The sequence below is a fragment of the Pholcus phalangioides genome, unplaced genomic scaffold, assembly GCF_987345545.1.
Source record: "Pholcus phalangioides strain wild (caught in Gottingen) unplaced genomic scaffold, Ppha-v1.0 ptg000014l_1, whole genome shotgun sequence".
NCBI lineage: Eukaryota > Metazoa > Arthropoda > Arachnida > Araneae > Pholcidae > Pholcus > Pholcus phalangioides.
This window is the reverse complement of record NW_028301607.1, coordinates 27,785,635-27,907,530: the sequence shown is the minus strand read 5'-3', so window position 1 is coordinate 27,907,530 and position 121,896 is coordinate 27,785,635. Positions and strand designations below refer to the sequence as shown.

General features: G+C 35.9%; 5 protein-coding genes, 1 long non-coding RNA gene and 2 other non-coding genes across 9 annotated transcripts; 5 read left to right on the top strand and 3 right to left on the bottom strand.

Annotated features, from left to right (window-relative positions):
- Window positions 1-308: 308 nt before the first annotated feature.
- Window positions 309-3,038, top strand: LOC149078401 (uncharacterized). The gene is made up of 2 exons (XR_016193891.1): window positions 309-701; window positions 2,770-3,038. It is a non-coding gene; the product is annotated as an uncharacterized LOC149078401 (long non-coding RNA).
- A 1,945-nt stretch (window positions 3,039-4,983) lies between these two features.
- l(2)41Ab (lethal (2) 41Ab) lies at window positions 4,984-39,037 on the top strand. 2 transcript variants are annotated; one of them, XM_089242047.1, is made up of 18 exons: window positions 4,984-5,179; window positions 7,223-7,295; window positions 11,369-11,513; window positions 13,529-13,612; window positions 16,324-16,543; window positions 16,720-16,877; window positions 17,082-17,222; window positions 19,521-19,624; window positions 21,414-21,657; window positions 25,932-26,114; window positions 28,825-29,070; window positions 29,643-29,856; window positions 31,007-31,176; window positions 31,806-31,897; window positions 32,805-32,925; window positions 37,580-37,768; window positions 37,870-38,028; window positions 38,628-39,037. In XM_089242047.1, the coding sequence occupies exons 1-18, from the start codon at window positions 5,173-5,175 to the stop codon at window positions 38,862-38,864; spliced, it is 2,787 nt and encodes a 928-aa protein (XP_089098173.1). In that variant the 5' UTR covers window positions 4,984-5,172; the 3' UTR covers window positions 38,865-39,037. The 2 variants fall into 2 exon arrangements, with proteins under 2 accessions (XP_089098173.1, XP_089098174.1); XM_089242048.1 differs by having other exon boundaries at window positions 4,988-5,179; window positions 11,351-11,513.
- Window positions 39,038-40,349: 1,312 nt separating this feature from the next.
- Window positions 40,350-51,385, bottom strand: LOC149078399 (uncharacterized). Its single transcript, XM_089242049.1, has 7 exons — window positions 51,191-51,385; window positions 48,398-48,567; window positions 47,227-47,324; window positions 44,346-44,382; window positions 42,785-42,915; window positions 42,533-42,686; window positions 40,350-40,715 (listed from the first exon to the last, which is right to left on the bottom strand). Exons 1-7 carry the CDS (start codon window positions 51,247-51,249, stop codon window positions 40,564-40,566), a joined length of 801 nt encoding a protein of 266 aa, XP_089098175.1. The 5' UTR covers window positions 51,250-51,385; the 3' UTR covers window positions 40,350-40,563.
- Window positions 51,386-51,581: 196 nt separating this feature from the next.
- Window positions 51,582-62,251, top strand: LOC149078398 (tubulin polyglutamylase complex subunit 2). Its single transcript, XM_089242050.1, has 7 exons — window positions 51,582-51,732; window positions 53,807-53,886; window positions 57,124-57,211; window positions 57,296-57,418; window positions 58,667-58,783; window positions 61,700-61,875; window positions 62,036-62,251. Exons 1-7 carry the CDS (start codon window positions 51,672-51,674, stop codon window positions 62,111-62,113), a joined length of 723 nt encoding a protein of 240 aa, XP_089098176.1. The 5' UTR covers window positions 51,582-51,671; the 3' UTR covers window positions 62,114-62,251.
- Window positions 62,252-66,228: 3,977 nt separating this feature from the next.
- Kdsr (3-ketodihydrosphingosine reductase) lies at window positions 66,229-82,952 on the bottom strand. Its single transcript, XM_089242046.1, has 10 exons — window positions 82,587-82,952; window positions 79,506-79,595; window positions 77,756-77,812; window positions 75,707-75,772; window positions 74,702-74,797; window positions 72,645-72,836; window positions 69,946-70,029; window positions 69,609-69,692; window positions 68,276-68,374; window positions 66,229-67,358 (listed from the first exon to the last, which is right to left on the bottom strand). The coding sequence occupies exons 1-10, from the start codon at window positions 82,689-82,691 to the stop codon at window positions 67,242-67,244; spliced, it is 990 nt and encodes a 329-aa protein (XP_089098172.1). The 5' UTR covers window positions 82,692-82,952; the 3' UTR covers window positions 66,229-67,241.
- A 266-nt stretch (window positions 82,953-83,218) lies between these two features.
- LOC149078396 (metaxin-1) lies at window positions 83,219-100,393 on the top strand. Its single transcript, XM_089242045.1, has 9 exons — window positions 83,219-83,377; window positions 84,560-84,626; window positions 86,329-86,408; window positions 87,932-88,024; window positions 90,559-90,738; window positions 92,974-93,050; window positions 95,467-95,624; window positions 99,156-99,292; window positions 100,001-100,393. Exons 1-9 carry the CDS (start codon window positions 83,309-83,311, stop codon window positions 100,031-100,033), a joined length of 894 nt encoding a protein of 297 aa, XP_089098171.1. The 5' UTR covers window positions 83,219-83,308; the 3' UTR covers window positions 100,034-100,393.
- Window positions 100,394-105,666: 5,273 nt separating this feature from the next.
- On the top strand, window positions 105,667-105,828 carry LOC149078395 (U1 spliceosomal RNA). Its single transcript, XR_016193932.1, has one exon. It is a non-coding gene; the product is annotated as a U1 spliceosomal RNA (small nuclear RNA).
- A 1,633-nt stretch (window positions 105,829-107,461) lies between these two features.
- LOC149078394 (U1 spliceosomal RNA) lies at window positions 107,462-107,622 on the bottom strand. Its single transcript, XR_016193931.1, has one exon. It is a non-coding gene; the product is annotated as a U1 spliceosomal RNA (small nuclear RNA).
- Window positions 107,623-121,896: the final 14,274 nt, after the last annotated feature.

Below are 121,896 nucleotides of genomic sequence, written 5' to 3'. Positions count from 1 at the left end.
AAACGGGAAATTCAGGTTTTTGTTTTACCAATCACCGTTTTCACGCTGCACACGGCGCAAAAGTTCTACTCCTAGGAAAACCCAGCTTAACTTTTGGCATCGGTAGGGTGACCATACGTCCCGTATTTCCCGGGACAGTCCCGGTATTTTCTGTTTTTTTGGCTGTCCCGACTTTTTAACAAAAGTGTCCCGGTTTTTCCCGTATTTTGCACGAAGCCTACTTGAATTTTTATTCTTTATTGAAGTCAAAGATTGAAATTATTTTCAACTTATAAATTATATTATGATAACTGCAACTATAACGGCCGTATTCACCGTCCAGGTTCAGAACGCGATCCAGGTTCTAAACCGCGTTTCACCTCAAAATTGGTATTCACCACCCCTGAATCGAGATCCACGGACCAGCTTTTCGAGCCTGAAACTGAACCTCCGATATCGGCGATCCAGCAGGGTGAATCGAGTTTCAGCGCATGCGCAGTGAACATTATCATCGCTGCAAACACAAACATCGACATAGTAATGGGGGTCGCGCTGAATTGTTTTTACGATGACCCAGAATGAAATAGGGAATTTAGAATAATTTATTAATTATAAGGTGATGAGTGACCGCGTTTAGGTATTAAATATATGTTAAGTAATTATCCCCGATCAATGAAAGCTTTCAACTACTACTTGAAGCCATCAACAAGTCACGAAAGAAGGTGAGTAATGATACTTTTCTATGATTTCCTTCAAATCTGAACTTCATTCGCTAACAAAATGATCATTATCAAATAATGATTATTTAATAATATGAGTAATATACTCATGTATTGATATTAATGACAAATTCGTCTTTATGGTACCTAAAACAGGGTCGTAGCGGGCAGGGCCGTCTTAAGAACACCATGGGCCCCGGGCCAAGTGGCCTTTCTGAGGACCTACCAGGTAAATTACAGAAAATTTCAACCAAATCTCATTTTTGTGAGGCCCCTCTTCTCTCGAGTCCCCCGGGCCGTGCCCGGGTAGGTCCATCCGTTAAGACAGCACTGGTAGTGGGCTCTCTCGATGCAGACTTTTTTCTTGAGTGAGGGCCCTGAAAGTATTATTATGTAAAATAAAGTGTACATTTTTGTGAGGGCCCCCATTCTCTCGGCCCTTGGGAAGTGCTCCGGTTGCCCCAACTTATTTACGGTCCTGACCTAAAGGTTAAAATGGCAGGGTATAGTGTCACGCTTTTGAAGTTTTTTCCTCTGAAAATAATGTATCATTGGTCTGAAAAGAAGTCATGAATATCTCTCTTGAATTGCAGGAATAGTCACTTGTATACAGTGTATACAAAATTTTTTTTTTTTGTATTACTTGTATACAAAATTTTTTTTTCCCTAACCAGGACCATCTTAAGAGCATGATCGGGGGGGGGGGGGCCTGAGACGAGAAATTTTTCTGTGGTCCTACCTGGTAAATTCTAGAAAATTTCAACTAGATCTCATTTTTGTGGGGCCCCTTTTTCTCTTGAGGAGCCTCGTACATTAAGAACTCGCAAAATGTACTAGGCAAAAGCGATCATTACAGTAGTGCATTTTAATTCCTAAACAAAACAATATTCAACAACACTCTAAAATATAGATTTGTGTATGAAATGTTTCGTCTCTAATATGAAAATATTTATATTAATGCCAAGCAAAATATATTACCTTTTTTTAGCTTTTACCTCTTGGCAGGAATATATTTATTTGATACTTTGCTGCTGTGTGTAAACATGACATTTTCCTTCTATATTCAGTCAATCTCACTTATGATATTCCCATGTATAATATTTTCCTGCTTAGTACTCGAATTAATTTTTATTAAGATTTCCTGTTTAAAGCATTTTCCCCGCTTACATTTTTCATGGTAATTTTTTGAAAAAAAAACCTTTATAAGCAGAATCCACAGTATTTGCACAAATGAAAACACGTGCACAACAAAAAATATTTTCTGTGATGCACTCTCATTATCCAAAATCATATAATTATCAACTCATTTCATTCTATTTGTGCATCAGTATTTTGCGTATAATTATCAGTTCATTCGTTTATTATTTACAGTTAAACCTCACTACAATGATGCTTGATATAAAAATAAATCCCCTACATCAATATTTTGAAAGTCTTGTTTGGAAATTCCTATAGTATAATGTTAAACTGCTGCCACTCGATTACAGATGTGAGATGAGAATAATTATTATTTTTGATAAGAATATTCCCCAGTAAATCATAAAAGTAGTCTTTCCAAAGAATATTCTCTAGGATGTTATATATAATTATATTATAAATAACTGGAGAATATTCTTGTTAAGAATAATAAGAATATTCTCAAGTTATTTACAATAGTAGTCCTTCCAGAGTCCTTCGTTACAATATTCTCAAGAATTTTACATCTCTACTCTTAATACAACAGCAATCCCTCTACAATGATAATTTTTCTTGATTTGCAGAATATCATTTTATTGAGATTTTAGTGTGTGTTCATACTTTTCGTGCTCAAAACACCAATTCAAAAATTCATGAAATTACTTTTTAGAACCTTATTTATGTGCAGTTCATGACAGCATTGGGCAATGATTGAATGAAATTTATAATATTTAAGTAATCTATCATTACATAACCCGTACCACGTGATTACATGTGCTTTATTCGTATTATGCAGTATGATTTCACTGTGTTTGAAATCACAACACATGAGTATGATTTGCTTCATTCTTTAGGGAAATTTTTTTTCATGAAAACTATGTTTTTAATTTTTCAGATGAAACAAGTATTTGGGAGCAAAAGTAGGGTAAAAACATGAAAACTATGTTTTTAATTTTTCAGATGAAACAAGTATTTGGGAGCAAAAGTAGGGTAAAAACACATCTATGATAAAATGTGGCCACTGAAGACGAGCTGACTCAATCATGGAAGAAAATCTCAATATTTATTTACAATGTTTGTGTGTGTGTTATACGTACCATTATTATTTTTTAGCAATCTCAAATACTTCCATATAAATATGAATAAATTATTTTTGATAATTGATATGTCGTTATTTCTTAAGTGAGGAAAATGTTAGCTTTTTTTTACATAGTTTGAATTTGTGCCTTAATTATGTTCAAGTTACAGTGTAAATTTTGAAAGTAATGAATTACTAGATTGTGATTATCACGTAAATACAGTATATATTTTAAAAAAAAATCCAGATTTAACTACCAATCCTGCTAGTAAAAAGAGGGATGGAAAATGATTTTGTTGATGAATAATGACGTTGAATCTATCAATATATGTCAAGTTTTTTTTAATTTTTAGTCTTGGCTATTAGTTTACCCTTTAGTTAAACATGATTCAAAGGCAATGCATTTTACACATTAAAAAAAAAAAATTGTCCATACACTAATGCTTGTATTGACTGTCAGATTTGAAACTTTGTTTACAGATTTTTTTATTTTTAAGAATCTTTCAGCTTCAAGGACGTCCTTTCAACTTATATTTAATAATATAATGAACTGTTTTGAACTGAATCTAACTTTTTATGTAAGCTAATCAAAAAAACTAGTACACATGTTGGAACAGTTTTTTGTTGAAAAGAAAACTGTTGGGTTTAGCATTTTATACATTGAGAGGGGGCACATCTTGTGTGTAGGAAGGATTGCATGCAACTATCATACAAGTTTCAACAAATTACAAAAAATCAGTCTCAGATATTAACTTATTTGGCTAATAGGAAATATAGCTATTAATGTTCAGTAATTTAACATTCAATGTGCATCACAAGAATTACTATTAGCATAAAAAAATTTTTTTGAAATCAAATTCACTGAATTTTGTACTTTTTCATTTTAATATGTGTATCTAAAAATTTGATTTCAGGTACAAAACAATCATAATTTAAAAAATATTCAGATAAAAATTATTTTTTGAAAAATTTCCAAATTTATTAGTATTTTTTAAAATATAAATTTTACACAATTGCGACCCTTTTTTCCTTCATTTCATTCACGATTAATAAAATTTGAATGTGTTACTTTTTTTTCAAGGAAATGAAAAGCGCATATAAGCTGATTGTACGTGCGATATATAATTTATCTAATCTGAGAATATTAGCAATTCCGTAGCGAAATGAAAAACCATTATAGATATAGCGGAAGTAGGAAAGAAAACCGTAGCTGGAATGAAATGGAATTTCCATTAAAAAGGGGATGATAAAACCATATTTTGCTTATCGAAAAAAAATTGTTGAAAAACGTAAACACAAGAATCCTACCGTTGAGTTTTCTACTTCATTAGAAGATCAAAAACCCTTCATCCAATCAGCGTCGGATCTACTCTCGCCAAGCTAATATACGCCAAATACTCGCCAACTGAACCGAGTTTCACTTGATACGCACTCGAGACTCACTGGTGAATGCCAAATTCGTTCTAAAACTGAAACGGGTTTCAACTGATCCGCGTTTCAGGACTGTGAGTGGTGAATACGGCCGTAAATGAGTATATGAATCTCCCACATTTGTCTTGGACGAAAATTTTTTTTCGTGGAATTCATTTTTATCCACTGCAATAAGCAGTAATGCTGCATTTCCCGCCATTGTGATTTCATCGTTATTTCAACAATATTTGGCAACTTTTTTCGGTTTTGGCGATAATTGGCGATGTCCCGTATTTTCCCGTATTTGGAATTCCAATGCCCCGTATTTCTCTCGAGGAAATATGGTCAGCCTAGGCATCGGGAGCTTTCTGTACTTTCTCGCATTCTGTCCCAATTGCCTGAAATATGGTCAAGATATCGAAATCACTCAAAATGCTTGATTTCGATTTAAGAACTGAAAATTATTTGCTAAACAATGATAAAGTTTGTATCCTTCAAAAAAAAACAACAACAACAATATTTTGTTTTGTTTTCTTGTCAAAAAAAGCGGAAAATTAGTTTCTCAACAAAAATGAACGGAAAGTCACAACCAACAGCGATTCATGGATGTAAGTCACGGCCGTTTGCAACACACACTGTTTACATTCCACCCGAAAAAAAAATACTAATGTTCCCATGAATGTCGAGGAAGATTTCATCTGTTTATCGTCTGCGATGAGATTATCTTTGACCAAGACTCAACTCTGGATCTTCTATCGTGTGAGGTGCTTTCAATGAGCCATCGTAAAGCAAAGAAATAGAGGAACAAACATGGCTGGTAAATATTTGAACTCAATGGGAAATTACTTTGCCGCGAATTGTTCATGTGCATTTACTAAGCATACACTAAATAATAACACTACTGATACTAGTTAACCGCACAAAAATGCACCTTGTACAGTCATACATGCTCAGCCCGTGGCCCTCGGAGTCATCTGATGTGGCCCGCGACCTCGGACCTGATTTTGTAAAGATGAACTAAGCGGACCATACGAACAGCTGTCGTATGGTCCGCCACTTGACGATGTTTGGTGCCATACATGTCTGATGGCCCGACGAAGAGTCGCCAAGTCCGTCAGACACTACGGAAGCCGAAAAAAAAAAAAAAATCACCAGCGTGCGGAACATAATAGAAAGCAAAAGCATAAAAATAGGAAAAATATCAGTTAAAAAAATTACACATGGGCCATTTTTTAGTAATAAACAGATCGGGGCATGAGGAATTCCGGGCATGTGGAATAAATAAATATTCTATGTATTAAAAATTAAAACCTGGACCCTGTTTTTAATAATAAAAACGCATCGGGGCATAAGGAATTCCGGGCATGAAAAATTCTCTATAGTTCGTTTCAGGTTAACTTTGCGGTGAAGAGAAAGGTAGAGAGTGTATTCCTTCGCCGCAAAAAAAGTTCCCATACATCAGAGGTTTACGGTGATCCTTCATGCAGAATATTTCAATTTTTTCTATGGTTTTAAAAAATACTGAAAAAATATCGTTTTGAGCCGATGTTTAATCGTTTAAAATTTTTAAATTAGAAAAAATATAGGTTACCATTATCGAAAGTCCATAGCAACGGCAACAACATTCTGGCGCGATATCCTAGAAATTTTCTCCGCCAATATCACTGTCGTGTTTTTTTCGTTACACCAAATTATATATACTGAAATATACATACATATTTTACATCGCTATTCTCGGTTGAATTTTCCATAACGATACAATTTTTCATTCAGTTTTACATGCAGTTATACACTTACATCAATGCGAATATTCAATAAGTTTTTTTCTCCTGAAAATAGGCTTCAGTGAATTGATATATCCACTCGTAGATAACAGGAAGTGTTTCTCTTCCACGAAAGTGTCGATTGAGAGGCCCTTTATGGGTGCAGAAGTTTTTGGTTTTAGATGCTCCTTATTTTTAATTATTTATTTCTTGCCACCTTCCTGGGAGGGTAGTGGTTGCTGAATCCCCTATTGCCGATCACGGAGAGTGTTGACACGAGTCGAGTTTTCACTCACACAAACGCCATGTTCCACCCAGCAGGGCCACCTGTTTCTGCAGATGCCCCTTGCCTTTAGTTTCTCTTCAGATAAAATAAGTGGGGGGGGGGGGAACACAGTGGGTTTGTGAGGTTTTCACCACACAGGGCCCTGCACTTGAAGGAGTCCCTCATACGTGGTAATGTTTTAATGTTTTATAAAAACAAGTTAATTTTTTTTCCCACAAAAATATAACAAGATAGCTGTGTTTCAACTATAGAAACGATAATAATTATTCCAAATAATACAACAAATAAACGAGAATTATTCGCAACTCGAAGGAGCCCCTCATTTTTTCTACCTGCTCCACGTCTGGTAATGGTGGTCCTGGAATTGGCCTAATCTAATAACATTTTATTTTGGGCTTGAAGTCAATTTAACTTCGATAATAATGCAGTTATTATAAACAATAATTAAAACAATAGATGGATTAAGTGTAACCAATTTTTCAGCTAGTTTTTGACACTTAATACCTTTGTTTTTAATTATTTTCTTCTTCCTTCCAAAAATTATAAATGCCTTTTTTAGTGCCTATTTTAGGTATTTTTAGTGACTTTTATCCCGCCTATTTCAATCATTTTTAGTGCCTAAACTTCCGGGATCTGGTCATAATGGTTTTTTTTTTTTTTGCAATTTGGTGTGTATAAACTATTATAAAAAATTGTAGTTTAATTTTTTTTAAATAAAATTCTTTGTGTACTAACTTGATTGATTTGCAAGAAGTTTTGCATATTTTGTGTGATGTTAAATAAAATAAATTTATATATATTTTTTGCTCAGAAGTGAATGTTGGAAACGTGTCTGAAAGATCTTTAGTTGCTCCGAAACGAATGGATTCAGAAGAAGGTCTAAGGTAACTCTAATCTTATGTATGTAAAACTTTATTTTCCTTATATGAGAAGGCATTGGAAAATTAATGGCTATTAACCTGTTTAATGTTTTTGTTTCCCCCCCCCCTTCTCTTTGAAAAGAAATGTATTTTTTTCTTCCCTAATCAGGATACGCTTATTTGAAACATGATTAAATTCATGATTTAAATCACAACATTAAATTTCATTTTTCCTTTACGTAACTTTAATGATATTGAAGTAAAAATAACCTGGTATGGTATGCACGTTATTGATATGTGGTTAAGTTCTTCATTAAAAGAAGTGTAGAAGACTTTTTGGTAAATACTGTTCCAGATAATGTCTCACAATTCCTTGAAATGATCAGAGGATGAAGCAGTTTTCACGATGTCACAGATTTACTCACAGAAAACAGCTATTTTACACATATTTACAAGCAGACAGAACGTTATCGACAAATAAGAATGTTGCACTAAGCTGTGTTCCATTTATGGAACAGTGGCCTTTAAACGGTGAAAGTCCAACAACACTGACTCTCCCCATTTCTGTTCGTGCATCATTTTTATATACTCGTCGTCGAACCTTTGAGAGACAGTGTTTCCAGAGAATTTTATTTCGTAGTACCAAGTTGGTGGCGTTGCTTCACAAAGATCAAAAGAGATTCTCTAGGCAAATCTAGAAGCTTCGAGCATATCTTGACATTTCCGGTTTGGCAACAGGAGATTACTGTACTGAGGGGTTCTTCAAAAATTGTGAAAAGACCTAATTTTCGTAACAATAAAGACTTAAACCTAATCCTGAGATATAGTGCAGAAAGGAAGCTGTTCTATTTCCTAGATTTTGTGTATGGAAAAAATTGCAGAAAAATATAGGGAGCTAAACTTATAGATATAACTGCGCCAAGTATTTGCAATGCATTACAATGGGACAATGTTGTTCTCCTGATAGAAAAAACAAAAAACAGAGAAATTAGTTTTTATATAACGCCTCAAATTCTATGGCCCCTATTACTGATTCAAAATAATAATAGACGTTGTACCAACATAAATATCATTGGACATATACTTTTTTTTACTTTTTTGTTCGTTTTTTTACCAAAATTCATTGAATCTGTGAAATGAAAAAAATGTAAATTACTAAGCAACATCATGCAAGTCGGAAACAAATAATAACACTGGGGAAAAATTTATAACTGATCTGAGTTATTTTCTTATTGCTGATTTCAAATCTGACATCAATTTCTCTCTGCAAGTGCTAGTTTTTATGCAGTTTGATATTATATACTGATACATGACCAAAGGTCTCCCGGGCTATCGACTAACGACTTACACTAGCCTAGTTGTACTACTATATAAGATTCACTAGTGTGCCAATTTATCAGTCTGTAGCATCAGATTTTTAGTATCAGTAGTTTTATAAATTTACTTCCAGTGGCTACTAGAGGGCAGCATTTTTCTAACATGTAGGGTGTGGCTCAGGGGCGTAGCCAGAAATTTTGTTCGGGAGGGAACCACTTTCATTTCGTATGGGACCAAAGTGATAGAACAATAGATTTGGCCATCTTTTTCCCTTTTTTTGGTCATTTTCTCACATTTCCCAAGTCCCCCCATGCTATGCCCTTAGTGTGGCGTCAGGAAGACAGCCATAGTACATTTCAGTTGCAGATGTGATAAGGAAATGTCATATTCTTCTCTCTTTTTAGTGTTATTTTCGTGGAGTTAATTTCAAATCTGATTCATGGCTTTTCAAGTAGATGTTGATGTTCAAATAGAGTCCTGATTCATTCTGTTAGGTATGTGATTGCTACACACTTGTTCGTCAAAGGTGAAATATTTCATTGTTTGTGGAGCGTTCTTATAAAGCCTATTTTGAAATTCAACTTGGGGACTAAGACAGGAAATGGGCCACTCATTTTGTGTCATATTATGAGGAATTGCTTTGTGACTGAACTAAAGAAAATGAAAGGGTTTGCCTTTTGCCATTCCCATGGTTTGGCGGGAACCCACAGATCACATAACTAATTGCTATTTTTGCCTGGTCAACACAAAAGATGTCTGCCAGAAAAATCAGCACAGGATCTCTTACCATGATATTGCATTCATTATTTGACCGATTCCACACTCGGAGTAACTCCCAATTCCTATGTTTAATGTTTTCGGTGCATCTGAAGATGAAGACACTGAGCAAGATCAGCAAATGTGTGGTGTGTTTATGATATCCAGCTTCCAGAAATGATTGCAACATCTCAAGACTCCACATCTTTTGAATGGAGAATCAAACAAGATTTCCTTCATAAAGTCCACAAATGCAAGAGTTATAAAAAGCAAATTCTTGCTTGCAAAGTGCCAAAAAAAAATAAATTCAGAAAAAACTTAAAAATGCTATTAAAAAAAAAATTGAAAGCTTATAGGAAAAACTAAATCCAGATTTGAAATCAGCATATTCGAATTAGGTAAGATCAAGTGTTTGTATAAATGCAAGAAAAATTTTGTTCCCCAGTGTAATGAATGCATGAATCAATTGCGCAAAGGACAATCTTGTCGATAGAACGCTTTTTATTTAGTCAATAGAAGCTGAATTGTCCGTTGGTTGTACATGGAGTGAATTGAGAAACCTTGCACCATATGTGATACTGAGTTGCCACCAGGCATTCACTTTAATGGGGTGAGCCCAACATGAATAAGAGCACTTTTCTCTACAAGGAAAATGTTAATCCATGGAGTTAATTTGGGCGCTTGTGACCTTTCATGGTACATAAACACAAATTTTTTGGTGTTCATATTTTTTTACTCTGCAGTTTATTCATTAATGCTGAATTAAATTTTAGAGATTAGGTGAAAAAAAACCAGGTAGGTGATGTGAAAATATGCATTCTTAATGATTAACAAGATTTGTTTTAATTCATAAACAGCCAGTTAATTTCAATAAAACAAAATCTGTTTTAAATTTTTTTTTTAATATCTGATTTTTTCATACCCTGTCTCTAATGTAGGAATCCACCAAAAGTGGAAACCTGAGACTTTTTGAAAAGAAGGAAAAAGAGCTTACTGTAGTTAGATTATTTTTTATATGCTTGCAAAGTATAAAGGATTACTTGCACATGCAAGTTTTAGTGATTCAATAACGAAGTTGATATAGTACTATACTACATGGAGGTTGGGAATATCTATGGTTGAATATTAGTCATTACAACGTACGAGTGTACGAGTGTGATGTTTACCAGTGGATATCCTCTTTTTTTGTGCGACAATGAACAACAATTGATTGCATAAGTTGTTCAACACGTTTAGACTCTGCATACACAAATCTGATGGTGGTTTTTTTTTTCACTGTGGGGTTTTCTCCTTTTGACTTCAGGTAGTTTAAACCCTGACTTAACCAGTAATCTGGCTGTGATTGCCTATGACATTGTGGCCATACCGAACGGTGGTGCCGTGACTGTGTATGACATTATTCCAATTTTTGGTCTTGGATATGACAAAATAATTTGTAATAAAGTTGCAAAGGTTTTGGCAGCTGGTTGATGCAAAAGTAAATTCAGGAAAAAAAATTCAACTGGCTTTGCAGGGAACCTACGTCCTTTCACTTGCGTGCTTGCCCTAGACTACTAGACTACACAAAGCCAAAACCCTGGTGAAGAGTTAAAGAATCTATAAAATTATTTTCTTTTCCCACAGTTATAACAGGTTGCAAGCCGATCTCCCCATTAAAAAGTCTAGCTGCAGAGAGCAACAGGCCTACAATCGTAAAATCTTCAAACATTACACTTCACTCATAGTTCAAAAAATATGTGGTATATGGCAGCACTATAACAAGCATTACATGCAAACAAGCTTCACGTTAGGTTCACAACACAAACACGCACATTCCAACATATACCAATTCATTAGAAGTTACGCAGAGGAATATGGACGAGGTACATGTGTGGTTTAGTAGTAGTCAATAGGCGAAAACATTATTACGGAAAATATTATTTCATCACATTGTACGTATTATACATGTATAAATGCCTTTTTTCTTTTGTTTACATGTTTATTGTTCCTAAATGCTGCTATTTAAGAACATGTTTCTTGTGAAGGATTGAAAGAGGGGAAAACAGTACTGACCATATCAAAGCAGCTAAAACAATCTTGAAGAACATGGAGCTAAGTGGATTCGGCGGTGCTGCAAGAAATATTGGTGATGGGGATATCAGAGACCTCAAACTTTTGGATCCAAATCATGTAAGTGCAAATTTTAAATACTTCCACACGTGGAAACCGTCCACTTATCTGAAACCCCAGTTAATTTGAACAGCTAACAAAAAAAATTGGTGGGAAAATTGCAGAATCAGCTGCGGAAGAGACAAGAAATGTTAATATAAAATCCATATTGTAACACCCAATACTCTTTCTTTTTACATGCGCATAATGAAACAGTGGACACAGAGCAGTCTTCTAATCAGAAATCAGATGCTTTATCAAAAGTGAAAAAAGATTTAATTTGGTAAAGTGACGCAGCCGCCACAGTTTTTGTGGCAGTTGTCTTTTGATGTTTCATGTTCAGAACAGGGCTCAACAAATCCCTGGTCTCAGATTGCCACAGTGACTGAACAATTGACATTGGAAAGGGGGGCTATATATATATTTTTAATGTATTATACAACTAAATTGAGGTGTAAGGGCAACACACAATTTTTGGAAATTACAGTATTTTAAAGTGTATAAATTCAGGGCGATTATAATTAATGTTCCTGTACACTCAGTAAGTTTTCTCAAAAACTGCTTATTCGAATGCAACCAAAATTTTTAGGATATTTTAATGAGATCTTGGGAGAGAAATTTATGAAATTAAAAAATATAGTTAAATTTTTGACCACTATAGCATATATACTAAGTTTTAATGGAATACGTCTACATAGGTCGCTCGAATGGGCACTACGTAGGTCTGAGTAGTTTCAGTATACTGACATTAATGACATTACTCCGACCTATGTCATGCCCATTCTGGAGGATGTATTCCATTGAAACTTGGTATATACCAATGTTTTCCAAAGTGGGCAATATCGCCCCCTGTTGGGCGATAGAATGGTCCGGGGGGGGGGGAATAAAAGCTACGGTTGTAACATAAGGTCCTATGGGTTCACTTGAGTTGGGGGCGATGAGAAAAAAATTTCTGAAGAAAGGGTGATGGAACAAGAAGTTTTGGAAACTATGGTATATACTCTATATGGTCCACGGGAAAAAGCATCACTTTTTCACCTGGTGGTCGAAAATTGAACTGTTTTTTTATTTTGTAAATTTCTCATAAATCTCATAAAAACTTAGCTACATTCAAAACAGACTGCTTTGGATTGTTCTGCAACAGGCCCCCAGCTGAAATAAGTTGTAATAGTTGCAAGTAGCTTTTAAAATTTGCCATTTCGAGTGTGTATTTACGCTTCTGATCAATTTGGCCTTAATTGAAATATTTCCTTGATTTAACTAATAAACCTGTTGGTTCCTTTTGTTAAATCAGGGGTTAGACTGTATATGGCCTGTAGACTGAAAAGGTTGTGCACACTCTGCTTTAATAGGACTAATAAGTTGTCCGTTATAATGAAAGTCTGGGTTTATAACAAATAATTTGTATAGAGCTGTAATGTTACAAATGCTACAAAGTATACATCAATGAAAGTATGGTAGTTAGCTGTAAAAAGTGTTTAATATATATCAAATAAAAAAACAGCCTTCAACATAGGTTGAATTGAAAAAATATGTATGAGGGAGAAAAAGCTTTAGCAAATGCTAAAATGCTAATGATTGGTGGACGGATGTCTACTTATTTCGTACCTCCTGTATGCATTTCTGCTAAAGCGGCTACTACTTCTTTCACATTCTGACTTTATTTCGCAAAAAATGCAACTGTAGCTTAAACTCTGATACACTGCATTAACCTTAATTTTTCTGGCTGGCACATGCTGTTGAATCACGCAGCGCATTCATCCATCTTTATAGAAAACAGTGATCAATGTTTAATCAGTTGCTTGGAAATGCTTTTCAAATAAGTTAATGCTTTTTTAAATACTTAAAACAAGTTTTAAACTCGTCAGATAAAAATTTCATAATTTTTATAATTTTTTTTAGCTTTCTATTATAGTGGGGTCTTAAGTGAGGTTCTACTATAGATAAAAACCTTTTACCAGCATGTGTTGAGCTCAGAAAATTTTCCTACATATGCATATGTAAACACAGTTCATAATTTTTTTCCTTGCATGCAGCCATCTATGATGAAGCTCCAGAAGAATCTCAAAGAACATGTTGAAAAGCTCCATCTCGAAACGGATGAGCAGGTTAGAGAATTGGTAAGTTTTACTTTTCTCTTGACTCAATTGAATATTGTTAAAGAAAGTTTGTCTTGTATTATTTATAATTTTTCTTCATTTGTTAACTTAACTATATACAGTCAAATCTCAATAAGTCAAATGTGCAGCGGCCGACAAAAAACTTTGAGGTATTGTTAGTTCAACTTATTGGAAATTCCGATTTCAGAGTGGGGGAAAAAAATATTCTTTAAAATAACAGTGTTATATTTATAACTATTATATTAGTAAAACATATCAAACTACTGGGGATGAAGAAATTTGAAAAGATGAGTTCTGTGCTCAGATGGCAAAATGTTGTCACTTTTTCAAAATTTCACAATGGCGAATTTGTAAACAGTAGCTCGCCAAAATGCAATACTGTGTTTTTTTTTTAACTTATTACAATTTGCATCTGTTGTTTCTTCATAAACAAAAAGAGAGGAAGACATAATTTTTCCACCTTGAAAAATTTTGACGAGTGAGACTCTGGAATGACATTTTGCCATCTGAGCACAGAGTTATTCTAACTTAATTATGTTCAATTATTATTAAATGAGAATATTTAGAAATAAACTAGATGCGCACATACTGTACTATGGAAACAGAAGCATACATGATACTTGTACAAATTGAAACAAATAATAAATAAAGTGTATACAAGATTCTATAAAAAAACACATCAATTTTTGGCTGTCTCTTTTTTTCTTTGCTTCTTGAGAAAATCATTCACTTTTTGCAAGCAGACAAATGAATCTGCTAAGTTCTATTGTTAAAGGCTAAATTATATTACTAAATGCCAAATTATGTTGCTAAATGTTAAATTATGTATAATTTATATTTATTATATTATATTTAATATTATGTATAACTAGGGAACTTTTGACATGGGCTATTTAGAGAAAAAAAAATTTTTTCTTCAAAAATCATTACTTATAATAGTATTCGTTTTTTTCCTTCAAAAATCATTGTTTATAATAACTTTTTTATTCTGAAAAAGAATAAAGAATGATGGAACATTTCAATCCCAAACTGCTAATCAATTTTTACTCATCCTTTCTAACCTTTCCCAGGAAACATGTCTGGGAGAAATAGCATATTTCTTACTGATATTCCATCCCATTTACTTCACCTCCCTCCAATCAAGGTGCAAGTAGTACAAATGTAGTACAAGTACTTCTTGCGGGTAGTGGCTACTCCTCATTTCATCAAGTGTCTAGTCCTCTATGCTGCTTAATTGTTCCTCAGAGCTGGTAACAATTGGCATTTTGAGTCATTGTTTTTTTCCACTATCTTCATTATGCAGGGTGTCTTGAAGTCTTAATTCAGCCTTTATCTCATTAACCGAGAGATAACAGAGGTATGATTCTGATTTAAAAAATGCTTAAAAGGTGTTCAAGAATCACTCTGTGTCAGTTTCGAGAGTGAAAATATATTTTGTCATAAAATAAAAAAAATCTCAATTTTTAGACGGTCCCTGTAATCTAACTTCCAATTGGAAAGTTATTGTCCTGTCTTTCCTGACGCCAAGGAAAAAATGCTATGTTATCAAGCTCAATATTCGCGGAGATATTTGAATTAAAAAATTAGACAAAAATTTTGAACGAACAGCAAACTAGTGGACAAAACATCTTTCCCCCTCATTTATGCTTTTCTTACACAACTTTTCCCCGATTTTTGAATCTGAATATCTCGGTGAATATTGAATTTAGAAACTTGGAATGTTTTTGTCGGCTTCAAGAGAGAAAGGCAACAACTTTCTTATTGGTAGTGGACAGGGGAACCGTATAAAAATTTAGATTTTCCATTTTATGACGCAATATACTTTCACTCTTGAAACTAATACAGAGTGATTCCGGAACACATTTTGAGCATTTTTCAAACTAGAACTATACATGTATGACAAACTGTTGATGAGATAAAAACCGAATTAGGACTTACAGGACATCTTGTATACTTCCAGTTCTTTTATAGTTTTCCTTTGTTTGTCTGGTTATCTCTCTTTCTTGTCTCTCTATTTTCCTCTGGAGTATTTAATTTTTTTTTCTGAAATTAGAGAGAAGCAATGGGCTCTCCATAGGAGCTGGTTAGCATGACATAGATTCAGACTGTTGCTGTATAGCAGCTAGAGGAACATATGTTATCAAGTTATAACTGCCTTTAAAGATCAACGTAGACCTATGCCAAATTAGTGTGACTTTTAATTGTACAGTATGTTTTTGTTAAAAATTACGCAGAGGAATGTATACAAGGTGGATGTACAGTATATTTTATATAAAATAAAGTAGTTTTGGTTAATAGTCAAATACAGCACACAGTATTTTCCAATTTCTTGCTTCAACACCCTCCTTCTCCCCCTTCCCCCCCCCCCACCCTTTAGGGAGGGGACTCGAGTTGTTGTCAGTCAAAAGAAAGAAAGAAAGTACAGTTTGACAATTGGTGATGGCTTGACTAGTTCAAAGTTATTGGGCTTTTATGGACTAAATTAACTTCTTCCTCTAATGCTTCAATGTATTTATGCTCAATATTTGCTTCAAGGTTGAAGCACCTTTAGCAAATATTTCTCGCTTGTAACTTGAGTTTACTTTCAAGTTAAGAGACTCTTAACTCAAGGTACCTGCTATTTACCATATTTGTGCAAGTTTTTTATTTTATAAGGTTTTATTTAATTTCACATTGACCCAAAACACAATTTGTTACTTTTTTTCCAACAGACTGGAGCTATTAACAGACAAACAAATGAAAATGACAGCATCGGAAAGCATGTTTCGATCCTGCAGAATGAACTAGTACTGTGCAAGAATAGGCTCTCGAAACTACACAAAAGCCATTTGAAGGCTCAGAAACAAGGACAAGAACTGAACAACAAAGTGAATGAGGTGGAAAATGTGAATCATTCACTAAATGAAGAACTTCATCAGAAGAGAAATCAGGGTTAGAAATATATTTTTCTCTATTGTTTTCATTCAGGCATAGATTCATCCTCAAACATTATTGATTGGATTGAATACATTTTTTTTAAATTAATCAGATAAATTGATCAAAATATGAATGAATGAATTTTTATACTTGTTTGATTTTATGGATATTATATTTTGTGTCCATTTCAGATATGAAACTGCAGAAGGAAATGGAAGACACTGCTCTGCAACTTGTTCAGCTGAAAGATCTCCAAGTTCAATCTTATACTGATGCTTTGATGATGTCACGAGCCAAGGAAATGACATCTAAGCAAAAAGAGGTTCTGGAAGTTGAAAAGCTCAGACAGGTTATTAAGTTTTTTGAAATTAAGTTGAAAGCGTAAATTAAGAGTATGGTTCATTTTACATGCATGAGCAGAACCTGAAGTTGGTAGAATTGTATGTAGAGGTTCTAGGGATATCTATAACACAATTCTTCCATATGCCTGAATAGCATTCATATTGTATTCTTGTATATAATGGATTCATATCTGGAGGTTTTTTCCTTTTAGGATCATTTGATCACCCGTTTGGAAGCAGATTTGCATGAACTGCAAAATAAAGTCAATTTATTCAAAGCACAGAATGTTATAAAGCTGGAAGAGTTAGTAGATCTCAGGAAAGTTCTCTTGGATGCAGTTTCTTTTATGGAGGTGAATTTTCCTTTTTAATACCAGTGAAAATATGGTCTTGTCATATAGCTTTTAAATCATTATCTTGACCTCATTTTCCTGATTTGATTATTGTATTAGTTGTGAAAAACTGCAAACAACCAATACTCAAGATTTAATTTTCCCTTTACCATGACCTATTTCATTTGAAAATAATACAGCAATTTACTATGCATCAGGTAGAAGGAAAAGTATATTGTAGTAGAGTATCACTGATGCATGACTACTTCTTGGGTTTTCTGCTTTCTTATTTCAACAAAAGTGAGTAAATTAACTTAATCATCACATTGAAATTAACATGAATTGTGTCCAACTGGTGAATAGTCCTAATGCATATGCTTAGCCCAAGGGACGATGATGGTAAGAGGGCTAAAGTAAAAAAAAAAATAGACACTGAAAAGAATCGTACAGCATTTAAAAATTTTACTTTCTAGTTCACTAATGTCTAAAATTGGGACTACTATTATTAGCAAGGCTTGGTGTGAAATTAATCTCAACACCCTGTGGAATAAAGTATTTTTGCTAATTCCTTTTATTAAGTTGTATAAATCTTTTATTTATAATTTCATAGTTGGTGATTAGCACCACAAGCACTTGAACGCTTAATTGTGTGCAAAGTGTCCTTTAAATGTTCATTACTGCAGCTAGTTTGAAGATAAAAATTCAGAATTGCCTCTGCAGATAGGGTAAGATCATAATATTTCAATTTTATATTTTGAATTTGCTGGTAGATGTCCCAATCAACGACTACTACTCTTTGTTGCAGAGCATGTGTGACTGCGATTTTGCTAATTTGTTAAAATGTTTGTTTGCACACATTTTTTTTTTACCTTGAAGTTAGCAATCCCAATTTTTTTTTCCTTATTGTATTTTTAATCACAAAGAAGGTAGTTATGTGTTTAGAAAGTAATATATATACTTCAATGCATTTATTTCTTGTTTGATTTTTCCTCTTTAAGGCCCTGAATAAGCCATCCCGTTTAAAATAAATTTTTTAAATGATTTTTCAAGCTTTCTATACATGTCAGTATCTATGAAAAAAATTATCAGCTCAAAAAAAAAAAAAAAAAATTGAGCATTTGGAGGTTGGGAGCAGGGCTGAAGATTTTTCATGATATAACCTCTAGGTGTGAGTGGTGTGAGAACAAACTCTCCTTATTCTACTATTACAAAAACAACAAAAAAGTTAATATTTTTATTTTCTATTATTTTGTGTGCTTCCCTCTCCTAAAAGTTTTGTATTACTTTTCACAAACACCTGTGCGTAGCTCAATTTACAAACTCTGAGGGATTGAACCCATAAATAAAAGCCCAGTTCCTTTTTACACGGATGAAGTTACAGACTACTCCGGATGAGAGAAATAAGCACATCTCTGTCAACATAAGTACTGCATATACTCGTGTATAAGCTGACTCTCTCACTTCAGGACCACCAAAACCACAATAAATTGGACGGCTTTTATATTGAATATATTTATATATAAAAGGAACTAAGTGCCATTAATTCAAAACTGAGAAAAAGGTATCTTCAATTTTAAAAATAATAAAAAATCTTTTTGTGTGGCAAAAGTATTACAATGGTTTACATAGTATTACAGTATTACATAGTTTTAAAAATGGTACAATGCATTAGGTCAGTGTTTCTCAAGGTGCACTTCGCAGTGAGCTGGAGAGATTTGTGTGTGCCATGCTTTGAAGTGGTTCTTTTATATGGGAAAATATCCACCTAACTATATTCTGGGAATCTGCAGATGATCTAATAATTGGACAAGGGAGTCGCGGGTGACAAAAGTTTCAGAATCAGTACATTAGATTATTGATGGGCCATTTCTAAGTCCAGAGTTTGATGGAACTCTATTTCAACCACCTGCTGCTTGTCTACCTTCCTCTTTGCAATGCAAACAAAACATAAAAGATTGTGCTTGACAGTTGAGAAAAATTTTTTTGGAAGAAATTAATGAACTTATTAACGAATTCCCACAAAAACAGAAATATTGTTTTATGCTAATCATCAATAAAGGTGAATGACATGTTTATTTCCCACATTTTTTTCCCGTCTCTCCCAACTATGAACTTTCAATTTTATAAACTAATTATCAAGTCTGTACGGGTTCGTAAAAATGAATTTTGACTGTATTACAAAATTATACCTGTTGATACCTTGGTTTGGGGGTAAAAATTTTAAGAATCATATCATCTGTCATGCAATATCAGTGTTCATTTTTACTGAATCAAAGTAGATAATGCCAAGTATAATTTTTGTTTCTTTCATGGCTGAAGGATATTCAACATGAAAAACTCCTGCTCATGCAACAATGGAGCCACAGTATTTTCTCACTTGAAAAGAGGGATCAAATCTGTGCAGATATGCATGTAACCATAAGGTATTGGAAATTTCTTCATGATGCAAAATATTTTGGCTAAATATTGTTCTTAACCGCTTCAGCACTCTCATGCATCATTGTTGGCTTAACACATGAACCCACCCGAGCATGGCCTGTAGGGGAAGGGGGGGGGGTTTAAAGTACAGAGGTGTCTCGTGAAAATTAGATCTGGGTGAAATTTCTGAGAGCAAGCATGTGAATTGGTAGGTGGGGATTTTTAGACAAGTTGAGGGCCTTGAAAAAATCATTCTGTCTGTGGGCCCATGATTCTCTTTAGACAGTCTGTCATGCATTTGATGAACTTGTTTTGTATATTAGTTGTACGTGTTCATGCACAGAAGTTTTTTTTGTGCTTAGCATTATATTCACGACTAACAACATTATTAAGTGGGATACATTTGTCCTTGTCTTTGGAAAAAAAGTGTTATAATCATATACACTATATCTCCATAAGTCTGTGTTCTTTTTGGAGTTTAGGCATTTTCTCAAAATTTCTAGAAAAATACTACTGTGCAAATCATTCTGAAATTTTGGTCACGTTGCTTGTACTCACTGTTTCCAGGGGGAACTAAGTCATGAGTGCATTTAGGGGACTGAAAAAAATATAATAAAAAAAAGGATTTAGATCAACCGTGTATGATAAAAACTTCAAATTATTTGTAACTTTTGCAAAATATTGTACTGATTTTGTGCAACGTTTATATGCATTTTCATGAGAATAGCACGTATATTCATGATGATGTAAATGTTTTTCTATAAAAATTTCAATTTTCATCGCATGTTTTTTGTTTATAACATACAAAGTTTTCTACCAATTTTTATGAAATTCGTAGAAAATTTGGCACTATGCATGAGGTACCAGTTGTAGAAATTAAGGATTCAATAATTTCTTATTCAATGAGATATGAGTATTTTTAGTAAATAATTTTCAATTGCGCATGCCCAGGAAATATCTATTTTGTTTTTTTATAATTTGTTCGCTAGATATACAATGCAACTTATATAAAAATTCCAGTTAAATGTCATCAAAGTTCAGGAAGATATATGCGATATCATGAGCTGTAATCTAAATTACTGATTGAGAGTACCTGGATGATAAGGGATTTTCTACAAATAGGTATTTTGATTATTTTATGTTCTTTGACTATTTCAGAAATAAGCCCACAGCTTTATGTGAATGACGAAGACATGTGTCTAATGCTACATAAGAGAAATGCTTGAACATAACACACGTGTATGATGTCAAAATGAGGAAACTGAGCACAATAAATCAAACAACAGAAAATAATCAAAATATCAATTTGGGGAAAACCCCTTATCATCTAAGTACTCTCAGCCAGTAACTTAAACTATAGCTCACTATATCACATGTATCTTCCTGAATTTTCACGACATTCAACTGGAAGTTTTATATAAGTTGCATTATATATCTGGCAACCAAACTCATGAGAGAGAAAAAAGAAATATTTCCTGCGCGTGGCAATTGAAAATTATTTATTAAAATACTTGTATCTCATTAAATAAAAAATTATAAAATTCGCAATGTCTACACTTTGCATCCCATGTATGGCGTCGTATTTTCGGTAATATATATATATTACTCTATAAAGGACACCAAATTTTGGCAATATAGTGGGTGTGTTTTTTCATTCACACATATGCATATACTCGTACATATAATTTAGTTTTAATTATTGATGGATGGAAGCTATGACATGTAAAGTAACTTAACTATAACAATTTAGAAATTAAATTATTCATGTTTTCTGTTATTTACTCTGAATTTTAGGAAACGTGATGATGATATTATCATTTTGATTAACAACATCGCAAACCACAAGAAGTCGGTCAGAAAAGAATTACAAGAAAATGAGAAGCTTACAATGTGGCTCATGCATATTGATTCGGACGTAGCACGTAGTGAAATGATTGTTGAAGATTGCAAGATGCGACTTCGAAATCTTGAAGAACAGTTCACATTTTTTGAGCAGTTGGTGATGCAAACAGATGAGGAGTTGGCCGTACTCGAAAGCGTAAGTGATTTTTCTTTCCAAATTATTAATCACTATACAATAATTTGGCTTCATGCTGTCAGGAGTTAAAAATGTTGTACACTCAAGTCTGATTCTGTGATTCAATGCTTTCATTGCCTGTAAAGCTTCACAATGCTGTTTGAAACCATTGGCCATGGTTTCAAACACCATTCAGATAAAAATTCTGAGTTTAAATCATGTACTGAAATAATTTTCCTTAATTTTATTGTACTCCAAAAAAGTAGATAATGATATTCAGTGGATTTTCTTTAGTTTTCTCAGTCTGAATTGTAAACTAAGTCTAAAAGTTCTAAGTCTAAAATGTCCTATGAGAATATTCATTGTAAAAAAATGTGAGTTTTAATTGACACATAAAACTAATGTTAAAACTCTTGTTGATTACCTCTTGATACATAATTTGAAGATAGTCTTGATTGTATCAAATAAAGTTACTCTACAAAGTAAAGCCGTGCGAATGAAACTTATTTGTATCACACAATTTAATGGCAAAAAGGCATGGGCAAATGTTTTTTCATGTTGCATAAAATTTATTTATCAATCAATTTCAATGATTATGATAATGGGAGCTTCATTCTGATGTGGTCTAACAACTCGTAGGTTTGTTAAGCTGTTACAATACTTGTTGAAAAATGTTTTTCTGTTTTATATACCCATATACAGGGTGCATAACAGGGGATGGCATTTTACTGTCAAACTATTGATCCTAGAGGTATACCTCTAATTAGAAAAAGTATCCAAATAACATGCTGTACTCGGGTATGTCATTCATGTTGCAAGGGATTGTACAATCATTATTAAAATAAAAATTTTAACTTTCTATACGGACACCCTATGCTCAAAAATCCAATTAGAAAGTGTTGCTCTGTCTCTCCTAATGCCAAGGAGAGTCCAAAAAATTCCAAGTTTCTTGTGCAATATTCTCTGAGAAACTCTAATTCGAAAAATGGAGGAAAGTTTGAAAAAACAGCATCAAATGTGGAAAAACCGTTTTATCCACATTTAAATGATATTTCTTACCAACTTTTCTCTGTGTGTTTTTCAAATTACAATATTTCTGCAAATATTGCTCTTAAAAACGGGGAATTTTTTTAGTTGGCATTAGGAGGGACTGGGCAACAACTTTTTAATTGGGTTTTTGACCACATGGTGTCCGTATAAAAAGTTTAAATTTTTATTTTAATAACTGCACAACTCCTTGTAACATGAATGATATATCTGAGTATTTCACGTTATTTGGATACTTCTAAGATCAACAGTTCGCCAGTAAAATGCCCTTTTACCTAGCACCACGTATGAGTGTGAGTGCGTATATTCACTTGTATGTATATATATACATACAGTAAAACCTCGTTAAGTCGTCACTCCCGTTAAGTCGTCATTTTTCTTCAGACCCTTCCAGCTCTCATAGACCACAATGTTATTAAACCCTCGTTTACTCGTCGCTAATTTTGGTTAAGTTGTCACTATGAAAAAGTTTGAGAAAGAGGAACAGACTATTTTTATGGCTCCCATTAAAAAAAGAACTTGTTAACAGCATTGCCATATGCTTAAAAGTCACTATAAAATCCTATATACCCAGACGGAACAGTTTAAGTAACGAAAGTTACGCTGGGGAAGTTAATTTGCAGAATAAGGTTTTTGGAACTTTATGGACTGTTCAAGCTAGATCTTATTTCTGCATGCGCTTCATTGGAAACTGGACAAACCGAGAGACACCCAAGCTCTGTCGCAAAAAGCAACGCAAGCACTTTTTGTCTCTGGGGTGGACAGAGCATCTCCGGCAAAACCAAAATTTATTGATATGTCAAAGATTACATATAGTGCAAGGAAATGAAAAATTATTTAAATCGAAGAATCAAATTAATGAAGTTAAAGTCAAAGTGCAATGTGTGTGTGTGTGTGTGTGGGCACGGATAATAAATAATCATAGAAAGCATGGACTCTACTAATTTAGGGCTTGAAATTTAAATAAAATATCTTTGTTGAAAAAAATTATACATTCTTTCCCAAGTTGAGGTCTTCTATTTACTTTTCCCTGCCCAGGGCCCCTCCACCAAGTCAAAAGTGTTCGAGATTACTTTGTAGTTGCATCATGAACTACTGATGAAGAATTCAAACACTAAAATTAAATTTGATGTATATGTAAAATTAATGTGCAATAGAGAGAGTTCTGTTATGAAGAAAAACTACTTATTCAAACAGTTGCTCTGTTATTTGCTGCCATCTGTTGTAAAAATACATGATCAAATATTTAACATAAAGATGTCATCTCTATAGATTAAATTAAAAAATAATAATGATTTTGAAAATTTGGAAATAATTTTTGTTTAATGAATTTTTATTATTTAATTTTTAACCCTTAGAATTTCCTACGAATGCTAAGAATCTTCTCCCGTATTTTCGGCTTCCATAATTCATAATTTATCTCCTCTTCAACTTCGATTAAAATATCATATAATCGATATTTACAACTTGGACGAGAAATAGAGAAATCTTATATTTCTTCTCGATGACTTACATAAGTTTATAATATGTTGTGTATTCTTTTTTCCCCTGTGGCGTCATCTCTCGCCCCCCTTACGTGGGTGGAGAGGCGAAAAAAGGGGACAAGCGAATTGTTTCCCTTGCGTGACCTACTTCTTGCTCAGTGTGTTGCTCTCGTGCAAGTGAGAAAAAAGTTTCCCCTTTTTTATTGAATAAATTTATATTCTTTAAAAAAAATATCATATAATGTGGCTCTGATCACAGTATTCTTAAGTTCTACCTGATCATCTTCATCCATCGTTACAAAAGCTATGAGCTTTAAAAAAAGCACCTCTCTGAATGCCAGATAAATAAAAAATTATTACTATTATACTCCCGCGCGTTGATGCGCTGACTGCGCTCACCTCCATAAAAATTATCCAATGAGCGCCTACTGGCCATTCAGCGTGTGGACAGTTTCAAGAAGAATCGGTAAGTTAAAATTAAGTTGCCCACTAAAGCGCTTGCCTCGTGTAAACGGGCCGTAACGGGGATCTATAAATTAAAAATTACTAGTATAAATCAAAGTGTACATTACATTTCACCACAATAATTTAAGTAATAAGAGATAAAAAAGATAGAAAATTGCTATTATTTTTTCTTTCACAATCTATAAATTTTATTAATACTGTTATTTTGATTCATACTTTAATAAATGTCATATTACTTTAAATTTATACGATTTTCATAACATTGCACATTAAATCTGACGGAACTCCACCTAAGTCGTCACTCCGCTTAAGCCGTCATAATTTTTCGATAACTTGCGGTGACGACTTATCAAGGTTTTAATGTATATAAGTGAAAAATTATAACACAAAACAAAAGGAGAAAACCACAGGAAAATAAATTTCCAGCTATGTGTATAATGCTGCCTTAGGTGCTATATTCTTTCTTTGAACTTTTGAATTTCAGTTAATTTTTAATTTAAAATTTTGGATGTTATGCACGCGCGCACACACACACATACAAAATGTACATTATGTTGCAAAATTAATTAATGTTTGTCAAAATTAACCAATATCTGTGCCATAGGCAGCTGAAATATGCAGTGTAGTGTAGAAACATTGTAAAATATTCATTGTTTATGTATGAAAAATTAAAAACAAAATTGATGATGAGAAGATATGGAATGAAAATTGAAAGCAGTAATCTAGGGCTCTCATGGGGGGGGGGGGTGAGAGAAGAGACCCTGACATTGGCTTGAAACAGAAAATTTCTGAGAGTATTTTGAGCCTCGAAAACCTAAATAAATGCTCTGACATACAGAACTAGCTCTGAACTGGAGATATTAGCTGTCCCGTGTATGTTAAAAATGACTAGTGTGACAAAATGATCCAATGAAGGCTTCTTTGTTGGATTCTCTTTAATTTTCTGTTTGGCTTGTGAAGTTCAGCTGCATCTGTTTTGACGTTGCACTTTGTCAAAAAACAGAAATATAAGGCAAAAAGACATTAGCGTAAAAGCTTTCTTAGTGAAAATCTATTCATTAAAGAAAACTTTTCCATAATCATATTGAATCAGTATCATTCAATGCAAGTTAATGCTTTCATCCAACATATTAAATTAATGCTTATTTTGAATAGATTTAATCTAAATTCTGAAGATTTAAGGCAAAATTATACAATGATGGGACTATGATAGTTTTTCTATATTCAGTTGTAAGTAATTCATTATTCAGTTGTCTTTTGACATTGTATATTTATTTTTTCTTTTATTATATGATACAGGCATGTGAGGCAATTTCTAAAGAAATAGAAGCCAAAGTGAGAGCACTTGAGAGAGCTTTTGCGAAACAAAGGCAGCTGGACGCTGAGCAGATGAAGAAACTTCACGATAAAATCACCATAACAAAGACATCTCAGGCTATTGAGCAAATGATCAAAGAGCAGGCATCGAAGATTCAGGAATTAGTAAGTCAATCTCTGTTGTTCAATTATTAAATTTTTTTTCTGTATTTTTTTTTTGACTATAACCTAAATTCATGAGAAACTTTTAATCTAAATATTTATATAGGATTTTTAGTTGCATATTAAAAATTGCTACATTGACTAAATGTATAATACTTATTATACAGTGGTACCTCAACTTTTAAGATTGATTCATTTATAAAAGTTTTTTTCTTATGAAAATGTTTAATAAAACTTTTTTTAAAAATGAAATAATATAGATGTTTATTCATTCCACAATTCATTATAAAATATGAATAGTCTTGTAAAAATCATCAGAATGGTAAAATATGGCGTATTTTATGCAGAAAAATGTAGTTTTGCTTGCGAGACAAATGTACTGTACAGTCCAACAACTTTGTTGGTTTTAACTTGTTCAAAGCGCCAGAGTTAAGAACAAACCTTTATCATGTGACCTGTTTCCTCATATGTTCCAGTTACATCTTTTTATAAATTCATTTAGTTAGAGCATTTTTAGCGAGTATATATTATGTTCATAACTTGGATTTTTATCAAGTTCCTTCAGATTTCATTGTGGTAATTCAAAGAAATTATAGTTGTCTTACTGTAAAATTTAGTTTCAAAAAATGATATTGAGCCAATGGTATTTCCCAAAATATAGTATGAGCATGTTAGTTATAATGTGGAAAAAATAGCAAAATACACTTGTGAGTTTGATGTAGCTTCAGCATTGTTTCTCTTTTCCAGGATAAAATTTAACTTTAATGCATTTTCTTTTTCCTTATATTCTAGAAACATATTTATTGGAAAATCATTTGCAAATACTCTAAACCAGCTGTTCTAAATCGATGCTTCATGTGCATTCTCCAGGAGCTCCATGGCTGCTGGAGGAGAATTTAAAAAAAAAGAAAACCAGCAAATTTGAAAAAAACAATTATAAATATTTTTAAATAATAAAAATAAATCAGTAACTTTGATGAATAAATAAAAAATAGGCCTACGAGGGCTCCGCCAAGGATATTTTTTACCGAAAAGGGTCTGCAAGTCAAAAAAGGCTGCTCTCAATGAACCCTGAATTGTAGAAATGCTATTTAAGTAATTGATATTTGAAAGTTGTATGGTAATGTTTTTTGTGTACTTTAATGTCATGCTTTTCAAAACCAAAACTAATGCATTCACCAAATAAGTGTAAGTGTTCCTGTTTTTTTCAAATAATGTTTTTAAAAATGCAAGCGATAAGCTACACAATGCGGCATTGTTGAAAAAATCTTCATGTTGATCAGGGATGCACAACCTCCAGCCCATCAAAGTGTTCCATCTGGTCTGGGAAAAGTGTACCGGCAGAAAAGTGTCAATCACACAACACGATAAGGCTAACATGAGACACACAATACATAGACTGACTGTATTTCCTTCATAAGAATTCGGGAAATTCTTATGGTTCATAGTTAAATGCGACCAATAGAGTGCTAAGGTTTTAAGCCTACATAGGTTAGCCTAATCCTTCTGAAAACCTGAAGTGTTCTCTTCATCTTGAAATCATTTCTGTGGTTCCACATCAAAAAGTATTTTAGTAACGCACACTTAACATGTTTTTCCAGCAGTTCAAACATTGCAGCATTTATTTGATGACTTACTTAAAATTGATAATCCATTAATTGAAAGCAATGCGTTCTTTGCACACCCTGAAAATTTACTGTTGGCTATGAGCGTTGATGACAGAGAACATATTTACATGAATATAGACAATTTTAAAAGCAAGGTAATTCGCCTCTAGAAGAAAAACTATTAGATACTTTGTGCTACCTAAGATAAACCTTGAAGCTACCGATTACACTGAAATTATTTACTGGAATACTTGCCTGTTGTGTCCTCCCCCAATGTTATGGGAAGTATATGATGATGATGATTCATCAATTCCGACACTAACCACATCAGAGGCATCAAAAATTATCCCTGCCGCACTCAGAAAGTCGGCAGATGTATCAAACTTGTTATCGAGGCCTCAACTAAAGTAAGCAGACATGAAGCTAGAGATGTAGATCTGATTTATGCTATTATCAAGATCAGTTATGCCAGATTTCTCCTCAAAGTCAGGTTTGGAACGTGCCAATTTTGGTAGCTAGTTTTGAAATACGATAATGTAAATTACACACACGCCTACTTTGAATGGTTGATTGGGTAGGATGTGGGTATTTGGTAGGATTCCTAGTTTTGAAATACAATAATGTAAATTACACACATACACACACATCTACTTTGAATGGTTGATTGGGTAGGATGTGGGTGGAACTCTAAATGCCGCTACCTCCTTGCAATGAATTCTGAATTGTTTTGTTCTGACAAAATGGGCCAAGAGTTGCACAATGAAACTTGCAAAAATTAGGTTAATTCCTGTTTTTCAAACACATTGTGTGACCAATACACATTGAAATATTAATGTTTTAATTTATTTTACTTTATTAAACTGTAAAATAAGCATAAAAACTTTTTCACGTCGATTGTAAAATTTAAAGTAAAATTAAAAAATTTAAGAAAAATGTTAAATTTCATCAATTTCCATAAACTTCATGTACGATTTGGACCAAAAGATATCGACCGGTTTTAAAAATTTTTACACTGTTTTCCTTATTATTAAAGGAGGCAACTTTTCCATGCATCTTTGTTGTGGCCAACTGTATAATTACTCTTTTTCTCCTTTTAATATTGACAGGAAACAAAGATTATTCTCGAAGAAGGGGACAAAGCAAAACTGCACCTAAAGCTTGCAGATTCAGAGGGCCATCTGAAGGCGCTGGAAGAAAATATCTTCAATCTCACAACGGAATACAATGATAAAACTGAAACCATCGCAAACAGCGAGGCAGAAATAGCCAAAGGTCATGTGATGATTGAGAAAAATCAAATGTCTCTGGCTGAAATGAATAACAGGCTTGGAGAGTTGATAAGTAGTGCAGGGGTAAGTGAATATAAATAATGCTTGAAGCTAATAATTTAAATCTATAAATTAGATTTTTTTGAGCTTGTTGGTTTAATAGTTATTTGTGAAAACCTTGGTCTCACTGTTCTAGACTGTGTTTGAAATTTTAACACATTCTTGCACAATTTGAACTTAATTTGTTGCGATAATTTAAGTTTTGATATAAACTCTTTGCAAATGGATTATTTTTTACATTTTTTTCGTCTTTTCGAATTGACTTCTCATCATATTCATGAAAATGATAATATTCATGAGTATGCAAACCATGTGAACTTTTAGAATGAAATCATAATATGTATTTACCATATCATTGTAGAAAAATTATTGTCCAAAGGATGTTTCTATCATTTTTTTTTTTTTTTTTTGGTTTGCAAGATAATTTGAATTTCCTTAAAAACTGTTCTGCAGATTGTTATAAATTAATGAAAAATTAAACTTTTTTTTATGGATTATTAAAGATTTGTTTGCTTTTTTTGTATATCAGAAGCTTTTACTTGAAGTTTTCTGGAATTGATTCTTCTATGTTAAATTTGGTATTTTTGTGTTTTCAGGGCTCAGAGCTTGCTCCTTTAGAGAGAGAAATTGCTAACATCAAAAAAGAGATTGTGATATCAGAAAAGACCCGAAAGATTGAAGAGCAAGTATGGTTACGGCACCAGAAAGTATTGGTCAATTTGACGAATGAAGCTTCGGCAACATTCAAAGAGAATGATACATTCCGCCGGAAAGAAACTATTTTAGAAGAGCAAAAAATAAGAGTCGAAGGTTCATTGATTTCCATTTGTTTATTTTGTTCTTCAAACTAGAAATGAGAAATACCTGGCATCTTATTTGTGTATAATCCTCAGGTTTTTATTTTTCCAAATTAGTTTTTGGTAACTGAAAATGTGTTGATCCTTATTAACATAAATGATATATGTTTTGTGATTTGGTATGTCTTTAAATTTTTATGGCAAAAGAGTGATAGACCAGTGATTATGTCACTTACAATAATCACCAATCGTTTTGATTGATGAATTCATTTCATTTTTATTTTGTTTTTAGAGTGGAACATCTCTGTGAAACTTGTTTGTTTTACATTTAAGTCACTTTCATTGGCAGTTATTCATAATTCCTAAATAAGGTTTGGTAAATGAATGTTACGAATTCCATAATTTAACTACATCCTCGTTAGTACATCACATGGTTAACACGTCATTCCGCTTACCGGGTCACTTTTGGGAAGTCCCAATTGTCCTCAGGCAGGAATTGGTACAGCTATGGCTTACTCTGTTTAACGAGTCACTCCGCTTACTAAGCTAATTTTTGCTCTCCCAAGAGTGACTCATTAACGAGGTTTGACTGTACTTCTAAATTTAAATCATGTGATGTATGCATTGCACATATTTGGATATAAAAATTAAAATAAATGTGAAGATAAAAACAAAAATTATTATGTCTTTGTAATTTAGCTTTTTTCCACACATACCAACAGGTTGCAAATATAACCGCCATTAACAATCAAAAATCCATCATCATATACTAAAGTTCATTCATAATGTTTGGTTAATTTCAGTGATGACTTGTCATATTGCCCAGTACAAGCTTGGGACAAGGCCAAAACTAGGGGACAATCGCCCGGGACAGCAAAATTTAGGGGGGGGGGAATTTATATGAAAACAAAAACAGTGTTATAAAGTCATTGAATTTTCCAGTGCAGAAGGGGAGAACCTCACAAAAATCCTAGTTATGCCATTGGCTTAGGAGGATACATAAAGATTGTAAAATATGATGAATTAGCAATATATTTAAAACATTTATCAAACATACTAATATGGTCAGAAATTATGCAAAATTCATTTCGGATTCATCATTTTTATTGTAACATACACATGCATTTTTTAGCATGTGAATATATAGTGTTTTCACCCAACAGCTGAGTTGAACAGCGAAGATAAGGAAATCAGAGACCTTCTACAAGATACTGAAAGGACTCGGAATGATATGGATCATCTGAATGCCCTACTCCATTTAGAAAAAGGCTTTGAAGAGCGTCTCGAACAAGAAATGGACGTGTTGAAGTGTGATTTCTTGAGCTTAATGAAAGTAAGTTCCACGATTTCTTCCCTTCTGAAGCATAGTTGAACCAAAAAATTTTTTGTTTTTATCCTGTGAAATACTCCGAGATGATAAAGTTTTTCCTTATTAAAACTTCTGATTTCTGAAAGTTGTACCTTATATAAGTTGTATCTTGAGACAAACCTTTCCATTTAAAATAATAGAGATCTCTTTCATTCATTCCATATTATAATATTATTACTCCTATAAAAATCAAGTTCAATATCACATTGCAGTGCATTTTATGCAGAATATAAGTAATTTTTAATTTTGTTTACAACACAAGTCACAAATACAGTACAGAAATCACTGTCACTTTCTTACTATCTGCTCTCTCAAGTTCAAACATTCTTAACAAATGTTCCTTGCTTGTGACTTGCGCCACTGACAAGTCAAAACACTTATTAGTCAAGGTATTTATGGTATTGAAAATATTCACATTACACATGTAGAGCATTAACTGGGTGCTTTGTTTGAATAATTATTTAACAATAATTTCATTGATGCAATCAAATTTTGATGGCTCTGCTTTTAGTAATATTGTGACTTATATTTTAATTGTAAATTGTTTCACTAAATTAATCCAATTATTTATTTATTTTATCTAATTATGTCAGGAAGTTGAATTGAGTTTCCTTAAGAAAGAAAGTGAATTAGAATATTTACGAAATAAGCGAACAAGACTGTTGTACAAACTGGTTGAAGCACAGTAAGCTTTTTTATTATTAATTATTTTTCTTTTGTTAACAGTTATCCCCTTTTTTTGTCTGTTGATGATGACAGTGATACTTTTTTCCTTTCACGATTTCTTTTATTAACATAGCATAGTTAAATATTCTGTCACATAATATTATCCTGATGATTCATGAGAGTCAGATTTTTAGAGTATGGTGAGCAGTTTCTTATGGGATCATTTTATCGCAAATTGGTTTGGAAGGACTGTAAGCTGTGTCTTGCTATGTGGTTCTAAGTCACAAGCAGTCTTCTAGATCATAGATGGCACTTGACGAACAACACATAAAAGCATTTCTCTGAAACAAACTCCCCATTCCGACATGTACCCATTCATTAGAAATTCCATACAGGAATATGGATGAGATGCACGTGTGGTTTGGTAGTGGTATACAGTCAGACCCATTAAAAATGAGCCAAAAAAAATCATACAAACAAGCTTGTTGTATGTGGATCAGACTGTATATACACTAGTAACTCCAATCTACCAGCAAGCGAAAATGGGATTAATTACTGCTTCAGTAGATCTGTGACCACCAGTGCCGAGCGTGTGGTGTTTTTTGCGAACTCGGCATAATAATCCAGAAAAAAATGACGTAATAAGTTCTAGTTTAATTAGCTATCCTGTATAGAAAAAATTACCTTGGCCATTCAAAAATGATAAAAGAATTCTTATTTTATCTTAGAATCTTAGAATTAAACTTGCAAAAATACTTGCATGTATTGAAATGCATTAAGTTAAATGCATTAGTCATTCTATTTCAATACCGCAGTTTATAAAGAAGATACAAGTGTGAATTGGTTTGAACAAAAATCTTGGATTGTATGTTATTAATTTGTAATTAAAGCTACTGTTTTTTAATCCGTATCTTTGTTTATGTCAGGCGCCAGACTGTTCTTTGGGAGGAGAAACTTCAGTGGGTGGAAGAAACGAAGAAAATTCTTAGATCTGCAAGCTACACAGAAGAGTTGACTGAAACTAAAGTAGAAATACGACGTTTTGAGGTAAATAGTGTTCCACCTGAACTATTATTTACAAAAGCAAATTAAAGAGTAGCATTTGTGTTCATATAGCAGTTATTGTTGATATGCTAATCAGCTGTCTTGTAGCTGTTGTTTTCACAGAGTGCGGATAGACATTCAACACGATAATGACATAAACAAATTCATAAACAAATTTCAAGTACCTGCCACTTTTGCTTCCAATAATGACAACATTTCTCGAATGTGAAACATTTTATAACTCTGACAACATTGATACATTAGGAGCACACATAATATATATTGTTGGGGTAAATCGAGAAGTTATCCATACTTAGAATAAGATAACTATAAGTATTCTTTATGGGCATTGTATAATTTTTATCACGCGTATATATTGTTTATAATTTTTATTAATTGCAATTTTAATTGGGTTGCTATATTTTTGAAATATATGACATCCATATTTTTATGAGCGTCCTTTTCTCAGCCACCTCGTTGGGCATTTTGCCTGTTGTGGCGTTGTATTTGTATATTATAAAAAAAACTACACACTAATTAGTTAGAAATTCCCCAGAGTCACGTTTATGAGGTACAGTTAAGATTTAGTTGTAGCTAAAGTTTCTCTAGCCGATTGTTACGATATTTTGTGCCATGGCTACGAGTAAATAGTAAAGAAGTGCCAGAAAAACTAGTACTCCTACCTAATATCATGTAGGTTCCTCGAGCATGCTGGACTTTCGCAATACACAACGTGGCATGTACTCCACTAATATATGAAGGTATCCTGGTGGCAATCCACACCATGATTCTTGCAAGGCAATCCACAATTCCATAACTGCGTGAGGTGATGAAGATCATTGTTGTATGACATATTGCAAGGTATCCCATATATGCTCAATAGTATTCATGTCTGAGGATTTAGGGGGCAAATGGAGGATTCTGAAGTCAGAAAAGTGTTCCTGGAGCCACTCGGTAGCAACTTCCAAAGAGTGGTGTTGCATTGTCCTGTTGGAACTGTTCAAGCCCATCAGAATGCACATGGGTATAAGTGATCGAAAAAGGTTGCTTACATATTGGTACCATTATGAGTTGTCTGTAGCCTTATTAAGTTCCCACGTCATGCCAACTACGCACGTCCCATACCATGACAGAGTCTCTACCAGCTTGAACAGTCCCCTGTTGAAATGTGGGGTCCATGGATTCATGTGGTTTTCTCCATACCTGTACGTGTTCATCAGCCCGATAAAGCTGAAAATACTGGACTCATCACACCAAGCAATGCGTTTCCAATGGCGATGCTGGCAAGCCACATAGTTTTGTGCCTTGCAGTCATCAAGGGTACTCAAGTGAGCTTTCAGAATATGAAGGAGGGAATCATTGTACAGTTCACATGCTGACACTTGTTGATGCCTCAACATTGGCACACGGGACTTGAATTATGAAGAGAGAATTCATTTTTTGAAGATGTTTACATTGGAAGAATGCAGATGTCTGGGATATGATCAAAGTGTTCAAAATTTTCAATGGGATGGATAGGATGGACCATGAATTATTAATACGCCGCCAATCGACTGCTTTGACAAGGGGACAATGCTAGGTTGTGGTGTCACAGGAAATTTTTCTCTAATAGGGTTGTTAATAAGTGGAATAGCTTACCCCTCGGGGTAGTAAATTCTAACACAATTGACACGTTTAAAAAGAAATAAGATAAACATATTGGAGTAAATTGAGAAGCTATCCATACCTAGAATAAGATAACTGTTATTCTTTATGGGCATCGTATATTATTTTATCATGTATATATATATATATAGTTTTTATAATTGTATTTTTAATTGGTTTGCTGTATTTTAGAAATATATGACATCCATATTTGTATTATGGGCATCTTTTTCAGAGCTACCTTGTGGGGCATTTCGCCTGTTGTTGCTTTGTATTTGTAGTGAAATCTATAATGATTTGAGGCAATTTTGCACATCTTTCTCATGAAATGATTCTTGTCAACCATCAATGTGGTCCAGTTCCTTCAGGGTCTTTTTCCACTCACAGCTCTGTCTGAGATTTGATGTTTTTCCAAGTATTTTATATTCACAGTACACTCTTGCGATGGTTGTGCTCAAAAATCTAAATTTTATCTCTATTTCGGAAATGCTGTGGCCCATGAATGCAGACTACTAAACCACGTTCAAAGTCACTTAAATCATGATAACCTGTCACTGTAGTAGCAGAAACCGATCTATAGGCTTCCCATTGCCTTACATACGGCCGCATCGAGTTGTGTTGATTGGTTGTATTTCTCATTTATTTGCTTGTCTGTACCAGTTTTTCTGGCTGCTGTGTACATTAAAAGTACCAAAGATTTCCCTTCATAATTTTTTTCATAAAGATAACAAAAGTATATTTTCCATCATACAAGACTAGGTTTTCTTTTATGCTTATCTTGTACACTTACTCAAAACTAAAACTCCATAGGTCTACTCACAAGGTTCATAAAAAGCCTTGATTCGATACGTTTGAAAAAAATATAATAAACAAATATTTTCTTCTTTAAATTTAAAAAAAAGCTATACTTAAAATATATGAATTCATTTTTAGTATAGTGCAAATATTGGTGCATAAGGTGCGTAGTTTTGTGCTCATTTTTTGACTCAAATAACCCCAGGTTACCCTTATGAGTTGAACAGTGATATTCTAGATGCAAAACTAGCATCACCAATTTGGGAATTCTAATGGATTAGCGGCTTATGTTTTCAGAATATTGTTCCATGATGGTCAAAAAAGCAAACAAAGAATGCTCTATTTTATTCAAAAAAAAGATTTAGTGTTCTCATTAAGGCATTCTTCTGCTTTTTCTAGGCTTAGTTTGTTCTGGCCTGGAGTATACTGTATGGTTTAGGGACTGTACCTACAAAGGGACATGGAATCGGTCGAAGGGGTGCAGGGAAGAGCCATGTGTGTTCCTGTTGGTACACAGGGCTTTAGCTATGGAGAAAGACATGATTTTTTGAATATGTTTACATTGGATGAATGCAGGTGTCAGGAGCTATGATCGAAGTGTTAAAAATTTTCAATGGAATGAATAGGATGGAACACAAGTTATTTGTACACTGTCAATCAACTGCTTCAACAAAAGGGACACCAGTATCGATTAAGAAGGGACAACTCCAGGTTGGGGTGTCACCGGGAATTTTTCTGTAACATGGTTGTTAATATATAGAACAGCTTACCTCTAATGCATTCTAACACAATTGACACGTTTAAAAAGAAATATGATAAACATATTGGATTAAATCGGGAAGCTACCCATGCTTAGATAAGACAACCATATTTTATCATAATCTCATTTGCTTGTATTAGTTCTATTCTAGTGTGTACAGTGACTTCAGTTAACAAACTTAATTTGTTCTGCTAACATGCTCATTATCAGAATCTCTCTTATATTGAATCAAACTTGTCATAGGAAATAATGGAAACTCTGGTAATTCATTCCTCAATTATTCATCACCATAAAAATGACTAGTAAAAATGGTATTTAATCAATAACACAACACAATTTCTGTAATAAATAACACAGTAAAATATATATAATATAACATAATAAATAAACATACAATACTGTTTTTCAAGTATAATGTTTACAAATTAACTTATTCTAATTGACGAGAGAGAGAAAAACTATCGTGTAGAATGATTTAATGGACACTCTGTTTGCAAACTTATTTTTTTTGTGTCACTTCCAAAATAAGAACCCCTACCCAATGATGCTTGCGTTTGCCTCCTTTTTTGAATTTTTTGAAAATAAGGAATTGCATTGTCCTTGGACAGATTAATTGCTTGCTCCGCTACAGCTTTACTTGGATGGATCTTTTCTACAAAATTTTGCACAGATTCCCACATTTTATACATCTCTCTAATCTCATTTGAAGTGACAGACTTCTCATTTCTCTCTTCCTCAGACGAGATACCGTCTATAAGTTCTTACTACACACAATTTATCTATGGTCAACTTCCTGGCCATGATCAACTCTTGAATGACATTCTCATGCACCTCTAGTAACATGGTCTTCCCCATAGACAGAGTGTCTTTGGCAGATGTTGTCTCCTATTCATGAGCTAGCCCCTATGTCATGTTCATTAATGCAATCACCCCTTAATTTTCTCCAAGCAGAATTTAAAAAAAAACTTCAATTGCACATACCCATTGTTACACTACATCTAGTTTCATATCGTAAATAGTCATGCTTGCATGTGTATGTTCGTTTTTCAAGTGAGGCATGCTGACTGGAGAATAATACCCACAATTCCACAGTATGTGTGTTGACAAAAGTGAAAAACCATCGGCTCAGTTGTAATAACGTGAAAATAAATAAAGCTAAAAGTTTTAGCTCGTAATGTGAATCACCGCTAGCTAACCGAATGAAAATTTGTTCAAAATTTTTGCCCATTAACCGAAGTTCCACTGTATTAATTTTCTCGTGATAATTGCTCGGATTTTGAGTTGCTGTATTTAACTTATATTTGAGACCCACATTTTTTATGGGAATCTTTTTTTCAGCTGCCTCGTTGGGCAGTTTGCCTGTTATGGCCTTTGTGTTTGCATTTGTAGTTGTCAAAGTAACCTGCAAGGTTATATTGACAAAGTTATTCATGTTAATAATTTTTTTTTCATTGGCAGATGAGACTGGAACAGATAAGAAAGGAAATGGCGAATATAATCCTCCACATGGAAAAACTAGCTTTCAGATATGTCACTCTATATGTTAAAACAGGTATCGAGTGTACCAAAACAACAGCGCCTAAGCAGAAGCAGTATTTGAAACCAAAAGCAGAGAGGCTCAAGAAGACAATGAAGAACCAGAAGAAGGCAATAATTTGTTTTTAGATATCAGCTATCGTTGTGCATGTTTTGTTCCTTAAACAATATTTCAATTCTTAAAACAGTCAAATATTATTATTGTTACATAGAGATTGGAGGCATCAAAGAAAGAACTAGCGAGGGGAAATCCAACCATCCTTGAGCTAAAGCAGCTGAAGCAAGAATCCAAGTCAACCCTGGCGAATCTCAGAATTGGAATTAGTCGGATAGAGAAAGACACTGTGGATAAATATAGGGAAAAGTGGCAGGTAATAGAGCCAATAGATATATCAATGGTGTACATCATACCCTCAAACCTAATTTTGTAAAAAATGAAGTAAGCAGCTCATTTCCAGATCACTTGAGTGGTCTGCAGTGTATTTGCAGATCCCTTAAGTTATCTGATAATGTGCTGCAGGTCAGTCAAGTGTCTTGTGGCTCACTTACAGATCACTTGAGTGGTCAACCGCACATTCCCAGATCACTTGAGTGGTGAGCAGCTTAGTGCTATCCGAAAAAATAATTTTGAAGAGCAAATTTCACTCCTGTCCAAAATTGTAAGGGAAATTTTTTAAAAAAAGAGGGGTAATTCCTTACAAAAAAAAAAAGGGAAGTTTCTGACGAGTATTTAAAACTTGTGACGCCTATAAACATCTCTGGTACTTGGGACAAGTATCTTGGATATTATCGACCTGGGTTATCACACCCTGTAGTAATGTCTGATTGTAATAACCTCTGATCCACGGCACAATTTCTCAGGAGGACAGTGCTAATGGTACTTTCTAACAAATATTGTGAAGATAGAAATTTTTTAAAATAGAATTTCTTGCATGACTTCTAAGGTTTCATCTGACACATTTTCTTTCAGGAAGTAACAAGATTTTCATTCAAGCTAAAGATGAACAAACTCCTGCAGAAATTCAAAGATGACAAATACGTCCATTTGTTCCATGATGCACAGCTACGTTTTAATGAAGTGAAAAAAGTGCACAACAGCTTGGCTCTTCTCACAGAATTGATAAATGATTTGACGCTCGTCCACCCTGAACTCCAAAAGAATGTGGTCCAAGTTAAAGACCACACATCTATTGGTTTACAACTGTGACTTTAAACTTGTGCAATCCTTTGTTTTTCACTTAATGTCATTTTTTTTTTCCAACCACTCGTTTTGTTGTCTGACAATAATGCTAAGTTTACACAGAGCTGTGATATTTTTCTTTTTACTTTTTGTTATTTTTTTTAGATTATTTCGGTGAAATAAAACGCTTTTTTGTTTTCAAAGTGTTTTCATTTAAAATTTGTCAGTGATTAGGAAGATTATGATAGTGTTATTTTTTTTAAGTTTTTATTCAATCATAATTAAAATTGAAAGTTATGGATGAATTATTTAAATTATGCGCTGAATCTGTTTTAAGCATAATACATCCAGTAGACTCTCGATAATCCAGCCTGTCCAGTGATCTGCTATTTTTTTAGGTGGAATTACTTCAAGCCTCCCATAGAAGAGGAAAGCATGTTACTGCACAGAAATTAATATTATCTAAATGGTTTTTTTAACTGACTGCCAGTAATCCGGTGATTTTGGTAATCTGGCATACCCTGGTCTGATGTACCAGATTAGCGAGTGTCTATTGTAGTTTACTATCATACAGCATTGCAAAGTTCCTGTATCACTGAAGAAAGAAACCCAACAATGAATGTCAAGTCTAAAATTTTGTCCACCTTTAGAAGGCTACCGTCAGGTCTGGTCCCAGGGGGTTTGAAAAGAAAAGTTCCTTGTCAGACCTGAGGCGACTACTGATAGACAAACAGGCTTTACTTAAGATGTTAGTTACGCAAATATGCCCTTGCCAAAAGCCCTCTTTGTGCCTAAGAGAACGGAAGTATAATGACTTTCTCTAGCAAGATTTTCTGTTTAATTTTATTGGTAGTATATCGCACTATATGGGTATATGACTGGAGTTGAAGTGCAGTATAAAGGGAAAGATCTAATTTTTATAGTTTGAGAACTTTCTATATAGCAATAAAAAGGTGCAAATACCAATATCTATTCTTTTCCACTACTATTTCACCAAACACCAATTTCAGCCATATCTCTGTACTGCCATTAACGAGTTGGGATGAAAAGGAAAGCGCTATCTATCTATGGTTGCCTCAAGCTCGTTAAGGAAAAAAAAATTCTTTTGTTACCTTCTCCAGTTTGGACCTGATGGCAACTTTGGTAGACGAGCTTCTTGTCAACCACGTCACTCAGACAAATTCATTTACCTCTGGTTCTCAAACTTTTTTGTCGCATAACACCCTTCATATGAAATAGAATTTTTCCCAATCATGTGTGTAATTCAGAATATGAATTGACCTAATAGTTATATTAAAGCATGGTTTTTCCCCTTGGACATTAAATTACCATGTATACTTGTGTATAAGCTGACTTTCCCCCCTCCACTTGAAGACCACCAAAACTAGTGTGAGACAAATTTTTTTTTGCAAAAACTGACCCTTGTATGAGCAGAACCAATTTCGGAACTAAATTTTTAATAAAAAACATATATGCTATTAAATTGTTATGAGAAAAAGATATGCCATAGAATTAATTCATTTCCAGTTTTAATGTAGCATAAAAACTTATTGCAAATAGACTTGAAAAAATACATATGCAATTGCTTATTTATACAAAGCCACTACATCATTTCGTTTAACAATAGTGCCAGATAAACGATAGTTTAGTGCCAACGATACTTTTATAAGATTACAAATATACAAAGAGACATTTCCTGGAACATTCCATGCTTTAAACAGTTTTTTCAGCCAAAGAACCTCTTGAAAATAGATGAATATTTGGAATCTCCAGGAGGAACTCCGTCAGGACTGATTTCTGATGCCGCGTTTGGTTGCCTTACGAAAGGTAAAAAATTTCCTGACTTGGAGAACCTTCTTTCAAATTCTGCAATATCATCTGTACATACAAAAAAAAACCCATCATCAATGATTTATGACAAAGAATTCACACAAGTTTTACATTCTATAGTAGACTTTCAGTAGTTCGGTACATATCAGACGGGATATGCCAGATAACTGGAATGACTTCGAAAGAAACTGCATTTAAGCTACTGTTCACCAGATTTTTATTGCCAAAAATTAACTCAACTTTTAATATGAATTTCGAATATTGTATATTTTATAAATTTACTGAAATGAGTTTGCATAACAAACCTGTAAATTGTTTTTCTTAACGAAAAAAAAGGCAATTATATTGGAGCAAAAAAAAAAACATTGCACAGCGGCGCATTCCTAGGCAAGTTCAACCAACTACACGTGCTTCCCAAGCTTTTTAATATTCTCATTTCTTTAAATGAAAAAATGTTTTATACTTTCATTTCGACTGCAAATACTTTGCATGCACTAGAGAAACAACAGAGCTGCACTCAAGACACTATCAGACATCTTCAACCTGTTGTTCGCGAGTTCTCCTGTAGGGGTTAATAAAAAATATGAATATTCCAATTGGCAGCGGATCAACGATTCTATATAATTTGAAATATCTACTTGGGAGTTATTTCTACAGAAAAATTATGATCCTAATCAGAATAATCTCTTGAAACAGTTTTGCCCCCACCAACTTCTATGAAAACTGCCTTTTCGGAGAAAAAACACAATCAAATTACCAATCATTAATCTAAAAGAAAACAAACCATACAGAATTTTATGCAGATGTATTTTTGTGTGGTTTTAGGTCATCCAAACTCATTATGGCAGGGTTCTTAACTTAGAGGCCATGACTCAAACTTGATTTGCAGAAACTTCCAAAATCCAGGCCAGAGCCCCTGCCACAACATTTGCTATCACCTCCATAGTAACTTATAGAAATATTAGGTTTAAGGAGCTCCCCCCCCAATAATTTTGAGCTTTCCCAATATCTCCAATAATTTTGCACTTATGCTTACAGATGGGGAGTCTTTAGCCAGGAGTTGTGATCCGAACTTGATTCACAGGAGCTTCCAATATGGGTTAGTTATACTTATAGTCCTAATCATAAATGCACTTATTGCATCACTGGTTTCACTATAACTCTGAAAAACAAAGTCCCATGGATCGTGAAGCTAATGTTGTTGGTGACTTTGGATCATGATTGAAAAAAAGTTAAGAACCCTTGCATTATGGGATGCCACAGTACAATGCCCACATTGGTATGAAAAGATGGTCCACTTCATTGATCTTTCATATCTGGAGATGTGTTGTGGGCTGTTAAGTGTGATGTGGATCCAAATCGCTTGCTTAAGTGATCCAATAATGTTGCAGTGTGCCACTTGAGTGATCAGATAATATACCACTTGGTTCATGTTTACACAATTAGGTTTGAGGTTGGGACCACATCAAATGACTTCAAGGGCCACATTCAGCCTGTGGACTAACACCAGAGTGGCGTATTGGTGAGATGCTCGTCTTCCACCAAAAAATGAAGGTTACCATCGAGGTCTATGGATTCGAATCCGGGCAGGAACATTAGAAACAAGTTCTTCACATACCAAATCTGAGGCAACCACCAATAGATGGCACCAATTCCCACCCAACTCCACTGGTTGGAAATTGCCGTATGACAATATATGTTCAGAGTTGGCATGCAGTAAAGTAGCCTATGGACCATGGGTTGAGCATGTATGATCGACAATAATATATTTACCTTGGTCCGAAAAGTATTGTAATATCAAGATTTTACCGTTATTGTAAAAGAAAAGTTACTAGCATAGTTACACCACAAAAGCACAAACTCACTTTCATCTATGTTGATGAAATCTTCCTTTCTCTCAACCAATCCTCCGTTGTCGCTTTCCGTAGTAACTTGGTAGGTCTGATCACCGACAGATTTCCTCACAGTCGTTACGGTTTTACCATCAGCATCTGTAACTGCTCTATGTTCTTCTACCACCTAAAAGACATCACAATGGTATTTTAATCGAATGCATTTATCGACTGACAAGAAAGAGAATTAGTAAAAGTGGAAAGTTCTCTGAGTAATAATCTTACGCCATTTGGCAATCGGATGATTCTTGTGGAGACAGATTTCCTGAAAGAACGAACTTCTGGACATTTCTTTGGCATCAAGCTGCTTTCTCCCAGCGTGGACAGACCTCCTTTCGCAACTCGGTCATCCAAGTCTTCATGGGACGGAAAAAAAAATTGAAATGACAAAACTAATTTCACACACATATTTCCTATATTAAAAATTTTCACAAATGAAAATGTTACAAAGTAAATGTGTTTTTAACTACTTCTTTGACCCAAAGAGTGAACTGTACTCATAGGCGGAGATAGACTTGGAAGTCGGGAGCACGATGATTTTGACGTTAATTCATATACACTAGATAGGTTCTCAACCAGTGCTCCGCGGAGGCCCTGGGACTCCTTGTGCGCTCCACAGGGGCTCTGCGGCCGCTCGAGGAAAATAAAATAAAAAACAGTAATTTGAAGAAAATAATTATAATTACTTTAGAATAATAAAAATAAATCAGTAATTTCGCTGAATAAGTAAAAAAAAGGTCTACGGGACTCCGCCATAGAAATCATATGCCTGAAAGGGCTCCGCGAGTCAAAAAAGGGTGCGAACCGCTGCATTAGATCAATCAACTCCACCTTTGACGCTGGAGGCAATGCCCTCCCCCCGTATCTTCACCCATGACAGCACTTAATCAAATGAAAGGGAGTGATAGATAAGCCCTAGTGGAACATAAAACATAATAGCAACTCTGTTCTATCTCGAATCATTTGAGTTAGGGGTCATTCAAGTATTACACGCATTGGGGGGGGGGTGAGCATTAGCATTGAGGGGGGGGGGGTTTGGATGATGCTTACGTCATCAACTACCCATTATGAAATATTCTTAATGGCATCTTACTCGGTGTGCCAAAAAGAAGAAAAAAAAACCTTTCGCTAGTTTATGGCCACCTAAACCAATATTCTCCCTATTGATAAGTCCCCGACAGAGCCACTTGAGTGATCTGGAAATGTGTCCGGACCACTTAAGTGCTCTAGAACTGTGTCACACATCACTTAATTAATCAGGGAATGAGCCGCGGGTAATTTGAGTGAGACGTAGAACCGCACTGGATGCCTCTCAGGTGCTCTAAATTGCCTGACTAACTGATTCATCATCGCTGAGCTGAAAACTTCATAAGTTATGAATATGAAATGCTGAGCCGATGAAATGAATCATGCTGAGCAGAAACCAATGATAGCTTATAATTATGAAATTTGGTAATAGTTTTAGTTTGTAATGTAGAGGCTCACTAAAAAGGGGTATTTCAAAATCCAACATATGAGGGGGTCATATGTGGGGGGTGGGGGTTCCAAAGGTTATATATCGCAATCATCAGAGTCCAAACAGCAGGAGTTATAAATATTAAATTTGACGAGTAGTAAATTTTATAATACATAGAACTACTCTACGACTGCCAACATGGTGCAAATATTATATGGGGGAAATCATTGCGGAACAATTTTCAGATGACCAAATTCACACGAGCAAAGCCATGGGTTACAGCTAGTACTATATATATATATAACAAAAACTTGATTTTCATGTACACACCTGAATCAATCATGTCTTTCTTTGGCTGCTCCGGACTCTGCAACAGAAGTTATTCAAAGAATTAATGAAATGAATGTACTCAGATGTAAAAAAAAAATCCTGCTTATTAGACAATCACAGCTGTAAAAAGCTTTTGTTTCTACGGAAAAAAATATTCAGTTTTTCATAACAGCGACAGCTCTATGCTTGCACTTGAAATCATTACACAGTCGACACTCGTTCATTGTAACAACTGTTATTTTTTTATCCAATTTAACGACCAGTAAATATCATTCAATATTACGATGACCTAACTCAGCTCCGCCTCCAGTTATTTATTTTTTGTTTGTTTGCAAAGAAATGGACAGCATTTGGCATTGAGTGTATTTGACCTCGATTTGTACCTTCGATATCTGGAGAAGGAAAGTTAAAGCGTTGTCACTTCTATGGTAAACCCTGTAGTTAAGCAGCACCCTCACTGGAAATAGGTAGAGTCATAGCAAAGAGCGAGTCGACTTGATAATGTTGATATATCCCCATCCCTTGTTTACACCATTCTGTTTTATTTTCTGACATGATGGCTCACTCCCAATTCCCACGTAGTTGATTTTTCTTGAAATTATACTTAATTTCTCAATGGTAGAATATACAGGCAACTGAACATATGTTTTCATTCTGAAAATTATTCATTCAACATGGCTGCCATAAACAGGACACTCTAATTTCGCCCATGGCTCGACGCCATGCTGGCTAATGCAATGGGAAATCTGAACTCAAAAGTTTTGACAGAAGTTAACTGGAAATTGATATCAAAAACCAAAAGAATATACCAAAAGGTTCAGTATAATTAAAAACCATAATTCAATTATGAAAGCACAAGAGTTGGAGTTTCCCTCTTCAGATAGTCAATCATCAGAAGGGAAATCCCAACAGTTGGAAACAGCGGAGAAACTATATTTTATGATTTTTTTGAAATTGTTCAATTTAACGACCTCCCAATATGTTTGGTTTCCATGGAACGAATGTCGTTATAATGAGCATTGACTGTATATTGACTCTTAAGGTGCGGCAAAATTAGTATGGCTTGCAGACAGCAAAACTATAAATCCAACTTCGTCTACAGTACATACAAATGGGCCACTCCATGGTCAGTCATGTCAAAATCAGGATGGGAAAAACATTGAAAAAACCAGCGTTTGATTCCTGCAAGCATCACAATAACGACTGGCTGAAAATTTATATGGCATTCTAACTTCGAGACAAAAATAAGAGCTAGTCTTCTAATCTCTAAAAAGTCTATTCAGAGAGCAACAAGACACATAAACACACAAAATTCAAGCATCTGCCACTTCAGTCTCCCAATGGTAACACTTCTCAAACTCAAAACATGCATAACTTGAACATCATTAATACATTATAACCACCATAGGCGTTACGCAGAATTTTCTCGGGAGGGGGGTGGTGGTTTCAGATTTGCTTTCCTTCTGGGGGAGGGGGGGGGGGGTTAAGTTTTTTTCCTGCAAAATAAAAAGCACTACGTACAATCTTCGCTCGGGGGGGGGGGGGTAGAACCAAACACCCCCCCCTTTATGTACGCCAATGAGAACCATAACACCTTTCTGCATGAACCGATTTAATAAAACTTCCTCACAGGAATATTTTCTGAGGCTTTCATTGCCAACATTTAATCAGTCACAAACGGTTTCCCATCTGTTAGGCCATCGTCTAAGTTAGTGTTTCTCAACCACTGGAGTGCAGCCCAGGCCCTGACAAGAGTTGAACTGGGCCATGAGTGATTTCATATGATTGCCATCATTTCATATCTCCCCATTCATTGTGTATAAACACGACTAATGGGAAATGAATGGGAAAATATGAATCACCCACAGCCCGTTTTGACTGTTATGACCACGACTTTCACTCAAAAAAAAGAATCCTAAATAGTTGGGGGCCTCCAAAGGTTGAGAAACCAGAAGTCCAGGGTAGAGGTCTTCAAACTTTTTCCAAACGTGAGCAATGCCTGTACCAATCATCAAAAGAAGAGGACCCTTACAGCAAGTTTAGCATACGAATGCATGAAATGACGATAATTTTAATCTTTGAATGAAATTCCTCCGTGTTTAGTTGGAACATTGATCAAGTGCTCCCGAGCACGAAATCGGACACAAGCATCGAGCACTCTGGGCACTTCAGGGAGCAACAGCTTGAGGGTGCCTGGTCCAAGACATTTTGTCCTTGACGTTTTACCCACATCTCAGACGGGCATCTTCTCCGATTAAACACACATAGGTTTCTGCAACAAGCGAGAAAGGCATCATATATCTAGTGTCATTGACTTGTTCCCTATAGCCTATGTACTACTAAGGCTTGATTGGCAGCAGAAGAGCTGTATTGGCTGGTTTGAGTGCAGGTGTCATGTTGTGATTGGCTGTGTGGGACACATCTCGGCTTTCTATGCTGCTGAAGTAATGGGACCCAAGTGGGATGCACTTTCATCGTCGTCTCCTTTCAATTTATGTTGTGCCTGAAAATCTCCCAAGAACAAGTTTTCTCGCTTGTCTCAGAAAAGTGTGTTTAACCTCAGAAGATACCTGTCACAGATGTGGGCAAAGCATTAGACAGAAAATGCCTTAAACCAATGCCTAACAGTCAGGAAACTGTTTGTAACTCCTCCCCCACAAAAATGTTAACATGGTGCAAGAACGGTTTAATAGTGCAGTCGATAACTGTTTTTACAAACTCATACAAAGTGAAGTGGAAAGTTTGTATATGGGGAAGATATTCCAAGAAGTGACAAAAACATGTCTGTTCATATAATTGAAAGTCCACAAAAATCAAGTGTCAACTGCACATTCAAACTACGGTACAGAAAAACAAAGAAACAAATTTGGTAAAAGCATACCAAGTTTTCTTCAGATATCCCATATCCACTACCATCTCTCAACATTATATCACGAGGATTCTGAATGTGTTCTTGGGGCGCTTCCAAGTTTGGAAAATCTATAAATATAACACACAAAATATGTAAACAGAACAAAAACTCAAATTTTCAAACTCGACCATTATAAAATATCAAAAGATGACATTAGAAAGACAATCTTTATCATAAAAAGTTCCGGGACTGGACACTAATTTAATCACCGAAGGGGGGGGGGGGCTTTTTTCTCAGTCCAAGGAAGTACTGTGTTCCCCGAAAATAAGCTCTAGAGCATTTTTTGGAGCAAAAGTTAATATAAGATAGGGTCTTATTTTCGGGGAAACGCGATTAGTGTTTCCGACCTTTACGAGATATTATACTGAGTTGAACTCAGAAAGAAAAGCCACCCGATTTCTGCCAGGAAATGAACCTGGGTCCTCTTGCAAGCCAGGAAGGGTCATGTCTCTAGTGGTGTATATAGACAGTGTAGCTTGCCTGGTTTGCAAGATGACATGGGTTTGTTTCTTCTCTCTGGCGGTGACCAGATAATTTTTCTTTCTGAGTTCACCTCTGTATAATATCCAGTAAAGGTCCATTTCCTAACTTGACAAATAATGGTACGTTCTGTCTAACTACGCATAGCTGTATACCACCATTTTTGAAGGTGATGAAAAATGAGCAGATAAAAATTTCCCTTTTTGTCCCTTTGTCATTCCAGCGTGACATCGAAACCTGCATGCGCTTTTTGCGATTTTCACCCTCTCAACGTGGTTTGCGACATCATGTTTTACTGTAGTTTTTGTTACTCTTGATGTCCACTAGCAACACTCTGAGTTTGTCTGTCCAATTTTAGAACACCCTGTATATAACTTCTATAATGATACATCTGTCTATAACGATATATTTTTCTAGGTCCCTACAGTATCGTTATAGACAGGTTTTATTGTATACAGTTAGTACCTAGAACCCCTTGGCTCAGATACTATCGAATCGAACACTGAAGTAGTGAACACACCACTGAGATTCAGATCTTGGAGAGATATCAAAGCCTTCCCAAAGGATGGGTTCATATACCACTGTACTATATCGTTCAGCAAATTAAATTCAATAGAAACAACTCCGAAAGATAACCAGCGTTACTTAAGAAGATAGTTACCCAAGAACCCGCTATGGATTGAAAACATGTTATTAAACATGTCTTCCATGTGTTGAAATATAGATGGCATACTGTGGTCTTCGAAGAAAGAATCCATGTCATCTCTTGCATCGTCTCGACTTTCACCGTACCAGTTGTCGAAATGCCGATCGGAAAAAGGTACATCAAAACTAAAAAAGACAGAAATAATTACTGATATGATGTAAATAAATGTATCATAAGAAATTTCTTCGAAATATTATGCGGGAGATCATGAGTGGGGAAAAGTATCAAAGCACAGCTTGATGATTCAAATTTATCGAGACAGTAACCATATCGGATTATTGAAAATTCAGATCAAGCGGATACACAACATAGGTTGAAGTGCAGCATCTGATCCAGCTGCTGTAATATGCACAGAGTTGCAAATAGGGGGTGAAGCAGGCGGGTCTGTTGCCTCAAGCGCCAAACTATCATCATTGTACATCAGTTCTAAGACTAGTTCACCCCTTTGTTGAGCAGCCACCACTCATCTGTCTTGGGCTGTATTCTTTAATTGGTTATAGCTGTACATTCTGTGTCATTTAGTAGCATTGAGATCCAAATTATCCTGGGCCTTTTCCCTTTCATCACATCTCGCAGCAATCCGCCATGACAGAAGAGAGCATGCCCCAACCCCGCCGTCACTGCAGTGGTGGTCGGCTGAAGTTGGTTTCCCGTGGTTCCCAACTTTGAGGCACAAATACGAGTCGATCTCCCCACTGAAAAGTCTCGCCACAGAGAGCAACAGGCCTACAACAATACAATTATTCAATCATTACACTTCACTCATAGTTAGAAAAACTGGTGGCAGATGGCAGCACTACACATAACAAGCATTACACAGAAACAAACTTCACATCAGGTTTCACTACATGTACATGCACATTCCAACATGTGCCAATTCGTTAGAGGTTCTGCAGAGGAATATGGATGAGGTACATTTATGGTTTAGTAGTAGGTAGGCGTCTGTATTCAATCCTTTCAGGAACCTCTCCAACCTGTTTTACCACTTGTGAATAACCTTTTCAATGTCCAGCTTATGCACCTCCAGCGCTTTCAATTGTTCCGCGCCTCTCTCGTCTATGATCCATGTCTTTGATCTGTATAGTGCAGTGGACCCCACATACCTTAATCAGGCATTTTTGCAGTTTAATCGGTAAGTTTTTGTTCATCAACAATCATTGTTTGGCACGAAGGATTCTAGATCTTATGTCATTGCTGCAGTATCCATCTTCCGTGATAAAACCCCCTCAAGTATTTAAACTATGTTACTTGTAGTTGTTGACCTTTGATTTTTATTGTGAAGCGATGAGCTTTCTTGCCCATTGGCATTGTTTTCGTTTTGTTTATATTTATTTTCATCCCATACTTCTGGACCTTGCAGTGAATCCACAAGAGTAGTCTCGTCAATGTTGCCAGGCATCTTGCCAATAGAGCAAGGTCATCCGCAAACTTTATCGTTTTGACTACTGGGCCCCCTATTCAGATACCAGCATTGTATTCACCAAAAGTCTCATTTAACATTAGTTCTGAAAAGGCATTGAATGACCCTGGTGATAATAGGCATCCTTGTCGGATGCCAAGCATATGCGAGATGGTTTGGCCTGGGCGTCTGACTATAGGGGGTACAGAATTCACCCTTCAACTGCACTAACTACATTACGGAAGGGGGGGGGGGTGCAAAACGAGTGGTTGCACAGGCTGGCAAATATCTGGTTGTGGCTGTCACCCCAAGGGAAAAAGCTGAAATGATAGGCCTGGCTGACAAATAAGTGAACTATCCACACGGAACCTCCCCCTCTTCTGTAGTGCTATGGGTTTATCACATGTGTTTCACGACTAAGGTAAAATCGAGTTTTCATGAATGAAGAAAGATGCAAGTCACAGACTCTTATGCAGTCTTGCAGGAGGAATGTAAGATAGACTTTTATAGCTTCTTGCCAGGGCTGTAGTGTGCCTTTTCGAAGCCCAGAGACAGACTTTTCCTTGGTGCCCTTCTTCAAAGAGCCGTTATTATCCGAAATAAGTAAATATTTTTGCCCCCCCCCCCATTCGGCTTGGGACCCCAGTTACGACCCTGCTTCATGCATACTCTCTCCCCTTCAGAGAAAAAGAATGTTTGAATTGCATTCAACTTTGGATTACAATGAAAAAATAAAAAATAGCGAAAGAAAAATGAAGTTCATAAAATAGAGTGGATTTTAATATCAGTTCCATAGCATACTGCTTGGGACAAAGCACTAGTTCATAAAAAAGAATGTATTCATAAATTGGAAGGTCATAAAATCAAGCATCGACTATACCAACGTATGCTATTAATATTATATTAATCATCGACTATCAGTCAATAATATCATATCAAACATCAACTATATCAAAGTATGTATAATATTTGTTGTGATATTAGTCATTTTGTCTCTTGCTTGAAAATAGCACGAAATTGATTATTTTACGTGACAGAAGAAATCGTTAAAATCCCCATTTTCTGATGGATTGGAAACAAACTGAATACAAATTATAATTCTTGGTCCGCTATGTGATACCCTTGGTCTTCCTTATGCAGATGAGACTCACTATATCGATATCTTGTCAAATAGTAATGGGTAGAAGTTCGGTTCCATACGATTTCACTCCAAAAGTTAGTCAATAACAGTGGATCTCACTTAGTGGATCAATATGGATATAATCTACAAGTAAAGTTATATTTATTTCTATCAATAACTCAATCAAGAGCCATTATCATATGTTTCCAAAAAATAGGTCGACACTTACTTTTCTGGATTCATCCTGTTGAATCCAAAGAATCCTCGGAAGAAATTGTTGAAATCCATCTTTTCCGATGGAGTGAAAACATAAAACTGAATACAAATTATACGCTTTTGGTCTCCTCCGCGATACCCTTGGCTTTATTTATATAGAAATGATGCAATCCCAATGACTGACATCAAGCTCTGTTCGGGTCAGAGTTGCGTGAAGGAGGATCACCAAACATTCATTGCGGCTTGTAATTTTCAAACTTAATAAAAAATACAGATATCAAATAGAGAAACATAAAAAAAATATTTACAAGAATTGCCATCATAAAATTTTTATTTGAACTTTCTAACATTGGAAAAAACCAATAAAAAAATGTTTCATTTCAAAGGAAAGAGGTCAAGGCCGTTTGGAGACAAGCTCGATGGTCACGGTCGTTCGGATGTTTGCCGTGGATTGATCAGCTGGCGACTGCATCCAAAGAGTGAAATATTAAAAGATGGGGGTTGATCTGAATTCTTTTATGGACAACCTCACCCTGGGGATGGTCAGGTATTTGGGTGAGTTAGAAATAAAAAGATTTCGAATTGATTTTTCCACTGTAAAGCCGGGTTTTCCTAGGAAAAGGTTTTCTGTGCAACGTGAATTGCCCAGTGCGACACGCCGTTTACTCACCAATAAGAAAAAGCAGTATGACTCACGACAGAGCTTTACGTCGGGCGTGATTGGCCGACTGCTTCTGGAGGAGTCAAATGCGTCGTGCGCTGCGCGTTTTGACGATGTTCTCTTCACTCGTGTTTTCTTTCCTTTCAAACCGGGGCATGCAGACGACAGAGTAACTGATGCAGGGCCGTATATTATAATATAGCCACCCTGATCTGATGCGCCACAATGGGAAAAAACAAACGCGTAGCGTGATTATGTAACACGTTTCTGCCGGCGCAAAATGGTCTAATTCGGTTCACGCGGCGCGAAAAAACCTGATCCTAGGAAAACCCAGCTTTAATGTTATAAGAAATATGGCTCCCATGGGAAGTTTTGATTTTGTGAGAAGAGAGTTAAGCCCGGATCCCCACTTCAGACCTAGGGTTCCTCCCTTCCAGGTAGGCATAGAGGACGTTAATGTGTATCCCAGATCCACGCCTGCGGAACCGGTTTTGTGATATGTGGTTACGCAAATTCGCCCACGTTAGCCGCATCTCAAAATTTTTTTTTTGCACTGCTGAATTGTAACATGGATCTGGCTTACTAACCAAAGATCTTTAACCTCCAACTCCCGGTTGCTGTGGCTCCCTAACCCAACCTTTTTCTCGGTACTTTTGTGCCAATATTGGACCCTTGAGTTTTTGTAGCTCTCTTGTGATGATGGGGGGGGGGGGAATGGTTGAAGGATTAATTGCAGTCCAAATATGGGGAGGGGGGTTGAATTTCGAGGCACGAAAACGAGCAGATCTTCCTGTTTAAAGTCTTGCCGCAGAGATCAACAGACCTACAACGATATGAATATTCAATCATTAATCTTCACTCATAGTTCAAGGAAATAGATGGCAGCATTATTACAAGCATTACACATTGGGTTATCAGATTCGAAAAGTGAGAATGAGGAACGGTTACCTTCGTTCTCTTTATGGTATCACTTTTCCAAATTTCCACAATAGATGGAACCACAAGGAAACAGCATTGAGTTTGCTTGAATCCTGTTATCTTTGTTTCTGAATGGCATAGGTAACACCCCCCCTCTTCAGTACACAGCATTAGATGTTGGTGAGCATATAATGGTATTCTTAAAATTGGTGTGGTTTTCTTCCAAAGCTGTTTTTGAAGACTTTTTTTCATATATTCACGACACAAACACGCACATTCCAACATGAACTCATTTCCCTAGAAATTCCACAGAGGAATATGAACGAGTTGCATGTGTGGTTTAATAGTAATATTCTATGGGGGTAACTATACGACCCTCAAGTTGTGTTCCTACATGCATGGGGATAGATGACACTGGCATAGCTGCCTACTACTAAACCAGACATGCACCTTGTCCATATTCCTCTGCAGAACTTCAAACGAATTGGTAGATGTTGGAATGTGTGTGTGTAGTGAACCTTCCGTGAAGTTTGTTTCTGTAGTGCTGCAATCAGGTTTTGAAACTGAGTTTTTTTTTCTCAACTTATAGTGAGTGAATGAATAATTATACTGTCGTAGACCTGTTGCTCTCTGCGGCGAGACTAATTTTTAACAGGGAGATCAAATCACATTCGCACCTCAAAGTTGGGAACCCCAGAAAAGCTACTTCAGCCAATCACCGCTGAGTCTATGGTGGGGTTTGAACCCGGATCCTCGCTATGCATGTCCGTCACTATGACCACCACAGCAACGCACTAGCATAGGCAAAGGAGGGGAGATTTTTTGTGTTTTTTTGCAGTAAAAAATGACCCTTTCCTGATAAAGTCCCCCTGTACACCTTCCCGAGCCCTGCTGAGTTAGTATATCAATGAATATGTGCATTTTAAGTGATTTTCCCCCTCATTTAAAACTATATCCTCTGGATTTTTTTTCCCGCAAAGGTCAGTGGTGAATACTATTATTTAATGTAATGGTCTTATTGGTTTTTCCTGTTGTTTTTTAAATATTTAGAAAAACTCTCGTGTATCAAGAAAGTGGTTGTCGTGGAGAAGCCTTTCGTCCAGGAAGCTGCGATCGCTGCCTGGGAACAGGTACTTTGTACATTATCTGATACATACAAAGGAAATAATGTGAAATAGTTGATGTAAATCATACACACTCAATCCATGGCCCAAATGTTGCCCTCCAAGTCATCTGTTGTGGCCAGAGGCGCCCCCCCCCTTCGAGCAAATCAAATATTAGTGAAAAAATTAAAATATCAAAGAAAAATACTCTTTATATGCTATATTATACCAATTTATGTTAATGTAAATGCTTTTTTGAAGGGTGGCAACTCAAAATTTCTTGGGAAGAAAATTTTTGTTCCCACCCCCAAGCCTTTTGTGTTCTCCTACAAAGGGTGATCCTGTGTAAGTCCCTGGGTGTGACCCACAACCTCAAAACTAATTTCGTAAAAATAAACCAAACGGTATAAAAAACCAGATCCTTTAAATGACTCACGGCATATTTACATATCACTTGGCATGTGGCACTGTTCCAGATCCCTCAAGCAGACTGTGGTACATTCACAGATCACTTAAGTGACCCATGATGACATATGGATCACTTGAGTTTCGCGCCATTTCCAGATTTGTCAAATGGCTCGCTGCATATTTACAGATCATTCAAGTGACCCCGCAGTGCAGTTCCAGATCACTGAAGCATAGCTGCCAAGTCTCCCCAATTCCCAATCTCTAAAGTTTGGTGTCCTCACACCACATTTTCAGTGACTCACGGCATATTTATGAAGCAGATAAAAGAGACACATTTACAGATCACCAAGTGACTCGTAACACAGTTCCAGATAACTCAAGCGTCCCAGAGCACATTTACAGATCATTTAAGTGACTTGCCTTCTACTCCCAGATCGCTTAATGAAGTGGCATGCAATACGTTTTCAAAGCAGTGAAGTGGCCTGCACTCTCCTAAAGGTTCATGTAAACGATGCAATAAATTGTTTAAGAAAAAAATGTTTCAGAACCTAACCGCCGCCCGGCAGTCGAGTTGTTAGGGAACTAGCTTCTCACTGTGCAGGTCTGGGTTCGAATCCCAGTTCGGGCATGGATGTCTACTAACACTAACAAATTCCCTGGAGGGATCATGCTGATCCCTTGGGAATACGTGAAGATCATGTTCACGTTATTTCATTCACTTTGTGAATTTAAAATAAAATAAAAAAAATATTGAGGCGACAGATGTCAAGGTGCATTGCTGCATAGCTAGCTCCCAGCGAAATTCACACCCATACAAGACTCTACGCTGTCTCTCTAGTGAGACCACATTTATAATCCTCCAGATAAGTTTACAAAGGAACAATGTAAAAATTGGGAATTCTCTTGAAGCTCGTTATAACAAGATTCGACTGTAATATAAACTGATGAAAAAATTGACACCCCCCCCCCCCCGACACTTTTAGTTTGTCAGGTTTCTCAGCCAGTCAAGGGAAAACCTACAGACCTGTAAACCGAGAGTATGTGGAACTGTTTAACTCTATAGCGCCCAGATCAGCCGAAGCCGGCCGAGTAGGTTAATGCCCATAACTGCCTCAAGTCGGCCCAGATAGGGGGGTATGGTTATGTTTTGGTGGGCTTTTGTCACCAACGGGAAAGAAGATGAAAGCTCTTGTCAGAGGCGGGAACGGAAAAGACATCTGCAATGTCCTATCAATGGGATTTTAAAAGCTGATGTACTAGAATGTTCCTTAGGGTACTCAATGCATTTTACAAACAGATAATACTGTGAGGGAAGGGGTGTTTTCAGTAGACAAATTATTTCCGAAAATCCATTGCAATGAAAGGGTGAACGTCAATGCAAAGGGTAGCATGAATAGAAACTCATGGAGAAAGGGTGGGGAGAGGGAGAGTGGCCGAAACTTGGACGAGTCCACTTCGAACACAAAAAACTTGGTATTTTCAAGAATCTCCCAGGTCTTCTATCTGGGCATTAAAGAGTTAAAAAGCACTGTGAAAAACAGTTTTTTGGGCTTTGAAAGGATCATCAAGTTACGTGGTCCATACAGCAAAACAGAATAGAAAAAAAAAGCTAGAATTTTAAGATGACGATGGGAATACAAGTATTTGAATGAACATTTGTTAATGCATAAAGATGGATTAAACAAACACAGAATGGAATGACTTAGTTTATTTTTCAAATGTAATCTCAAAAGCTACACACAGAAGTCCTTTGACTGAGATTAGAACCAGTTTCAAACATTGTCCAAGTAAAAACCAACGACCTGTCAATGCCTTTTTCAGCAGACTAAAAATGTGAAAGCCACGTGGCAATAGATCCGAGCTATATGGTGGGTGTTCCTACACTGTCCACCGAAACTTTGCCAATATATTCTGTGTAAGAGCAGCCGCATGTTGCCATGCAGTAAAATCACTCCAGAGGACAATAGGCCAGGCCCCATTTGGCCTTGATTGCTGCACTCAAATGGTTCAGGGTATTGCTGTACTGAGCAGCATTGATCGTTTGACCATGGTCCAGGAACTCAAGGAGAAGCTGTCCTTCCTGATAAAAAACAAACAAACATGAGTCTGCATGACTTTCCCATTATTCCACACCATCTTGGAATTCTTTGGTTGGGGGGAGCTTGGGTGTTTTCACTGTTGGCTTTGTCGTTTGCTTTCTGGTTGGAAGTGATGGCACCAAGATTAATTATCTGCCACAACCCTGTCCAGGAAATTATCGTCAACACAATGTCTGAGAAGATGCTCTAAAGACAATCTCATGTGAAGCTACTTCTTATCGTCTGTGAGATTTCCTTTAACAGAATTTCTCTATAATGAAGTCGCGAATATAACCAAAACGCACTCTGACCTTTTTGCTGATGTCTCTTATGGTGTGCTGTCTGATTGAGCTGATAACTCTCTCTCACCAAAGCATCCATCTGTGATGTGACCTTGACCAGGTCTCAGATTCTCGCTCCCTTTAAGGAAATGCTTGTGCCAGTCCAGTCAGTGACAGTGCACGTTTTCTGTACATTGCCTTCATTTCCTGAAGCACTTCACGAACTCAAACTCCTTCTGCCAATGAAGTGCGAAAAGCTGGATGATACCGTTAGCCGCCTGCCCTCACGCATCACATACTTCCAGGCAACTACCTAAGACAAGTTCATTCCACAGCCCAATGGGTTGCCTTACTTACAACCTGCTCTACCTTTATACAGGTCAATTGTTGCCACACTCAGACAAAAAAATAAAGCAAACTATAACCACTGTTCCGATTTCATGTGATTCATCCCAAAATTGTAGAACTCACATTTGACTCGAATTTACTTCTTTCAGAAGAATAACTGCGTCCTGCCTCCAGATCTGAAAAACTTTTACTTGGCTACCGACGGTATACAAATAAGGTGGAGCTGGAAAATGAAAGGTTAGGGGGTAAAAAATAGTTATTTATTTGAGTGTTCATGATTATTTTTTCACATCTGCTTAAACTCTACTCTTCTTTCTGTAGATGATATCGTTCCTGGTGGCATCATAGACATTGTGCGATTGAGTCAACTTAAAAGCATTGGACCGAAGAAACCAAATAGCACAGAGTTGCCGACAGTTATCGATGCAGAAAGCGATCTGGAAGGTCAGTTCGAATTCATAACTTGAATGCTCAATTTCTCTGTCGAAGGAAATTTCTATAGCTCATGTAAATATTTTGACAAAATTCATGATTTAACCCCTTCACATACAAGCTTTTGGCAACAAATTTGGATTTGACAGATGGCAAAAAGTCAGGTAACCTTGTTCTAACCTAACTGCATGTTAGAAAAGGAAAGAAAAAATAGAAGGAAAAACAGTAATAGATAAGGGAGCAGGAATACAGATTTCTCTTTTCACCCTCACCCTACATGTTCTTTCACTCTCAAATGCACATAGTACAAATATATATTATATGTGCGGGGAAAAATCACTAACAGCAGTATAGAAAAAAACAGTGAATAAGAAAATAATTTCGGCTCATAATAAAGCTTTGCGATGGAGAGGAAAGAAAACACAGATAACTGGATTGAATTTATTCCACTGCTGTTTGAATTTATTCCACTGCTGTTTGAATGAAATATTTCTTTGTGATCATAAAGTGGTAAGCTTTTGTTTTAAAGTTTTTTGCCCACTTCCAGGGCAGTCATTTCAACTTTTTCCAGGGGGGGGGGGCAAAGAACATGTACTCAATGTATTTATAATTATATATACCATTTTTAGTGTATTTTCAAAAGCCATAAGGTCCCGAGTGGCACAGTGGTAAGATGTTCATCTACCACCATCTAGACTACAGTCAGGTCTGGTGGTTTGATCCTGTGAAAGGCATAGAAGTTCCTTCCCTATCGAGCCTGAGGACACCATAGATGCTGCCTTTATATATTCTTGCTGGAAGTCCCTTCTGTCTAAAACAAAACTACTACTAAACCAGACATGCACCTTGCCCATGCTCCTTTGTGAAACTTATAACGAAATGGTACATGTTGGAATGTGTGTGTGCATTGTTATGTGTAGTGCTGCCATCAATTTTTCTAACTATGCATGAAGTGTAATGATTGAATAGTATACCGTTGTAGGCCTGTTGCTTTCTGTAGCTAGACTTTTTAACAGGGAGATCGGTTCACATTTGTGCCTTGAAGTTGGGAACTAATTTCAGCTGACCACCACTGTGCCTTCAATGGGATTCAAACCTAGATCCAACTCAATTGTACCTTTGAATCTTGAATATCAATTTCCGAAAATTATAAATAAGTGGTTGTTTATAATAAAATAATCAAATGATTATAAAGTGACCAATCGCAAGGTATTAAAAACAGTCTATGTGCTATACATTACACAAATCTTTGCCCAACAGATGAGCCAGAGGAAGGAATACAGAAAAAACTCAAATTCAAAAGCAAGTGCAAAATATTTGTGCTCGACAAATGCCAAGGTGTGGGAAAAGTTTGTCTTGTATTTCACTCGAAGAAAGGTTAGTGACGTTAATTATTTCTCAGTTTGATTATCATTCTTAGTTTTTCTCACATGTGTATCATGTTCAAGGATTGTATATAATATACAGTTGACACTTATTCCGTTAAACTGGGGGTCTTCAACCTTTCAAACATTAAGGGCCTAATTAAAACATTTTTTTAAATTAGTAAGCACCAAAAGGCGTAAAGCACTTACACTGCATAAAAACATGCAAACGGATAAAAACATACAAGACAAAATTTAAAAGAGGAAACACTTTGTAAATGGAGCAAGGTCAAAGTCAGCAAGGGTTGAAGCAAATCTTAAGTATGATGATAGTTCATTCCATATTCTGTCTGATCTGTATCTGAAGTCATGGAAGAAGCAGTCTCTTTTGGCCATCGGGATCTGTACTTGATATGGGTGTCTCTGCAGGTTAACCTTGCAGTCAGTGATGACAAAAAATCGGATATCTGATGGTGAATATACCATGTTATGGACCATTTTATAACACATTTTGAAGTCAGAAACAATTCTGGGCCATTCCAGGGAATATAGACCAAGAGCTCCAAGCCTCTCAGAGTAGGACAGTCCGCCCAGGCCTGGCAATCGTTTTGTAAAAGATCTTTGGGGCTTTTCTATGAGCATTATGTCTGATCTTATATGTGCTCCAGACCTGTGAGCAAAACTCAAGGGTGGGCTGGACATACACACAGTAAGCATATACTAGGATGAATGAATCATATTTATGGTAGGCCGTACGTACCAAATATTCAGTTCTATTAGCCCTGTAAACCATTTCCAGATAAGGATCGGCAAAATCCAGAGAACTGTTCATTAATATGCCCAAATCTGAGCAGATTTGGACATAAAAATGTTACCACCTTTACATTACTAAAACAGCCTATCCAAAAGTGGTCACGGGCAGCAATTTTCTGAAGCCTGCGATCCACCTAATCATGCCGTCCCTGAAGCAGAATGTTTATTACTGTTCTGCGACGAGCCCCTCAGCTGACTGGAAATGTTCTGCAGTAAAAATCCACATACATGTAATAATGTTTTTTTGCACTTTTTCTTAAAACTCTTCCAAATTGTTCTGCAGTAGCGTTAATTGCTCTGCGACGTATGTCGCAGATTTTGGCACATTCTGCTTTGGGGCATGCCGTTTTATTCCCCATTATTAAACAGGGTTTCCCAAATTGTTGAAATGTTTTCTTCACTCTGAAATTATTTTTCTCATTTATTTTGAAATAATATCTTTCACTGATTTTGACTAATTTTCTTTTATTAATTCTGAAATTTGTCCCGATAATTCTGTAGCTATTTTTTTCATTATTCCGAAATTTGTGCCAATAATTCTGAAATTATTTTTTTCCTGAACTTATTACTTTTAAAAATTCTTAAATTACTCTAAATAATTCTGTAGCTATTTTTTCATGAATTATAAATTTTCATCATTATGAAATTTTTTCATTAAGGTGTTTGTTCATCAGCATTTCTGTAACTTCTATAATTATATAAACCTTTTGCAAAAAGTGTTTTAAATCTGTGTTCCCCCAAATTTGTTGCAATAGCCATTTTAATCTACCGAATGCACAGCGTTACTATTGAATCTGGAAAGTATCCAACAGTTCTAAATACAGCAGTACAGATTTCAGTGGCTATCACTCTTTAATGGTTTTCTTTCGTAAGTTAATCATTTCTCTACCTGAAATAGCTATTTTCTCAAAATGATTGACGGGCTATGGCAAAAAAAACTTCAAGGGTCACATCTGGTCTGTGGACCCCCCCCCCCCCCCCACATTACAATGACCTGTACAAGTTCCAAATGCTTTTATACAACACTTTACTATGTTTTCCTTCCAATTTAATGACCACATTCATTTTCAGGGTCGTTATAACAGGTGTCAACTGTATTTTTGTGATTATAAGACAGCGTTAGCACATACAACAGTCATAACCACATCTCTAAGATGTGAAGCGGGTAGTGTCGCTCCTTTAATATTCTTAACCACACAGATAGTTTTTCTTTTCCATCTTTCTTGATATAATGGTCCGATATTATCATCTTACGTATAAATGTTACAGTAAGAGCCCGAAGACTGGTAAAACCTAGGTGAGTTGATAAGTATGAAAAACTTACAAATGTTTGCATTTTGGACATTTACCAAATCAATGCCCATGTTTAATGAATCAACTATCAAGAATTTATTGTTATGTTCTCATGTTCCTGCCACTTATTAATAATTATAATTAAAGCTACCAATTATAATTAATTTTTACAATTAACCACCATGAACTTATTAATTTCTGATGGTAATTATCAATTATTAATTTATTTCAAACAGTAAAAGCCTGTTTTTAATGAATCAATTAACAATCATGAAAATTATGTTAATTGTTAGTTCCTGATGCTTGCTTGATAAATTAGTAATTATGGTTACAATTATTAATTATATCAAATTGAAGTAATTAGAGTTAATAATTAAATATAATTATAGTTAATTAATTGTACATTAATAAATGAATTAACTATATTAATTAAATGAATACAAAATAGAAAGATTGTTACAATTATAATTTAATAATTAATGAACGATGTTTAATTAATAAATTGTTGAAGTAAATATTTCTTTGTGAATACGAATGGCTCAATTTTGAATATGAATGAATCAATTTTTTGTCATGGCTGCTCCCCGCTGATCCACCACCAATTATTAATTGTAATTATTAAATTAATAATCGGGCCAATAAGTTCAGGATGGTTAATTGATTCATTGAAAACAGGCTTTGACTTGGGCAGGAGTCCGAGGTGAAAGCATTAACAAGCGTATTTTGGGGTTTTACTAATACTGTATAATATACAAAATGTATTTACTTGACTATAAAGATAACTTTTCAAGTTATTTTCATTAACTGTTTTTTATATATATAGAGGGTTCTGCTGACGTTGGCTACCAGCCTTCGTCCATTTGGTTTCTGGACAGAGCTTTGGAATTCCATTACCTGTCACCAGATTTCATCTCCTACTACCGCTTGTCGCTGGTTCATCTCGGCATTCCGCATTGGCAGTATCTTTTCACGCCTTCAGGAGCTCCTCCCAAAACAAAGGTAAGCTGAGATGATATTTTGAATCTTAAACTTTAACAAGAGTTCCACTATTAGCAAAAGAAATCGTGCTCGCTAGAGATATTTGTATGCAAGTCAATGAATAAGTGGTGTTTTTATCAAAATACATATTCAAGATAACTTTTTTTTATACTTTCAACAGCTTATGTTACATATATTTGCACCAGAAAGACTATATCACAGCCTGGCCAGAATTTCTCATGAGCATGGCTCTTCATGAATACTAGTATGGACGATTCTCGATTATTTACCTGTTCTGATCAATGAAATCTAGTCATTTTTTTATGGTTTTATATTTATTTCATATTATATAGAAATACACAAAAAAATTAAATTATTATATTCATTGTATCTTCAAGTGATTATTTAAAATTCAACTTGCTCAACCCCCCCCCCCCCCTCCATCTCTGAATGAAACCTGGGATTCCTGTAACTTGACCTATCTAACAACCAGAATAATACCAAACTTGGCAAGGGGTGACTAATGATGACATAGAAGGGTTTTGTGAAAAAAATTTCTAGTTCTCCAAGCATGGCCAATAGGGGAAAATGTGGCGCTATTTTAGTCTACATAGCTTAGAGTTTTTGTAATGCACAGGTGATTCAAAAGGCAAATTAAGGTCTAACAGACAACAACGGCAGTAACTCTGGCTATAAAGCTCTGAAAGATGTTGAATAGAGCAGCTTAACATGCATCTTACATTACCACAAAGTGTGTTATTTGTGGAATTGTTCTATTTTCATCAATGCAATGCAGTGGCTGCTCTTTGAGTTTAGAAACTGGCACAACCTATGTAAAGATCCTCCATCAATTATTGCTTTAAAAGACATCTCACAGTTCAGCCTGGCCGAGGACGGAATCCAGTGTCAGAGCAGATAATTACAGATGTTTCGACTACAACCTTTGATGCCATGCAGGGGACTATTGCTGGTATCAGTAGTTATAGGAAGTTATACAGAGGATGCAAAGCGTGGTCCCTGAAAATGGCGGTCACATTGAACGTGGTCAATGTTGTCACCAGGGTGGTGAATGTGATGAATAGAGCATATTGTTTTCCTGCAATTCTGTCTAACTTTTTTTTTTTCTAACCACATTTTTCCTTGTTGGTGACATTTGGACAACAATTGTTTTCCCATGGTGTCATTAGTCCCTGTCACTAAATTCTGTGTCATCCTAGTTGCTATATAAATTCAGCTACGGATGACACCAAGTAATGTCAGTCTAATTACAAATGACCTTGTATACAGTAATGCCCCAACTTGCATCATTTTAAACAAAGCTTTAAGGCTTTTCACATTGTTTTCTCAGAGAGAAGTCACATCAAACAAAAGAGAAATAGATAGGGAAAGAATAAATAAAATCTGAAAATTTACACCATTTCTCCTCCTGAGGAGGGTAAGGCATTACCATTCAAATAGTTCAGCTCAACTTACATCAATAATTTTGTTCCACGAAAGGTGACGTAAGTCGAGGTATCACTGCATCATTTTTTAAAGAATTAAGAATAAAAGGTGACTGGCACACAAAAGGTCCCAAACTATTAAAAAGTTATGTCATCAAGATAATGGCTTGAAATATATGTTTACCTTTGATGTGAAGCAGACCCCTTCCAAAATCGTTTATCCTTTCACATCCAAGTAGATTTGAATGTTTTTTTTAAATGCTGGATGCCTAAAATATGATGTTTATGGCTTAAATCTCTCAGCCACCTAGATTCCCATGATCCTATACCTACATAGGTTAAATACATACTTCTTTGAGACCCGTTTGAACTCTGCACAATCTAACATAAGATTCCATACAGTGAAAGATTAGAGCAATTAGTGTTAACACTTTGAGAAAAGCATCAAAACGTGCTTCAATGTTTTAGGTGACCATGCTCTTTTTTTTATTACAATGTTGGGACCAAATATATATAAATTTTTTAGCCATTATCTTAGTAAGGTAATTTTTTAATGAACTAAAAAAGTGGTCCCTAGAAAGAGAATCGTCTTTTATAGATATAAATACAAAGGCTGCATAACACTTTTTTACACCCAACAAGGTGGCTGAAAAAAAGCTAAAAAAAATATGGATGCCAAATTTAACTAAAATACAGCAACCTAAAATCTGAGCAATTATCCCAAGAAAACAAATACACACTCAAATAAAACTAATATAAACAAATGATTATGATAAAATACACTGTGCATAAAAAGTTATGGTTGTCTTGTCAATATCTGTGGAGAGACTTTTCAAATAGCTCGCATTTAGACCAGCTCGCATTTGTGCCTCAAAGCTTGAAAACCACCGAAAAACGAATCGATACTGGTATCCACTTGTCGAAGTGGTGAATTGAGGGTGTATTAATAACTCATGTGGTCCATCCTATCTATCTCATTGAAAATTTTAAAAGCTTCGATCATATCCCCCTCCCCCTCAACACCTGCGTTCTTTCAATGTGAACATATTCAAGAAATCAAGTCTCCCTTCAAAGCTCAAGCCACGTGGCTATTCTCTGTTCACCTCCTTCTATCAAGTCTATGTAAACCTCTGTATATTTATGGTCTGAAAAAACTTACGGCATACTCCAGTCCAATATAAAAATGGGCTACTTCTCAATTACAAAAGTTCTAAGTTATTCTTACAAGGCACCACACAATTTACTGATGAGTGCTGATGACTGACATTTCACTAAAAAAAATTAAGGATTTATTCATCACATTATTTGATGAATACAACCATTTTCTTTTCATCATACAAGGCGAGTTAAAGTCAGAGTGGTGCAAGTCGTCTAATCCTCATTTTGAGGAAAAAGGTTTTACTAGAATTGTTTTCATACAGTCCCGTGTGGGGCCGTTCAAGTATTACGTAAGCAAATTTTTAGCCATTTTTGCCCCCCCCCCGTCAGCAAAAGTCAGCAAAACGTTGCACCGCTGCCCCCCCCCCCCACCCTTCGTCAGCAAAATTTCGTCATCAGCTCTTCCCCTCTGAATCCTAACTCATACTTTCATAAAGGGTGGTTGATGACGTAAGCATTATCCAAACCTCCCTCCCCTATAAGGTGAGTAAAATTGCAGCCAGAAGAAAATGTCAAAGGCATTAATTTATTAAGTCATGAGAATAATCTTAATTCTCGATTTTAAAAATCAAACTAAACATATTTGAAAATAGGGGAATAGAACATTGATAAAACAGGAAGTTGGACGACAAAAATTGCAGGTAAAATACATGCTTTAAAATATAGGGCCATATGGTCACCCTATTCATAGAGGTTTCTGGCCTGTGAACAGCAGAATTACAGCATATCTGGTCCACTGACTGAAAGGTTGTGAACCTCTAGATTGCATTACCAGACTTGAGTAAAAATTTTTGAAAATGTAACCTATACACCACTCTGCCTTTAACTTGTCATATATCAATTATCTTGAAAAAGACAGTCTAAGCCTTTCTTTAAAAAAAATTACAAAAATATAAAATTTATTGTGCAAAATGAATTTTAAAGGTGAAAGACAATAGAGTTTTGTTCAAGTGTTGTTTCTATGGACCGCAACTTTCAACTGATAGCAAGTTCTGAATAAAAGAGACAAAACTCATTTGAACCAATTTAACTCCATCAAAAGAAAGTAATCCTAAAAAAATGGGGGATTCCGGTCTCATTGAAAATCAAAGAAATCTTCCGCCATCCCATGGGCGGGGGAATATCTGTTACATCTATGTTCTACTGTGTATACAGAGTGATTTAGAATTGATCCTTCAAATTTGTGGGAGGTAGGAAATAGTGAAAGAACAATTTTACATAGGAAAGTGTATGATCACCAATGTAGGGCCAGATTTAGGTTTGATGGGGCTCATTATGTGTCCAACTCCAGCTGTCTTTTGTTATTGACAAATTGATGGGTTTTTTTTCTGTTCAATATGCAAGGTGATTCATACAGAGCTGTCCCCACAGAATGAGATGTATTACAAAAAATAGTATATATATATATAATAGGCAGGCATATATATCCGGTAGAGGCAGAGATGAGTTTTTTCCTTCCTTAAAAAAAAAATCAGCATCTCAAAAAATAAATATCTTCACAACATCCAGTTTTCTGCATATCTTGCAGTATAGATATAATTATATTAAGTATATATGACTGACCTTGGATTGTGGGCTGTACGTTTGAGTACCATTCATTGTGATTAGAACAGGTGTTGAATCATGTTTGCCAGCTTGGTGCAGTTTTCTTGAAAATATATGGCAGTGTCCCTTCGGTGATTATTCTGATTCATATATCCCGAAAGGTAGAACCATGGGAATGCAGTGTTATGTGTCCTTGAACTTGGCACCATAAGTGCTACATTTGTTTTCATCATCCATAAATTATTCGCCTATTTGACTCAAGTAAGACACAAATTAATATGTTCAAATGTTTAGTGGTTACATGCATAAACTTCAGAATTATTAGCAAATTCATTAGGCCAGTTCTCTAAGAATCACCCTGTATGATACATGGTAATTTATGGACATAATATGTATCCAAAGCATTTTAAACATTTGTAATGTGAGGTAACAAAGTTATAAACTTCCTACTCCAATGTGTTAAAATTTTATCTCTGAGCAATTTCTCAAAGAAAAATTTAGAGATTTTTGAGGCACTCTGCAGATCTTGGGGCCCCTAGGCTAAAGATTGTCTGGCCTATAAGGAAATCTGGCACTGCATAATCATCATGTAGGAGTGCAAAATATAATTAATTGGCAATAATAATGTGAATCATAGCAAATGTTCTTATTTCTGGCTTTACAGCCTCAGCATCAACCACCACCAATCTGCAAAAGTACATTTTTTTCTTCACAGTGATTGAGCGAGCCAGCATATTTTTATAAATTTTCAGAGAAACACTTGTAAATATTTTCATTTCACACATTTACCAGCTAAGGCAAGGTGCGAGGCTAGGTTGTACCATAACATACATATACAGTCAAACCTCGTTAATGAGTCACTCTTGGAAGAGCAAAAATATGACTTAGTAAGCGGAGTGACTCGTTAAACGGAGTTAGCCATAGCTTGCCAATTCCTGCCTAAGGACAATTGGGACTTCCAAAAAAGTGATCCGGTAAGCGGAGTGACATGTTAACTGGGTGACGCACTAACGAGGTTTGACTGTACATATATAACATAAATACATATATTTTTTAACTATTTTGTTTCTCAGCTAAAAATTCGTCCATAGAAGCAATACTTAAATATCTGTATGCAATTTCTGTATTTTTTGGATGTACGTTACACCTCCTGTTTGAGGTCTTTTGAGAACTGTCCAAACTTTAGATTTTGATCATAACACACATACACTTTGCATATATTTCACCTATGAACATCATCATCTAAGTTTGATGGACAGAAGTAATCTTTGATTGGTCTGTTTTGCATTTCTTGATAATTCTATCGAAATACCGCAAGTATAATGAGAGAAATAGCCGCAATATTCCCATAGTAAGAACCTGTAGAGTTAAAACATTATAAATAACACTGTAGTCATACAAATCTCATGATTCACAATAATTTAATACTAGTTATTAGTGAATTTCATAAAAAAAAAACCACCATATGGTAATCTTACTACATTTTAAGGTTACGTGTGAGGTACAATTAGAAAACTCATTGAAAAGTCATTTCAAATTGAATTTATAGATATTATAAGCCGTTGTTCCAAGATTTTATGTTCTGTATTTTGTGTCTATCTTTCCATCAACTCAATAATCTGTATAAAGACTCTTGCAATAGTAATTAAAGCAGAAAAATACAAATAAAATATCTGGATGATTTTAGTAATTTAATGCTTTCTCCAGGCTCTGCCGCAAAAAAACCAGGCAGCAAGAGATCTCAGTAGCAGTATCCTGGCATTCATGGTGATGACACAATATTTGCTATATTTTAAATTCTCGCTATTCTTCCTGCATACAGTACATACTCGATTTTTAACAGGAAGTCTTCACAGCATGGAAAAAGAATTAAAGTTAAGTGCTTCATTTGCACAAAATATTTGCTACGATATGACATTCAAGCAGTGCACATATTTTTTGCAACCTCTTTTTTTTCCAATATCCAGGGGAGACTCGAGAAAAAAAATCTCTACTAGTGCAGAACCTGTTTTTGGCACCCCCACCACGTTTTTTCTGGTCTAAAAACATTTTTTTCCTTTCCAACTCTGATTTGGCTATACAACCCAACAACTGCCTCTGCTAATGCCAAAAACACCATTGCAAAATTATTCTTTTCTAAAAAAAAGTGTTTTTTTTTTTGAATGACAGAATTTTGAACATTATGTATCTAGTCATGTAAATGAAATAGGAACCAAACCAAAATAATCCTATTTCAAGAAATTGAGTGACACTAAAATTTGTGTATAGTACCTTACCTGCCACACAATATCCAAATTAGAAGCAGGCATCATTCCGCTGCATAGAGTGCTGATTGCCCAACTCTCAAAGCCACATGTGCTCATAAAGCGATTGTTCTAGAATAATATATTTTCATATAGTTAGATCATTGATATTCTGAACCCCATTTAGCAAATTCATGATACACGTATCGAGAACAGAAATTTATCAAGAAATCATCAACTCCCCCTTCCCCAAATAATTTTTAAATGTATAACGCAATGCATAATCCCCACATTGGCATAAGGCTGGTCATCCACTGGTAGCAATTATGAGCAATAAGTCGCGTGTGTGGAATCTTGCATGTACACGTAACTTGTTAGTCCTCGTGGTAGCTTCCAGTAGGTGACCTGACGAAGTCTGTTAGTTCAGTACATATACAGTGTGAAAACCAGTCTGCTTCACTTTGAATGACTCATAAACCATTAGCTATAGAAACATACTTTCAAGTAAAAAAAGTATAACCTGTGATTTATAACTTATCATTTTTCTTCCACAAATTTTATATTTGTTTACTGGCAAAGTGCATAACGGCATTGCCCATGTATATATATCTTGTTCAAGCTTAATAAATGGTTAGGTTCTCCGGAGGAACCTCAGTTCCCTGGAACAATGTGCTTTTATCACTAACGTGTGATAGAGCCTGGGTGTCTCTTGGTTCGTATCACTATAAATTAGAAAAAGTATTTAATGCGCTCATTTTAGATGTCTTTTATTTTAACAAGGTATATGCACTGAGATACCAAATGTAATTTTTTATGTGGTCCCTCCCCCCATGTCCTCTAACTTTGAATTAGAAAATTTTTGCCCTATTTTTCGTGGGCTCAACAATTTTTTTCCATTTCTAAGTGCAATATTTGAATTAAAAATCACTGATAAGAGAAAAAGAATGCATCAACTAATAGACAAGCTCATTATACATATGCTCGTGCTTCTTATATGCTGTTATTCATCTCATTTTCAGCTTATTTTGGATTCAAATATCACAGCAAATATTGCAGTTAGAAACATGATTGTTTTTTTGGTTAGGTTCCATAGAGACAGGGCAATAACTTTCTAATTGGAAGTTAAGAGGACAGAAGGACAGCGTAAGAAATTAAATTTTGTATCTCAGTACATATACGGCTCTGAGTGAAATAAATGATAAATCTAAGATGTGCATGTTATTTTAATACTTTTTCTAATTAATGCACACAGTTTGAGTTATTTGAAATGAAACAGACTTAAGTATTTGCCTTGTATATATGAAAATGATTTGTGACTGGGTTCTTCCAACATTTTCTTCTGGCCAAAGATATTAACAAAGCTTACCATTGCATCAACAAGAACTTTCTTGGCGACAACTGAGGCATCCACTAAGCCTCCTGCTTCCGATATCAACTTTGTTTCAGGTAACTTTGAAAAAAAAAAAAGAGAATTTGAATAATCTATCAAATACCTATAAAATATAACATAAAATGGACAAAGGTGATTAAAATTTCAATTTATATTGAATGATAATTCTTTCAAAAAAATGTATTTTGAAATATCAATTGCTTATATGAAATGTATTTAGATTTTATTAAAATACTTCAAGGTGAGAAAAAAATCTACACATCTGCCTTTGCTGCCCCATCCCAATTTTTTTTCCCCAAATAAGAAAATTTACCTTGGTTTTCAATTCTTCAGCGAGTCCAGGAGTGTCAGTGTCTGGAGGACATGAGACACTCACACTAATATTGAACGGCTTGAGCTGGAAGGAAGGAAAAAGGAAATCAAAAAATTAAAGCAGTTGGATTAATTAAGCATTAATTTTTTGCACGCTAAGTGATAGAATTATAGGTATATGGATAGCATGTTTGCCAAGAGGACTGGGTTAGATTCCCAGCAGAGACAAGCAGACTTTTCTTTCTGATCATTTTGGTGCATCACGGTCATTTTCTGCACATGAGGGCTAATTAGACCTGCACCTATAATTTATTGCTGATTCTGATCATTAGCATTTTTTATACTCACTAAGAGGTTGGTAGGCTAAACCTTCGATGTGGGACTCCCTATAGTACCTATCTTTTTCTGTGGTCATGTTATAATTTCTGTTGTACCCATGTCAGGAAAGTTTCTGACAAGGATGAACCGGGTATCAAACTTGCGGCACCTCTAAACATCTTTTGGTACTTTAGGCAAGTATCTTATCAAGCTGGGCTACAGCGCCCAATTTTCTTTCCGAGTTCACCTCGGCATAATAATCAAGAAAAAATTGTCTTTCCTTCATCTATTGCACTGAGAAACATAATCACACTCTCGCTATTATCAGTATTATTGGGAAAAATCATAAGTACAGTCATACCCTGACTCAAGTCAGTAGTTTGTTCCACGACTAACAATTTCATTTGAAAGAAAATGTAAGTCGAGGTAAATTTTTATTCCATCATTAAAAAATCAATAAGCATTTCAGTTAGATTTTTTTTTTCTCATGAAGTAAGCTTTGCTGAAAATATTGGAAAAATAGGAATGTCCAGCAAAGTATGGATCATTTGATGACTATTTTTTTCAAATCTATTCGTCTCTTCAATGCGACTCCGGCAGGTAAATGTTTCTCTTCCAAAGAACAAGCTGTCAAATGCTTTCAAACTTTACTCAAAGTACATTTATTTGAAGAAAATAAAAACATTTTGAAGAAGAGATGACATACATGCAAGTTGACATAAGTGTGATCATAATTCCTACCTTAAAATATAATAAATTAAAGCAAGTCAATTAAAAGTAAAATGCTCTGCAATTATATAGACTTCAAATACATATTTTTTTTCTCATGCTACGAATTATACAATGCAGTCAAGTCCCGATCGTTTGCTTACATGACATAAAATTGCCATGCTGCAACATGTCTTGTTTTTCATGATATCTCTGGAGTCAGAGACCAAAGATGTTTACATTCATAGGAAATGAAACCTATTGATGCCGATATCAAGACCTTCTCGCATTGTGACATTTTAGTTTTCAATTTTTAGACCAATTGTAAAATCGGATTTGAATCAGGTGCCTACCTTAACCAATCAGAGGAGTTGGACTTGGGACAAAGAAACCAAAGGTAAAGTTCTTTGTTTCATTTAAGGGTAAGAGAGGATCTCCTACACTCCGCTTCAGGAACATGATCATATAAAGTTATAGTGAGAGTGCTAAGGGATGGTTAGTCTTTCCGTGACAATGAGCTAATAATTTTTGTTGTGCTAAAGGCACTGAGTGTATTGATTTGAGTTAAGAGTCCCTAATCAAAATATGACAAAAAGGACCCTTTGGCTTGAATAACAAGGAAAAAGTGGGAAGTGAACCAAAATCTTTATTTGTTAGTTGATTTCTTTGACAGGGTGTGTGAGATAGTTATTGCAGAGTAAATTGTATTGCTCTGATTTATGATAAGTTTGATAGTAAAAGTTGTTTCTTAATAGATTTATCATTTATTGTGTATAATTTAATCTATTATTTAATTAAACTTTTACTTTTTCTGCCACTTGATCGTGTCCCGAAGGTGAGATATAAGTTGGAGTATTAGTGTATGTGGGTCAAATCATTTTATAACCTTTACTAAGTCCAGTTTCTACACCAATACTGACAGATAATGTACTCTGTGTTTACTCAAATCTAATGCATGTCTTATTTCTTAATCACAAAGTATAATTAGGCATTTTTTGGACTTTATTCCTCTAAGACAGTGGTTCTCAACCAGCGTTCTGTGTGCACTCCCCAGGGGCTCCACGGCCTCTTGAGGAAAAAAATAAATTTGAAAAAAATAATTATTAATATTTTTTAATAATAAATCAGTAACTTTAATAAATAAATAAAAAATAGGCCTAAGGGGCTGAGAAATAGTACCTATACCAAAATAGGCTCAGCAAATCAAGAAAGGTTGAGAACCACTGCTCTAAGATAAATGGGTTAAATTTTGGTGGTCTAGGGTGTAAATATTTCAGTGAATAAAATAATTTAAGATGAATATAGCATGCCTTTAATATTTTAAATAGCATGCATGGTAGAATATGGGCAGTATAATCAAATATATTTTAAACTTCCTCCTGCTCACCTCAATCCCAAAAATTTGTTTTTTAAATTTCTGCCTGAAAATGTTTCTAAAATTTTACCATCTTGTATAACTGCACAGGTTAAACAAGCCCAAATATGGCCATGAATGAATACTATGATTATCGTCATATAGAACCCCTCTTTTCAATTTACACCTCACACTCTTCAAACAAATTGTACATCACAGTTCAACAAATGTATCATATTTCTGCGATATTCTCACAGAGTAATTTTTCTCATATATGTAATTACAAATATTTTTTGAGACAAAAAAATTTTTTTTTTTACTTCCATATGAAGAGCTTCCGCCAATCCGATTATAGCAAATTTAGATGAAGAATATGCAGAATAGCCATACAGGCCAAATAAACCAGCTATGGATGAGAAAAATATAATTTTGCCATCTTGGCGTTTCTTCATCAATGGAACAACAGCTCTAGTGATGAACACACTGCCATAAAAATTAACGTTCAGCATTTTCTGTTAAGAGAAGGAAAAAACTGGGTTAATATATATATTAACTGGGTTAATATAAATTAATACAAAAGAAATATTTTAATATTATTATACTTAAATTTATATTTAAGTTATCGACGACATAAATATAAACCAGAAATAACAAAGAGAAGTTCAGATTGCACAACATTTTTTCATATTTGGATAAGCAGCACCAAAATACGTGGCGGCGTGTATTATGAAAAACAGATGGCAGCACCAGCAAGAACATAAAACAAGCATGATTCTGACAACATAAATACATTAGGGCCATAGATACACTCAGAATACACATTCCGGCATGTACCAATTCATTAGAAATTCCTTAGAGAAATGTGCACGAGGTGCATGCATGATAAAATGGTAGTGGTGTATAGTATATACGCTGCAGTTAGTCGAGATGCAGCGATACTCAAGGCAAAAGCATGTCACAGTCATTACTAAGCATCACAAGTATAGCGAGAGTATTACTAATGGTTTGGGCAAATTAAGTAATAGAAAGATGCCTCGGCTAATGAAGATAATTCGTTCCGGAATAACATTTGTTAGCTTTTCCACAGGTTTTATGAAAAATTGTTTAATTCGTTCTATAAATTGCCCAAAATTTTAAAGTAAATTTCATAAAACATTAAGAAGAACTGTAAAAAAAAAGACAAATAAAGGCCAAAGGCTGAGATAAAAAGTTCACAATTGGTTGAAGGAGAATTTAAAAGGAAAAAAAACTGAACATCTTTTCATTTCACACCATGCAGTCACGTTTGTGAGCCATAACAGAAAAAAAAGTGTGATGTGCTATGTGGTACAGTCAGCTCATTTTTCTCGCAAACATTAAAATGGAAAAAATAAAAAAATTCCTAGAATGTACAGTTCGGTATTAAGAATCTTACCATATACACTGAAACTATTCAAATCTGAGGCTTATATTAATTTTTTTTTATTCATTTTCACTACGCTTAATTCATTTTACGTGAAATGATTCAAAATCTTTTTAAAAAATAAATTAGTCTGGCTCAAGTGATTGTTACTCATTGTTTTAATTTCGATTGGCACAAACATTTAGCTCACAAGTTCTAGCTATGTCAATGAAAATGTTTGTTCACCGTATCTGCATTCCTTATCCGAGACAGAAAGACATTGAAAAAGTTTTCATTCGCAAAAAAATTCATGAGCTGATACATTTTTCAGCTGAGAATTATTACTGTACATTAAATAGTGGCCTTCTGAAAAACCCAATGATGCAAATTTTGATAAAATAACTACATTTTCAACAGTATAAGATACAACTTCCTCAAGAACTCAAGTCGAAAGACCACACTATACGACTGGCATTAATGAAGTAATATAAAATAAACTTAGCTCACAATCTAAGCAAAACTTTCACTGCATTTGTTATTTATATAATTCTGACGTTCTCATGCAGCACTGCATCTCAATTAATCACGATGTTACTGGGTGTTGCTGCTCACTGTGGCGCCGCTTATCTAACCAGAAAAAAAGGGCATGAAAAAATTTATTGTCATTCTGAGATATTTGAGGTATCATCTGAGGTTAAAAAATAACCAAAAGCCCAAAACATAGATTAAAAAACTAAATAATAAGCTAATAAATAAGCTAATACTAATAGCCCAAAACTAAATTATATGATTTTTGTAGTTATACTTTATATTTCAAACAATGTTATTGGATGAAGGAAATCTCACTCTCCTACAACTATTACAGATTCTGTGGCATGTGACTGTAAAAAAATAACCAGTTCAGCGCATATGACTTTTCTTCATCTTCTAATATGTGCAACAGAACAAGGGGTTACTATATAGAAGAGAACAAGATAAAAAAACAGAGCACAATACCTCCAACTCAGAAACAGGAGTTTCCTCAAATCGATAACAACATGCGATTCCGGCGCAGTTCATAAGCATATATATTGGTCCCAATTCATTTTCTGCCTAGTATAACACCAAATAAACATTCAATTCATGTTAACTAAAAAGTACACTAACAAAGATGAATAAATGTACACAAAAAACAATTACACATTAAAAAATAAAAACATTCTCTACATACTTTTATATCATTATATAGTGAAAAAAAAATCTATATAACCATACAACTGCTCCTGACGCACTTTTTATACAGCTGATACAGTAAAACCTATCTATAATGATACTGAATGAATGAACGCCAAGACTCTGCCACCGGAATTATCCTGTTGGCAATATCTCTTCCAGCCAATCGTGGCAGAATCTGGAACAAAGTACGTACCTAACAGTCTGGGTGCATATAGTGTTATGTCTGATTTTCCAGTGCTGCCATCTATACTTCAGAAGGAAAGTTATCTATAAAGATACTGCAGAGACCCGGAAAATTATAGACAGTTTGAGCATTTGCGTCATTTTCTATTCAGTAGGAATTCGGCGAGGACAAAAAAAATTATAGGCAGTAACATTATGCACAGATTTCACTGTATGTTCCATATATAATGATAACTCCTTTATAAGATACATTTCTCCAGTTCTTATATATCATTACAAAGGCGTTTCCCTGTATTATACAAAACTGAATGCTAACTAACTCTACAGATTTTGAAAAATCGATGCATAACTGCTTTTAGGTGACCTTTTCTTCCCATAAACGAAACAATGCAAGAGTTATTTATGCATCTAAAACTTGATGCTTGAATATCATTCCTACTCTATACATGCTTATTGTCATACAAACTAAATGAAACGACCTTCTTTAATAGCAACAAATGAATGAGATTTTAGCTTGCAGTATATCTCAAAGCATTAAATCAACAACTCTCACTGAAACATAAGTTTTCTTAATAAAATATGTGCTAAAAAATTTATACTCACTCTCTGCACTATATCTTGAAGTTCTTCACTATTTCGAGACAAGTCAACAGAGTATGTATGAACTTTCTGAAAAAAAAGCGGGGAGGAGATTTTATATCAGTACTATGTAGGCTACAGAAGGGGTTACAAAACTTTTTGAATTGCGACCCTCTTTTGACAAGACGCATCACATATGCCATGTGTATAGTGGAGAAAGCCTCAAAATATAATGAGGGTAAAAAAATTGACTTATTTCAGTCCAAATTTTGTTAGAAGTACATCAGAGTAATGTTTACGAGGAGCATGTGTGATATGACAAGTATCATTCATGGTTTAATTCTTGAAGAAAGAGACTGAAAAGCAGGCGTTTCCAAGAATTTTTTTGATGTCATAGTGAAAGCTTTCTAATTTTAAACTTATATAACCAAATATTTTTTGAATCGTTAATATCGACACTTTGATAATCTCTTGCAAATCACTCATTATAGCAAGGCTCTTGTTATAAGCTGTGCTTATTATAACAGACTTTTACTGTACTTGCAGTTGCACTTCAAAGGTTATTCACAATTACATAAAAGATAGAATTTGAAGCAGTTTTTTGGGTAGATTTAGTGATACATAAGTGATTAAATTCAATTTGAATTTTATTGAGGAAAGTTTTGTTTACAGTATCTTTTGTTTTGAATGTGATAAATTTGGATAGAAATGCGGTACATATATTTATACATGCATAAGCTATTTTGAGAATCATGTGATGTTATATCGTACCCTCAGAGGAATATATGCATATAGTAGTCAAGATTTAACCCACGTTTCTTGTGTTTGTGCGAGAGATCCAATACACATTTAAATACTGAATTATGACTCATGAAAAAAAGAATCCTGTTACTGTTAATTTTCAATAATATTTAATAAAAAAAAATCATGAATCAGTTTCCATCAAAATAAACAACAATGATTTAAACATTTTTTCAATACAAAATTAAAAATCATGCAGGAAGAAAACAATATATATGTATTCAAATTTCAAGTATAATAAATCTTAAATTTGATGTTGGGATAAATTGACTATAAAATTCTCCTCAGATAAAAATAACTACCATATCGCTCTAATAATTCTCACCTTAAATCTGTTTGATCTTTCTCCATAATTCTAGTTAAAATGTGGTCAGAAAGATTTTCTTTCCTACCTTCTCTGCATTGTCACCCACCAAACACCATTGATGACTTCTGATGGATATCACAATGCCAGAAAAAAAAAACAGCGAGCCAACTACTTTAGACTACATCATTTTAACCCATTAAAGATGACTGATTTTTTTGAAAAAAAAACCACTGAGTTGGAACCACTCCCACCATTTATTGGCAAAGAAAAAAACTAAAATTTAGAATGGCAAATGTTCTTACCAACCGGCGTTAATGGGTTAAGTCAAATTACCCCACAACTCAATCTGCTCCTCAATTTCTTTGAAATTTAAAAAGTAAAGTCTTAAAGGAAAACAACCCTTTTCCCCATTGGTAGTACAGATTCAAAAAAAGATCCTTCTGTTGGGTGTTGGCCAATTCCACCCAATGATCTACAATGCCTTGGTCATGCATTTGGGAGGCACGTTTCTTTGAGAGTGGTTAGTATTAAAATAAATGGAAAAAAAAACAACTCAAAAAGAAAAAAAAGGTCAGCAACTATGACAAATATTACATTCCCATGTGCAAATAGATGACATAAAATCATAAAACTTAACTGCTTGCAGGTGGTATAGAATGGTCAAGGGATAGGTTTTTTTTTAGTATTAAAGGCTACATTACACAATCTTCAAAGAGGCTCTTTAGCAGCCATTAAGTAAGGAATGTTGAATAATGGAGGAAACACAAGAACTGAGCATGTTTTGTACTTATAAACAGCAAAAGCAAGGTTCAATTTTTACCTCTTTATTATTATTGGACTGGACCCCTTCCCCGCATTAAATGATTGTGATGGCTATAGAAGCTATATCAATGCACATATGATGCATACTTTGCAAAAAAGTGAATAAAAGTTATATAAATATAGACATTTAAATCGCATCTCACTTGATTCTCAACTTTAGCATAAGACTGAACTTTCTTCTTTGCAAGTTCCAGCCTCTCCTATAAGAAAACAAAAACAGTTGAGTCAAACAGAAATGTTTATTGTGTCATGTAATTTAAGTATCAATGATACAAGACAATTCAGATGTTAAGGTCAAAATTAATGGAGGCGAGCCTCTAAAATACAGTGGAACTTCAGTTAATGAGCAAATATTTTGCTCTTTATTTATTTTTGTTTTATCACAACGGACGATGGTTTTTCACTTTTATCTACACAAATACAGTGGAATTTCAGGTAATAGCCTATTGTCCCCTACAGTCTCCACTCAGCTTGATTCACTCGAAAAATGAACACACATGTGAGCGCGACTGTTTAAGATATAAAACTAGAAGTAGCATTGTAACCACACATACGTGTAATTGTGGATGAAGTTTTTATTAAATTCTGCTTGGAGAAAACTGTGGGCTGATTCCATTATTGAATATGACTTTGAGGGGATAGCTCATGAACAGGAGCCACCATTTGTCAAAGGGATTGGGTCCTTCGGAAAGATGTGGGACAGGAGGGGAATGAGAATGACATTCAAGAACAAGTGGTAGAACATGGCCAAGAGTTAACTACAGATGAACTAGTGGATCTCCTTTGCATGTAACAGAAAGAGTTTATAGACGGTATCTCATCTGAGGCAGAGAGAAGTCCCTCACTTCAAATGAGATTAAAGAAATGTATAGAATGTGGGAATCTGTGCAAAATCTAGTAGAAAAGAACTAATCAAATAAAGCTGTTGCAAAAGCGGAAAAAACATTTGTTCAACGGGAAGCACACAAAACAACCCATTCTCAAAAAATTCTAAAAAGGAGACAAAAGCAAGTATCATTGGAATTGTATTATTTATTATACTATTTATTGTGTTGCATTATTGATTGAAGCTGTTGTTTTCAGAGCTTGGTCACAATTATTCATTTTTATGTGAATGAATAATTGTGGAACAAATTATCAGAGTTTCTATTATTTCCTACAGGGAAGTTTGATTCGAATGAGCAATTTGGATAACAAGCACTTTGGTGGAACAAATTAAGCTCGTTAACTGAAGTTTCACTGTAGCCCAATTGACTGGTTAGACACGATTTGTGTGTGGTCAAACATGGTATCAATCTATTCATGAATCATCCTGTGGAGAAGTGCCGCCGCTGTGGTGGGCGAGTGGTTATAGTGACGGACTCGCGGTGCAAGGATCCGGGTTCGAACCCCACAGTGGTGGTCGGCTGAAGTTGGTTTTCTGTGGTTCCCAACTTCAAGGCGCGAATGCGAGCCGATCTCCAACGTTACAAATATTCAATCATTACACTTCACTCACAATTTGAAGTATAGATGGCAGCACTGAAATATCATACACAACACTAGCTACACACTCAGACTTAGGTGTACACACTCACTTTGTTCCAGACTCTGCCACGAAGCTGGGCTGGAAGAGATCTCGGCAATGGGATAAGTCCGGTGGCAGAGACCCTGGCATTCACTCATTCACTCATTCATGTGGAGAAGTGCCAGGCTAATCCTGACAGGGATTCCAGGTCAGTAAGATTTCATGGTCATTTCGTTTTTCTCTTCTAAAAACAGCACCCATTGTTTTGTAACGTATATAAGGATTTAAAATATAAAAAAACCTATATTTGCTGTTTTCATTGTTTATTGAGCTTTGAACCTTAGGCAAAGTTTGGCATAAATCTTAGTTATACAAGAATAATTCACTTCATTTCTTGCTATAAGAGACACAGATGCTCCTCTTGAAACGACTTCAACAGCAATTGCCAGGCCAATACCACTGGAACCTCCAGTAATCTAGATGAATATAATGAATATAAATATCATTAGATACTGCCAAGAATTATAAATATATATATATAAAAAATCGAGAGAGAGACATAACCAGTGAACCTTCAACTTTGCAAATAGCTCTCAACCAAAACACATTAAATAGTAAGTTTTTGTTAATATGCAAGCTTTAATAATTAATACAGGTCTACTAGAGTAGATTTAGAGCAATGGTGATCAACATTTAAGAGAGTGCTAAACTCTTCATTGGTATGAAAACATGTCGCGAGCCAATCAAGTGATCTGAAATAGCTCTAGTAATATAGAAATGCACTCATGATCATTTAAATGATCTGGAAATGTGTCATGGGCAGGCACAGATCCAGAATAGTATGTTAAGGAGGACAAATTAGTGGGAGTAAAGGGCATACATTGAATACAAGTCCTGTATTTTACATAGGAAAAAATGATTATTTTCCATTGTATTTCTGGCTTTTTGGAGGGGGATACGCTATCCTCCTCTCTGGATCAGCGCCTGGCCATGATGGGACATTTCAGTGATCCAGAACAGCACTGTAGGTCAATTCGCAGTGAAGTAGAACTGTACTGCGGCACACTTCAGTGATCTGTTCATGTGCCACTCAGTTCATTTTTACAAAATTATGCTATAAATTCACTACAGCCCCCCCCCCCTGCTCCAGGATGTGTGGGTTATAGCTGACTATATTAGCCGAGTCTGAGGGCCAGAGTTGGACCATGGGTTGAGCATGTATGGTTTAGAGCAGCGGTTCTCAACTGGTGCTCCGCGTGCACTTCCCAGGAGATCCACGGTGACTTAAGGAAAATAAAATAAGTAAATTTGATAGATAAATGAAAAAAGAGGTATACAGGGTTCCACCATAAAAATTATATACAAAAAGGTCGCCTCGAGTCAAACAGCGCTCAGATATAAAAATTATGTACTGGAAAGGGCTCCATGAGTCAAAAAAGGTTGAGAATGGCTGGCTTAGAGCAATGATTCCCAACATGCGCGTTAACGCCCCCTGGGGCAATGGAATGTTCCAGGGGGTGGATAGCTATGGGGCCTTTAGCTTCTATAGAAGCTATGTGTATAACATAGAATCCTATGGGTTAGATTACATTGGGGGGGGGGAGCGATGGAATAAAAAAAATTCTGAAGGGAGCGATGGGACAAAAAAGGTTGTGAAACTGCTCTAAACCAGAGGCTCTCAACCAGTGCTCCACGGAGCACCAAGGACACCGCACTGACTAGAGGAAAATAATATAAATCAGCAAATTTGATAAATAAATAAAAGAGGCCTACAAGGATCTGCCATAAAAATTATGTACAAAAAAGGCTCTTTGAGTCACACAGGTCTCCACCATAGAAATTATATACTGAATAGGGCTTCCACGAGTGAAAAAAGGTTGAGAACCACTCCTCTAAACCAGTTTCCCATCCTTTTTTTGTCCCATCTCCCCCTTCTTCAGAAATTCCCCCCCAATGTAATCTAACACATAGAATTAATTCTATGTTATAACCGTAGCGTTTACCGCCCCGCCCCCAGGGGACATTAACGCTGATGTTGGGATGGTTTAGAGCCTAAATTTTAAACTAAATAACTTGAAAAAACACTCAACATATCAGTTTTTAAAACTAGAAGGGTACAGACTATACGATAAAGGCCTACCTAAAAGGACCGGTGACAGTCATTTCGATTGCTGCTTCTTTTTAGTGCAATATATTTAATCACACTGAATGTTTACAATAAAAAGTAATAACCATTATCCCACATGATTAATTTGTTAATTTTGAAGAAATTTGCGTTTTCTTAAACATACAGGGTGTCCATAAAATGACTTTCCAACTATAAATATGAAAAATTAGAGGGCAACTGTAAACAAGATTTACTATGAAAAAGATAAACATTGCATTTACATCACATCGTACATTGCTCCATTTTTATGACGTACATATTTTTATATGTATATCAGTCTTTTTTTATTAACTTTATTTAGTTGTTCGCGCACGCTTATCGATAAAACATACTATTTTGCCACTTTAAGTTTGCACTATTAAGGGAAAACTAGGGCATTATTAAAATTTCATACTACAATTTAACGTACGAAGAAGATACAATTAAAAAAAATATATTTTTCTTTTCATCAGTATTATCCGATTCAGACATCGCTTCCAGAATCACTACTTTCTCTTTCGGGTAGATACAGCAGAAAATCATGATTTTTGTTGTCAGAGTTTGTATCGTAAGTCTCGCCAGCCTCAGATTTATCATCCGAAGTATCATTCAGCACTGATAAAATTTGACTATTTTGTTCTAATACATTCTTTTTCCTTAGAGCCATTTCTACACACTGTGAATGAACCTGTTTCCTAGGAAGCTTTCAAAGCAGATGGTCGTAGGAAAAGTTATGAAACATCAAACCAAAACAAAAACTGCTTGACAGGTGAACGATAAGAAAAAAAATGGTTCTTCAATTTTCATAACAGAGGCTAATAACCTCACTCAATAAGATATAGGGTTTTGATTGGGGATATACTGCCCCTGTCAATACTCTTTAGATTGCCCAACAATATGATGCAAAGAATAACATTATTTTATTTATTTTTTCTTATTGGTATGTTACTCGTGAATACATGTTATGTTGCGTGTGCCATCAGAGAAAGATAGGGAATAAATCTAAAACCAAAAGTGTACATCAACGCCCACCACAAGGAGAAAACACACAATTTACATATAGCAGTCAAAATGACTGCTCTTGGCGTTGGTATAAACGTTGATATCTCCCGAACTAAACCTTCAATGTCTTCAAATTTTTGTACACAGAGATAAGTGCAGAAATAATGAAAAGACCCCAAAAATGGAGTGTGTACGGCAAATAGTGCCGAGATAATAGCGTTTTCAAAATCAAAAACCGTCAAAATGACTGCTCCAACCGTTCTGGTGTTGAAGCATATATACATGGAAAAATTGATTCACTCATAATTATAACACTCACCATCACATGTTTACCAACTAATGAAAAGTTTTGCTGACAGCAACTTCGAAATACAGCGAAAAGTATAACAACGCCTAATATTAATGTCAAAACTAAAAATATCATTTTGTTTCAAAGAAATTGATAAAAAAAAATCTAATTTATAACAAAGATCTTCAAAAGAAGGGAAGTAAAATGAATGTATCTAATAAGAAGTAATGAAAAATATTTAAAAGGTAAAGCAACAAATTCACAATGTGTCTATAATTAATGGCCTTTAAATCCCATTTCAAAACATTAATTTATTTCCCACATGTGAGTATAAACAAAATATCCGCCCTTTTAAAGAGCCCAAGTAAATCGCTTGACTTTTCCGATAAAATTATACAGAGCTTTTCACCATGTGGCTTTAAACTTCGTTTCGAAACCATAACACTGCAGCTGCAAGTTACTTATAGCTCAGTGGCAGGTTATGATAATGTATAATATTTTTATCAGTAAATAACAAGGATGAATGATAATTTCAACATTTATTTCTTAATTATCGAGCTGATTATATATATATATATTTTTTTTTGAAAACATGTTCATGTGCAGTCTTGAACAGTGTCTTGAACTATATTAATGTATCAGGGATATTAGCACTTACTTGTCAGTAACACTCAACTTGAGGTCTTGTTTGTTTACAAGTTGAAGCTCGTTTTTTCCTTGTTTGAGCTTTTTAACGATTATCAAATTTATCCATGGAGTTAGATACATGGAAAGGAGATTGGGGTCTACCTTCCATAGACTTAACATGTCTCCAAATTTTGGTAATGTCCAATTATATTTAATCTTTGAGCCTATCCTATATTAAAAGATGGATATTTACATAAATAAGTATTAATGTACTGTTTATCCTCACTCATTAGCATTTACTTTTATTTGATAGGGTGTGCAATATATTTCTTAAGATTAGTATTCAGATTGTTAATTCAATGTACAATGCACATGTTACATTACATTTAGGAGCTCTGAGGGTGCAATGAAAAGCATGATGGACGCCCATGAATAGGGTCAAAAATGTTTGATCGGTTAGCAAATATATATTGTTTTAAATTTGGGGGTCTAAGTCAATGAACAGCTATAGTATAATCACTTTTTGGCTCTGTGTTGGCGATTTTTTCTCTGGCGAGAAAAAAGTGAGAAGGCATGACGAAAAGTTATGAAGAGTGGAGTCATGGTTATACCAAAAGGAAAACATATATGTTAGTTGCTATATCAAAAAGTTTGGGACTTATGAGTGAAAACAGAGTTTCATTACCCTTATTGGTTGTCAAGTTTGTGCCAGGATCTCGGGGTGCAACACGGCGCATAATGTAGGGAAATAAAAAAACTTTTTTACGGCTCGCCCATTTTTTCTTATCTTTCTTTCTTCATGGCAAAAAGTAAATCCACGTTATATATTTGAATAATACAAAGGGCATCCACACGTCCTTTCTTCACAGCACAGAAAAACATGCTGAATAAGCACTAACATGCTACAAAAAGAAAAAAGGGATTGCACTATAGTTGAACCATTTTTATAAATTCTGTATATTTTTTAATCCCCCCCCCCCCTTTGGCCCATGGTTAATAATTGATTTGGCTTTGTTTTATTTTTAAATCAATCCCAAAATGAAAGTAAAACCTATTACAGTCGTTGGTTGTTATAATGACCGTCATCTTTTCGTGGGAAATTGACGTGTTATCAGGTGGTGGTTATATCAAAAGGAAAAGGATTTCCTTATCTTCGCTCCAACTGTACACAAAAATGCTGCCATACTCAAACCAAATTATAACCACTGTTTCATTTGATCCACCTTTATAGTTTTATCTTACCCATGATGAAAATGGCTTTCGTCAGAGATAGTCTCGGAATAAAGGTCACATGATTGACAGAGATCCGGTCCATCTCCCCTGTAATGCAAGTTTGGGTATTGCTGTATTCATCTGATTTCTTTTCTTTTTCACAGGCTTATACAAAGTTCTCAGGTGCTCCTATAAAGGTTAACAAGACTAATTGGCCATTATCAAGATATGGTATGTGTGCAAATTAAAAATAAATGAATAAAAATGTATAGGTAACTGGGACTAAAGATGGATAACTTGCTTTAAATTATATGAATTTAGATGTGTTTTTGTGTTTAAAAAACTTGCTTTGAGGTGAAAATTGGATCACGAAACATTAAAGGGAAAAATGAGTTAATAGCAGGGCTGGACAGATCTAAAAAAAAATTAATGTCCTGTTGGGCGCGTAACGTAAAAACATACGTGTTAGAATCAGTATTTTACATGCCCGAAGAACATTGCTCAGTTTCCTCCTTTCGAGCTAATTTTTCCCTCACTTTCAAAATGAATGTGCCGCTATCTATTGATGAAGATATGCAGATAATATAGAAAATTACAAGCATTGCACTACATAAAAAAAAATTCAAATTATTCCTTTGTTCATTGAAATCTCAAAATTTTCTACAGCACTGAGAAATTTCCCACGAGACCAATTTTTTGGAAATTTTTTCCCTGAGTTTTGATCAGTTATGGCCACCTAGTCTAAGGCTGGGGTGTTACAACTAACTTTAACAAATGCAACCAATGAGCATATCAGTTACACTCAAACGAATACAACCGATAAGCTCATTGGTTGCATTTATGAAGTTTTGTAAAAGACCTATCATATAACTTTTATACTGGGGCCTAATGAAATTTACTTTTCTTTTGTTCTTCCATGACTTTCCAATTTTTGAATTCAAATATCTTAATAAATATTGCAATTTGAAACAACTTATTTTTTACCTCAGGAAAGACAGGACAAAAACTATTTAAATTGGAAGTGAGAGGACGTGGGGACTGTATAAAAAATTTAGATTTCTTATTTTGCGACACACTGTATTCTTTCTCTCTCTCTCTTATTCTGAAACATGGTACAGGGTAGTTTTTGAATGCCTTTTGCACATTTTTTTTAAAATTGCAATCATACCTTTATGATGAACAATTGTATGATAAAGGCTGCAATAGCACTTTTAGGACACCCGGTATATATAAATTTTTGCATTTCTCCATTTGTTCAAATTCTCAAAATTTCCCGTAAGCCCTAAAGATTTTCCCACCTATTTTTTTACTTGCCCACATCAGTGTGTGGTAAAAAAATACATGCCAGAGCAGAATTTTTACATGCCCTGGATTTGTCCAGTTCTCATTAATAGCTAGGCTTATATTTCATTGATTGAGATTATAGAGGTTACAGTAAGATTTTTTTTTTACCTTTATATACGGGGCAGCCTGTATTTTAGCACAGCTTTTAAAGTCAGTATTTCCCAAATTGGGCAATATCGCCCCCTGGAGAAAATGGAATTGTCCCGGGAGGGGGGGGGGGCAGTAAAAGCCGTGGGTTTAGTCTGTGCCATCTCAATGCATGGGCTTACCCAGGCACGGCACGGAGGCCTCAAGTGATGAGGGGCCTCAGAAAAATGAGAAAAGTTGATTTTTTTGAGAATTTACGAGGTATGGCCTGAGAAAAATCACTTGGCCTGGGGTCCCACGATGCTCTTCAGATGGCCCTGGGTTTAGTATTAAATCCTATGAGTTCACTTGATTTGTGGAATTGGACTATGAAAGAAAAAAATTTCTGAAGAAAAGGAGCGGTAGGAAAAAAAAGTTTGGAAAACTCTGCTTTAAGTTACGGCTAAGGATGAAATGATAATGCATAACTAATTCATACAATTTTTTTTTTCTGCTTTTATAGGTCAGTTGCCGATATTCAGACATGGACCAAAAGTCACACTGACTTCATTTGATAATATTGTAGCTCATTTACAAAAAGAAGTGAGTTGGACATATAGTTCCTCTCCATTGTAAAAGTATTTCTGAAATTCATCGCAGATTATCATGATACTCTTATACAAATACAAATGCCACAACAGACAAAATGCCCAAGGAGGTGACTGAAAAAAGATGCCCATAAAAAATATGAGTGTCGTGTATATATATATATATATATATATATAAATGCATTAAAAATACAGCAGCCCAATAAGAGCAGTAAAAATCCAATAACTATGATAAAATACAAATATACTGCCCATAGAAAATTATGTTCGTCTCATCTAAGTATGGATAGCTTCTTGATTTATCCCAATATGTCTATCGTATTTCTTTTTAAATGTGTCAATTGTGTTTTAATTCATGACTCTTCCCAATGAATGCCATACTTTGCATCTTGTTTAATTATTTGAAGAGCTTATTTTCAAAAGGAAATATTTCCACTGTTTTTCATTGCAATGGGTAGAATGATGACTCAAGGAACATAATTTTGTTCCTGCGAGCAAGTCATGTGTGTGTCATGTAAAAAAACTTAGAAACATTAATGACATCACTTTGCATTCGAAGAACATGTATATCATTTGCACACTAAACACATTTTCATATGTGCGCAAACATCCACTTTTGGAGCTCTATCCACTAGGATGGAGCTGGTTGTCTGAAAAATTATAAATTTCTATTCCACTTGTTCATGCCAAAAAGTTTCGCCTAGCCAAGGAAAGTACCCTCTACTACTCTCTCGGGAGTAGTAGAGGGTACCTTCCTTGGCTAGGTGAAACTTTCTTCATAAGAAACATGATCACTCTACAGTGAAAACTTCCATAATGAACATCTCTACTAACAGACACTTTTTCAATTACATCGACACTACTCTATTTTACTATCCATTAACGTACTGAAAGTACTTCTGAAGAAATGTGCCATTTTAAAAAAATCCCTTAACACAAGAAGGCAACTGCTTTATTATGTTCCCTTTTGAACGAAAAATACTGAAATGAATGAACATGGTGCATATGTTTCTTTTGGTAGAAATGACTAACTTTACATCTTGTTTTCTACCAAAAATATTACACTTTGAATAAACCCTGTTGCATAATCCAACAGAGCTCATCCCAAAGATTCAGCATTAAAAAGTGTATTTCAGAAAAACTGGAAATGTTTTAAAAATAAGCTCTTCATTTATGTATGAAGCCCTCGTGATTTAGTTGGTTTAACCCACAATTGTTAAACATTGTCTCATAGACATGAGCTTTAACATAGAGTAGCATCGGGCTAGTAAGAAGGACAGAGATGCAACTAGGGGTGAGCAGGTGGGTCCGGGGCACTGGACCTGAGGGGGTTGCCAAATTCACCCTTTAACTACTCCTTTTTATATTGCACAGGGATGCCAAAATTCTTGCTTACCCAGCTTACAAAGTATCTAGTTGCTACCTTGGAAAAGGGAATTACCGATTCATTTTTTATGATGATTTGATTTGTGTAAAAATTTTATTCATTCTTATTTTTCTCATTTTTCGTACTTACAGAACTATAGTGCTGATAACGAACTACTCCCAAAGCAGTGTGCAGACATAATATCATACACAGCACTTCTACGGGATAAGCTTTATCCTGCTCTGGTAAATATTTGAATTTAAAAAAATACATGCATAAAAATATTCTTCTGAATAGATAGAGTTATTAATCTGTATCAAAATGAACAAAAAATACAGTAGAATGTCGATCAATCGAGGAATCTGTTGACTGAGGCACATGGCCAAATCAATTCGGGCTTTTCATATATGCCCCTCCTTTCACACTGTTCCAATGTAAATACATCAAGATTTGAGTATGGTGTTAGAAAAAACAACAGTCTGAGACTGGGCTGCTGTGGTGGTCGAGTGGTCCTAGGCATAAGCAGAATTTTCTCAAGGAGCGTTTCAATATTTTTTTTCTTCTCGGGGGGGGTTAAGTTTTTCCTGCAAAATAACACTATAATCTTGGCTTGGGTGGGGGGGGGGGGGTTAGAACCCCAAATCCTCCTTTGTGTACGCCAATGGTTACAGTGACTGACTCCCATCACGAGGTCTTAGGTTCGAACCCCACTGGTGCTCACAGTGGTGGTCGGCTGAAGTTGTGGTTCTCAACTTCAAGGCGCGATTGCTAGCCAATCTCTCAGTTAAAAAGCCTCAGAGAGCCAGAGAGAGCAACAGGCCTACAAATGGTACAAATATTCAATCATTACACTTCACTATACTTAACTTCTGGAATATAGATGGCAGCACTGAAAAATCAGATGTAACACTAAATGCACGCTCAGACAGTTAGGTACACACGCTTGCACTTCTGGCGCAATTTACTAGTAAGTGAATTGCCTATGGCAATAGACCTAGTTGCGCTTGGTTTGAAATGAAAGAAAGTAAGTCTGAGACTAGACACGACACCAACTTATTAATGCGTAATCTGCTACCATCATCTATAGATTTTGAGCATAGAAAGTCTCTCTATCGCTTACTAATGATTCTCAATGCAAGGAAAATAAATGCATTTTTTTCCCTTCCTATGTACAGGAAAGCATAATTTCATTTACTTGCGCAGCCAAAGTATTAAAAAAAGCCTTTTAAAAGAAAGTGCACTGAAAAAAAAAGATATATTTGACTTCTGTGATGAAGTAAGTTTTTTTTGTGGTTTTGGTTGCAACATGCTTAAAAAGCTCCTACCTATGGTGCCATTTCACAGGGTGAGGTGATAATCTTCTATAAAAAATTGGGTGGTAATGACTCATTCACGGCAAGCCAAAGTTGGTAAGACAAATCGAAGAAGATACATGGGGATTAAAAAGCTGGATATGTACAGGAAAAAACTATTGTCAAGCAGGCAAAATAAATTGGCCTGTGTGTGTCAAGCTGTCGTTTTTCACATTTCCATGGATTGTCTCTTCTTACCGAGATTCTTGATATCTGAGTGGACTGCAGACCTACACCTCTCGGTTGATTGCGATTTTAGTGTAATTTTTTTTTCTTTTGTCAAATTTATATACATAGAATTGATTTTCTGTGCACGTGCGTATGTTCTCTCTAGAAATCTACAATTTTGAACTGATCGTCACCAAATTTTTCATGCATACAAAGCAAGACCTGACTTGAATGATAGGATATGTAGTGCGACCCGACCTGCATGATGGCGCTGGGGTATCTCCCAGCTTATATACTCATTATTCTATTTCTGCTGGTGGCAACACAACAAAAATCAAGTCAAAGCCGTCAGCTCTGCATGGTTGTTGTTGATGTTGTCCTACTAACAAACTCTTGTGTCCCCCATGCACGGGACACATTTTTCTCTACTTACATTTCTGTTTGTATTATGTAAATATTATCTGTTGTAAATAAAGTGTAAATATATGAATGAAATCATTTCATGGATCAAATAAAGATACTTTAAAAGATACTTAAAAAAGCCATTGGGCAACTATGATTCTTGGGCCTTAACAATGACTTTCGGAGTGGTTCCCCCCAACAATACATTTCAGACATGTTTATTCCTTTACAATGGTTTGTCATGTGGTCAATGCTCCCTGTATATTGAGAAAACCGGGTATTATAGATAGTTGGAAAAAAACAATAATATTGATGATAATTAGATGCTAATGTGCGTATAATCAGAGATTTTGTGAAAAATTGAAAAATTATCAATCAGTTCAAGCCACTTATGTGCATAAATACAACCTGAGACTCCGGAAAACTTGACTTTGATCCAGTTTATCAATTCTCCTGATGATGCCAACCACTAGTGTTGGGGAAACGTTGAGAACAAACTCAAACGGACGACGGTCTTCGAACCCGAAAAAACAATTTTTATCAAATGATGGCCGCGAAAACCTTATCAACTATTTACAACTATCAATCGCAACTTTGATATAAGTGAGATAACTCATTCAATTTACTGGATACCTGTAAGACAATTCAATCTAGATCTAAAAATAACTAAATAACCCAATTTGACCTGTTCGGAGAACATGACATACCAAAATGCTTAAATCTTTAGAGACTGAAAAACTCCCCCCCCCCCTCGATATCTCTTGCGTTTGTGTTATATTTTAATCAGAAAATGAGATGCAATCATTTTTTTACTCCTCATTACACAATATCAATGTTTAGTTTTTTTTTCTTTTCAGCTTTACATATGGTGGGTTGATGTCCAGAATTATGTGGAATTGACCAGACCATGGTATGCAAGAGTCTTGGCTTTCCCTCTTAACTACTTCTTACCAGGGAGACAGAAATGGAGAGCTGAGAAAACGGTGGACACGCTGTATAATGACGAGAAGATGGACATTTCAGAAAAATATGCTTTCGTAATTATTTTTTTCAATATGTTCAGTGTTTTATTCCATTTATTATTTTTTTTATTGTTTGATCAATGGCTTACGTAGTTACTGTATTTTCTTGTGTATGTTCCCTACATGTTGATCATAGGAAATTCTTAGTGCAAATTATATCCTATTTTGTTTGGATCAGATGGAAACTGATCCAAACAAAATAGTGCCATTGGGGAATACTTTTTATAACAAGTATGCTGCTAGACAAGTGTTCACCAATGAACAAGAAATGCTTTTGGAAAAGTACCTGAAAAAATGTTCGAAAATGCAGTATGGGCTCACTTACACAGCTGCAAGAAAAATGGCTTACAGCTATGCTAATCATCTCGAGCGACCATATCCGGCTTCATGGGGAAAAGAACAATGTGCTGGGATAGATTGGATAAAAGGTTTTATGAAAAGGCACAAGTCTTTGTCTTTAAGAAAACCAGAAAATACCAGTCTAAATAGAGTCTTTGGATTCAGCAAAGAAAATGTTGATTGCTTTTTTAGTAACTATGAAAAACTGCTTCAAAGATTCCAATTTTCCCCAGCTGACATATACAATTTTGATGAAACAGGGATAACCACTGTACTACAATCTCCAAAAGTGATTGCAGAGAATGGGCAAAAACAAGTTGGACAAACCGTTTCACACGAAAGAGGTGAACTTGTCACATTTTGCGGCTTATCTGCATCTGCCTACCGCTGCATCTTATCTGCAGTTTTTTTTCTGGAATGGAATTTATTTCCTTCGAACTGGAATGGTTCGAATAGAAATAAATATTTTAACAATTAATTTGAAAAAAAAAAATTATTATTGATGGTTGCCCTGTCTCTTTTGTGGCCAAAAAAAAAAAAAATTCCACGTTTCTAAGTGCAATATTTGCTGAAGTATTTGCAATTAAAAATTAGAGAAATTAGGAAAAACAGCAAAAACTAATGAACAATGCTTCTTTCCCTTATTTATGCTTTTCTTTCCCAATTTTTGAATTAAAATATCTCAGCAAATTTTGCACTCACAAACGGAGAGACAGGGTAACAGCTTTATAATTAGGTTATGAGGACGGTGTCTGTATAAAAAGTTAATTTTTTTATTTTGATAACTACACCCTCTCGCAATCTGAATGATGTATCTGAAGTCCACACATTATTTGGATACTTTTTCTAAATGGACATTTGCCTCTAGAATCAACAGTCCACCAGTAAAATGTGGTGTGAGACACCACACAGATGTTCAGGAGTAGCATTTCTGAGGTTGTCGTCCCAAGGGACTGGAGGCTTGCTAATGTGGTTCCGATATTTAAAAAGGGTAGTAGAGAAGCATTGTCCAATTATCGTCCAGTGAGCTTGACGTGCTCGCTTTCGAAAATTTTGGAAATCATTATCAAAAGGCAATCCATGAAGTGGAAAGAAGTGAGTAATGTATTGTCAAAGAATGAGCTTCGGTTCAGGAAGGGGAAGCTGTGTAACCAACTTCCTTTGCTTGTATGATCACATGAGTAAGGCTTTGGGTAAGGGCAAAAATGTCAATGTTTATCTTGATTTTCAGAAGGCATTCAATCGGGTCCAACATGGTAAACTCTTGAAGCCTTTTTTTTTACATGAGATTGGAATTTGGCATAACTTGCAAAATTAGGAAGAATTGTGGTTAAGAAGGTCACCAGTGGAGTCCCGCAAGGAAGTGTTTTTAGCCCCATTCTTTTTAACTTTTTATCAATGAACTGTATCAGGGTATCAATGATATTGTTAGCAAATTTGGATATTTTTAGCAAATGAATGGAGCATGATGTTCAGTGTTGACAAATATATGGTCGCTCATTTTGGTTTGCACAACCCACGTTTCACTTATGCAGCTAGGATCACCAATGTGGGTATTCTTAACCATGGATTAAGGTTGTGTGGAACCTTGCACCATGGGAAGAAAACACTAGGAATCGCTTCCAGAGAAATTTTTGAGTTACTGACTTTCAAAAAGCATTTTAAATCAACAACAAAATGATTAAAATGACATGAAAAAGGAATTTTCCTTTTATATTTTAATTTTTCTACCAGAATATTCAAAAATATTTCTAGCTTTTGACCATCTAGGGGGAGGACACAGGATCCCCTCAAGGTCCTCCCTGTGTGCGCCTCTGCATGGTTGACATGTCTTTGAGCTATTGCTTATTTTCATATCTAGAACTGTTCACATTTACATTCATGATATTTTTGTGTTTTGACTCATTTCAGATTTTGAAAGATGCCCAAGAGTGCCTTAATCTACTTTCGCACAGATTAGGAGAAAATGAGTTCTTTTTTGGAAAAAGGTAACGAGCTATTTTTTTTTTTTTTTTTTTTTATAGTTTATGCAACTTAAGTAATTGAATGCATATATTCATTTTTGAATTTTTATTTATTTTTTGTACTATAAGAATGTTTTTTAACTTGAATACAGCTGCATATATATTAATGCACTAGGGACATCATTTAACCCATTAATAGCACTAACCCATTAATACTATATGTTTGAGTCTATCTCCATAGTAAATCATCGTTTTTTCGGTTAACACAGAATTCGGATAGAACAAAGTATTTTTGAGTTTTGAGCCTCTTAATTTTGTCTTAACGAGTTTGTCTATATAAAAATTGAAAGAGGGCAGGGATTAGTGCTACCACTATGTTCCAAAAATTCCAGAACTTTTATAATATTTTCTAAATGTAATTGAAATATGTCATTTCCCACTGAGCAATCGAACAGTATAATGTGACTGACTAGTCAGAACCTCCTCTTCCTAACTAGATCATGTCCCTCCGCTCTGTCTCAATGAAAGTCGAAGACCTGGACCATGCTAGAAAGCGTGCACATATGTGTTATGTATCGAGAATGATGAGAGGTCATGGTGGCCATCAGTATCCACAGTGGATGAACATATAGCCATTGTCAAAGAAATTGTGAAAAATGACCGTAGGAAAACTGTTACCAAGATCGCTGAACTTGTTGGCATGCTATTTTAATATACAAACTGGGCATGCATCACGTGTGCTAAATAATTTTCCTCAAAATCCTGACATTGGAAAAGGATGAGTGTATGAAAATTTGCAGGGATAACATTGATGTAGTGGATTCAGATCCAGAGATCTTGAATCGATTGATAACTGGTGATGAGATTTGATGCTTTTTCTGTATTAATTTAATCTAACTGACAAGTAAAAATATGAAAATCCTTGTCGTCATCACAGTGACAAAATTTTCAGGCTGATCGCTCCAAAAGAAAGGTATTGTTGACATTTTTCTTCGAATGGGGGGAGGGGGGGTTGATTGTACACAAGGAATTCCTTCAGCATGATCATACAGTCACTAAAGAAGAATACATTAAAGTCCTTAGAAGTCTGCATGATTTGATGAGACACAAGCAACCAGATCTTTGGAAGGTCAAGTCATGGATGCTCCATCACAATAACACACCAGCTCAGAGGTCCTTTTTGGTGTCAGGTTACCTGTCAGAACTTAACATTCTGATACTTCCACAGCCAGCTTATTCCCCTGATCCTCTCTTCCCCCCCCCCCCAGGTGACTTTTTCACTTTTCCTTGTATAAAGAATTTGCTCAAGAGGCACAAATTCCCAAGTTCTGAATAAGTGCAATGAGCAGCAATAAAGGCTCTGGAGAATGTAGCTAAGGGAGACTTGCAATCCGCATTTACATCTCTGTGTGAATGATAACGTAAATGCATAATTGCACTGGGCAGTTACTTCAAAGGAAACACTAAATAAACCAGTTCTATTTGTACTCATTCTTCCGTAATAAAATAAGTGCTCGAACTTTCTGAACGTAATGGTATTTAAAATATGAACAATGCAGGTCATGTATGCCTTGAATGCATGGAGTTGAAAAACAGGATTGTTACTTCAAAATATAATGCAGAAAAACATTGTTATAGAGCTTTGGAGTTTTACAGTGGGGGGGGGGGGGGGGGGGGGAGTGGTAGCAAAACAAAGTCTGCCCCTCCTTACAAAAATCTCTGTGCTTAGGCATGATGAGCATGCATTGAACTTGACGATTTACAGTGTCCGAAAGAATAACATCTTTCACAAGTGCTTGGTATGCCATTCAGAAACATAGTAAAAGGATCCTTAGAACCAAAAATTAGCTACTGGGAATGTAAAAAAAATTTCTAAAAAAGAAAGACAAGAATTCATTGTAAGTGCATACTACATATCTGAGAAAACACCTGCAGATTGAGATTTTTGGTGATAAATGATCAAAAAAATGATCTATTGCTTGAAAATTCCTAAAATGTAACTGATCGCTCAAAAATGATTGAAATATGACCAATATGTTTAAAATGCTCAAAATATGACGTCATAAAAATTTGAGCCGTATTGGTTAACAATCATTGGTGTGATTTTGTCAAAAAGTCATGCATAGTTTTTCTGTTTCTTTCGAGTGGTTTAGTTATGTACTTGGCAGATAAAATGTGCCTTTGAATACTATCACGAAATATATACAGTGAAATGTCACTGAACAATAATCGATGCAACAATAAATCCCTCTACAATGATATTTTTTCAAGGCTTGTCTCTGTAAATGCCTGTAGTCTAATGGTAAACTATCGCCTCTTGATATAATGATAATCTCTCAATAGTGATATTTTTCTTGGTCTCCAGAGTATTGTTATATTGAGGTTATATATTGTGTACATATATTTAATTTTTTGCATTGGATCTCTTCTTTGTTACTAGCCCATGCACATTAGATGCTATAGTATTCGGATTCCTAGCACCATTATTAAAGGCACCATTTCCAAATACTGGTCTTCAGAATCATTTAAAGGCTTGCACAAATCTCAGGCACTTTGTACAGAGAATACTACAGAGATACTTCCCGCTTTCACCTGAAGGTATTATTTCATTTGCTGAACATTTGTATTTGTTGTGTAAAATGCTAGATTGAGTAGCGTCATACTTTTCATAGACTACAAGGTTTGTTCAAAAAGTATCCAATCATAATTTTTCGTGTGTGAACCAATGAAGTTAGGAAGGCCCAGTTTGGTGTAAATATGTAGGCAAGTTCACATGTGTGTTTGATTTTTTTTCATGCCTGCAGAAGAAAGAATTTGCCTCATCTGTAAGGTCTCAGATAATGATTCAATGATCTTGTATCACCAGAGTCTTCACTTAGTCAATAAATAACGATCTCATTTCTGGCTGTTGTGGACCTACCAAAATGTGCTTCACTCTCCATTGATGTGCTGTCATCTTTGAAGTGGTTTTACCATGGGCGGAGATACGGGGGCATTGCCCCCCCCCCCCGCGTCAAAGATGGAGTTGACTGATCTAATGTATATGTGAATATATGTATTGACATCATCATCGTGCTCCCCCCCCCCTCCAGACTTTCAAGTCTATCTCCGCCTATGAGTTTTACCTCTATTTTATCGGTGTAGTGCCCATTTCTTGATCTCCGAAGGTCTGTTGAACCTAGCACCATCACATTTTCAAGTTCAAACAATCTGCAAGATTCTGCAGACCTTCTGAGATGAAGGAATGGAGACCACACCAATAAAATAGTGATACAGCCGCTTCAAAGATGGTCGCACATCAATGAAGAGTGAAACACATTTTGGTAGGTCCTCAACATCCACAAATTAGATTGTTATCGATTAAGTGAGGACTCTGGTGATGCAGGATCATTGAATCACAATCAGAGACCTTGCAGATGAGATGAGACAATCATTAACATTGGATCCGTTCATTCCATTTTGATTGACAATTTGGTCTTTATTTCAAACCGAGCACAACTCAGGTCTATTGCCATCTATCGGCGATTTACTACCTAGTGAATTGTGCTGGAAGTGTAACTGTGTTTGTACCTAACAGTCTGAGTGTGTATGTAGTGTCGCGTTTGATTTTTTTTCAGTGCTGCCATCTATATTTCAGAAGTGAAGTGAGTGATGTGTTATGATTGAATTACATTTGTACTGTTTGTAGGTCTGTTGCTCTCTGTGGCGAGACTTTTTAAAGGGGAGATCGGCTCACATTTGTGTCTTGAAATTGGGAACCACAGAAAACCAACTTCAGCCGACCACCACTATGGGGACGGTGGGGTTCGAACCCGGGTCCTCGCGATGCGAGTCCGTCACTATGACCACTCGACCACCATAGCAAGGTTTCATTCGCGCCTTGAAGTTGGTCTATTTGGTCTTCAAGAGATGCTCAAAACTCATACTGACCATCTTCTTTGACTCCATTGGTATGGTTTATCACGAGTACACACTGCAGTGCGCAGCCATCACCAAGGAGTACTACCAAGAGGTCCTGCATCACAATTAACTCTATAATGCCCAGATCACCCAAAGTCGGCCAAGTAGGTTAATGCCCATAACCGCCTCAAGTCGGCCCAGCTAGGGGGTATGGGTATGTTTTGGTGGGCTTTTGTCACCAACGGGGAAGAAGATGAAAGCTCTTGTCAGAGGCGGGAACGGGAAAGACAACTGTAACGCTCGATCAATGGGATTTTAAAAGCTGATGTACTAGAATGTTCCTTGAGAATGAATTAAGGGTACTCAATGCATTTTACAAAGAGATAATACTGTGAGGAAAGGGGTGTTTTAGTATAGACAAATTATCTCCTGAAAATCCATTGAAATGAAGGGGTGAACGTCAATGCAAAGGGTGGCATGAATACAAACTCATGGAGAAAGGGTGGGGAGAGGGAAAGTGGCCAAAATTTGGATGAGTCCACTTCAAACACAAAAAACTTGGTATTTTCACGACCCTCCCAGGTTTTCTACCTGGGCGTTGAAGAGTTAATGCAGTAGCATTCAAGTTTTTCCTGCCGTTTTGTCAAAAACACAAATACGATAGAGCTCACTTACCCTTCAGCAGTCTGCCGGCTACTGGCAGCTTCTGCAGGCAGGAAAAATATTCAGGCATGCGCACTAGAATTGCCCACATACATGTACCATACCACCCCACCCTAGTTTCATTGGTTCACGCAAAACATACTTTTTGAATACTTTTTGAACAAACCTTGTAAATCTGAACTGGTAATTGTAAAATCCAATGAAAAAGACAAATAATGGTTTGAACATCATAACTGTAGTTTTCTGCGCTAAATGGATGTCATCAGAAAACAATGCCTAATTAGTGCTGAATTCTGTATCTCTATACTAAAACAATTACTTTTTTTGTCATTGAATTTGATTGTTTGAACCTGGAGTGCTCATAGCCTTATGCAGCGGACAGAAAATTACAATTGAAACGTCCATCTTAGAGGCTGTGTGAGCCTGCCAGATATTGATAAATTTTTTGTTGCAAATTATCTGGTGCATTTAAAAGAAAACAAATAGATAATTTAATTTACATTATGAGCAGGGGCAGCTCCGAAGGAGACGCAAAAGCATGCATCTCCCTAGAAAATTTTAGTCATTATTAATTCAATTCTTCTTTTCTTCTTCTTCAGTTTATTCTTTTATATTTTTCATTAATTCTTTAAATTTGAGGGAATCCAAAAAAATATATTTTTGGAAGTCTTAATTTAAAAAAAAGGGGGGGGGCATAAAATATGAGTAATACAGTCACTTCATACCTTTCTAACTACCAACAATCTTCTATAGCAGAGATCTAGCTATAGACGGCGCTGCTTCAACGCAGTTCAATGACGTGATAGCTTTGGGTCGTAAGAAACGCAGAAAAGGGAGAAAGAGGATGCTTTTTATACAGTTTATTGTGCTGCTTCTAAGCCACACAGAAATTATGCTGGGAATATTGATGCTGCCATCTATGTTCTATCTCTTTTAGATTTATTCTCTATCTTTTAAATCTATTATATCCTATAAATTTAATTATATGATAGTTGATAATAATCTATTATAATCATAATTTAGAATTTTTTTAAATTATTAATATTATATATATCTTGTAATAATTCTACTAATAGTATTTATATCTTATATATATATATATAAGATAATGGCCCATGGCAATCAAAAAATGATTGCCATGGGCAACTGCTGAACCTAAAATGGTGATTTTGAGCATTGTTAAGATGTCATTTTGACTCAGTGCACAAATTCATTAATGTTGCATTGATAGAGCATTATTATATATATTTTTTTGTACTGCATACAGATAATGTTAGAAATAATTTGGAAAAAAAAAAAAATATATATATATATAGATTACCCCCCCCCCCCCCATTCGGGTCACGGTAAATGCCTCACTTGCCCATATGAAAATTGGGCCCTGTCTATATCATAATATAATGCGAAAAGATTTTAGCGCCCTCCAGAATTTTCGTGATGAGCCACCGCTGATCATGAGTTAGTTTTTTTTTCTTCAAACTGCTATGATGTTCAAGCTTATCAATGTTCAGACGTGTATTTATGTTGTATTTCGAATACAATTTATACAAAACATTTGTGATCTAGAAATAGAAGAACAAAAGCAGAGGGAAGCCACAGAGAAGGAGGACAAACAAGAATTCCCTAATAAATGGAGAAACATTGTGATTTTCTCATTATTCACAGGATCGTTGATGACAGCTTATGCTATGACTTCTGGAAAGGTAAGAAATCTCATAAACAATATACTTGAAATATGAAAATATCTCTTTCTTAGCTTTTATTTCCTCTTCCTTTGAGAGGTTTGTAAAATTGGATCAGTTGTTTGCCATTGAGGAATTGGAAAAGGGGGTGAGGAAGAGCATAATATCGAGAGTAAATTGTAGTTCTAACCAGAATGTTATAACTTTACTTGTAAATCAATGCAGGCTTCCTTTAACTGATTCAGTTTCCCCTGGTTATATAGACCACTCTTAGAATTGAGAAATTCAATACTTAACAGACCCCCTCAGCAATCACTCATGTTCTGTCTCATATCACCATCCCCTCGCCATCAAGACAATTGCGCTTTACCACTACACTGCAGGAGCGCTGATCCTTTTTTTTCCCTTGGAGCATATATACATAGGGCAGTATGAGGGATGAGTGCTTCTGTAATGGTCTACCGCACTTATGCAGATAGCGAGGAGAAGGTGGTTTGATTCCCTGCAAGAGTTGTGTCAAGTTTTTCCTCTAAAAGCAATCTCTATGCTGTATCCAGATGTTTGCATTCTGGTGGAGATTGACATAATCTCTCAGTATGCAGCTACCCTATTAGCTAAATTACTAAATAGTTGACAGAATTTCCATCCGTAGTCATTGAAATTTGATTTTGATTGTCTGGTGTTATGATATTGTGTGTTACATTCATTAAGATTTTTTTTTGTATTTAGCCGCAAGCCACTCATATGAGGTATCCAGACTGAAAAAAGATGATACTTATTGATGCAGCCATGTAATGGGCATTATCTGGATGGATTCGGATGGGTAGGGGATTATGTTCTTCTTGAAGTGTTGGCAAAAAAGTACTTTTAAAAAATTATGTATAATCATAGATAGAACACTGATGGCATGTGCAATTACTATTTGTAGGTGAGATACATACAAGAGTTTAGGATCGTCCAACACTGGTACTTTTTTTTGGCTCGTTTATATCACGTTGAATTAAAATGTGTGTTGTTTTTTTTTTCACTTCCTGTTTTCATAATTTAAAATTTTGTGCAAAGCGACATCAAGCTGCAATTGAAAATATTTTGTGAAATAAAACATGGATTTTTTTTCATCCAGGGGTTTTGTTGAAAGCGTTCATTCTTGACTGTGAATCCATTACCATTACAGAAATCATAACAATATCATTGACAGAGGTGCTAATTCAAGGAAAACGTTAAGAGTGGCCAAAGTGTACCCAGTCTTCTCACATATTCAAGGGCATATTACATGGAGGGAATTTGTTAAACTGTATATTAATAAATTATTCTGGGGAAGGGAGTTGGGGGTCAAGTACTTTGAGATGAATAATTTGTGCTCATGTATAAATTGTCAAACTAATTTAGAATAAATTTATATATATAAATTCCATTCTATACCCCTTTTGTACTTGCTTAGTGAAGTCCTGTTTAAGCCCTCCCAATATGCTGTTTTTGTCACAACTACATACAATGTAATCACCATAATTACAAAGCCTTGATTGATGGTTGACTACAGATAGAAGCTTTTTTCTCAAATTTTTTGCCCTAGAAAATTTTTTAATGCAGGAGGTGGAGACATTTCCAGTTGCTCTGTGGTCATGTTGTTACAGTATTGTGAGGGTTTTGGGAAATAATACATTCAATCCCCCCCCCCCCGTAGGCGATAAAGTGGTGGCAGCATGACCCCCTCAAGGGTGGGGCTGTCATTGCTCCAACTCTGAAGCCTGGGATGATTTACATCTTTTTTCTTCCCCCATGCTTCAAATTCACTATGGAGAGGCTAGCCAAAGGGCTCTGCTCCTGGATGTGGAGGTCATGGGTAGTTGAGTTGGCTGAAGTTTGTTTTTACAAATGCGAGTCAGACAGGCTCGATGTTATCAACCTTCTAATAAAATTTCACCACATCAAGCAAACTCACAAAATTCAAATTACTTTCAGAAGAATTGATAACTGTTAACACGAATGAGGAAAATAAATATATTCACTGCTATGAACCACTACCTACGTTTGATTACCATTAAAAATTATGGTAACTGTTTTGCAACCTGTTTCTTTCAGACGTTCACCCTTTCAAACAATTACTCTATTATCTGATTCTTCCTTCCATCCTTTCAGTACTCTCTCATGAAAGAATGTACTGTTTCTTTGTAGCAGTGTTATTGCTTGTCTTTATAAGTCCCGAGATGAGAGGATGTGGTTATCGGAGCCAGAGATGTGTTAAAGAGTTTTTTTCATTCAGCTTGTACCTTTAACATAACTTTGCTTGGTGCTCACAGTCCAAAACTGGGTTAAAGAGTTTCTCACAGTCGCACATTTTTTTAAATTCAAATGTAGACAAAATTAGCAATTTCAGCTAGAAACGAAAAATCAAGATAATGTTAATTTAATAGTGACACGCACAACATTTCCATCCATTCGACAAACGAAAAACGATTGGAAAAACAATCGGAAGTTTTTTAAAGTAATGTAATTATTATATTTTCCTATAAAATTTTAACCCTTTAAACAGTTTTAAAATTTTCCTTATCCACATTATAACTGCCAAAGCAAAAATCACTAAACCTTCTAGAAATTGTCACCTATTTCTAAGAAGTATATGTATATTTTTTTCGGTTTTGCGAGCTGATACATGCTCTCCCACGAACGCAAAATGATAATAATTAAAAAAAAACAACGAAAGGAAAACTATCGTTTTCTTTCTGTTTTTCATGTTGTACACAATAATAACATATCTCGAAGGGAAAGGAAAAGCATCCTAGGATGCTTTTCTCTCTCCTGCTTTCTGCTATCAGACCATAGACGTACGCAGAATTTTTTTCCTTCTGGGGGGGGGATACGTTTTTTCCTGCTAAATAACACTATAATCTTGGCTCAAGGGGCCAAGTATCAGACTGTGAACAAAAGCTGACTCCGCCCACTGGCAGTTGATTGCCGATATGAGAATGTTTTAAGAACCCGAGATATCTAGGGATTGCCGCTGTAAGGGTTAAACCATACTTACTGAGTGTTGAGATTACCCTGATAAGGAAGAGGGTTTTACCCCATTGCATTCTGTGTGGTTGAGTGCTGGGGACTTAATTTTTCGCGCTATCCTCGTGTATCATAACGGAGGAATGTGTAGTAGGTTAAGACAGCTCTTCTCACCCAGCGTTGTTCGAGAAATTAATGCGTTTTAATAACTGAAGCGCAATATTTCCAGGATAAGACTAGTTGCTTATCAGGGGTGACTCAACACTCTACTCGGTCTGCCACTGCACGAAAATAGGAGAAATTGGAGAAAATAGTACAAATGCCACAACACAGACAAAATGTCCAACGAGGTAGCTGAAAAAAAAAAAAAAAGATACCCGTAAAAGTATGGTAATCGAATATATATCTGTAATTATATCAAAAATACAGAAACCCAGTGTGAAACCAATAATTATGATAAATATCAATATACTGCCCTTAAAAGATTATGGTTGTCTCATCTATGGATAGCTTCTCGATTTATCGCAACACCAATATTTTGTATTCCTTTTAAAACAGTTACTTTTCACATTATCCGAGATCGTCCGGATAGAATAATCAACTGTCAATCAGCTTTTGGTGCTGCTGAAATTCTTATTACAAGGGGGAAATTGAGAGTAACAAAAATTCAATTTTTTCGGTGCAGTTTAGTACACCCAACACCAGGGCCGCAACTAGGGGGGCGGTAGACCCGAAGGGGCGCAAATTTCATTCTGAAACCTCTCCTTCAACATTACAAGGAGGCGTCAAAATGCACGCTTGCCCCGGGTGACCAAGCATCTAGTTGCGGCCCTGCCCAACGCAACTCACACGCAATTTAAACTGAAGAGCCAAAAAAAATGGTACAGGCATGCGTATGCAAATGAAGAGATATGGAACGGTGCTGCGGTCGGCAACGCCTATATAACACAACAAGTGTCTGGCATAGTTGTTAGATCGGTTACTGCTGCTACAATGGCAGGTTATCGAGATTTAAGTGAGTTTGAACGTGGTGTTATAGTCGGCGCACGAAAGATGGGACGTAGCATCTCCGAGGTAGCGATGAAATTTGGATTTTCACGTACGACCATTTCATGAGTGCACCGTGAATATCGGGAATCCGGTAAAAAATTAAATCTACGACATCGCTGCGGCCGGAAAAAGATCATGCAAGAACGGGACCAACGACGAGAATCATTAAACGTGACAGACGTGCAACCCTTCCGCAAATTGCTGCAGATTTCAATGCTGGGCCATCAACAAGTGTCAGCGTGCGAACCATTCAACGAAACATCATCGATATGGGCTTTCGGAGCCGAAGGCCCACTCGTGTACCCTTGACGACTGCACGACACAAAGCTTTACGCCTCGCCTGGGCCCGACAACACCGACATTGGACTGTTGAGGACTGGAAACACGTTGCCTGGTCTGACGAGTCTCGGTTCCAATCGCTTCGAGCTGATGGACGTGTACGGGTATGGAGACAACCTCATGAATCCATGGACCCTACATGTCAACAGGGGACTGTTCAAGCTGGTGGAGGCTCTGTGATGGTATGGGAAGTGTGCAGTTGGCGTGATATGGGACCCCTGACACGTCCAGATACGACTCTGACAGGTGACATTTACGTAAGCATCCTGTCTGATCACCTGCACCCATTCATGTCCATTGTGCATTTCGACGGACTTGGACAATTTTAGCAGGACAATGCGACACCCCACACGTCCAGAATCGCTACAAAATGGCTCCAGGAACACTCTTCTGACTTTAGACACTTCCGCTGGCCACCTAAATCCCCAGACATGAACATTATTGAACATATCTGGAATGCCTTGCAACGTGCTGTTCAGAAGAGATCTCCACCCCCTCTTACTCCTACGGATTTATGGACAGCCCTGCAGGATTCATGGTGTCAATTACCTCCAGCACTAGTTCAGACATTAGTCGAGTCCATGCCACGTCGTGTTGCGGCACTTCTGCGGGCTCGCGGGGCCCTACACGATATTATGCAGGTGCACCAGTTTTTTTGGCTCTTCAGTGTATAACCTCGTGAAAACAAATGAAATTTACTTGATCACTCTGCTTTCATTTGATCTACTAAAGTGCGTTTCATTTACATAAGGGGCCGTTCAACTATTACGTCATCATCGATGGGGGGGGGGGAGTGGGTTTCCGATTTGCTGACTTTTGATGGGGAGGGGGGGGGGTTTGGATAATGCTTACGTCATCAACCACTTTTTATGAAAATATGAAATATTTTTAATGACATCTTACTTTGTGCGCCAAAAACAAGAAAAACCTTTCGCTAGTTTGTGGGCAATTGAAGTAACATCCCTCCTATTGATAAGTGCCCTACAGAGCCACTTTAGTGATCTGGAAATGTGCCACGCATCACTTAAGTAATCTGAGAGCGTGTCGCGGGTAATTTGAGTGATGTAGAACCGCACTGGGGGCCACTTAAGTGCTCTAAAACTACGTCACATGTCACTCAAGGGATCTCTAAATGTGTCACGGATCGCTTAAGTGTTTTGGAACTGTGTCTCGGGTCATTTAAGTGATCTGAAAATATGCCACGGGCCGCTTAAATGTTCTGGAATTGCATCACGGGACACTTAAGCGATCTGTAAATGTGCCGTTTAGTTCATTTTTACAAAATTAGGTTTGAAGAGGGCACGCCGCATTAAGTAACCCCCAAGGCAATATTTGGTCCGCGGGCCAAGGAACTTTATGTGATTTATCATTATATGACTTAGAGGGTGGGTCGCGATGAATTTATTAAAGATAAATTTTTTGAGTTCATAAAGCCTTTAAATAAATAATCTCGCTAGGTAGTAAATTGCCTATGGCGATAGACCTGAGTTGTGCTCGGTATAAAAAAAAAAAAAAACCTTTAAATAACATTGAAATTAACAGAAATTGATTATAATAACATATAAAGGTATTTTCTTCCGATATTTCAATAAAATTTTTTTTTTTTTTTGCATTAAAAAAATAAATTTTTGATCGTGGAAAGGGGGCACGAGAGAACCCCCCTATGCCCCCCCCCGTGTACGCCTCTGATCCCACCAATATGCGTTAGGTTTCAGACGGGCAGAGCTGATGACGAAATTTTGCTGACAAGAGGGGGGGGGTCAAAAATGGCTGAAAATTTGCTTACGTAATACTTGAACGGCCCCTAACGGAAGAAACAAAACCTCATCATCAAGTTGAAGATTTCAACTAAATTTAACCAAATAAAAAATGTTACAAATGTCTTTCGATCACAAAATAATGATTTATAATTTCAAAATTTCACGTAAAAAATGACTGTTGAACAGATCATTAACAGTCGACATACTTTCTAGATACTGCTCAGGTAGTCTTTCTAGAATTAGTAACCTAGCATACTTACTTGGTGCTGAGATAGCCCTGATCACGAAGGGGGCATCTCTGGACTGAGGCCGTACCCATTGCACTTCGGGCGGCTGAGGTCTGCCGCTTTCACCAATTGTGATTGCTGGGGCACGTAATTTTTGGTAGTTGGGACTGCGTTCGCGCTGTCCCTGCTTTAAAGGCAATGAGAAGGTGGAATTCGCGTTCTGCTGTCACCAAAGCTGCATTAAGCTTACAAGCGGCTTTGCCACAAAGGGATGGGGACATTTTAAATAAGGTCGGTTTTGAACAGGCGCGGATCTATGCCCCCACGAGCGAAATGCGTTGATTCTCGTGAAATTTTCGGATCTTCTACATGATAATATTGCATTCGATAAATCTGTTGAAAATTACCCGTGTCAACGTTTTTAAGTAACATATTCAAGAAAACGTCCACTAAAAATCTAAGCATTTGTTTCAAGAAAGTCGGGATGGAGTTAAAAAAAAAGCCAAGAGTGTCCGGACGAATGGAAACCATATTCACAACAATTTGTATTTAAAAAAACTAACAGAGAAGCTCTTTTTTGTTTTTTTCTTGACAACACTGCATTTTGATTGTATAAGGCAAAGCGCAAATTGAGCCGCGTTCGTGACACGGCGCAGGGCAGCACTCTGTTTTGCGGCCAACGGAAATCAGGACAGCGCAAATTGTGACACGAGGCGATACTACGCTAATCGCGTGTACGCGCGCACTCATTGACGCTGCTGTTGAGCCGCAGATTTTCGTGTCCAGCGTGCACGATTCTTTTCGCATTCGGTAGGGATTTTTAAAAAAATTAAACCGTCATTTTGATAGAGTTCGCATTCCCTTATGGAAAAATGTTAGTTAATATCAACGTTATTTACAATAACCATGATATTATCAATTATTTCTTTAATTAATTCCTGTCTATTTTATTTCTGTCTGAATTTTTATTAAATATTATTGTTCTTTTCAAGGTTTTGACTTTTCATTAGCTCTAAATTTTCATTCATTATGGAGTTATTTTTACTTTCGGAATACATTACGGGATTCATTAATTTCGGAATTTTCATTGATGAACCGAATTTTCACTAATTTTGTGATTGTTTCCAAATTTTAAATTGTCATTAATTCTGAATTTTCATTCATTTTTATGCATCCTTAATTTTTAGAGAAAAAATCCACTTTTATTTTTTTAATAGCCTGCGAAATAATTTTCGTTTAATTTCTAAATTTGGCTTCAATTCCGAATATTCATTAATTATGATATTTCATCGATCGATAGAGGAATAATTTTTCATTAAATCTGAAATTTCATTATTTATTTCACCAATTCTGGTGTTTCATTAATTTAGTTGTTTTTCATTAAATATGAATTTCCAGCAGTTTTGCAATTATTTATTAATTTTAAATTGTGATCAATCCTTTCATTTGTTTTAACTTTTCACAAGTTCCAAATATTCATTCATGGAATTAATATCGGAAAATTCCATTAATTTCGTAATATTCATTCCAATTTCTGTTTATTTTACATAATAATCTTTAATTTTATTTTCATTAAAATTTTTATCCCTCTTAAATTTGAGTTAATTTTTATCCATTCTCAATTTCGATTAATTTATGTAAATAGTTTTTTGATTAATTTATGTAACTGTAGATTCTTTACATCAGGAACATCTGAATTTTCGATAGTTTTTAATTATTCTCGTAATTTCGAACTGTCATTAACACTGATTTTTTATTCGTGTTCATGATTTGGAAAACGGTATATAATAAACAAATTATTCTACTCATAGTTGCAAAGGGGAGGACAGCGCGAACGCTATCCCCGCTACCAAAAATTGTGCGCCCCAAGCAACCGCAATTAGCGGATGTGGCTGGTTTCAGCCAACCTAAGTGCAATGGAAAGCCTCGACCCGGGAGAGCCGCCTTATTGATCATGGCATCTCCAGCGCCAGGTAAGTATGCCCCGCCACTTTTGTGGAGCTACGTCATAGATTTTACTTTAATAAGCTATTAACAGTTACTTTCAGCTCTATATAAAATAACATCCTTTATGTTTTTCTTATTCATTATTACGGAAATAACATAATTTTTGATCGTTTCTGTACTTTCCATCACATTATAGAAAACATAGTAATTCATAGAGCTTGAAAATTTCACTCTATGTAGCGTCAATAGATGGCGCGGCATCAAACAATCTTAACATATAACAGATTCGGAAAACTGGCGAAAGAGCAATCATCCTTCCCTCCCTCCCTCCCTCTTTCCTATGTCACCATCCTCTCTCCCCCCCCCCCCCCAACAAATACTAACATATTTTATTATACTATCTCCCCCTTTTTTCTTCCTCCTTTTCACTCAACCGAAAAAAAAAACTTGTGAGACGGAAATCACATATCCATCGAATTCTTGACACACACAGCTCTTTTTCCCTCCACCCTATTAATAATATCCAATGGGTTCAAAAAAAATTATGCCTTCATACTTAGGTTCATCATACCTCATCAGGGAAAATGCGAGAAATTTCGATCCTAAATATGGATGTTATAGCAAAAAAATTCAGTTTATGACGAATTCACCAATCACTGCAAAAATAGGCGAAGGGTCAGGAAATAAAGGCCTGCTACAAATCCCAGAAAACAAAAATGTATTTGACCAAAAAAATTCAAAAAGACTAGATGACCATATTTCATGGCCAAAAATAAGGGGAACTGGGATCTTAAATATGGTAAAATACTGGACGTTTACAATATTGTCATCAAAAACGTTGCCATAAGTAAGCAAAATCCTGAACAGTAGTTGAAATCACTGAGAAATTGAGGAAAGAAACGTTTAACTTGAAAAATATGTAAGATGAATATGTACAGTGAAACCTCGAGGTTTCACTGTACATATTATGTCGATCGACATAATGATACAGTGGAGAACCTCCCTTAACGGACACTTCCCGTTAGTGGACACCTCCCGTTAGCGGACATTTTTCTGATCCCCGGTCCCATGGAATAGGGCTTTAATGTATTTCCTTCCCCGTTAGCAGACAGTAAAATCAGGCAAACTAATTTTTTCCGAACCCTAATTTGTGAATATTTTGTTCATAAATCGGAAATTTATGATATTCAACGGTGATTATGTATAATCCCAAGCTCATATTGGTAAATATGATAATCCGTCAATTAATTACTTGACTAACTGAACATAACTATGGTCCAGGATGCTGATTCCGAATGGTAATGTTGGTTTTGTTTGTTTTTGTGTAATAGTAATGTTGGTTGGTCGGTGATACGGCGGGGGGGGGGGCGGGAGAGGCATTGCTCCCCAGCGTCAAAGGTGGAGTCGACTGATCTAATGTATATATGAACTGACATCATCATGCCCCCCCCAGAAATAATGACCGTGCCCCCAGACTTCCAAGTCTATCTCCGCCTATGATGTTGATACGTGTGAAGAAAGCCAACATAACTGATAATGTTATGAACGTTTATTTCTTCTTCACACTTATTTTTACTTAATTTTTCATTGCAAAATATGTGTGATGCACGTATCATGTACGGGAAAAAATAATTAATTAGTTTAATGAAGAGAAGAAAGGCTATAAATTTTTCTACCAGACTTTATTTGGGAATTGTGCACAATTGCCGGTAAAGTGATATAAATGCAGTGAAATTTACTGAAACTTTCTTTATCGGGACGACTGATGGTTGTACATGCTGGTGTACACACAGTAACATACAGGAACCGACTACGACCAAAGCCAAACATCGTATAAACGTAATGTGAAAGTCGTATAAACAAGGTTTGACTGTACATCGTACCTCCCCAATAGCGAGCAGTCCGTTATCGAGAGATTATACTGTACTCTGCGGACCAAGAAAAAAAAATGCAGAGGGATTATTGTAAAATCGAGAGGCAGCAGTTTAACATTAGAGCTTAAACATTTCCAAACAAGACTGGAAAAAAATATGTCGTTGTAGAGGAATTTATCGTTATATATAATTTAAATTTTGAATATTTCTTATCGTTGTAGCGAGGTTTCACCGTATTTGTAGGGTATATAAGGGTCGTTCAACTGGAACATAGACTGGTATCGGAAAAATTACTGACACTTTGTTTGGATAGGAACAGCACAGCAATGAAGAAGCATGGTAATGAGGCTTCGAGAGAGCCTATATATATAGATAATCGCCCCCATTGTACAGGCAAATATCCCGACGTGGTACAAGTTTTCCGATACCTTCCGTGAAGAAGGACGAAGGATGATGATGGAACCACTCTCTTCCAAAGCATCACACACCGCTTCACTGAAGGTAAAGCGCTGACATTGCAGGGCTTTTAACGAAACAAATACGTGGTATTCGCCAGGCGATAGATGCGGACCGTAAGTCGGGTGATCCAACATTTCCCAGCCGGAAGCCCGCAGAGTGTTCTTTGTTGCTTTGGCATTGTGCTGCCTTGCGTTATCCCGAGGCAAAATCACATCTTGTGACAATTTGCCTGGCCGCTTGCTTTTAATGGCCCTTATGTAATGTGTTGCAACAGCGTTGAGCATGCATCCACCCCAACATCAATGGTTCCTTTCTGTGCAATACCTTCTTTGCACAAAAATTGAATCACTCCACGTTGTACTTGGTTGAACGTATCCATCACACACCTCCGCTGTTACAAATGGTTGCTGTAGGCAGCTAGCAAGGTTTCTAGATAGGTTGTCTCTGGAAATTCACACTTTCTGCGTAGTTTCGTCTCACCGTCATCTCGCTTATGCTGCCATCTCATGGCCGCATGACAAATATTCCCGACGTTACAGGCTTTACGACAGATACGGAAAACTGGCTGAGTGAGGAGATACCGATGTTTCAAAGGAAAATTCATCTCTGCCCTCACGGGAACTCGAATCCCGGTCTCTCGTTTGCCGGACGGGTGCTCTACCAATTAAGTAACAGAAGTAAGTTGCTTTGCATCAGTCCGGGGTTTTGTGAGCGGTTCTATCTATCTACCAATTAAGCTATGAAGACAGGTAGAATTTTCCCTCCTTGGAGCGTATGTATATTACAGGTCTATGTTTCATCCTTCTTGTCGCACCAAGGCCATTTTCTGCACAAGAGGGCTAATTAGACCGGGACATACAACTTATTGCCGATTTCGAACGGCAGGCTTGTTTTTTTAAACTCATCGAGAGGTTGGTGCTCTAACACCTCGATGGGGGACTCCCTGCGGTAGCAATTTTTTCTGCGGTCATGTCGCCGTTTCTGTTGTACTCCTGTGTCAGGGAAGTTTTGTGACAAGTTTGAACAGGGTATCGAACTCGCGACCATAGACTAAAGATATAATTACTCTGTGCTCGCGACACCTCTAAACATCCTTTGGTACTTTAGGCGAGTATCTTAAATATGCCTTAAAATTTTGAAAATATTCTCTATCACGTAAAAATAGCGAAATATGCAAAAACATAAAAAATATACAAAGGCATAGAAATCCGAGACCTAGTCATCACCAGGCTGAGCCCTCTTTTTTGAGTTTATAATAATGCCGAAAACCACGTTCACATGGTTTGTCAGTCACATGCTGTTGAAAGAGGCAAAGTTAAGGCAATTAGGCTCAACTTTCTACATTCTGGATACATAAAAGGTGTGTTATCACCGCCTTCTCTGCACCCACTGATATGTTTGCAAAATTCTGTCATTTTCATTCCTTTTATGTAACAGTTCTTTGCGAAAAATCATTCTTCCCTAAGTGGCACGTCTTTCGAAAGTATATTTTCATCTTTATACAAGGCATTCTCATTTTGACAATAGAGACAAATTAAACTGTCCATTGCTTCATCAGAACTTTTGAGTTGCAATTCGTTTTTAAACTTTTAAACCGTTATACAGATTAACAGACTTTTTTTTATCATTGGACTCGAAAGTTTTTGCACATTCATAAGATTTAGAACTACGTCATAGTCAATGAAAATGTTCATTGTACTTTCTTCAAACCTGTTGTACAAATTTTCAACCAGGTGGTCTAAAATCTGTTTTTTGCTTTCATGGAATTTTGATCTAACCTGAGCGTATTTCAATTTTTATTTGTCTGTAATACTCATTTACTTTTTCGAAATGTGAAGTGAAGTCTTTCAAAGATATTCCAAGGATGTTACGAAATTTTTCTATTCGGAATTTCGTTAATTTCAACCTCTCAATAAGGGTTGAAAAACTAAGGTTGTCTGCTCTTGAAAAGCAACAGATAGTTTGTCGACTAAGTCCAAAACATCTTTTAAGAGACAAATGCTTGCAACAAAGAACCGCTGAACCCATTGTGTACTATTTACTTTATGTTTATTTTCTTGTACATATATTTTCAAAAAAAAAAAAATTCAACCTAAATTCTGAGAAGTATTTTCACCCCAAGAGAATTTCGAGGGGGTGGAAATGAATTTCAGGGGCTGAAATACGCATCTGGATGCATATTTGCGAACGCTGGTAGCGAGCACTGCCCGTATCCATCATCAAAAGAAGAGCACCCTTACGGCAAAACTGACATAATGAATGCATGAAATCAGGATTATTTCAATAATTGAATGGAATCCGTACAAGGTGTTTAATTGAGACGTTGATCGAGTGCTCGCGAGCATGAAACCGGACACAAGCATCGAGCACTCTGGGGTGCTTCAGCACCGTGGTGAAGATGCCTACCTTATAGTTGTAATTATAATAAGTTATGAAAACGCTGTTTATATATATATTCACGATTTTAGTAGCATTACAAGTTCAAATAAGCATCTTTGAAAAAAAAACAGGACAAATATTTTGAACAACTAAAAATACATAGAGATCCGTCGAATAGTTTGACATTTTACTGGTCCTTGGGTTCAGAAAGGATGAGAAACGCTGATATAATGGAGGGAGGGTAACCTCATATTCTGAGTCAGACCATACACCGGGCCTCAAAATTATTCAGAATATTTCTTGACTTCTATATAAGGGTTTTCGATTTTTCGATAAATTATTTTGCCTTTTTTTTGGTTTTTAATTTATTATGCCTATCCATTACTATATGGCTTTTTTTGGCATGTGTGGGAATGAGCTCAGCATCGAAGCTGTGTGCGAATGACATAGTAGTGTTTCCCCAGTCTTTTTTTAGCTCATGGCCTTCTTTGGACAAAATTTCCCGTCTCGTGGCTCCCTGTAATATCGAAGGAAGCCCACCCTCACCCATGAGCGAGTTCCTTTCTACTTGTCAAATTGAATTTATAATCGAAACTAGATTCATGACAAACAAAAATTGTATAAATAAGATCCATCTCTGGAACCCTGGGCCAGGTACTGATAAGGTGGGTAGTCATCTTTCCCAAGAGACTAATTACATAGCTGCCAACTTTTGAAAATGAAAATTCGGGAGATTTTCGCACAAACCCGTATTTTATGCCTAAACCACTCCCTAATAAATACAATAGGGATTTTTCCAAATAAAATAGGGATTTTCCAAACATAAAAGTTAAAGCGTAGGGAATAAAATCCCTACTCAAAAACTGAAGTCAAATTAAAATAGGAATTTTACACACATGGAAGTTAAACCCCTTGGGAATAAAATTCCTACGCAAAAAACAAGTGAAATTGTAGGCCAAAACTTCAATGATGTAAAAATAAATATTGTGTTCAATCAGAAATGCTGTGAACAAACATTCTGCGCGAATGACCCCCACAATCATCGGAAGATGAAGGGAAAAAGCGTCAATATTTTAAGAACACTGACTTTTTGTGACACTTGCTTGATGTTTTTTTTTAAATTTCACGAGTGATGATGGTAGTCTTTCCATGCCCGATGTTTATGTCCGTAACACAACTTGTACAAAAAGGAAAAGTCGGCCCTCTTCTGGAACGTTTGATGAAAGGAAATTCATCGGAATAAGTATCTTTAAAATTGATTAAATATGTTTTTGCTTATCAGTATTCATGCATTGTTCTATCGCACGTACGTAACTTCAACAAAAAAAATTTGACCATATGCGCGTCACTATAATCTTCGATTATTATCCAGGACTATTGGCTGCTAAGCCATTTCCCTGCACGATAAGACGAACAACTTTCTTGTTACCATCAGAGGGTTCCTTAACTTCCTTAAAAAGGGAATTTCCCCATTTACGACGTGTGACGTCATTTCGAAAGGGAAAAAAAAGGGCTTCATGCCCCACGAGAAATTCCTTAGGGACTGTTTTCATAAGCGGGGATTTTTTTTTAACGAAGTAGGTAATTTTTAGGGACAGTAAGGGATTTTTGTGATTTTCGCAAAAATTCGGGAGATTTAAGAACTTTTCGGGAGGTCGAGCGATGAAGCTAAAATTCGGGAGATTCCCGAAAAATGCGGGAGACTTGGCAGCTATGTAATTATAATGTATAAAGAAAAATAGTTCTGCGTAAATAAAATACGGAATGATTCAATGAACGGAGCGTATCACTCTGAGCCTACGTCTACTCTGGGCTAGAGTTCAGTGAGCTTCCTTCTTGGGAAGGGGAGGGGGGGGTTGATGCTTGGCCATCTAAACGTCATGGATCCCCGATCAAATAGTTATTTTGGGGGCCCCATACTTTGCTAGAAGTAGCAGCTAGTACCGGGTCTCATCGTGTAAGGCCCGGGTCATGCCCACATGGGGCCCAGGGGTTAAGATGTCCCTGGCTCTATGAACGGCTCTACTGATTGTGAGAGTAGTCACATTTCCCCAACATACTTCACTTGAAAGCTTTACATCTCTACAGATTTCTGTATATCCCCCTTCACACCTTTTCGCAGCTCCCATACATCTGATTTCATCATCGTCGTGCCCAGGGTTGTCTTAAGAATATCATGGGGTCGCCGTCGGGCCAAGTGATTTTTCTGAGGCCTTACTAGAGGTAAATTCTAGAAAATTTTTCAGCCAGATCTCATTTTTGTGGACCCACTCTGCTTCTGAAGCCTCCACGTCGTGCCCGGTTGAGTCCATATGCGTTAAGACGGCACTGTTCCCCCCCCCCCCGACCTTCAAGTCTGTCTCCGGCTGTGCTTGATTGTCGTTATAATCGAGTTTGGCTACACTTTAAAAAATCCAAGCCAACCCATACAAAAATGGAAGACCCATCGAAAATAACTATGGTATTTTTTCCTTTGCGGGTAGGTTTTCCGAAAAGAATTTTCAAGTACCCATTGGATGACGATAGATCAGAGGCTCTTGCTCTCTCTCTCTCTCTCTCTCTATCTTTTTTTCTGCCACCCACGCTGTTTGATTCTTCAATTGGTTCTGGGCTCTCCTTTATTTACGGACGGAGGCCCTAAATACATACAGTACGATAAAGTTCATACGAAAAAAACAAACAAACGTCTACCATGAAAAGCGAACGAATTATTAGTCACCCGGATGTGTTTGCGCCCTCTTGATGAAGAATTCGAAGCTTGGCAACAGCATTTTGATTGTTTCCTCATAATATGGGGTGGACCAAAGGTCTCTTCAATTACTACTCAGCGGTGGCGTTTTAGTGGGTCGGCCAATGGACAGGGCCACAACTAGAAAAAAAACTGTACTCGGTCATCCGCAAAGCCCCTTCCCTCGGGGGAAGGGGTGCTACAGGTACGGTTGCACCGGGTCCCGCGTTTTGGGGAGTAACGAATTTACGATAACAATAACTTATTTCATAAATTCTGAATTTTCATCCATAAGTTCTGAATTTCCATCATACCTGGAATTGTTCTTTTAATAAAATCCAAATTTTCATTCTAAAAATTCTGGACTTTCATCAATTCTCTCTGAAACTTTTGTTTTTATTTTGAATTTTCAAAAATTCTGAAATTATTTCTTGCATTTATTATGAATTTTCACGATTTTCATTTTCCGAATATTTTTGATTTCCCCCTCACTCAAAGATGACAAAAATCTAGATAAGAGACCCCCGCTATAATTTTCGCATCGGGTCCCGCGTCTGGAAAGGGCAGCCCTAGTCTCCTGGGGCAGGGCCGTTCTAAAAACATCATGGGCCCCGGGCCAAGTGATTTTTCTGAGGCCCTACCTGGCAAATTTTCGAAAAATTCAACTACTTCTCGTTTTTCTGAGGCCCCCGGACCGTGCCCGGGTGGACCCATGCGTTAAGACGGCACTGACCCGGGGCCAGTATATATTTTGACAGTCCCTGTCCCGTAATTTTTAACGGAAAAAGAGTAAATCTAGTGCATTTCCTAGCCCAACGCCCTGCGAAGTTGCAGGTTTGCTCCCAGGCACCGAAAAGTTGTTGCTATCAGGACTAGAAAAACCGATTATCTACCCAGGGCCGCAACTAGATACTCTTTCAGCCATGGCATAATGCAAGCCCTCCCTTGTAATTTTGAATAATTTTAAAAGAAGAATTTATCGTCCTCTGGGTGCTGGATCTGGGGACCCGGGTGCTGAACCGGGGCCCCAGATCCACCTGCACTCCTCTTTTGGCTGGGGGGGGGGGGGAGTGTTTCTCTCAAAATCCTACTCCAGAGGATGGGGGTCTTGGGCTGAATTTTAGAGGTCTTGGACAAAGTTTTAAGTTATTGCTTTGCTAAGTAGTTGAACTGAAGTAAAAATGTAATCAAATCATTTTCATCCAGTTTTGCGGCCCCTAAACTTTAGTGGCGCGGTACGGCCACACCCTTTGCGCCTACCCTCCCCTAGTTGCGGTTGCAAAATACTGGCGAATCGGTGATCCTAGAGGAATACTTCCAATTAGAAAAAGTATTCAAATAACGTGTAAACATCAGATATACACGTCATTCATGTTGCAACGGGTTGTATAATTATCAAAATAAAAAAAAATAACTTCTTTATACAGTCCCCGTGTGACCCAAAACCCAGTTAAAAAGTTGTTGCTAAACTGACGGAAAACACATTTTCCCATATCATTTCTATGCTGTTTTCTCCCGAACTTTTCACCATTTTTGAATTCAAATATTTCAGTGAATATTACACTTAAAATCGTGGATTTTTTTTTTTTTGGCCTCTGGAGAGACAGAGCAAAAGCTTTCTAATTGGTTTTTGGGGCACAGGGTGTCTGTATATAGAAGTTGATTTGTTTTTAATAACTACACAACCTTTTGCAACGTGAATGACGTATCTGAATTCTACACTTCATCTGTATACGTTTTCAAATTGGAAGTAACTACTATTAAACCACACATGCACCTCGTCTATATTCCTCTACGGAATTTCGAACGAATTGGTACATGTTGGAATGTGCGTATAAGTGTTGTGAACCTAACGTTAAGTCTGTTACTTTGTAGTGCTGCCATCTGTCATCAATTTTTCTGTCTATGAGTGAAGTGCAATGATTAAATTATTGTACCGCTGTAGGCCTGTTGCTCTCCGTGGCAAGACTTTTTAAAGGGGAGATCAGCTCGCATTCGCAACTCGAAGTTGGGAAAAATAAAAATTGAAAGTAGCGCGCCTGTCACGTGGGCCACATTTCGCCTTCAAAGCTTTTTGTCGTGGCCCGGCAATCATTTTCAGAAAATGGTTGAAGATATTTAAAAACGATTAATTCTAGATTCAATGAAGTAAATGAGTCCGGAATTATTGAAAGAAATGAATCCGGAATTAATGAAAGAAATGAATCCGGAATTAATGAAAGAAATGAGTCCGGAATTAATGAAAGAAATGAGTCCGGAATTAATGAAAGAAATGAGTCCGGAATTAATGAAAGAAATAATTCCGGAATTAACCCCTTAGCAATCAAGGACGTAATATTGCGTCCAAGCGCCAGTGGAATAAATTCAAAAAAAGTTCTCTTTGTTTTCTTTTCTCTCTTCTCATCATCGTGAAGCTTTGTTGTAACCCTATTTTTCTTTTTACCTTCGGTTAGTCTTATGCTCCTATTAGTGATTTTTTCCACCTATGATATATCCTTCTACTATATACATGAAAAGGAGCGAAAGAGAACAGATAGGTTGAGGGTGAGAAGAGAAATCTACTTTCTTATCTACTTATCTATTACACTGTTTTCTTTTCATTTGTTTTTTTTTCTTCCCTTTCTTCTACTTTTTTCCTTCTCCTTTTTCTGACGCTCGTTTAGGTTAGGACGAGGTTGCCATATTTATCGCCGATTCGTCAAGAATTTCTTGACGTAGAGATCATCCGAATAGCTTGTAACCGAAGGGGTTAATCAAAGAAATAGTTCCGGAATTAATGAAAGAAATAATTTTTGAATTTTTTAAACGAAATAATACCAGAATTTGTGAAAAAAACAACTTATAAATCAATGAGAGACATAATATCGTAATTTGTGATGGAAATTATTTCAAAATTAATAAATTAATAATTTCATAATTGTTGGAAGAAAGGATTTCGAGGTATCAAAGGAAATAATTTGGGTATGAGAAGGAAATAATTTCAAAATTATCGAAATAAATAATAACAGAATGTGATTTTAAAGTGATTTCTGATTAAAATCATTAATCAGTAATCAATCAGAAACTTTTCCAGAATTGGTGAAAAAATTATTTCAGAACTGACTGAAAAATCGATAATTAACAGTCTTCAATTATTTCCGGTTGAACTCGGAGCCCCCTTCCATTAAGATGTCACAAAACTACATGACCAAGCACTTGTATAAATCAGGATTCCTCTTGTATATTTTATACAGTATACAGGATGTCCTGTAAGTGTTGATGTGGCCTTTATCTCATCAACCACCAGTCGTAGAGGTACGATTCCGAATTAAGAAATGCTCAACAGGCGTTCAAAAATTACTCTGTACTTGCCTTACGTTGTACTTTGTTGTTGCCTGTCTTTCCTGATGCCAACAAAAAAAAATTCTATGTTCCCACGGGCAATATTCACAGAGATATTCGAATTCGAGAAAAGGAGAAAAGTTGGGAAAAAACATAGTTAAATGCAGTAAAACTGTTTTACCCGCATCATACCTCCATGACGGACGGTTGATGAGATAAAGGCCGTGCTAGCACTTATAGGACACCCTGTATAACATAAAAAGTACAGATGGGACGAATATTCGGCTGCTATTCAGCCTATTCCGCCGTTTTGCCGAATATTCGGTTCGGCCGAATAATGCTGATGTATTCACCGAATATCTGTGTAAATATAATTACCATCAACCTAATTTAAAAGAATCATATTAATTAGAATTTCCCCATAAATTAAAAATTTACTGACTATATTTTATTGTGTATTGTATATCTTCTCCGTGAAAAAAGGTTATGTCAGGGTCAATTTCTAGGATAAGCAAAACACATGAAACTTAAAATAAATTCCTGCTGTGATAAGTTGGAAGGGAATATAAATTATACACAAGTTCACACTAACTCACAAGGATGTTACCTAGACAAGATACCGTTCCGGATAATTCTTCACAAGTCTTTGAAATAAGCAGAGGAGGGAAACACTTTGCAGAACGTTGCAAATTCAAATTTATTCGCAGAACAGTAATTTTTACATGTATTTACAAGCAGAGATACACGCTAACCAGATCAGAGTTCTCTTATTGAGCGTAATTATGGACGTTTTTATGGGCATCTTTTTATCAGCCACCTCTTTGGGCATTTTGCCTGTTGTGGCGTTGTATTTGTATTTGTAAAGTCCAACAACTCTCTCATTTCGTGATCGCCTCACTATTTATAGGTGCGGTCGAATTTTCGAGAAAAACGAACAATCCAGAAAACTTCGTTAAACTCACCAATTCAGAAATTGTATTCAGAAATTATTTTTATCTCACTATTTCTGAAATGTTATTGTTCTTGAATTATTTCTTTCATTTATTCTGAAATTATTTTCTATCAGTTTTGAATTTTCACTAATGCATAAATAATTTATTTCATTAATTCAGAAAAGTTATACTGTTCCTAAATTATTCCTTAGTACAAAATGCAAATATCTTCGAAATTATATGCGTTCAAATCGTTCAATGAATTTTTATTGTGATGGTAAAGAAAAAGAAGTCCCCGCCATCTACTGATCGATCGTAATTTTCAAGTTAACTCATAATAAAAATAATTTATTCTCTTACAACAATGAAATTATTGTTGTTGAAATAATTCTCGTTATATGTGCGAATGGCGGTTGCAAATGTGTTAAGGCTGGTTTACACCGTATGCTTTTTAGAGGATATTAATTGGGAGCAAAAGAACATCTGCTCCATCTGCTCCGGTCACGATTGTTCGCGCATCCAACCCAAACAACCAATGGGAAGTGGTTAATTCTTCTTTGTTGTTTTTTTTTTGGACAACCATGACGCTGAGATGAATCGACTCACATAAAAACACATTGGCCGTTGACTCGTTCTTTGTTCGTGGTTTTTGAATACATGCTCTCGACAGATTCTAACGCGATTTGTAACTGGCATGAAACGCTAATCGATGATGAATCTAACTACTTGGGAATGCAGTACATGAACCAGGTCCGTAACTAGGAGTTTTGCTGCCCCCTAAAACTTTAAAATTCGACAATTTTATAACGGTGTTCTTTTTTCCCATCCAGCCGTGACGGATTAAGACGTTTGAAGGCCCTAAGCACTTGGTACCCTCCTCCTGGTCCCTACAAGTATATTTTACTCTCGATGTTGAGTCTATAAATTAAAATAAAATTTTTAAATTTAAATTTTTAAATTAACATTTAAAATTTCAGAAGTAACTAATTTAAGGCACAATTATTATGTGAATATTTCTAAAAGCACGGGCATTGAAATTCTCTCCCCACCCTTTTTGTTTTTCTACTTGCAATGTAGTTGATAACATTTCCTGGATTTTTCTTTTGGAACATCTAGGAAGTTTTTGGAATTTTCTTTTATATTTTTCAAAAAGATAGAACTTAGATGTTTAGACTTTTTTTTCCTTCAAAATCTTTTAAAAACATTTTAAAGATATTTTCTCCCATCGACTGTTTATTAGGATGTCATAAACCGGCTTCAAAAAGCAACCACTGCATCTTAACATGCCCGATATTACAGTACTCGCAGGTACCTCATTTTTTGTGAGCCACAGCCATTGAGTACCTAGAATCTAGGGGATCTAGACTCTAGATCCTCTAGAGCAGTGTTTCTCAACCACCGGTCCGCGGCCCGGTAACGGGCCCTGACATCATTCATACCGGGCCGCGAATGATCAGCCGTTTCATTTTTCCTCATTCATTTTCCGTTGGTCTTGTGTTTGACTGAGCCTTCCAATCATAACTGCTGAAACTTGTAATTTCCTCACTTGGAGATCTTGTTTTTTTTTTTTAACGGTTTTATATTTTTGGTTACCAATTCACAGATTTCGAAACTACTTTCGATTATACTGTTTTGCTTTTTTTTCCAGAAACTCCCCTCGAATTGTACTTGTGAGGAGATGAGTTCGTGCTTCCAAGAATACGAAAAACTGTTCATAGTGGAGACAATAAATTTTGGTTTAAAAATTTTTATTAAACTCAAATTATTAATTGAAATCGTCAGTTTTCTTTGAATCGAATTTGATCATATTGATTCAAAACTTCAGTTTGACTGAGCCTTCACATGCTTACACACTGTTTTGGTCACTGACATGCCTGCACACACACACACGCACACGCGCGCGCGCGCGCTCACTCTAGGTCACTAGAGTGTCACTAGAGACCTAGGTCACTAGAGTGTCACTAGAGACCTAGGTCACTCTAGATCACTTCTATGATTGCATATTTGTAGCGTTGTAGGGCTGCTTCTCTTTGTGGCGAAACGTTTTACTGAGGTGATCGACTCGCACCTCGAACTTGGGAATTACAGAAAACCAACTTCAGCCGACCACCACCACTGTCGTGCCAGTGGGGTTCGAACCCGAAGTCTCGCGATGCGAGTCCGTCACTATGACCACTCGACTACCACAGCGGCTTTGTAAATACACTACTGCCTCACCAATAAATTTTGAGAGGGGAGCCCCTCCCCATTAATTAATTACTATACATTGCAACACACGCACCTACATTCAATTCCCGTATATAAAGGAAGACTAGCAACTTTTAACCCCTCCCCCCAATGTTTTCTTCATGTCAGTGCCTCTGGTTACTTGTATAAAAATAGTTTGCCTTAATCCTTTTTTTAACACGTTAACTTGGGGGGGGGGGGGGAGTTTGTTCCACTAGTAAAGAGAAAAATATTTTCACTCGTGGGCTATGGCCTGTCTTTTCTGCTAATGATTATGACTCCTGTTTGAAGCCATTTTTTCAACGTGGCCAATCAGTTTGAATTTCGTATAAAATAGTTCGACTCGCCTTTATAGAAATAAATACGGGCTCGACTTTGACTTGGGAGCT

Excerpts from the sequence above, each read along its gene's own strand:
- LOC149078399 (XM_089242049.1), bottom strand. The coding sequence starts at position 51,249 with ATGGATTTCAACAATTTCTTCCGAGGATTCTTTGGATTCAACAGGATG. Across the intron at positions 48,568-51,190 it reads AACAGGATGAATCCAGAAAA|TTTTGATGTACCTTTTTCCG; the intron begins GTAAGTGTCGAC and ends TGTCTTTTTTAG. Across the intron at positions 42,687-42,784 it reads TCATCCGATTGCCAAATGGC|GTGGTAGAAGAACATAGAGC; the intron begins GTAAGATTATTA and ends GATGTCTTTTAG.
- LOC149078398 (XM_089242050.1), top strand. The coding sequence starts at position 51,672 with ATGGGGGTTGATCTGAATTCTTTTATGGACAACCTCACCCTGGGGATG. Across the intron at positions 51,733-53,806 it reads GGGGATGGTCAGGTATTTGG|AAAAACTCTCGTGTATCAAG; the intron begins GTGAGTTAGAAA and ends TTAAATATTTAG. Across the intron at positions 57,212-57,295 it reads GTGGAGCTGGAAAATGAAAG|ATGATATCGTTCCTGGTGGC; the intron begins GTTAGGGGGTAA and ends TTCTTTCTGTAG.
- Kdsr (XM_089242046.1), bottom strand. The coding sequence starts at position 82,691 with ATGATATTTTTAGTTTTGACATTAATATTAGGCGTTGTTATACTTTTC. Across the intron at positions 74,798-75,706 it reads TTCAAGATATAGTGCAGAGA|GCAGAAAATGAATTGGGACC; the intron begins GTGAGTATAAAT and ends GTGTTATACTAG. Across the intron at positions 67,359-68,275 it reads ATTTGGATATTGTGTGGCAG|GTTCTTACTATGGGAATATT; the intron begins GTAAGGTACTAT and ends TTAACTCTACAG.
- LOC149078396 (XM_089242045.1), top strand. The coding sequence starts at position 83,309 with ATGGAGTTAGATACATGGAAAGGAGATTGGGGTCTACCTTCCATAGAC. Across the intron at positions 90,739-92,973 it reads TTTCAGAAAAATATGCTTTC|ATTTTGAAAGATGCCCAAGA; the intron begins GTAATTATTTTT and ends GACTCATTTCAG. Across the intron at positions 93,051-95,466 it reads GAGTTCTTTTTTGGAAAAAG|CCCATGCACATTAGATGCTA; the intron begins GTAACGAGCTAT and ends CTTTGTTACTAG.